At 42.4% G+C, this 144179-nt stretch overlaps 1 protein-coding gene and 1 long non-coding RNA gene across 2 annotated transcripts; one reads left to right on the top strand and one right to left on the bottom strand.

The window, feature by feature from the left end:
• Window positions 1-33356: 33356 nt before the first annotated feature.
• Window positions 33357-37106, bottom strand: LOC134565213 (uncharacterized). Its single transcript, XR_010083815.1, has 3 exons — window positions 36967-37106; window positions 36132-36230; window positions 33357-34956 (listed from the first exon to the last, which is right to left on the bottom strand). It is a non-coding gene; the product is annotated as an uncharacterized LOC134565213 (long non-coding RNA).
• Window positions 37107-37276: 170 nt separating this feature from the next.
• LOC134565212 (transportin-1-like) lies at window positions 37277-143041 on the top strand. The gene is made up of 25 exons (XM_063424698.1): window positions 37277-37371; window positions 37563-37676; window positions 40248-40323; window positions 46796-46945; window positions 89224-89330; window positions 89880-90013; window positions 95383-95464; window positions 96174-96296; window positions 102574-102692; window positions 107703-107763; window positions 108434-108611; window positions 111937-112089; window positions 113245-113470; window positions 114400-114571; window positions 115921-116007; window positions 116757-116864; window positions 117078-117236; window positions 117333-117420; window positions 118311-118409; window positions 118626-118721; window positions 122874-122949; window positions 123749-123848; window positions 125293-125367; window positions 131852-131994; window positions 137603-143041. The coding sequence occupies exons 2-24, from the start codon at window positions 37572-37574 to the stop codon at window positions 131957-131959; spliced, it is 2682 nt and encodes an 893-aa protein (XP_063280768.1). The 5' UTR covers window positions 37277-37371; window positions 37563-37571; the 3' UTR covers window positions 131960-131994; window positions 137603-143041.
• Window positions 143042-144179: the final 1138 nt, after the last annotated feature.

The raw sequence follows: 144179 nt of genomic DNA, 5'->3' as shown, positions 1-144179 counted from the left end.
TGTCCAGGTCCCTCTACAGAGCCCTCCTACCCTCCAGCAGATCGACACTCACACCCAACTTGGTGTCATCTGCAAATTTGCTAATGGTAGACTCAATCCTCTCATCCAGATCATCAATAAAGATATTAAACAGGAGTGAGCCCAACACAGATCCCTGGAGGATGCTATTAGTGACTGGCTGCCAACTGGATGCAACACCATTCACTTCCACTCTTTGGGCCTGGCTGTCCAGCGACTTCTTAATCCAGCAGAGAGTTCACCTGTCCAAGTCATGGGCTGCCAGCTTTTCCAGAAGCATGCCGTGTGAGACAGTGTCAAAGGCTTTGCTGAAGTCCAGGTGGCTCACTTGATTGCAGCATGTTTCCCATTTGTGAATAAATAACCTGTGTGATGGCCTCCATGGTCAGGCTCACCCCTCGATTGCAAGCACATCTGTATGTTGTATCCCTTCTTAGATGTCCTGATATTTTATGGGCCCATCAGGCTATAAATAGCTCACTCTTCTGCTCCTAGTCTAAGGCTACTTGACCTATGCCAATCTTAGCAGCCTTATCTAGCTGTTCATTGTTCTGATGTTCTTCAGTGGCACTACTTTTGGGCATCTGAGTATCTACATGACGTACCTTCTGAGCCATGTTTTCTACCCATGCAGCGATGTCCTGCCACAGTGCAGCAGCCCAGATGGATTTACCCCTGTGTTGGCAATTGGTCTTTCATTGCTGCAGCCACCCCCATGGGGAATTAGCCACCATCCAGGAGTCAGTATAGAGTACAGGCCACTTTTGTCATTCAGCAATCTGTAGGGCTAGTTGGATCGCTTTCACTTCTGCAAATTGTCTTGACTCTCTTTTTTCCTTCAGCAGCCTCAATGATTTGTTGTGTGGGACTCCACACAGCAGCTTTCCACCTCCAATGGTTTCCTATCACATGGCAGGATCCATCATCAAATAGAGCATAGCCTCTTTCGTTTTCTGGTAAGTCGTTATATGGTGGTGCTTTTGGGCATGAGTCACCCTCTCAGACAATGCTCCAAAATCTCTGCCTTCTGGCCAGTCCATAATCTCTTCCAGGATTCCTGAAAAAAATTGGGTTTTCCTATTCAGGCTTGTGTAATCAGTGCTACCCTACATTTTGGAGCTAGGAGAATGCCATCTCTACAGTTGGTGTATCCATTTGTGGGTAATACGTTGCTACCAAGCTGCTGGACTATGATGCAGGGGTGCTTTGAACCACCTTTCTCTACAGGCCATTGTGCAAGGGACATTCTCTGTATCTTTAGGTATGTTATCACTCTTTAGATTACTATAGATGACTTCCAGCACTGCTGATTCTCTCAGGTACTGGATATCTTGATCTGCACTGATCCGATTCCCTGGGGAGTTCACAATTTCTTCCTTAAATGGATATCTTTCCCTCATACTTGAGAGGAGCTGTTGGTGGAGGGTTAAAAAATATAATTTCTGTATAAATTAACCACGGGGTTAAGGTGAGGTATGTGTGGGGGGGGAAGGTAGGGAATGTACAACTAGAACTTGACATAACTCAGCTTCGGAACGAGCGTCAGCTTCTGCAACCAGCTCCATGCTATTGTAATGACCGAATCAAGTGTGACTGCAACTCAGGGGATAATTGAGAAGCATTGTTTTAACCAAATCAAGTGTGGATCAGGGTAGAAGCGTAGGTATGATTTAAGATAGTAACTAAGGAATAGGATAATCAGTATCTAGGGGTGGGGGTTAGTTAACATGTGTATAATTGAAACTATAAAAATCACAAATCGACTCTGTATTCCTCGGACACCAGATTTGGGCGTATCATCGCCCCTGTGTCCCCGCGCACAAATAAAGAACCGCATATGATCGCCTTTGTGTGGTTATATATTTTCCTACGCTAACATTTTTTGGCGACCCAGGACGGGACCTTGTGGGTGCAGACAGGACCCCGCGACCCGATCACGCTTCAGCCGGCACCGGGTGATTTCTCTGGGAGCCCATTGGAGCCGCGACCCTCGCCGCTCACAACGACCCCTGGTGAGAGGTAAGGTTCTTTATTCTCTGGTCTGGGGGCCTGCCATTAAGACGCAGCGAAAGCTACGCTTGGTTGGGCAAAAGGAATTCCTGGTGGTATTGCCTAGGCAGCCGTTCGTCAGACATCGCGAAAGCGTTGCAGGTTCGGCATCTGTGGTTTTTATGTATCTGTAATATGGAGAAACTAAAAGGGTTAAAAGAGGTTTTGGGCAGCAATAATGCCTCTATACCAAGTTCTTCTCCGTTGGGTTGTTTGTTGGCACATTGGAAAGAGGGGAACTTCGGTCAGGAATTACGAAAAGATAAATTGATTGAATATTGTAATGCTCACTGGCCAAAATATGCTTTGCCTGAAAATCAGAGGTGGCCAAAAAACGGGTCTTTTGATGTGAAGGTTATTATGCAACTTAGATCGCTTTGTACACAAGATGGAAGGGTAGAACAGTTACCATATATCGACTTATTTCTGTGCTTGCTTGAGAAACCGGTTTTGTGGCTTGACAAAATGAAAGCAATGAAGCTTGAGAATAATAAGTGTCTGGCTTGCGTCCAAAATAAGCATTGTATGGAACATGCAGTTTTAAGTGAAATTTTAGGGGAAAAAAGAGATGAATTAGATGTAAATTTATCAATAGCCCCTATAGCCCCTACCCCCACCACAGCCCCCTCAACACCAAGTTCTATCCCGCTCACCCTGACCCCACCTGATTCTCTTACACCCCCCTCGCTCGCGCTAGCACAATATGTTTCACCCCCACCTTTGTCTGCTGAAGGTAATTATCCTCCTCTGCCTGTGCCTGTCCCTCCTCCGCCTGCTCGGGTACTTGCCCCTCCTCTGCCTGCCCAGGTGCCTGTCCCTCCTCCGCCTGCTCAGAGAACCCCCCCCTTCTCCACATACACCTGCTCAAAGCTATCCTGCTCCCCCGCCCACACCCGCTGAAAGATTTATCCCCCCTCCAACACCAGTTCAAGGGTACCCTCCGCTCCCACCTACACCTCCTTCACCAGCTTCTGTCCCGTCTGCCCCCCTGTATCCCCCCCTGCCAGATTCACCTGTCCAGGCTGTGATTGTAAGGTGGAATCAAAGGGGGAATGTGAAGAAGACAGATAGAATGGAAAGTAGTGACAGTGAAGTGGATGAACTAGACGCCCCAGTAGCTCACCGAACATGAGGAAAACTGGCCCCGGAGTGGCCTCAGGCAGGAAAGGGTATATTAAAATCAGGCAAACAAAAGAGAATAATTATTGCACCACTAAGGCAAGGGTGAGAACTAATGGACCTGTCTTTGTAAAGGTACCCTTTTCACCTGCTGATTTAGTTATATGGAAACAATCAGCCGGAACGTATAGAGAAAACCCAGATAAGGTAGCTCGTGTGGTTAAGATGATAATGAAAACTCAGAACCCTGATTGGGAAGATATTCATGTCATATTAGACACTCTGATGGATGAGACAGAGATATGGTTCTTCGAACAGCGAGAGAAAGAGCTAGAGAAGATATACGGAATGGTTTGGTGACAGGGACACTGGATTATAATTTTCCCACTGCAGACCCAGAGTGGGATGCTAATGACCCCTCTGGAGTGGATATGTTAAGGCTAAAGAGATATCAGGAGTGGATTTCAGTTGGTGTTCAACAGGCAATACCTAAGAGCATGAACTGGTCTAAGTTGTATGAAATTCGACAGGAAAAGAAAGAATCTCCCACTGCCTTTCTAGAAAGACTTAAGGAAGCAGCTAGAAGATATACTGATCTTCGAGTAGACAGTGAGCAAGGAAGAACTCAGCTTGCCTTTATTTTTCTGGGTCAGGCACAGGAAGATATTAGGAAAAAGCTACAGAAACTGGAAGGTGAAGAGTTAAGAAACTTGGATAAACTCCTAGAGGTTGCCTGGAAAGTTTATAATAACAGGGACAGAGAAATTGTCAAGAAACAGGGGCAAAGCCTTTTGGCAGTTTTACAGAGACAGGGGTGGGGACGTGGTAGAGGTGGTCGTGGCGTTAATAGAGGTGGCTTTGGCAGAGGTTCTGGTCATGGTAGATTAGGTCTGAATCAGTGTGCATATTGTCGGATGGAGGAGCACTGGAAAAGGGAGTGTCCAAACCGGTTTAGCGAGAATGGTCAGCCTCAGTTAGACAGTATGTTTAATCAAAGTAGTGAGCATCAGCTGGATGGTGTAGCCAGGGTCATGGTTTTACATGGGAGAGAGCCAGGATCAAGGGAGCCCATGGTGACTTTGCATTTAGAAGGAAGAGACGTAGATTTTCTCATTGACACGGGGGCCACACATTCTGTACTAAATTATCTTGAGGGGCAAATTGGGAACAAGTCAGCAGCAGTCATTGGAGCCACAGGGAAGGAGGAGATAGGGCCATTCCTGCAACCCCTAGAATTGAGCTTTGAAGATAAGATCTTGACCCATGAATTCTTATACATGCCAGACTGCCCAACTCCGCTCTTAGGGCGCGATCTACTGGCAGCACTGGAGGCAGTAATTACTTTTGAGAATGGTGAACTCGTAATGAAAATTCCGGAGTCTAAGACAGGAAAGATTTTGATGATAAAAGAAAAACCAATTTCTAATATTCCTAAAGAAGTAGAGGATGCAGTAATTCCCTCTGTCTGGGAAACAGATGTACCTGGAAAATCTAAATTGGCACAACCGGTACATGTAGAGTTACAAGAAGGAGCAAAGGCTGTACGAATCAAACAATACCCTATAAAACCAGAAGCACGACTGGGAATAGCAAAGACCATTGATAAATTTTTAAAATATCGAATTCTAGAGGAATGTAAATCGGAATACAACACCCCAATTTTCCCAGTGAAGAAACCCAATGGTGAGTATAGACTTGTACAGGATTTAAGAGGTATAAATGTGTCATGGGTTAACACTGGCCAGATGTTAGTGCACCCATGAATATATGTTTTTTCTCTAACAACTCCTGTGGGATGTGATCAGGAACAGAGCAGAGCAGGCTTAAATCCTGAAAACAAAAAAAAAAAAACCACCAAAACTTTATTAATTACATAAGAACAGGGACAGAAATACTCTTAAACACACACAGAGACAGAAATAAAAACTTCTTAGAACATTTTCTTCTCCCAGTTTCTACCTCCCCACCCATCACTCTTCACAGACTAACCCCTGGGTTTTAGATCAAACAATCACCACTCAAAAACAAACTAATCTTCAATTCAGCAAGGGAGAGAGGAGTCTCTCTCGCACCACAGACTGTTCCTCAGAAAACACGGGTCCACCCCTTATGTGTTTCCATGTCACCCATAGCACCGCCCCGAGAAGTCTGCTAAGGTGACACTCTCTTTTTCCTATGTCCAGCGCTCTCACCGCTGTCTCATAGGCCAAAACTACATACAGGGCTTTTTAAGGATGCTGCATGCCAAGCTCTCCCCCTTTTCACCCAGGGGCCGGGGTTCCAGGAGCAGGTCTGCCCTGAGGGCAGAGGGTGCCACCTCACCCTCCCCCTCTCTTCTCTGCTCGCTACTCACTTCAAGTGCCAGTCACTGTAGCAAAAGCAAGGGGCAGCTGCATCCACCCAAAAATGCAGTTTATGTTCAAAAGAGACTCAAGTTCAGTCCATGGCTGACATTATGCAAGAAAAGTCCAGCTCCAAGGCTACTCCTCTCATTCTTCCATCGAATTCCTTCCAATCATGCTTTATCATCTCGGTCCCAGGCCGCTTCCCTCTCTCCGAAAACCACCAGTCATGAGAATCAATGTCTAAGAAAAGTTTCTTTCTGCCAAGCAAGGGTTAACAGTTTCTTCTCAGCAGGGTGCTGCAGGCGAGGCACTCCCAGGCTCGGCAACCCCCCACATGGCTGAGCACCTTCTCCCGGAGTTTGGGGGGAAGGAGGGGGGTGAGCACACACAGAAGGCACTTCCACAGTTTTCCACCCCTCCATCCTGGACGGGGCAGCTCAGTTCCAGTTCTGTCCCTTCTCTTCTCCCCACCCCCGGGGGGGCTCCGGCTTACCTGAGCCGACCACGTGTTTCCCCTCCCCCACCCAGCCTCGTGGCCAGGCGGGGGAAGGAGACCTGAGACATCTCTCTGCTGACACCCGGATCCGAAAAAGAGGCCGAGCCCCTCAGACTCCTGCTTTTAACTCTTTGTGTCCTCAGAGGCGTGTCCAAAACTCTGAGTGACCAACCCAGGTGCCAGAAGAAAAGCTGATCACTGATTGGACTGCCCACATCCCCCTGGAAACATTCACCTCCCCCCCCAACCACGACAAAATGAAATAACAAAAGACATTCATCCAGTGGTTGCCAATCCCTATACATTGTTAGCATCCGTAAAAGAGATATATAAATGGTTTACTGTAATTGACTTAAAAGATGCTTTCTTCTGTATACCCCTTGACCAAGAAAGTAGGAAACTATTTGCCTTTGAGTGGGAACATCCAGAAAGTGGAAGAAAAACTCAGCTCACCTGGACTCGATTACCGATGCGGTACAAGGGGTCCCCCACTCTCTTTGGAAGTCAACTGGCAAAAGAACTGGAAATCTGGACCAGAGAAGGGCAAGTACCAAGAGACCAATATTTATTACTCCAGTATGTAGATGACATTTTGATTGCAACAGAGGAAGAAATGACCTGCATAAAGGTAACCATTGAGATCTTAAATTCATTAGGAATGGGAGGGTATAAGGTATCCAGAGAAAAAGCACAAATTGCCCAACAGACTGTGATTTACCTGGGATGTGAAATCTCACAAGGGCAGAGAAAACTGGGTACTAATCGTATTCAAGCTATCTGTGCTATTCCAGAGCCCCAGAATCTACATGAGCTGCGGATCTTCCTCGGAATGACAGGGTGGTGTCGCCTGTGGATCATGGACTATGGACTGATTGCAAAACCCTTGTATGAAGCTCAGAAGACGCAGCCGTTCACCTGGGGCAAACCACAGAAAGAGGCCTTCCAGAAGTTAAAGGAAGCACTGACAACTGCTCCTGCTTTGGGGTTACCTGATCTGTCTAAAGACTTTCAGCTGTACGTGCATGAAAGGCAGCGACTGGCACTGGGAGTCCTGACCCAACGACTGGGAAGCTGGAAAAGGCCGGTGGGTTACTTTTCCAAACAACTCGACAACGTAAGTGCCGGATGGCCTTCATGTCTGCGGGCAGTGGCAGCTACCCTGCTGTTGATACAGGAAGCCTGGAAGCTCACGATGGGAAGACACATAGATGTCTATGTTCCACACATGGTAACTACAGTCCTGGAACAAAAGGGGGGCCATTGGCTCTCTCCAAGCCGGATGATGAAATTTCAGGTAACCCTGACTGAGCAGGATGACGTTGCACTAAAAACAACTAACCTCTTGAATCCATCTCTATTTCTAGGTGCCACAGCTGAGGAAGGTCCATTAGAGCATGACTGTCTAGAAGTAATCAAGCACACCTATTCAGCAAGAACAGATCTGAAGGATGTCCCCCTAGAGCAACCAGAGTGGGAACTCTTTACAGATGGAAGCAGCTTCATGGAAAACGGAGCCAGATACGCGGGATATGCGGTAACTACAATTGATGTAGTAATAGAGGCAAAATCACTACCACCTAACACGTCTGCACAAAGGGCAGAACTAATCGCATTAACCAGAGCTCTTGAGCTGAGTGAAGGGAAGACAGTGAATATCTGGTCTGACTCCAAATATGCCTTCAGAGTAGTGCATGTACACGGAGCTTTATGGAAAGAAAGAGGACTGCTGTCCTCCCCAGGGACAAATATTAAACATCAAGATGCAGTCCTACAATTGATAGATGCAGTACAAAAACCTGAACAAGTAGCAATCATGCACTGCAAGGCACATCAATCAGGCAACTCCAAAATTTGTGAAGGAAATCGAAGAGCAGATTAGGCAGCCCGTCAGGTAGCACGAGAGGTGCAGAAGACAATGGCATTGATGCCATCAAGACTAAATATCTCTCAATTTAATTTGCCTCCTAAGCCAAAATATACAATAGAAGATGACAAACTAGCACAACTGCTGAAGGCACAGAAGAACGCAGAAGGGTGGTATGTAACCGCACAAGGGCAAATAGTGGTACCTCCTTTGGTAATGAGAGAAATTTTACAGGTAAAACATAATGAGTGTCACTGGGGTGCAGAGGCGTTGGTAAAGTGGTTAAGACAATACCTAATCTCAGTACAGATGCAAACAACGGCCAAGTCAGTAATGTCTAAATGTGAAATCTGCCTGAAAAACAACCCGGTAGCTAGACGACAGGCACAGTTAGGCAGAATTCGGATAGGAATAGAACCAGGAGACTATTGGCAAGTAGATTTTGCAGAACTGCCAAGAACTCGGGGATACAAATACCTGTTAGTAGGGGTCGACACATTTTCTGGATGGCCAGAAGCCCTTCCCTGTCGCACAAACCAAGCAAAGGAAACAGTTAAGTGGTTATTACAGGAGATCATTCCCAGGTTTGGGGTGCCCCTAGGGATATCATCAGACAGAGGCCCACACTTCATAGCCACAGTGGTACAAGGGGTAAGCAAGTTATTGGGAATATCTTGGGACCTCCACACACCATGGAGACCCCAGTCAAGTGGGCAAGTAGAGAGAATGAACCAGACACTGAAGAGGCAGATCAGTAAAATATGCCAGGAAGCCAAACTGCAGTGGCCACAGGCTTTGCCGATCGCATTGCTGAGGGTTCGGATAAAGCCTAGGAGTGGGATGTCAGTTAGTCCTTATGAAATATTGTATGGGAAACCATATGAATCTCCTAACCCCAATCCAAATGTTCATGTCACAGGGAAACAAGATGGGTATAATTATGTTCTGTCCCTCGGGAAAACTCTAGCTAGGCTTCGAAGTGTTCTCGTGTGGAACAGACCACTGGCCCTGGAGAATCCAGTCCACAATATCGAACCAGGAGATGAGGTATACATCAAAACCGGGAACGAAGAACCACTAAAAGAGAAGTGGACTGGTCCCCATCAGGTACTGCTAACCACCTTTACAGCAGTCAAAGTGGCTGGAGTGGAACCCTGGATACACTACACGCGCGTGAAGCAAGTCCCTCGTGGAGTCCAATTGTGGGCTGTAGAAACTTTTGGACCAACAAAGCTGAGGCTGAAACGTCTGTAACTGTTCAAATGGTATTGGTAACTGTGCTCATGCTCTTCTTGTGGGTAATGTTAATTTCATGGATGCTAATGTCACCAGTAGGGATTGCTGTTACTTTGGGATATGGAATACAGAAGGGTCAACTAATAACTCTTCATTCTAGAATGAAGAGAGAGATACAGGCAAAAACACAAGTAATAGAAATTTCTAATGAAATTCGGGCTGAGAATGTAATGATTGGATTGGTCAGAGACTTTGCCAAAATGCATAATACCAGCAGAATAACAGTCTGTCTGCCAATACCAAAGGCAGCAGGGGACCCAGTAAGCTGGGGAATAATTACGTCAAAATTACCTGAAATAGGAGGGAACAAAACAATTAACTGTAAACAAGTACCAGAGTCAAGGGTGGTGGTCAGAGAATACTGGAAGATAACAGAGAATTCCTATATGCAACCCATGAGAAACTCAGAGTGCATTCTTAGTAATGGCAAATTGGGACAAATCATAGAGTGGTGGGTTAAGGACCAAGACCTTGCAAAATGGCAATGTTGGTTTCTACACTATCAAAAGATCAGGGACAACGCTACAGAGAGTGTTGTGGTGTGGAAATGTGAAGAGAAGGATTGGAAAGGACTGGAACCTTGGGACAGTGCATGGTCTATGAGCATCCTCCAGAAATTCCAATATATGGAAAGCACACCCTGGTGCATTAAATGGAAAGGCTCTGAAAATGACACAGATCCCACAGTGACGAGTACTGGTACTAGCAGTCAGAAAGAGGCAAATAAGGTAAGTTGGTGGGTATGTAAGAAAATTTATGATTGCACCTCTGATAATCTGGAAATAAAACAGTGGTCACCATTGGCAGTAGCCTTACGAATTGGTTGTGCCTGCCGGAAAATTAAACACAAACAAGGCAAAATAGATTCTGAGATTATAGTAGGATGTAGCAGGAGTACAATTCGAAGTCCAGGACCGTTTGTATGGGCAATGAGTGATGGCACCTGGACAACACACTTGCCTATGGACGGGGAGGTAAGAGAAATCACCCTGGGCCTTCCCACTTTATGTCCAATTTGAAAGAAATCCCCATTTAACAGGAGCAGTGAACCCTTGCAAGTAAAAGCAAAACGAGATGTCTCAGAGGACAAGAACCCAGATGACACTTGGAAGGAACCCTCTAGTAGAGTAAAGATTGGGTGGGCCCTAGAATCCTTGTTTGGTCCCATTGCAAATTATCGAAATAGAGAAATGCTATATAGACTCACAGGTCAGGTAGATAGATTAGCAAGAATCACACGAGAGGGATTTAGGGAACTCAATGTGCAATTACAGGCCACCACCAAAATGACCCTGCAAAATCGTTTGGCTTTAGATATGTTACTTTTGAAAGAACACGGAGGGTGTGGATATTTAAAGGGACAAATTGACCATTGCTGCATCCACATCCCAAATGTAACTGCAGATGTAGAACATGACATCAGTCAGCTAAAACAAATAGAGCATGCGGCACAAAAGGAACAAAAGGATTTAGCTACCAGCTGGCTGGGTAAAATCTTTGAAGGATTAGGATGGAATGTGAGTTCATGGATAAAGTCTATCCTTGAAAATCTGATAATTTTACTAATTATATTTTTAGTAATCTGGTTAGTTTACAGAATCCTGAAGAGAGAGATACAGAAAAAGGCATCTTGGAACAGGACCATAATGAAGGCATTGGCACGGAACCCAGCACCTTCGATCCGCAACAACATCCCGGACAAAGCCTATGACAACAGAGGATTTGAAGATGAACATCCAGTATAAACTCTGAAGCCTAATGGACTGTATTAAGTGAAAGCATTTACACTTAGTATATTAGAGTGAAAATACTTTCAAAGGGGGGAATGTTGGTGGAGGGTTAAAAAATATAATTTCTGTATAAATTAACCACGGGGTTAAGGTGAGGTATGTGTGGGGGGGGGAAGGTAGGGAATGTACAACTAGAACCTGACGCAACTCAGCTTCGGAACGAGCGTCAGCTTCTGCAACCAGCTCCATGCTATTGTAATGACCGAATCAAGTGTGACTGCAACTCGGGATAATTGAGAAGCATTGTTTTAACCAAATCAAGTGTGGATCAGGGTAGAAGCGTAGGTATGATTTAAGATAGTAACTAAGGAATAGGATAATCAGTATCTAGGGGTGGGGGTTAGTTAACATGTGTATAATTGAAACTATAAAAATCACAAATTGACTCTGTATTCCTCGGACACCAGATTTGGGCGTATCATCGCCCCTGTGTCCCCGCGCGCAAATAAAGAACCGCATATGATCGCATTTGTGTGGTTATATATTTTCCTACGCTAACAGAGCTGTCTCCAGAGGCTGCAAATTCCTTCTTTTCCCATTCCTCTTTTAGTTTTCTGATCTCTAGCAAGGGACCCCAGCTGTTTGGCTTCATGACGTTTTAACTGCTGACTGTCAGCCCCACTATCCCAGCACTGAAGCAGCCAGGCAGAAATCTGCTCACCTGGCTGGCAGCTGTAATCTTTTTGCAAGTCTCGAAGTTCTGATGAGGTCAGGGACTGAGTAACTTCGGTTTCATGTTTGATTAGCTTCACTCTTGTCAATTTCTTTGTTGAAGGACTTCTTTCTCCTCTTCCTTCTCTTCCTTCTCCTCCTTATTTTTCTTCTTCTTCCATTACTAATTGATGGTATGAGCCTTTTACTTGCTGTCCTGGGTTGAAAAATGTAACCAAAAATGTGTATTCTATTTTCATCTATTGAAGTCGGTTGGGAGATATTGTTCATTATCTCTTGTAACTCTAGGGGTAGAAAGAGGGCAGATGCCTTCTGTTAATGGGACAACTGATAACACCAGATATGGCAGTTCCTCCTTATCTCTTCCTCCACCCATCCTCCTCCTAGGGATATCACCTGTGAATGGGCCATTTAAGGCCTCTCACATGACTGATAACACTACTTCATTCCATTGTGAGATGTTCCACCCAGTGGGAGGAGCCAAAGCCTTTCCACTGAGATAAAACCAGCAATCCCAAACACCAAGATAGCCTGTTTCCACTGGATTTCCAGAAGACGACTGGACCATTTTCTTGAGGATCATCTCTACTTCAACGGAGCCACATCTGTCACTCCAGGAGGACTTACTTCTGGCTGCTTCCAACACCCTAACCAACAGGGTGTCAGGTTTGCATTTTGACTCTGTCAGTGGTCCTTTGTACTATTGCATTTGTCTTATTTTATTTTTATTTTATTTTTATTTTTCTTGTTGTTTGTTCTCTCTCTATTAAATTGTATTTCTGACTTGGAGTCTCACTGGTTTTGCTTTCAAACCAGCACACTTGCCTCGTCCATTTATTTTTGTTTTCACTACTGGGGCAATTACTGTAGTTGCTGTGGTTTGAGTCCCTATCTCAGTCATAGTGTCCTCAAATGAAGTTTGGGTTCTTGCTTGTCTTGGTTTGAAAGAGAGATGTCTGCCAAGGAAGGTGGGAACCTCCCTTGGAATGGAAAATATGACCCTCTTACCTCTAAAATATAACTATGAAATTAAGGGGCTTTCAGGCAAAGATATAGGAAAAGGAATAACAGTTCTTTTCCAGTGTGTATATATATATATATAACAAGTCACACAAACAACAACAACAGCAACAACAAACAAAATTGGAAACCAAATAAAAGCCTTCTCTCGGCTGTCAAGCCCTTTTACTCTTTGGTGTAGTTATGGTCACAGCCGGCAGGGGCGCTGTTGAGTCCCGGTGGGGCAAGGCAGGTGCAATATTCCCCTGCGGCTGCAGGAGGTGCTGTAGCGCGAGCTCAGCCACCTCTCCCGTCTGGTTAATGGCGGGAGAGCCAGCAGAAGAGATAAGAAAAGGGCTTCCTTTACAAACCCACAGGGGCAGCCAGTCTCAGTGCCCCGCTGGATGGTGAAATGGATTGTAATAGAAACTTCTGAGCTGCGGCTGGAATGGCAGAGGCGGGCACACCTGGGGTGACAAACAAAATATAGCAGAAAACTCCACAGTCATAGTATCAACCACAGGGTGTCCCAGTGGGCACGGGGTGCTGGGTTAAAGTGTAACAAAAAAGTCCAAGGCAGCGGCAGAAAACAGTGGGGCTGGGCAGTGGCAGCCTGGCTCCCACAAACAGCCCAGAGAGACTCCCTTGGAGGAGCTTGGGGCTCAGGGTCCCGGGATTTTCCCTGAGGCACCCAAAGAGGTGGTGAGAGTCCTTTCCAGTGAGATGGGGTATTCGATAAGGTCCCAGTTCAATGGCTGGTCCTACAAGCAAAGTCTCACTCATGGTAGAAAGAGTAAAGGACAGCTCCAGGGTGGCAGTAAATTCTTCCAACAGCAACTGTAGCCCGGCCATCTCCCCTCTGATCTGAGAGCGAGAGAGCAAGAAGATCAGCCCAGTCTCTGACTCCCCAACCAAAATCTCGTGGTATCTCTGTCCTTCCTAAGAGAAAACCTCCCAGGTAAGAGAGTGGCCAGCTGCACCCTTCTCCCCACCTTGGCCACTTCTTTTGTCTCTCAAGTATCAGTCATGGGAAAAAATTCCCTGAGAGAAAGAAAAAAAAAAAATAGAAAAATCCTAGCATCCAGCACTGCCTCAACTGCAGTCCTCTGAGAGTACAGAGCTGTGGCTTGATACGAACAGGCCAGGCCCCATTACAGAGTGAGGAGATGCTGGTTTTCATTGGGGTAGGCAAGGCACCCTTCTATCAGGTGACCCATCAGTTTGTCAGAGTTGATTATCTGTTCAGGTTTAAAATCCCAGGTAATGGGAGGTTGATTTGTTAAAATATGAATATTGATCTAATATCAATATCCAACTGTGATGGACAAAAAACTCTCTAACAGTTAAAGTTAGAAAGTGTATGTTTATTGCGATGCTGGCAGTGGCATCGCAGTGGGATAGCTCCCTAATGCGCACTGCAAAGATCACAGGTAATTACAAAGCCTTTTATTTACAAAAATGTTTAATACAGAAAATACAAATGCATATTCATACCCCTGTCACTTCCTCTTCTCCGCTTCGTATGCTAATTGACAGAAAGGCTATTAAGCGTGAGTAGTTTGTTCCCTGAAATGGGTCGGTGGTCCTTTTGTGAGGAGTGGTCACCAAAAGGAGGAAGTAAAACGAGTCTTCCTCGTTCTAAACTTTCAGCCTTTTCAATGCAGATGTGATTGAGGGCTGGTAGAACTCCCTGTTTCCTGTTTTCCAGGACTATTTCAGTGGGTTTCTGGAAACAGGAGGTCTGGTGTTGTATTGATTAGTTTCTCTGTTTGACAAGCAATGAGTTATTAGATCTGGGGTAGCTTATCTTAAATCCGGTTTCTTTTAACCATCCTCTAACTTTTAAGTGATTTCAGCAAAGCTTATCTATTCATTTCAGCTAAATCAGCAACATCTATTGTTAACTGTAACCTTAGCTTTTCTCAAAGCTTCAAAATTAGTGTCTCAAGGTGATAACCGCCCTAGGAACCTGCCCAAATCCTTTCAGGCACCCTGCCACCCAGGAAATGGATGCCTCAGGGCCAATTTCAATCTCTTCAACTAAAGTTTTTCTCTTACTCCAGGATGATGCCAGATTCCATGAATTCCAGAGTGTACCAACAGTATTAGTTGATATTATTAACAGTATTAAACAGCTTTCATAAAGATAAGCAAAGACCATAGGAGCCTGAATTATAAAACAATTTGCATCAATCTCAGACAGGGAGAGTGAGGTGTATTCCCTCATTGTCCCCAGAAGACAGCTCCCCCAGCATAACAAGGCCATCAATGCCAGGACAAAGCACAGACCATGCATTTCTATTAATGTCTTGCCAAACTGTAGTCGGTTGACCTTGGCTGGGTAACAGGTACCCACCAAGATGCTCTATCACTCCTTTTCCCAGTAAGATGGGAGAGAAAATAAGATGGAAAATGAGTAGGTTGGGATAAGGCAGGTAACTAAAGAAAAAAAAAATTGAAAGTTTGCACATGCAAAGGGGACAAAAAAATTTCTACTTCCCATCAGCGAGCAATGTTCAGGCACTTCCCGGGAAGCAGGGCTTCAGCACGTGTAGCAGTTTCTCTGGAAGGCAAAGACTGTAAAATAACAAATGCCCCCTGTTCTTCTTCTCTCCCTTAGCTTTTATATCTGAACTGACATCATATGGTATGGAATATCCCTTTGGTTAATTTAGGTCAGGTGGCCTGGTTTTGTCCCCTCCCAAGATGTTGCCTCCTCCCAGCTCATTGATGGGGGGGAGAGACTGTTGAGAGACAGTGCTGATGCTATGGCAGTGCTGCTCACAGTAGCCAAAACACTGGTGTATTAACAACACTTAAATGGCTACCAATGTAAAGCACAGCACTGTGAGAGCTGCTGTGGGGAAATGAACTCCAGCTCAGCCAGATCTAATACAACCTGTCACTCCAGAAATAGAGATGGATTCTACTCCTACATATCTTAATGGCATCAGTGTACATGGTGCACTGGTGTCAACTAAAGCCTTATACCCTTGTGGGTCTGATGTGCTAGGCCATTGAATTCACACAGTCCAGTAGATCCGATTTTCCCTTTCCTTCACCTGGCTGGAGGCAGGGCCCCTCTGTTGGGAAGGATGAAGTAGAAAGGCCTTGTAAATATGATGGTTTAGATTCTGGGAGTATGAGACCAACAAGTGAGATGGAAATGAGGGCAGGCTTTAGGGTGTGGGGTACCAAGCCATCAGCTAGTGAACAACAGTGTGCCTAGCTGAGGGCTATCTCCCTTGATTAAACAATACCCTTCTGCTTGCCAAAGGTAACGGGACAGTTCTATTGGCTGTATGCAAATGTTGTGAGATTGGTATCTTGTATTAGATTGGTTGGTCCAACACAGACTATTCAACTTGGAAAGACATTTATTGTAGGGTATTCAGAACCTCCTCCTCTTTTTTCTCTCTCTTTTCCCTCTTCTCTTTTCCCCCTCTTCTCTTTCCCCTCTCTTTTCCAGCTCTTCTGGCCTGCTTTAGCTGTGCCTAGCAGCTACAAGCAAGGCCCTCACAATAAACCACGTGCTACTACAGTTGCTTTGCTTATAGAGATACTTTGTCGCAGACTCTGCCGTCACCGAGAAGCTCCTACAATTGGTGCCCAGATGTGGCTGAAGGACCGATCCAGCTTTTCCACGTGTGGGGACTTCTCCATGGACGGTAACTAAATAACCAATTTTAGCCACCTGAAAAGTGTCGCAAGCACGGCTTACCGATGCAGCGCAGCGCCATAGCAGGAGGTCTTAAATTCTGCTGAGGTACACCTCAAGCAGGGGAAGCTGTTACTGCAGTAGCAGTCTCCTTGAGCTCTCAGAGGTCACTACCTGGCAGTCCTCGAGCACGGGGCCGCAGCTGAGCAGCGGCTCCTTGGAGCTCTCCTGAGGATTAGCGTAGCTACTCTTGAGCCCTGTCTCGCCATTGCTGGCAGCGGCGTGCCTGGAGCTCTCCTGAGGGAATCTGCTGTGCGTCAGAGCACATGTGAGTGTTGCTGAAAGTACCGCCCGCACTACAGCTCTGAGTGGGACCTCCCGAGCACGGCAAGCCAAAGCCGGTGCTCTGAGGAGGGACATGAAGCAGCATCCACGCTGACGGGAGTGACTGGAAACACTCCCTGCCATTCAAGTTAAGGACCCTGCTTTGGCGACACACAGGTGAGCAACAAATCAGTCTAATAATGGGGCAAACACACTCTACGGGTGGAAAATATTGTGAAAAATGTGAAATGATTAATTCATGTTCTTATGGTTAATTGAAAAACTATAAAACTGTATAAATGTGTGTTGTATAAAGTATATGTTTCAGGAGACCTTGTAGCAGTTGGTGAAACTAAAAAAGCAGGCGCCACCCTAGAAACTCCCATTCAGAAAGAGACAAAAGGTTTACTGGAAAACCGGCAGCCTCCTCGAGCACCGGGAGGAGACCCATCAAGATAAGGTGGCCAAGTGATCCACACCTCTGCTGACACCCTCACAGATCATCAGGCACCATCATCCATATCTGGACCATTCATCAGCCATAAGGATCTATAGAAACTGGACATTACCATATGAACTGAGAAAAGAACTCTTTCCAGCCTGGTCAGAGACACCCTTGAATTTGAATAGCTAGCCGGGAAACAAAGGGAAATATGGGGAAATATTGCCGAGGGCAGAATAAAGTGTATAAAAACTAAGCCTCGATCTGGGCAAATCTGTGAACCATAGGAGAGACAGCAGACTGCCAGGTTCTGTATCTCATGGTTCACCCTTGGCATTTTCCCGGGAAAAAGACTGTCAAGTATCTCCGCTGTTGGTGGGTTTATCGAAATTCTGTAATTTGATCTTTATTAATAAACCAAATTATTATTTTAATTGGAATATCGTATTGACATTTAAAACAATATCTTTATAAGCAACTAAAGCATTTATTGAGCTCCAGTCCAAGTAAATTACTGAAACAAGAGCTAAAAAACCTCTTAGAATGGACTTTGATTAATTTCCCAAATGTTGACTGGTCAGCTGTCTTCACCAAAGAATTTTGGAATACAGTCGCAAATAAGCTCTTTAATAATATTTGCCGTTGTGATTTCGCTGCCTCAGAGCTTCTCCCAGCCTGCAGGGCGCTTGTAGAGTTGCTAGCTGTGAAGGAGCAACCTGCGGGGGCTGCTTTGCAAAGTGCCGTTCCCGCAGCGAGTTTGCAGCAGGACACGCCTACTGCCTTCCAGCCGAACCTCGTGGCTCCGGTACCCGCTGTCCCGCTCCCCCCTGCTGTCCCGTCCCCCCTCCACGCGGCCCCTGGCACCCCACCTGCCCCCACTACCCCACCCTCCACCCCGACCCACGCCATCTCGCTGCTCCCTGCCATCCCGGCTCCCGCGGTATCAGCCCCCGGTTCTACCAGCATTGTCATGCTCCCGCTCCTCACTTCCGCCCCATCAAGCCCGCCCACCACCGTTGCTGTGGTCCTGCCCGCCCCCCTCAGTCCCGCCAGGCCGGCCTCTCGCCCCTACCCGTCCGCGACTTTGCCAGCTGCTGAATCCAAGCCTCCCCTGGCCACCGCCACCACCACCACGGGTCCCCCACAGTGCCATGCCGCTTCCCCTCCCCTGGCCCCCCCTGTGCACTCTGCCGCTGGAGCCCAGCCGCCCTGCCCACCTGCGCCAGACCCCGAGCTGGCGCCATGGCCCCCCAGCCCCAATATCTCCTCCGGTGTGCACGTGCCCGCGGCTGCCTTTGTGCCCCCCGGGGTTCTGGCGCAGTTCCCCTGTCCCGGAGTTCCGGCGACGTTCCCCGGTCCCGGCACCGCTGCACAGGACCTCGTGGACACTGAGCTGACAACAGCAACCCAGGCCGCGGCTGAAAGGAACAGGGCATATGCCTTTATTAATATTCAGCTCTTTATTAAAGTCATCAGCAGGATTTCATAGTCCGATCGGAGCTTTCCACGCTGCTGCAGCCATCCGAAGGAGCAGGTGCTGTCCCAGTTCATCGTTCCACTGCAAACGGTAGATGCCAAGTCCTTGTTCCCATGGGAACAGCTAGAAGCTCTCTCTGGTCAACCATCAGCAAGCAGGGCAGAGAGCAGTCTGCCACTGGCTTGCAAAGTCAGCTCTTTGCCCTCAGGGAAAACCTTCGAGAGTTTCCCGTTGTGTGAATCACTCAGCTCAGCTGGCCAGTTCCCATTCCATTCAGGCTCCTCACAGGTCATGGCGAATCTTCAAACCAGGCCAGGGGGTGCATCCACCCCCCGCTCGGCCAGGGCACTATCCAATTCTCCTCTGACTAATCCAGCTTCCTGTCCTGGGGTGCAGTTTCCCTAAAAAACCCTCCCAGGATCCACCGGGGCGGCCCTATCTGCATATACAAATGCCTATGCATTTGTCCTGGTCGCAGCAGAGGTCATTACAAAGAACAGTAACCAGGCAATCAAGGCCGGAGCCGCTCCTTTTCACTTTTTAATGAGGTAGGAAAGTGTTGCTAGGCAACTCCTCTTCAGGGCAGCTTCCCTCCCCACTCAAACTGGCTGGGGTGTGGGGGTTAAGCAGGAAAAACCCCCATTGCTCCAAAAGGCTGGGCGACGGCACAAACCGGGAGGAGGGGGGCCACACTCCCAGAGCTCTCCCAACATGCCAATGCGTGCTCCTGGGGGGGACGGAGCTTTCCCGCCATGGGGCTAGGACAGAGACAGCCCAGCCTTTTTTTTTTAGACTGGGAAACTTGTTCATAACAGCTGCCAGTGCTGCCGTGCTCCGCCAGCTCCCCATCCCGGTGCTCGCCGCGGCTGTCCCCATGTTGGAGACGATCCCTCTTCCCTTTCCGCCGAAGCTCTGACCCGACCCCCTGGTCCCGCCGCCCCGGCAGCTCTGCTCATGCCCACACAGCCCCCCATGTTTGCGGCTGCCATGCCGAGAGTCGTGCCTCCCTCCAAGCTCACAGCACCAGCCCAGCCTCCCACCCCTAGCCCCCCCAGAGGGCTTCCGTGTGTCGCTGTGCTGCCACCACTCGCTCCCCCGGCCCCAGGCCGGGCCGTGCCGGCTCCACCGCAGCCCCCTGAAATGCTGCATGGCGTGGCCCCGCCTCTTCTTGCCACCGCGGATGCCCCATTCCCGCCTACAGCCGAGGCCGCACTGCCCTCCGTGCCCCCAGTCCCGGCTGCGATGCTGATGAACACAGACAGGCAACCCCTGCCTAGCACGTGCGCCATTATGCTGCACCACACTGAACCGCTGGGGCGGCCCGCGCATGCGCACTTGCTGCTTCCCCAAAACCAGCAATCCCTGCCTCCGCCCCCCACAGCCTTGGCCGTGGCTCTGACAAAGCATGCTGGTCCCAACCCGCTGCCTGCCACGGTGCAGCCCCAGCCGCCATCCCTGTGCCCTGGCAAGCTGCTCCCGCCGCCCCCATGTCAGGTTGCTCGACCGCCGATGCTGCCGCCACCACCACAGCCGATTTTCACAATTCCGGAAGTCTATTCATCCGCGCCGCCAGTCCGGCCAGCTCCTGCTCCGACAGTCCCAGCTGCAGCCTCTCCGCAAATAATCCCTCCCGCAGCTCTGCCCACCATGCCACCACCACAGCACCAGCCCACAGTTCCAGCACATCTGCAGCCCCCCGACATCTGTCTGCTGCCCCCGCCGAGTCTACACACAACACTACTACAGCCGATTCCTGCACCGCTTTGGATGCATCCTTCTGCGCCACTGTCCCTGCCATATGCCGCTGTCCCTGGCACAACCACATCTTTGAGAGACCCCTCACCAGCGCACAACCCTGCCCAACTAACAGCTGATGTGTCTTCGCTGTCAGCTCCTCTGCCTCCGATGCCTGCTGCCCTACCCCAGCCACCGAATCTCCTCGGTCACCCAGCTGCATTCCCACCTTCTGCACCCCTAGCACCGAGTGAGACTTCATTGTATCACAACTTGTCCATACAGTCCCAGCCAAACACACAAACCGTGCAACGAGGAGGGAGAGAGTGGAATACGACAGCTGCTTCAATAAATACAGGACAGACAGAGAACTATTTTGCTCCTGCAAATGACAACCCTTTGATCCAAATACAAGAGAACCCCTAAAAACAAATAAGTCTGTTCCCAAACAGCTCTACAGGCCCCCCTGTGTATGGGACAGATTTCTCAACCCAAAATGAGACATTAAACCCTGAACATTCGCTAACATCAATCCCAAAAGTACAAAAGCCCCAGAAGTGTTTTGACAATTTTCAGGTCACAGACAGGCATGAAGTCAGATGCCAGATTTGCAAAGAGGAAAGTCTAATTCCTCTAGCTATGCCTGTGCTATTCAGCCAGCAAGCCAAAGGTCCAAGAACATGGACAGCTATCCCACCTCATGAGATAAAAGAATTACGAAAAGCAGTGAAAGACAGTGGCATTTGCTCGCCATACTTTAAACAACTGCTGAAAAGTACCCTAGAAGGACACACGCTGACACCAAATGACTAAAAATCTTGCCAGCATAATTCTCACAGATTCACAGTATATGCTGTGGGAACTCAAATGGAAAAGAATGCTTACAGGGGTTTTGGCTATTTACAGGCAAAGTACCGATGCAACCCTTCGCACCCTTACCATATCTAAGTTGACTGGTGAACATCCTGATGATCAGAATGAAGATCAAGTGAACCTACCCAGAATAGTGTTTGATGAAATTAAAAAAATGGCTTGTAGAGCCTTTTTGCAGATTCAGCCTGCAGGGAGTTTTGAAAAAGCCTATAATCGGATTAGTCAAGAGTTGTCTGAACCATTTACTGCATTTACAGACTGAGTGATACAAGCAGCAGAAAGGCAATGCGGCAATGATATAGCTCGCCCAATTATGATAAGGGACATTATTGAAAATAACGCCAATGCTGAATGTAAAAGGGTAATCAAAGCCCTAGGAAAAGAAAGACCCACAGTACCTGAAATGATTGAAGCCTGTAACAAAATTGGAAGTCCACAGCAAGTGGCAACTGTCCAAGCGAATGAACTTGGAAAGACTTTAGGAGAAAAAAATGAGCGAGCTCTTACAGCTCAGGCAACACAGGCAGAAGCACGAGACCAAAAACTGACTGAAATCCTAGCTGCTTTGCACCTGAACTCCCAGCAACAGAACAACACTATGGCTGTTATGCAAACTGCTGTAACTTCAGCACCTTGCTACTTTTGTAAAAAACTCAGTCATATTGCGAGAAATTGCCCAGAAATTAAAAAGGGTGCACAAGTACCACATCGCTGCTATGCCTGCAAGAAAGGGAAACATCATGCCTGGCAATGTTGAGCTAGGCATGATACAAGACAAACCCACTCCAAAAAATTCCAAAGTGAGCGCGCAATGCCATCGCGTGATGAAACAAATAGTGGCACCCCAAACACCCGAGGCAAAATTTATGAATGCCCCGACTCCACAACACTCCGCTACGTTACCAGTCGCATCCCAGGTAATGACTGAGACCTACTACCCCCATGATCCTGGCACACATTGGCAACCTCCAAGCCAACAACATTTTTGAAGGACAATTGCTAGACAGTTTGTTTGATGGTAGGAGCTTTGCACCTTGGTTAAAGGAACTTTGTAAAAGAGGCCTGTTCATTTTAATAGTAGTAGTTGTAGGTTTAGTAGCAGTTCCCTGCATACTTCATTGTGTGCAGAAAATTATGAGTAAAGCAGTTTCTAGTATTTTAATTGTTCATCAGAACGGGGGAGATATTGGGAAGGATGAAGTAGAAAGGCCTTGTAAATATGGTGGTTCAGATTCTGGGAGTATGAGACCAACAAATGAGATGGAAATGAGGGCAGGCTTTAGGGTGTGGGGTACTGTCCCGGTTTGAGGGGAAGCGAGTTTTTCAGGAAGCTGAGGTCAAACCAATCAGTGGTCGGGTTTGAATGTTGGCACCTTCGGTGGCCACTGAGGGGTTGGACACGCCTCTGAGGACACAAGGGGTTAAAAGCAAGGTTTCCTAGAGGGACTTCCTTTTTTCTGGCTCCACTTTCAGGAGAGGAGCATCTTTTCCCTCCTCCCCTGCCCAGCTGACCAGGCTGGGTGGGGGAGGGGGGACAGGTGGTCAGGCTGAGGTAGGCCTTGGGCCCCAGGGGAAGGAAAGAGAGAGAATGGGACTGGAGCTGGGCCAGCCCCATCCAGGATGGAGGGGTGGAGAACTTTGGAGGTGCCTTCCGTCCCCCCATCCCGTCTCCCCCCGCCCTCGTCTCGTCTCGTCTCCCCCCCCAGGGAGAAGGTGCCGAACTGCAAGCTGCATGTGGGAGTTGCTGGAGCCTGCGAGTGCCTGGGCCTGTGGCCTTGCTGGGAGATAGAAGCTTTTAACTCTTTCTGAGGCAGAGGAAAACTTTTCCCAGACATTGATTCTCATGGCTGGTGGTTTCAGAAGAGAAAGGGATAGCCTGGGACCAAGATGATAAAGCACAATGGAAAAGATCCCCAGATTGGCTAGAGATGAAGAGGAGTGGCTGTTGAGCTGGACTTTTCTTGCGTAATGTTAGCCATAGATGGACCCTGAACTCTCCTGAGCATAAATAAGACTGTATTTGGGTGGATGCTTTTTGGCTCAAAACCAAAGACTTTGTGGCCTATTCTTGGAACCCTTGGCCCCAGGGGTAAATGTGGGGGGGACTGCTTGTCCCAATATGAGAAGATGGCTGGTTTTTGGCCAAACATCCTTAAAAGAGCCCTATATGCGGTTTTGGTCCATGGACGGTGGTGAGAGCACTGGACATGGAAAGGAGGGTGTCACCCTGGCAGACTTCTCCGGGTAGTGGCATGGGTGACATGGGAACACGGGAGGGTGGACCTGTGTTTCCTGTGGGGGGTCTGTGGTGTGAGAGAGATTCCTCTCTCCCTGGATGGATTGAATATTGGTTTTTTTAAGGGATGATGACTTTGATGGGGAACCCAGGGTTGTGGAAGGTTTAAGCAAGTAAGATGAGGGTAATGTGCAAGTGTTAACTGTTGAGCATGTAAGGGATGAAAATTGGGGGGGAGGAGAAGAAGAGTTCTGGGAGGTTTTCATTTCTGTTTCTGGGTATTTGGGTTTTCTTTTCTTTTCTATTGTCTGTTCTTATGTAGTTTAATAAAGTTGTCCTTCTATTTCAAGTTTTGGGCCTGCTCTGCTCTGTTCTTGACCACATCTCACAGTAGCTCATTAGGAAAAACATACACTCATGGGTGTACTGGCATTTGGCCAGCGCCAAACCATGACAGGTACCAAGCCATCAGCTAGTGAACAACAGTGTGCCTAGCTGAGGGCTATCTCCCTTGATTAAACAATATCCTTCTGCTTGCCAAAGGTAACGGGACAGTTCTATTGGCTGTATGCAAATGTTGTGAGATTGGTATCTTGTATTAGATTGGTTGGTCCAACACAGACTATTCAACTTGGAAAGACATTTATTGTAGGGTATTCAGAACCTCCTCCTCTTTTTTCTCTCTCTTTTCCCTCTTCTCTTTTCCCTCTCTTCTCTTTCCCCTCTCTTTTCCGGCTCTCCTGGCCTGCTTTAGCTGTGCCTAGCAGCTACAAGCAAGGCCCTCACAATAAACCATGTGCTACTACAGTTGCTTTGCTTATAGAGATACTTTGTTGCCGACTCTGCCGTCACCGCATAACCCCTACACCCCTCTAGTTCTAGTCATGGTACTTTTTGCTCACTTCTTGTAGATATGACCTGGAGGTCCCTTCAAGAGGATCAGAAGTGACATCAGCCCTTTGTTCTGTCTGAGGATTTGCCCACTGGAAGCTAGAGCTGCATTTATCCTGCAAGATTGTCCTTTGGTGGTTGTTCTTCCTCTCAACTGATGTACCCGTGCTTCTAGGGCAGAGGTGGGTTTTCCATCCTACTTCCTCATGTCCTCTCTGTGGTCACAGAGGTTAAACCACAGGTTACCTTGTGGTGTGGACTGACTCTCACACAGCAGGGCACTTGCTCCCAATAGCAGAGACTGCTTTGTACTGGTGTGGCATGGGACATTTCTTTAACTTGCTTGAGTCTTTCAAATCTGTCCACAGTCTTGGACAGTCTTTCCACAGGCAAGATTCTGGTTGGTAGGGAGGAAAATTATGATCTTCATATTGCTGGAGTCAGGTAGTCACCCCAAGCACTGTTAGTTTTCCTTCTTTCCTTGACACCAATGCCAATGAATTGGCATATGATGATGGCACGCTTTGCACAAACTTCCGCCATATGGATTGTGTACACTGGACCTCATGTGGATCTATAGGGGACTGTTCATTATTCAAATCCCTATAAATTACCTCCAGCACAGCTAATCCTCTCAGTTACTGGATACTTTTCTTCATGGCTTTCCACCAGCTTGGGCACACTATTAGATTGTCCTTGTGAGAATAACTTTCACACTTGACAGGAGTCACCTTTAGAGGATGAGAGCTTTTGTCATCTTCTCAATCCCCTTGTCGATGCCCACATCCCGGGACAGGGATATCAGTTGCTTGGCTTCACTACCATCTAGTTTCATATAGTGGGCCACAATACCCCAGCATTGGAGCAGCCAGGTCAGTAGGGGCTCACCCAACTGGAGGCTGAAATCTTTTTGCATATCCTGCAGCTCACCTGGGGATAGGGATCAGGTGATTATCTCTGGCCCTACCTCTTCCTTCTTTTCTGAGGGCCCTGCTTCCTCTTCATCCCTCACTATGCAAACTGATTAGTCTTGGATTTCTTCTTCTGTATAGGGGCAATTTCCACCAATATGGGTTGTTCCTCTGGTTCAGCTACAGTTTGTGTGGCCACAGTGCATGCTTTCCTCCTCCTCTCTCTGAGGGTGCTATCTAGTGACAAGCAGTGTCTGATAAATAGTAGCTAGGGCCCAGTACATTGCAATAAGTTGCTCCTCTCTGGAGTTGCCTCAGCATTCTCCTTGCAAAATATTCTGTCACTTAATCAGGATCTTGTAGTTGTTCAGGGCTGAACTTCCAAACCACTGAAGCAGAGAATTTCCAAAAAAAATCTGCCCTCAGGGCAGATCTCTTAATAACCTCCCTAGAAATCTCTTTCTTAACTCTAAACATGGTATGGACTGCACTGAGGAGACCTGGCAGACGTAACAATAAGAACATGCTTTCCTTAACATCCAACAGGAATTCAAAATTCCCAAAAATTGTTGTAACAGGCCTGAAGGAGGAAAAGGGGGTTAAAGGCTGGGGAAAATCATCCTTCCCTGTTCCCCCCAGAGACTAGGTACAGTTATTAATGGACTCCCAAGGGTAGCACCCAAGGCCAGGGCAGGAGAGCAGCACTGAATACACATCCCAAATGACCCTCATTGCACTTGATGTTATCATGCGTTATAAATATTAAGCCAATTTCAATTAATAAAATAAATTTTATTAATTAAAGAAATTACAGAACAAAATTTAGGAAGACCAGCAATCGAAAGTGCAGTGCCGATGACCCGAGATTGGCACTGGGTGAACCTTGGACACAGCCTCTAGCGTACTGAGTCCCTCCCCTGTTCACAAATTCAGCCCATTCCGGGGTCCCCTTAAATACACTTTATTTTGCCCGCGGCCCCCAAATTTCTTTGTTCTATTCTGCCCCGCATCCCATCTGCAGAATAGACTTTTGGGGAGAGATGAATAATAATTTTGGTTATTCAGAGTGTCTGAATAGAGGTGGGTCCTCTCCGATATTGCTGCCAGATTGCTGCCGAGATTGGTATCTTTCTTGATTGTTAGGCATTTTACAGTTCCCTTGCCTAGGAAGAATCAGTCCACCCTCCTTTCTTGTGGTTAATGGTGGTGCTTCTCGCTTCTCCAGCTCCACCTTGAATTTCCTGGCAGCGGCTTTTGTTCACCCTGAAACGTAATTGCTACAAGCCCTGGCTTACTGGTTTCATTGCCACAAGCCCCGGCTTGTTTTGCTACATTTATTTTCATATACATGTAACCTTATAACACAAACAATCCCGTTTTATAACTTTATAACACGAATTATCTCATGACATTTATTACATCATGTCATAAACTGATATCCTACAGTACAGCAACAAAGCAATCCTGATCCCTCTCCCTGCTCTGAAAAAGAGCACCACAAGGAACATATCTGGGAACATACACAGGGTTAGGCACCACACCCACATGAACAGACTGAGCAACTTTGTGACCAGTGGCTCTGCACCTAATACAACAAATGGTTAGATCAAATTCATTTCCAACCTTCTCTGGCCAGATCTGTTGTTATCTCAACCCTTTGTGCTGCACATTGGGCACCAAATAAGGCTGTCATGGTTTAGGAATGGTACTCTACAATTAAGTTCTCACACAGAGACTTTCCAAACCACACTGCCGCTCGCTTCCTCTCCCCTCTTCCCCCCCTTCTTCCCCCTTCCCCATGCAGGTGGCCAGAGAGAATTAGAGGCACAAAAGGCAAAGGTCACAGGCTGAGATATGAACAATTTACTAGAAAAAACAATGAGATAAAAACCTGAAAATTAACAGCAACAATCAATTATTAAGTATGTGTTATAAATGCCAGGACAATTTATTACCAAATTCAATAATTTGGTTTATTAAAATTCAAATCACAAAATTTGGAATCAAATTACAGAATTTTAAGTAATAAAAAAACAAAACAAAACCCCACAACCAGCGACACTTACTTGACAGAATTTCTCCCGGGAAAAATGAGCCAAGGGTGACCCAGAGACACGGAACCTGGCCATCTGTGTCTCTAGCTGGGTTCACACCTTGCCCACCTAGAGGCTTAACTTAAATACCCTTAATTTCCCCCTCGGCAGCCTTTCTCCCATTGTTTTCACTAAGCACCGGCCATTAACTTTGTTTATACTAAATCCTGAAAGGGTCCCCTGGCCCATTCAAATGCTAATGTCCAGAGTTAGTCCTTGCTTTGAGTAATTTAACCGTCGTAGAAGTGTGTGATGATTCCTCTGGCACGTAGCATTTGATTAGTGGGAGTCCCTGCTTTGAGCCGTAGAAGTGTGTGATGATTCCTCTGGCATGTAGCATTTGATCAGTGGGAGTCCCAGTGATTTTCGCTGCACGTAGGCAGGGGTAGGTTGGTCCGTGTTCACTGTCTCATCAGTGCCTCGTGTTCTCACCTTCTATTTTTGGACCAGGGAGATCAGGAGAGGTGCTTTACAGAAGTCCGTGAAACGTGCGGGTTGAGCAGACACACATACCTTTATACAATATACTACAGTTTCTAGTCTATAATTATTTATAGAACATGAATTAAATAATCCTATTTTCCACAATTCCCCCATTTCTCTCTTTTGTCAACAATTTTAATTCATGTTTTGTATTTAGCCTAATTGTTTTCCTCTATCACTGTTTATTTACATTCTTTTCCCAAATTGTATTTCAAACCTTTTTAAAACCTGAGCAGCCCTTTTTCACTGATTTTTCTTTGTATTCATACTTCTAAAAGGTCCCATTCTCATGGTAAATCTGGGATTTACCAGGATCCATATCATTCCCATAGCACATAATCCTATTATCCCTCCTCTCCCTTTTATTATTCACCCCCACATTGGAAAACAGGTGTCCGGATTCTTTAGCTTGCTTAACCTATTTTCTTCTTCCACTTTTATAAGACAGTCCACCCTTTTTGACTGCACATTTGTCCAATTTTCTATTTCGGTCCAAATTAAATTGGTTTTACTTTTCTGAGCGTTGCCTCCCACCAGTCCCATTACCCTCTGCAGTCTTTTTAATTCAATTTGTATACTGATTACAAATTCGTGGATTCTCATTCCAGCTTCTGCTATTTGAGCCGGGTTGCATGTGATTACCGCTCCCTCCAAGGTTCCTTCTGAGGGAGTACTCTTGAAAGAAGAGGGTATTTCTGGCCACAAATCTTTAGACAAGGTCTGTGGGCTGGAATTTCTTTTAATCAATTTTCTTCCCGTATCCAGATTTCCCTTTTGAGGGTGCTCCATTTTGGACATTATGTCAACTTTAAGACCGTCCTTTCTAGGAATCCCCAGGCTGAGTCCAGTTTCATTGTACTGACCCTTTGTAGGTATTACAGTTAAGCTTATGATCAGTAGGGAAGTCCACAGACGAGTTCCTCTGTTTAGACGAACGTCCATTGGGTTGCGACCAACGGCTGGTTTCCGGGTTCTCCTTACAGCAGGGACAGGTTGCCTGGACCCCCTTCCTGATCTTTCATTCATTTTCTGCTGGGTTGTTTTCCCTGGACGGCTTGAGTTGCCCTTTTGTCACAATAGGAGCTTCACTGGATCAATTTCTCCACTTCTATGCTTTTTGCACTCTATCCCCCCCTGCCGGCCGAATTCCAGGTATTTGCCAGATTAACCCACACTACTCCCAGCAGACCGTAATTTCTAAGATTTTATGACCAAGGAGAAATACCTTCCTTCGGATTACCCTTCCCTCTTTTAGCTCTCCTTTTCGAGTGGTTACAAAGTTTCTTCTGAGGCTCCTTTAGGCTGCTGCTTGATGTTCCTCAGGGCGGTTGCGTCCTCGGTGCAGCCGGACCTTCAGATCTCCGGGGGAAGAGATGACATTCCACTCGGGGTTTTCCCTCGGGGCTGTTAATTTCTTAGCCCTGGAGGCGTGTGTCCAACCTCTCTCAGCTTTTCGGATGGCTGTATCTGTAGTTAAAGGACAAGAAAGGGTCCCTCCCAATGAGGGGTTAGTGACACCGCTTTCCAAGCTCTTATCAGTACTTTATCTCCTGGTTGTATATCATGAATATACATCAAAATCCTGCAACTTTCCCAGACTGAATTTACCAATTAAGAACACGTACCTAATACAAAATTCCAAACCAGCCTAATACTACAGGAATATTTTACAGAAAGAATCCCTGCCATGTCTACCATCTAGAAAATCTGAATATTAGAACAAGTTATCTAATAGTACATTCACACCTTCACCATAAAAACAATTTTGTCCCTGGATCACTATGATTTCTACCTCACTATTCACACAATGCACTATACAATCCAGAATTTTCTTTTAAAAGAAATGATTCTAACGCATCATCCAAAATTTAAATAATTCAATACAAAATTCAAAAATCCTTTTTGTACTGTTCCACAGAGAAAGTAAAACTAACAGGATGGTTTTACCAATACATCTGAAAAATGGCTGCTTGGTACATGGATTCTGTACAACAAGTAAATAATAAACACTAAGACAACCTTAAACTCCATAAACTAGCTCTAGGTAATATGTTTCTACTGAAGAATAGCCTCTTAAGTAAAATGCACATGAGATAAAAATTTTAGACATCGACCATAATCCTGGGGAATACTTTTAACAAGTCATAAAATAAATGAGGTATACCAAATAAAAGGAAATGACCTCACAAATGACAGAGTCTACTCCTTTACCACTTATAAAATATTCTAGACATATACAGATGCTATAAGAACAATACTGGCAGCAATATAGAAATGGCATCGCCTCAGGCACTTCTAACTTATTGCGGGTCTGAACTTCTTCAGTTTTTATCAAAAGAAGTGAATAAAGTAGCAAGACTAACTCATCTGTTTTAGATGGAAGGCATCAAAAGCTATGGTTAAAATGCATCAAAATACTCTGTAATATACCATGCATTACTTAAATTCGGAACTTAAGACTCAGGAAAGTTTTCCAAAGCCAGGAGTCACTGTAAACTTCAGGCCCCGGTAATCAGACAGCTTTATCTAGTGCAATTGCTAGAACATTAACACTACTGCTTTTTACCTCAGTCCTAAAAAAACTTCACAAACTTAGCCTCTCTTAACAAGCAAACTCGAGTTAACTTATGCCTAATTCCCAAAGCAAAACTCTTGTATTTGCTATCCATTCTTGTGTATTATTAAACCTAAATACATGGCTCGAAGGACCACAAGCAAACACCGACCATACTTAACACCGGTGACACAAATGCTGCTTCTCATACATCACCTACTCTCTACCCCTGAAACACAGGCACCAGGGCAACCTCAAGGTTCACATCCTCCAAATTGAGGAGCAAGTAAAGAAGACATAATATCAAAGGGACAACACAAACTATCTCCTTCTAAGGAGTCAGTAATTAAAATTAAGAATCCCGGTTCCCAACTAGACAAAATACATACAGAATAGGAACTGCAAAGAATAAAGAAAAGTCCTGTAACTACCAACACAGAGAATTATACCACTTTCCCAACTTAATACTAGAATCCTGACTCCAACTACCATTCTAACACTATCTCGACAGAAAGATTTAGTTTCCAGCCTCTCAACAGCCGCTTTAATTTGGACTCCACCGGGCACATGCTTCAACTTTTTAAAAGAAAAACTTAAACAAACAAAACCCTTGCAATACATTGTCTGCCAACACAAATGCCATATCCCTGCTCAAGCTAACAGTCCGAATTCAAAATGTAGCAATTGTTTCAAACATAGACGAACTACATCCACCATACTATCAACATTTTGATTTGCACAAAATCCTCACATGCAGTAGACAGGCAACCAAAAGGAAGATATATTTTCAGCTTTTCAAGAACAAACACCTAGGTATTTCCCACGCATAAGTATAGCTCTCACTCTTGGTCTCTTTTCTCAATACTTTTATCCATTTTTGCTTCCTATTTCGCCTTACATCGCGGTTTTCTGCCCCGGGCAGCTTCGTCTAGTCACTTTAAAACTGCCACTTTCCTTCGTCTCCCGGCAACCATGGACTGACTCACCCTGCCACTTGCGGGGGGGGAAGGGGGGCGGGTTTCGTTCCTTTTCCCATGTTAGCGAAAAGAGAAGAAAAAAAAAACCCAAAAAAACTCTGCTAATCTCGTCCAGGAGAAAAAACCCTTTAAAGCAAAATACACAACTCTAGGGAGCCTCCAAAATGTATTCAGCCTGAAGTAAAAGATCCACCACCACCAAGGAAAAGAGTAAGCAAGATTCCTTTTAATTCCTTTTTCTATCTTTTTCTCCTTTTGCAGACTTGCGTGAATTCTCACATTTCTAATTTGCACGCTTCCCAACACCACTAGTTATTCTCTAATGCATTCCAATTCACCTTTGGTAATTTCTGTTTTGCTCTACTGTCTAGCTTAAATTTCTTACGGGAGTGCTTCTTTTTCCCCATTTTTCCTCCCGGGCCGTTCTTGCTCTCACACCAACTGTCCCACCCTGAATCCCTTCCGGGTTCTTCTAGATCTCCTTCGGGGGTCCTGGTTTTAGCCAGGGCTCTAACTGGTGTATACCTGTCTGGTTTATTCTTCCACCCTTCGTTTTTCTTACCCTTCTTCTCTTTTTCTCCATAGTTTAGCGTCGGTGGCCGAGGTGCGGGGTCAGGACCAGAAACGGGGGCAGGATTCCCTCTCGGGGATCTCCTTGAGCGGGAGGAAGGTTTCTGGGGTGGCCGCTGAGCTCGGGGCTCCCCATGGGTCTCGGATGGCAGCGCTAACGCTGCCACTGAGAAGGCCGAGGAGGAGGAAGGGGTAGGGGTAGGGGCTGACAGGATGTGGGCCACCGAGCCGTGAGAGAAGTTTATCCCGTAGTCCGTTTTATTCCGTGTTTCCCTTTCTTCAGAATACAGCTTTACTCGTACCCCATACCATAACAGAACATATGCCAATTCCTCAAATTCTCTCCTTTTCTTCTTCGCTACATGTTCCCACAGAGCTTCCCATGCCCATTCGTCAAAAGTACCAAACACAGGCCATATAAGATTAGGTCCTATCTCCTTTCCTCTCCAAACATTCATACACAAATAAATCATCTGATCTTTAGATGCCCTTCTCCTAATTGGGCATTCTTGCCAATCTTGCAACAACTTTCCTAATGGACTTTTCCGAGGGATTTCAAGAGCAGCCCCCGCTGAGGTTTCCCTTAAGGAATCCTCCCGATCTCTACTGAGATACGATCCCATACTCCCCATGGCACAGAAGTTATGGGATACTATAAAAATTAAATCCCGAGTTTCCGAACTCGGTGCCGTTAACTTAATGATCCAACGGATGACCGTTCCGTGGATGTTCGGTTAACCGCAGGGCTCTGTAACCGCCACCGAAAAAAATTAACGGACCCCTCTCGGTCGCGGTCAAGAAGGCTTACTAGTCCCCGAACTCAAAAAGGGACGTCCTCTTTCCTTCAGGACCCCTGGTGACTCCCACACCCCGTCGGGTAACACTCACACACGAAGCGAAACATCACGCGTTCCAATCACTTCCCCATCGGTCGGCCGTGTCCCTCGCGGGAGCAGCGGAACCGCAACCTTAAGGTCCGCTCTCGCTTCGTGATAAATCACGTCTCATTCACGCACACACTCACACGCACATATACGTTCTCAAACACTTGGTCACCCCACTCAACCACGCTATACTTACGGTCCTTTTCCTGCGTGGATTCTTCGTGCACTTAGACTTTTACGAGTGAAACAATACCGCAGTTCCAGGGGAAAACCCCTGCTGAGTTCCTGAGCCCTCCCCAAGCTAGCTTGTCCTAATGCCTAATACCTTCGCTTTTGTGGGTTCTGGGTTCGTAAAGCCAGTTCGTTCTTTCGGACTTACCCGCTCTGCCAGGCCGCTTTTTACAGCGGGGAGTCCCCCGGTCAGAAGCAGGGGTCCGTAGAATATTCAAAACTGGCCCCGCTGTTGGGCGTCAAAATTGTTATAAATGCCAGGACAATTTATTACCAAATTCAATAATTTGGTTTATTAAAATTCAAATCACAAAATTTGGAATCAAATTACAGAATTTTAAGTAATAAAAAAACAAAACAAAACCCCACAACCAGCGACACTTACTTGACAGAATTTCTCCCGGGAAAAATGAGCCAAGGATGACCCAGAGACACGGAACCTGGCCATCTGTGTCTCTAGCTGGGTTCACACCTTGCCCACCTAGAGGCTTAACTTAAATACCCTTAATTTCCCCCTCGGCAGCCTTTCTCCCATTGTTTTCACTAAGCACCGGCCATTAACTTTGTTTATACTAAATCCTGAAAGGGTCCCCTGGCCCATTCAAATGCTAATGTCCAGAGTTAGTCCTTGCTTTGAGTAATTTAACCGTCGTAGAAGTGTGTGATGATCCCTCTGGCACGTAGCATTCGACTGGTGTAAGTCCTGGTAATTTTCGCTGCACGTAGGCAGGGGTAGGTTGGTCCGTGTTCATTGTCTCATCATTGCCTCGTGTTCTCACCTTCTATTTTTGGACCAGGGAGATCAGGAGAGGTGCTTTACAGAAGTCCGTGAAACGTGCGGGTTGAGCAGACACACATACCTTTATACAATATACTACAGTTTCTAGTCTATAATTATTTATAGAACATGAATTAAATAACCCTATTTTCCACAGTATGCAAAAAGGGAATGATTCATATTCAAAAATGTTCACCATAGATCATGAGACAATGAACAGTGGCTGACAGGTTCCCCACCCCACAATGCTTTGTTCCATTTGAAAGGGACGCCCTTCTCAGAAGCTGAGAGTCCCTTTTGCCTACCTCTAGCGATGATGTAAGATGGTAATGAATAACACAATATCTTGGCCACGCTCCCTCCTGCTGATCTTGGCCGGAACCAGGACAGGTACCTGCTTTGATTTCTATATATGCTGAGTAGTTCCCAGTGGTAAAGGATCCTGTATGTAGCCTAAGGAGGAACCTACCCTGGAGGATGATTGTCTAAAGCTTTTTGATGTCCCCACTAATAGTAGAGGCTCACATTCATACTCTGATTTGTAGGCTTTTTTATCTTCCACTGTAGAAAGATCTTATTGAGATTTAATTCTGGTCATGTAAATGGAAAGAAAAGCTATGTTAGTTTTTCTTAGGTATGGAACTGAAATAAACAGGGCTAATGCCTTTATTAATATTCAGCTCTTAATTAAAGTGATCATCTGAGTGGTAGCGCCCAACAGTTTCCATGCTGCTGTAGTAATCCGGAGGAGCAGGAAATGTCTCAGTTCATCACTCAGCTGCAAGCAGTAGGTGCCGAGTCCTTGTTCCATGGGAACAGCTAGACGCTCTGTCTGGTCAACCCTGAAGAAGGCAGAGTGGTGGAGGTCTGTCACTGAAGTGCAAAGCGGCAGACGTCAGCTCTTTACCCTCATGGAAAAACCTTGAAAGTTTCTCTCTGAATCTGTCACTCGATCTGGCCCAGTCCCATTCCAGTCAGACTTTTAGTAGATCATGGCGAGTCTTCAGACCAGGCCAGGGGGTGTGTCCACTTCTTCCTCGGCCAGGGCACCATCTAGTTCTCCTCCGATGCGTCCAGCTTCCCATCTTGGGGTGCTGTTCCTCTCAAAGAACCCTCCCAAGATTCATAGGGTCAGTTTTATTTTCATATGCAAGTGCATATGCATCCTTCCTGGTTGCAGCAGAGGGTATTCCTGCCGAAAAAAGGTAGTTACAGCAAAACAATGACAGGGCCATTTAGACAGTAGCCGCTCTTTTTCACATTCTAATGATGTAGGAGAATGCCACAGGGCAGCTTCCTCTCATCCTCAAACTTGCTGGGGTGTCAGTGCTTTTGTCATCTCCTGCAGGGCTACATCTCGCCTAGCTGGGAGAGGGGCCAGCGGCTCTCTAGGGGCAGGAGCATCACCCCAGCTATGGGGTTCCCTGCAAAAAAACCCATTTTTCTAAAAGGCTGGGTGATGGCACAAATTGATGGGACGAGGGGGTTGCATTCTGAGCAATTAGTAACTCTTTGAATATGCTAATAGGTGCTCTGCATTTTTCTCTGTGGGAATGGGGCAGCTGTCTTGCTATGGGGCCCTCGACAGGGATGGCACCCCCCCCTTCTACAGGGGGTTTACCCATCCCTGGGAAACGCTGGGGGGTTCCAGTGCTCCCCATTTGCTCGGGTCGGAGCCCGGCTGTTGTTCTCGCCAGCAGCGGCTGCGCCTGTCAGGGCCGCACGGCGTGGCTGTGGCTGCCCGGCAGCTGGTGTTCTAGAGACATAACCCCACCACATCCCAGGGCCACAGCAGCAAACAGGGGCAGCCTTTGGAGCACTCACACCCACTGGGAATTCGTTCATAACAGAACCATGGCCTGCATTTCTTCCTGCTTTTTCCTGTTCTGTTTCTTAACCTTCCTTTCTGGTTCTTGTTTTCCATATTTAATCTTCTTTTTCTCAAATGCACTTGGTTTCCTGACAAAATTTGACAGATGTAATCATCGTGTCATAATTTCTGAATAGTAACTCTTGAACCCCTAATCAATTTCAACAAAATTTGATAGTGGTCAAAAAGTTTAAAAGATCATTGAATTTCTACAGCCTGCCTGGCAAGGCAGCAGTTAGGGTAATGAGACCCAAATTAGCACTTCCTTGTTTTGCTGGACCTCACCTTTCATTTGCTCTATCTGTGCAAGCATCACTATTGAGAACTCTCCTGCCCATATGGTTGTGAGACACAAGCATAGGTTTTAATGCCCTGAGTCTGGCTAACCCAGATTCTTTGCTTGACACTTTTCTGTACTAGAGGGACTGCTCACAAAAATTTCATATAAACCTTTGTGCCCATCCTTTCTTACTAAGTGGTGACAAAACTTTACTCACCCAGGACAATTCTTAGCACCTCCATGACATTTCTTAGCACCTGGAGACACTTTTCTTCAGGACACTTCTTAGCGCATGAGACTGGACAGCGGACTGTAACTTAAATATGGATTTAATTGAAAGCATTGGTGAGGAGAGATTAGGAACCACACAACATTACCTGGGCCATCCTCAGGAACTGCTAATGTTTCCTGTCCTTGGTGCCTCTGAACAGTTGTTAAAGCTGTGATGTGCAGCATGTGTGTGACACTCATATTGAGTACTGTGCTTCAGGAGAGCAAGCAGAAAGTTTTAACTTAAAGGGGAATGTTAGCAGGATAATTACAAACACAATGACTAAAAATAAGATTGTAAAAGGATAAGTAATTACTGGTTTTGATTTTCATCTTTTAGACCAGTTTTTATCAGTGTATGTTCTTATTTTGCCCAGTAGCATATGTATGATATATATATATATAATATGTATATAATGCAAATGTATTTTAAATGTATTTTAAATCCCTCCAGGGATGGTGACTCTACCACTTCCCTGGGCAGCCTGTTCCAATGCTTGACAACACTTTCTGTGAAGAGTTTTTTCTAAAACCATTGTAGGTCCCTTCCAACTGAACTATTCTATTCTATATACACAAAAAATGCTAATTTTGACCTGAGATTTCCTCTGATATATTTTGACACTAAGGATAAGATACACTAGGTATTCAAAGTAGTTTCTTTCTCCCCTTCTTATGTAGTTGGTCTTATTCCCTCTTTACACATGACATTGAGAACTTATGAAAACCATCCATCATTAAACTAAATTATGTAGAAGTAAAGCAGACAGCAAAGCAGGTACCACGTTCTAACTCTTCGGTCTGCATTTGCATCCCCACTTCGTCGCGGGCTGCAGCCTCCAAGGTTGCTGACAGGTGCTGTGGGTGCGTGGCCGCAGCTGTCCCGAGGAGGCCGGGCTGAGGCTCTGCTTCGCCCTTTGCCTGTCGGGGCTGCTGGAGCGTTCTCTCTGGTTTCGAATGGTGGTGGGGAAGGGCTGTGGAGAAAGCGCCTCATTTTCCCCCGCCCGGAATTGAAGGGCTCGCCTTTTGTTGCCCCCAGGCTCCTGACGGTGTGGAACGCACTGGGGAAAGGCTGACGGCGGCGCTGGTGGGTGGGGCGTGCGCGGCGCTAGGACCCAGGAGGACGGAAGGCGGCTCTTGGAGCCAGATTGCAAATTCGCCGCGACTCAGTCCGTGTACTGGAGCAGGTTAGTGTTGTTCTGTAGGGCCGGGCTCGGGTGAGAGCAGGCCGGGCGTCATGCAGCTAGTTAGCTAGCTAGCGTGCTTGCTTCCCCCCTACCTTCTTTCCTCCCTTTCTCTCTCCCTCCCTCCCTCCCTTCCTTCTCGGGGCCTGCCGCGCCGCTAATCGCGGCCTCTTGTTTGGTGGGGTTTTTTTCAGCAAGCCAAGATGGAGTATGAGTGGAAGCCTGACGAACAGGGGCTTCTACAGATCCTGCAGCTGCTCAAGGAATCGCAGTCCCCAGATACTACCACGCAGAGAGCCGTTCAACAAGTATCCTTGGTCGAGGCCTACGCCGCGGGAGGGCGGGCGGAGCAGGCAGAGCGGGGCTGCGGCCGTCCGGGCGACCGCTAGGGAGGCTGGAGGCTCCGGGTAGGGGCAGCGCGGCCACAGGCCAGTGCTGTGGCAGGCAGGTGGCAGCCAGGCCTTTCCGGGGAGCTGCCACAACGAACTCTGTGGGCTGAGCCTCCGCTTGAGCGAGTGGCCGTGGCGCGGCATTTGAACCGCTAAGGCTGCCTATGGGCCGCAGGGCCGCCTTCCCCCGCCGGGAGCCCGGGCACCTGTTGCGAGCCCCGAGCCAAGGTTCGGGGGTATTTTTTTTATTGTTGTGGGGTTTTTTTTGGTTTTTTTTTTTTTGTTGTTTGTTTGTTTTTAAATTTTATTTTTTAAAGCCCTGGCTCCCTTGTGGATGCTTTGGTATCTGCTGGTTTTCCAGATTACTCCATGCCGGGCCGCTGCCAGCACCTAGCCCTCATCCTCAGCAGATCCCACCGAGAAGGGGCGGGGGGGGGGCCTCTGCTCGCCGAGCTGAGTTGATGATGCTGCGCGGGTTAGCTGTCGCTCTTGCGGCAGAACGAGTAAGCAGGGGCTTCCTAAACTAATCCGGCACTAGGATTCACAGGCGAAAGCCATAGCTGGTTGGAGGAGTGTTCCTGGTGGAGCCGACTGCACGCTCTCGGCGACCTGCTGGCTCTGACCGTGTTTTGCTGTGTTGTGAGGATGTTTATGCTTGCCTAGAATCCTGAGCCTGAAATACTATTCGTTACGCTTTTTTCATCTCCAAAGAGTGGAATCTACCCTATGTGTCTTGTGCAGCTTTGCAGTGCATTTTGCGTTAGTGTTGTGGACTCTTGGTTTGTTTGGGTGTCGAGTTATTTGTTCCCTCCTCAGGTCTCTCTTGATTGTAGAAGTGATGAAATAGCAAGGTTTTAAGGAACAACGATTTAAAGAGGAAAATTTGACATTAAGTCTAGCAGAAACATAAGTCTTGAAAAATGAAGCTCTCATCTACTGTCTCCTGTTCCTTGCGCTAACTATAGAGGTACTTTAAAATATCTAAAAGTCCTGAAAGGATATCCTCCTATGAAGAATATGAGTTTAGCATCTTGATCCCTTTTTATTTAAGGCATTTGCTTGAAGGTCTTCACAAAAGGCAACAAAACTTATGTAGGTAAGAATATGTATGTATGTTGTGTTAGAAGTTTAGCTTGAAGCCAAATTTGCTCGACTTCTAGGCTTTCTCAGTAGATGTGGTCAAACCTTGGAAGGCTTCTATTCTTACCTGAAAGGTGAAGGTAGATTTCACCTTGTTTTGCAGCTGTGTTTCAGATTCTTAAGGTGATATTGCTTCCTATGAAAAATACTATACAGAAGTTGCTGAGTGTTCTGATAATGCCCCAGATTTAAACAGGTACTCTTTAGTATTTCAAATACAAAAGTGATTATAGCAACAGTGATTATAGTGTAGCTTTCATGTAAAATTACATTTTAAAGATCTGCTTCAAATAATGGCATCTGGCTATCGATCAGTGGAAGGGCCATCAATGTCAACATAAATATATATGGCTAGGGTTTAGCAACTTTGAATATTTACAGCTTGAGCTGTACAGCAAGTAAAATGAATGCCCATGAAGGAAATAATCCTACTAGTTCTAAAAATAATTTTTTGTTAAATGTCTTCATTATTTGCCATACTAATGATATCTAGTATATTTGGTAACTGTATGCTTATGACTTAAAATATTGTTGAGCATAATAGTAATTAATACCAGGGTGTAAGAATAAGATACAAGGAAAATGCCAGAATGCTGTTCTAGGAAAGCAGTGGCAGAATACTTAAAAATTTGAGGAAAAAGTAATGACAAATTATAGAAAAACAGCTACGTACCTTCTAACTGTTCAGAAACATAATTCTTCTTGCAGTTCCCCAGAGAACATAGTAAAGAGGTTGGTATTGCTAGTAAGATGCTTTTTCAGAGACGTGTCGCTCTAGGAAATTGTTTTGTGTACAGGATTTTTTTTTAAGAGAGCATGGATAAACATGAACTTCTTTGTACAAATATCTGGGTATTTACAGTGAAACAGCTCACAGTTGAAAGCTCAGACTGGCTAGTTAGCATCATAAAAATGTATATGACATATTAAAGTGACTAGCTTATAAAAATCATTGTAGTTGTATTTTAATGCTGAAATGCTTTTATTTATTGTGGAGTAAAAAAAAGATGTATTATGTGATTGTGTCTCAGTGGATTCCTTAGGTTTTGTTGGCTTTTAAGTGTAAATTTTGAAATCTAAAACTGTACAGAGGAATGTAGGGGGTTTGGGGAGGGTGGGAATTTCTGTGTTTGTTCCTGGGTTCTTTTCTCAGATTTCAACATAAATAAAGCTACTGCTTCAGTATGAAAATAACAGAAATTGTTTTCAAATTGTTCATAGCCTGTATGTTGTGAGCTTATAGAATTTTTAAATGATGCAGTAGTACATAGCTCACTTAATCATAGTATTCAGAAAGCTATAAATGCTGTGTGTGAAGATTATAATTTCCTTAACAGTTTTTCTCTTCAGAAACTAGAACAACTCAATCAGTATCCAGATTTCAACAATTACCTGATTTTTGTTCTTACAAAGTTGAAGTCTGAAGGTAAGTTCTTGGGATATTGACTGATTTTATTCTATTTTTTTTTCTTTTTAAAAAATTTATTTTTCGCATAAAAGAAAAAGGAAACTGATTTCTGTACTCAGTGTGCTGGTGGGTTGATCTCCATAGTCATGTAGAAGAACTCTTTTTATCCTCTTGGGAATCTTTGTGGAAAAAGATCTGATAACATGGTGCTTGTAGTTTCAGTCTTGAAAGAGATTCCATTCTAAAGGTCCAATGAAATCTTAAAAAAAAAGTGGGAGCATCATACTTCTATCAGACTATAGTGAAATTGTGGAATATCTTTGCATGTCATGGTGATGAATCATGACTATACACATTATAAAACATGCTGCTAAATCCAGTTGTGATTGTGATCTCCCTAGTAATCAATCTATTAAATATTTAGAAGATTACTGTGGCAGCTGCTTGCTCAACCCCCATCTCACCCCCCCACCCTGGTGGAATGGGGAGGAGAATAAAAAGTAAAACTTGTATGTTGAGATAAGAACAGTTTAATAATTGAAAATGAAGTAAAATACAGTAATAATGATAAATGATAATAATAATGATAATAAAAAGGGAAAAACCAGTGATGCACAATGCAATTGCTCACCATCTGCTGACTGATGCCAGACCCCCCTTCCCAAACCCAGATCAGCCACCCTTCTGGGTAACTTCCACCAGTTTATATACTGGGCATGATGTTCTAAGGTGTGGAATATCCCTTTGGTCAGTTTGGGTCACCTGTCCCAGCTGTGCTCCCTACCAGTTTCTTTTTTGAACCTCCTCACTTGCAGAACATGAGACAAGAAAAAATTCCTTGACTTAGGATAAACATGAGTTAGCAAAAAATGAAAACATCATCGTGTTATCAACCTCATTCTCATTCTAAATCCAAAACACAGCACTGTAACAGCTACTGAGAAGAAATTAACTCTACCCTACCTGAAACCACACAATCACATTCTACAGTTGTCCAATATGTCTGTGGAATCTTCATTCTGAAACCTTAATTCTAATATAATGTAGTTACTGTTGGCTTATTTTTATGGATGTTTGTACAAACTGTTTATGGCATAGTGTAGCCATTCCAGCTGGAAAATTCAGGCAATTCCTTGGTAATGATCAGTAACGGGTATCCACCCTCAGGGCAGATCTTTTAATAACCTCCCTAGAAATCTTTTCTTTACTCTAAACGTGGTATGGACTGCACTGAGGAGACCTGGCAGACGTAACAATAAGAACATGCTTTCCTTAACATCCAACAGGAATTCGAAATTCCCAAAAATTGTTGTAACAGGCCTGAAGGAGGAAAAGGGGGTTAAAGGCTGGGGAAAATCATCCTTCCCTGTTCCCCCCAGAGACTAGGTACAGTTATTAATGGACTCCCAAAGGTAGCACCCAAGGCCAGGGCAGGAGAGCAACACTGAATACACATCCCAAATGACCCTCGTTGCACTTGATGTTATCATGTCATAAACTGATATCCTACAGTACAGCAACAAAGCAATCCTGATCCCTCTCCCTGCTCTGAAAAAGAGCACCACAAGGAACATATCTGGGAACATACACAGGGTTAGGCACCACACCCACATGAACAGACTGAGCAACTTTGTGACCAGTGGCTCTGCACCTAATACAACAAATGGTTAGATCAAATTCATTTCCAACCTTCTCTGGCCAGATCTGTTGTTATCTCAACCCTTTGTGCTGCACATTGGGCACCAAATAAGGCTGTCATGGTTTAGGAATGGTACTCTACAATTTAGTGCTCCCACTGTGTCGTAAATGAGTGTTTTAAGATTGCTTAAAGAATCACTGACAAAGATGTCAGTAAAAATAGGTTTAAAATAAAAGCAAAAGCACAACAACCTTCATTGGCAAGGTTCACTCTAGTAACTAGATGGTTAAGGCACACAGAGGAAAAGCAAGCAAAACCAATCCAGAGTCAATCAGTCCAAACTGAAATAACCCCAAAATTATCAGGGAGGGATGGGAGAGAGACAAAAGGATAGAAAGGGTAAGGATAAAAACTAATATGGCCTAAAGGCCTAACAGCACTTAAACTTAGCAGTTCTTAAACTTATCAGTACTTATCCTAACTTAAACTTGTCAGCACCTTAACAGCATTTAACTTAATTTATAACTTAAAACAATTTAGCAAAGGATTCATATAGGATTTACTGTAGCACAACAGTAACTTGCTTACAGGCATAATTTACAAATCTAAAATACTTAAGAATCTCAGAGAGCAGTGTTTCTTCCACATTTGCTATAGCATATGCACACTTACAGACACACAGATATAAAGAGTCTGTACAAGGTACCTGTGAAAAATTCCTCTCAAAGGTAGTGAATCACTTCAGATGCCTTTGCATCTTCTCCGTGGGTGAAGGGTCAAGCCTTGAGGAGTGGGGGTATCAGCCCAGGATTTATCGTTCGGCAATCCTCTGAGTATAGCAAACTTAGAGAGTTCACTGCATCTAAGAGGTCTCATTCAGGGAGGTTGCTGGTTGTAGCTGCTGTGGGCCAGGAGAGCTCAAAAGGTCTTACTTTGGACTGCTGTTTATAGGGTATCAAGAGAGGGCTTTGATCATAATTTTTCATCCTGGCTACACTTCAGGTCCTGCCTTTGGGTCCCAACAACCCCCTGCAGCACTACAGGCTTCAGGAAGAGTGGCTGGAAAGTGCCCCCGGTGGAAAAGGACCTGGAGGTGCTGGTTGACAGTGGCTGAACGTGAGACAGCAGTGTGCCCAGGTGGCCAAGAAGGCAAATGGCATCCTGGCTTGTATCAGAAATAGTGTGGCCAGCAGGACCAGGGCAGTGATTGTTCCCCTGTGCTTGGCACTGGTGAGGCTGCAACTCAAGTACTGAGTTCAATTTTGGGCCTCTCACAAGAAATACATTGAGGTGCTGGAGCATGTCCAGAGAAGGTCAACGGAACAGGGGAAGGGTTTTGGAGCACAAGTCTGATGAGGAGCAGCTGAGGGAGCTCAGAGAGCACAGCCTGAGGAAAAGGAGGCTTGGGAGAGACTTTATCACTCTATAACTACCTGAAAGGAGGTTGTAGCCAGGTGGAGGTCGGCCTCTTCTCCCGGTTAACACATGACTGGATGAGAGGAAATAGCCTCAAGTTGTACCAGGGGAGGTTTAGGTTGGGTATTAGGGAAAATTTCTGCAATAAAAGGGTTGTCAAGCCCTGGCATATGCCTAGGCTGGACACGGGTATAAAGTCTCTAAAGATCTTACCACATCTTGATTTCTAAATAGAGTAATTTATTTATACAAAAGCACATATCTGAAGGCAGAGAGTTCTAAGAGCGGCCTTATTCTACAACCAGTTACAAACCTAGGCAAAGAAAGTCTGAACAAGACAATAACTAAAGCATAGAAATCTTAACACATACAACTCAAATGAGACAGCGAACAAAGCATAAGATTCCTAACAAACAGAGCTCTAATAGAACTATAGACAGAACATATAATTCATAGCCTCAGGGTAAAGCAACCTCTTATTACTGTCTGCATTTTCAATCGCTGGGATCACACTAACAGAGAGGAATCGATCACAAGTTTCAGACAGGGATCTCAGCCACAGGGATCGTAGTAACAAAAAGGACCCCGAAATTCCAAACCCACACAGAGCCCTCGGCCACAGGGACGCGGACGCAACGGGAAATCCCGAACCGCACAGAGCTCCCGTCCGGGGGATCGCGAGGGCAGTGGGGGCCCGAGCCGCGCAGGGTTCCCGAGGGCAATGGGGGCCCGAGCCAAACAGGGTTCCCGTCCGGGGGACCGCGAGGGCAGATGGAGGGTCCGAGCCGCGCAGGGTTCCCATCCGCGGGATCGCGAGGGCAGTGGGGCCCCGGGGTCCCTCCCCACACAGAGTCCCCGACTGTCCCAACCAGCGCACCGGTAGCAAGTGCTGCAGGGGAAAAGGGGGGACCCCGGGGCCCAGGTCCCTTAGAGCGGGGACCGCGATGTATAATACCTTAAAATCCCGTCTCGGCTCCCTGTCAAGGATCGTTCCTCAGGTTGCAGAGAGTGGAGGTTGGATAGATGGATCGAATTGATCAATCAATCGATTCCTCCAATCCGTCCCCCCGACTGACTGACACAGAGGCTTTTTATCCCAAATTGCAAAATGCATATTCATATTTTTTATCTACACACTAACCAATCTAGGTACAATTCTAAAGTTCGTAAAACTACGAAAATCAGCGTCAAAACCTACGCACATAGCATATCTATTAACGTAAAACTCTATCTTACTAGCATAAGGTTTTACCTTGTTGTACATAAAACTCATACTAAAAATTATAAACAGTACCCTACTCTATTTTTGTTATGTCTGTACTCTATCACTAGGCCTGAAGCTGTGTCCTTCTACACTGAACTAGGACTTAGGGCATGTAAAGCTTAAAGCTAAGGGTTAGATTTCTACTTTATGCATTTAAAGCTTTTATACATTCTAATTTTTCTAAAGGCTTTAATTCTATCTCTGTACTTTTCACTCTCTGTGGAGGATCCATGGAAACATGGACTCCGACAGGCATAGGCTTCCCAAGACAGTGATGGAGTCACTGTCCTTGGAGGGATTTGAAAGCTGTGTAGATGTGGCACTTGAAAACATGGTTTGGTGGTGGACTTGGCAGTACTGGGTTAATGGTTAGACTTGATGATTTTAAAGGTCCTTTCCATCCTAAATGATTCTGTGATTCTGTCTCTAACTGTGGCTGCTAAAAATGATGCTTTCATTGTGGCTTGCAAGGGCAATAAATAGTGTGTAAATGAAAGGAAAACTCCTTTGGCTTCCTTCCTGGCCAGACACAACATTAATTCTGAATAACTGCTTATGAAGGACTGGATTTCTTGGATATGTACATACCTATCAGTGGGTTATAGATATGCAAGGAAATAATAATTGGACATAATAAATTAGTGTAATAATTAATGGAGAGATTTTACCTTGAATTCAGAGAGCATTTCAGGTAAACCTGAGACTGATCAAGGGTTCAAGTAAGAATGTCCACCTTTAGGATGTTCTCCACCTGACCTTTGTTATTGACATATTCAAAATTTTAAGCAAAATGATAAAATTACTTCATTTGACTTGCCAAGTAATAATAATAATGCTGCTAATAATGCTAATAATTATAATAATAATTATACTACTTGTCACATCTCATAACCACATTCTGTAGTTGACAGAGGTATGTCCGCTCATCAAGGTATTTTCATTTAAAATTGTAAATCTGTTCTCCTAGAAAAGTTTTTGGCCCTTGAAATGCAGTGCCCTGCAAGAACTTTTATTTTTACGTTGTTTAGAAGTTGGTAGGTGTTTAAAACCTGTAGTATAGGCAAAGTTATAGAATTCTTTTAAATATATATGCATTGGGTGGATTCCTGGTTTATGAAGTTACTGAATTCTATGTAAGAGTGATGTTTGTAAATCAATATTTATAGTTACAGGGAATGAAAATTAGTGCTTTTTTAGGAAGACTGAAATATACTTTTGAATCTTGTTTTAATACTTGTATACAGCATTCTGGTTTTGGAACTCATAATCAAATCAGTTGATTAAAATTAATTTTAGCAGTAGCCCCTCTTTTTAAAAGTGCAATTTTTGTTCAACTAGCACTGATTGCTCTAGAAAGTATTTTTAATGGCCCTCAGTCAGTCATCATGGGTATGATAAGATTCATTTTGTTATGATGCACTAACTTTTAGTTTTAAAATATTTTATATTTGAAAGTTATATCTCTTATTTTTCTTATATTTCTTTGGGGATGTTAAAAGTTTTGAAGGCCTAGAATAGATCTGTGTGTAAACTGTAACTCTTGGTGCAAATGAACTTTAAACATCCTTATTTCTTGCCAAAATCAGGGCTTCTGTTCTGGTTTGGGCTGAGGTAGAGTTAATTTTCTTCACAGTGGCTGGTATGGGACTGTGTTTTGGATTTGTGCTGGAAACAGTGATGATAACCCAGGGATGTTTTCATTACTGCTGAGCAGGGCTTACACAGAGCCAAGGCCTTTTCTGCTTCTCACCCCACCGCACCAGTGGGTAGGCTGGGAGTGCACAACTACTGTGTACAACAAAGGCTAAAATGCTGATTAAAATTAGCTTTATCGGCTGATTAGGATTGCTGTAAACTTGAAATTTAAATTTTCTTATACTATAAACTAATCCTTTCTATGTAGAACATCCGCATCTCACTTTCAGCGTGCTTAAGAAGTAAGACCAAGTTACTTATTCCTTTGGTTGAAGAACTAAACATGAATCTGCTCACAAGTGAACTCTGAAACTAAAAAACGTTGCTATGTAAATTGATGGTTGTATTTGGAAGAAGGGATAAGGAAACAGATTAATATTTATCACTGTAAGCTTTGATCTTGTTGCATTGTTCTGCAAATCTACTTTATCCTAAGAACTGATGGAAGTTATAAACACAATTATTTTCTGTTCCAGATGAGCCGACACGTTCCTTGAGTGGTCTCATCTTGAAGAATAATGTAAAAGCACATTTTCACAACTTTCCAAATGGAGTAACTGACTTCATTAAAAGTGAATGTTTGAACAATATTGGTGATTCCTCCCCCTTAATTAGAGCTACTGTAGGTAAGTTAACTCTTATTACTGTATTCTGCACACTGAAAATGTTACTGATCTAAGTGAGAGCTGTGCTAGTGAGAGTTATTAAACTCCTAAAACTGTTTGCTTCTGATAATTGTCACAACTACACCATGATTTGATTCTGATATTAATCTTCAGTGTGAATATACAAATATATTAATCCTTCCTATTCTCTTAAAACTGAATTAGCAATTCAGTTCGTATCTCTTGCAATGTGACTGAACAGAAGTTTACTTGAATCTGCTAAAATTTAGCTTGGTGCCAATTTTTATTCCTAAAACCAGGAGTAAGGTAAAGGTTCTGACTTCAGAACTATTTCAGCACTCCACTTGCATTAGTAAAACACTTCTGTTAGCTGATTTCCTCTTTGCTCCCCCATATGCACATCTCTTCAGGGAATCATTACACCAGATGTTACATACATTAACATAATGAGTTTATGTTTTTCAAATATCTTCGGAAGATAAAGTGTGGTGATCAGAACATCAGCTACAAGTGTTTTTGTTGTACGGTTTTGGTTTTTTTTATTTCCTAAATCCTGTGGTTTAGTACACCTCTTCCATAACATGAATATTTGTTATTTTTGCTTATTTCTAGGTAATGTCACTTTTGTCTGCTCTTTGAGAATATGATTTTCCCCCAATTGTTAAAATTGTAATTTTCCTTGTCCACTTAAAAAACTAGAAAAAAGTGAAATATATGTATATTTAAGTACAGTAAAAAAAACCAGGGATTGGGTGCAAATTCAGAAGGACATTCAGCTTGTATCAGCAGATTTCTGTTATAAAATAGTCATGGTTTCACCCCTAAGTAACTAAGTACCACACAGATGCCTGCTGACTCCCCCATCTGTCCCCTCAGTGGGGAGGAGAATCAGGTTGAGATAAGAACAATTTAATAATTGAAACAAAATAATAATTTCAATAATAAAAATATACAAATAATATTACTAATAATTGTCACGAGAAGCTCATAGAGTTACAGAAGCCAAGAATAACAAGTGATGAGCAACACAGTTGCTCACCACCCACTGACTGATGCCCAGCACATCCCTGAACAGCAATTGGCCCCTCATAGCCAACTCCCCCCAGTTTATATACTGAACATGATGTTCTATGGTGTGGAATATCCCTTTGGGCAGTTCAGGTCAGCTGTCCCAGCTATGCTCCCTCCTGGTTTCTTTTGTGCAGCTCCTCAGTGGCAGAGCATGAGACACTGAAAAGCCCTTGACTCAGGGTAAGGACTGCTCAGCAACAACCAAAACATCAGTGTGTTATCAGCATTATTCTCACACTGATTCCAAAACACAGCACTGTACCAGCTACTGAGAAGAAAATGAACTCTCCCAGTAGAAACCAGAGCATTTTCCACCTCTAATTCCATACCATTTAGATCATGCCAAGTCACACAGTTCCCAGTACTTCATCACCTGTCTTTTGATAGATCTACACACAGATATACTCCCTTAGTCTATGGACTATGGACCGTGTAAGTCTGTTGAGTTCATTCACTCCAAGTGCCAGGTCCTGCAACTCCATGCAGTGCTACACGCTTGGGGCAGAGTAGCTGTGTTGTGGCAAAGTGGGACAGCTTCAGATGAAATTTATTAGAGAAGCCCTCTGGTTGAGTTACGAGGTGCAGAAAGGACTGCCTTGCTTTCTAAAACTCCTCAGAGAGAGGAGCCTGGGTGCAGCTGGATCCAATCATAGCACCAGACTTGGTTAACGTTTTACATCTTGTCATGGGTTGGCGCTGGCCAGATGCCAGTGCACCCATGAGTGTATGTTTTTCCTAACAAGTACTGTGGGATGTGATGAAGAACAGAGCAGAGGAGGCCCAAAACTTGAAAATAGAAAGAAAACTTTATTAAACTACATAAGAACAGAAAATAGAAAAGAAAAAAACCCAAAAAACCTAAACACACAGAAAACAGAAATTAAAACCTCCCAGAACATTTCCTCTCCTCCCCCAATTTCCACCCTTCCACACTCCAACTTTTAACACTTACACGTTGCCTTCCATCTTACTTGCTTAAACCAAAACCCTGGGTTCCCAATCAAAGTCATCATCACTCAAAAAGAACCAATCTTCAATTCAGCAAGGGAGAGAGGAGTCTCTCTCGCACCATAGACCCCCCACAGGAAACACAGGTCCACCCTCCCGTGTTCCCATGTCACCCATGGCACCGCCCAGAGAAGTCTGCCATGGTGACACCCTCCTTTCCATGTCCAGTGCTCTCACCACCGTCCATGGACCAAAACCGCATATAGGGCTCTTTTAAGGATGCTTGGCCAAGTACCTAAAACCAGCCATCTTCTCATATTGGGACAAGCAGTCCCCCCCACATTTACCCCTGGGGCCGAGGGTTCCAAGAACAGAGATCTTCATCCCTCAAGAAAGAGGGTGCCACCACACCCTCTTCCTCTCTTCTCTGTTCCGCTCCACTCCTACAGTGGCAAATCACTGCCACAAAGTCTTTGGTTCAAGCTGACTGCATCCACCCAAATAGTCTTAAATTCAGGAAAATTCCGGTTCAGTATATGGCTAACGTTATGCAAGAAAAGTCCATCCCAAAAAGCCACTCCTCTTCATCTCTGCCCATCTGGGATTCCCTTCATCTTCCTTTGACGTCTCAGTCCCAGGCTGTCTCTCTCTCTTCTCTCAAACCACGAGCCAAGAGAATCAATGTCTGGAAAAAGTTTTCTTCTGCCTCAGAAAGAGTTAAAAGTCTCTGGCTCCCAGGAGGGCCGCAGGCTCGGGCACTCCCCCACACAGCCAGGCACTTTTCTTCCGGGGGGGGGGGGGGGTGTGACGGGGGACGGAAGGCACCTCCACAATTCTCCACCCTTCCATCCTGGATGGGGCTGGCTCAGCTCCAGTCCCTTTCACTCTCTTCCCCCCCCGGGGCACGGGCCTACCTCAGCATGGCCACATAGTTTCCCTCCCCCACCCAGCCTTGTAAGCTGGACAGGGGAGGAGGAGAGGATGCGTGCTCTTCTGAAACCGGAACCAAAAGGGAAATCCCTCTGGAAGTCCTTGCTTTTAACCCCTTGTGTTCTCAGAGGCGTGTCCAACCTCTCAGTGGCCACTCCAGGTGCCAGCATACAACCTGACCACTGATTGGTTTGACCACAACTTCCTGGAAAACTCACTTCCCCCTCAAACACACATCTAAAGGATTATATAGGTGTAATTGAACCTTTATACAATTTTGTCCTGCAGCATTAAGGATGACAAACCAGATGCATTTATATAAATATATATGACTTATTATGATAATGATTAGACAAAAATATCTTAATCAGAATTATTTACTGCATGGTATAGGAACTATAACTACTAGTATAGTATAGTGCACTATTTTGAAGCAATATTAAAGTTAGCAAAAACAGTTGAGACTGATGTTACTCATCCATACCAATGATCGTGGGCAAATCTCTTATGCTCGTCCTTGAGGAGTAACTTTGAGAGATGTCCCCATTTAAGGGAGGAATCTCCACAGATACACTCCAAGAAGGGGTATGTTAAAAGACTCTGACATTAAAATTTGGGACTGGGCTTTTATAGTATAAAGTGATTGACTGTCAGTCGTATATCTCCAGACCAGCTGTGTCAGCTCAGCAGCTTTAGATAAGTTATCAGTAGTATAATTTGTTCCTTTATCCGACTATTTTACCAGGTCTACCACATCTTCATCTCACTATCAGGGTGTTTAACTTTGGGATTGATGAGTCACACTGGTTTCAGCATTGTTCAACACCAAAAACAGCAGGACTCTCCCTTCTTCATTTATCTGTGATAGCTTTGCATATAGGACATGGTTTGAGTTGTTTTCCCCATTCCAGGCAGAGTATCCTGCTACACTCTACCATGTAACTTCAGTCAATCATTATCTCATGAAATGGTAATGCAGGTATCTCTTGCCTTCATGCTATAAAAGCATCCACTGCATATATGTACATTATCCTTAACTATGTTGAGGTAAATCAGTTTCCTAAGGTTTACTATTTTAACATAACTCATGTGGTTTGATAGTATTAGCTATTTTATAATTATACATTACATGTTTACACTCAAAGTTATTATCAAAATCAGTTAGAATTTAGCCAGAAATATTAAACAGAGCATAATACGTAGTTTACCACCATGCTGTGATCTCCTCTGTGCTTTTTATGATCTCTGAGCTTTGATCTTCCATCTCCTATGTCTGGGAGCTCAAGCATGTCTATGAGAGAGTCTCCAAGTCTCTCCAAACACCTACGTTATCTCTACACAGAGATTCTACTTCTCAAAACAGACAGAGGATAAACAGCAGTAGGCATAATACATGGAGTTTGCCACACTTATTCTCCAGGCCTTGGCATTCCCAGCTGCAAGGTCCTTTTAGCGAATCTACCATCCTTCCCAACATTCTTCTGCTTTTACCTGTTTCCTCCCAACAGCATCCAAACAAGTTCTCCCGTTACATGATGGTCGTGGGTTGGAGACAGACGCACAACACAGTACACACCGAGGGTCATCAGCAAACAGCCTCTTTTATTGTCCAAAGCTCCCTTTTATAGGGAGTTTGAATTTCCTGGGCCTGGACAGCTGATTAGTTAAGAATCTCTGCACTGCCCAGATCTCTGGCCAGTGATGTGTCTCCATTCAGGGCTTGGATGGGGTTGACTGAGGCCTTTGTTCACCTAGGGACTTCTAGAACAAGCCAGGTTAGCCAAATTGGATTTTTTATGATCAGATTTATTTTGTCCAGCTACAGACCAGCTGTACGCTGCTACATTGTTCCACTTATGTTTTCCATCCCTTTTCATTTGCTCTAGGACATGATGTATTTTTTCCACATAATTTGGGACAGTGATTAGTGTTTTCCAACTTTCCCTTTTCAGTTGTTTTACCAGTTTGTGTAGATCAGGATGTTCCAACAGTTTTTTGACCAGGGTAACGTCCATTCCATTAGGTGGTGAAGACAAAGTGTCATATAACACAAGGTTGCCATATATGTTCTAGAACACAGTTTCTTGTAGGGAATAGTTGACATCACATCCTGCTATGTTAATAAAGTTATGAATACATAGATTGGAGTGGTTAGAAAGCTGGATCTTTGTGCTATTTACTGTTACCATAAGGGATTCTTAAACATGCTGCACATCCTTGTCCTATGTATACCTGGATGGAATCAGGATCATTGTCTTGATGCCTTAGGAAGGCTGGCCTGAAAGAGAGACTGGACAGAGCTAAAGTAGATATTTATTGAAAGGCCTTTAGGGTACACCTTGGACAGGACAAGAGCCTGACCACGGCTACACCCAAAGTAGACTAAAAATGGTCACAAAAATGCACGACCAGTCACAAGGTCTCACACTTCTATAAGTTTTGGTCCATTTGCATATTGGGGCCCAATTGTCCAACCACATCCTCAGATCCTTCTTGTTTCTCTCTTCAGTCCAATGTTGTTTATGCTTTTGGGCCTGAAAGTTGTACTCGTTGTCCCTGGTCTTCAGCAGGAAAAGGATTTGTTTTGTCTACCTACTCTGTGAAGAGAGCTTACTAGCACTTAATATGAGGCTCAGAACTACACCCCTGGGCAGCACAGCATCTGAAAAACATGAAAGCTAAAACTTAAGGTATCATTTGGAGTACGTTTCAAAGTGACAAATGCTTTATTCTGCTTCTAAACAGGTATCTCAGGCTTTTTAAGTGTTACTTTAACAAATAAGTCCCTGTCATACTCTCACCATACAAGCATCTACCTCAATTGTTTGCCATGTGTGTGATTGTTTTTGAAAGCCTATGTACAGTGTTGCAACGGATAGAGTATGGTTTTGTTGTGATTTAGTCTCAGTGTAATGATTTGGTATATGGTATTGTTGTGGTTTAGGAATGGTATTTTCAAATTTAATACTCCTGCTAAAGCCACGCACCGCTTTCCCCCCCACACCAATTTGAGACACAAAAGGTAAAGATCATGGGCTGAGATATGAACAATTTACTTGAAACAGCAATGAGATAAGAAAACCAACAGTAACAGCAACAATATTAATAATAAAAGGTGTAAGAAAAAGAAACTATTTACATGGAAAGCTCTCGACAATAAACAATACTAGACCGCTCTGCCCACTGTTTTCTCAACTCCTATGAAGCAAGTCTTTTTCTCTCCTCCCCTAGCAATGACCAGAGGTGGTATAGAATAACCTCTGAGTACTAGCCACGCCCCTTCCCTGCTACTGCAAAAAATATTACTCCCTGTCCTGGCCAGAACTAGGCTAGGTATACACTGAAGCATTTTCTATTGTCTGTAAAAAAAGCTGTGGCCTTATTAGCAACTGGGTCATAGGAACATTTGATGGAAGACCACCAGGATTGAAATTCCCTCTGAAATTTAGTTACATTGTCCCAAATTACCTTTCAAATTTCAATAAGTAAAAATCCATTTCTTCATTCTCTAGTTATTGCAGCACTGGTAGTTTGTATCCATAAGTGAGCTTGGATACATACAGCTTAGTGCCAGACACATTACACTGAGTAATTCCTGAAGCATCAGCTAGTAGTTCATGATTAGCACTTTGATATTTTTATGTCTCAGAAAAGAGAGTTGAAGTGAACCACCGAGTGTTTCCTAAAGCAGATGAGGAGGACTCTAAAGATTGCTCTATAGTACTCAAATCACTAATGGTTGTACCTAATTTATTAGCCAGGTTTTCAAGATCAATGGTGTTTAATACCCCCATCCTAGTTCAAAATATACCATTTACATCCCTCCTAAAACAAGTTAATGTCCTCTTGTTCAGCCTGGCATACTATCCAAGAGAAGAGGTATGTATAAAAGGCAAACACTTTGGTCTGATAGCTCTAACATCAGTTTGCATGGACATTTCTACTTTTTTTGAAGACCTGTCTTGGTTTAAGACAATTTAAGGCAATTAAGACAAACACTCCAAAATTAGTTACCTCCCATTTATTTTTAACCAATCCCTTTCCACCAATAAGGAGAAACGAATACAAGTAGATATAAATGAAAAAATAACAGTTTATTAAAAAATGAAACAGCAACAGGCACAAAATAACAGTAAATAATCACTAGATGCAAAATTGCTAAATCTCACAGACTTCCCGGGATCAAAGAGAAACAAAATGGTGGAGAAACCAAATGGTGGAGAAACCTCTCCCTCAAAACGGCACCTTCCACTGATGACCCTGTGGCTTGAAAGACAAAGGGAAAATGGCAAACCCTTCCCCCCAAGATGTCACCCTAAATCGACCATGTGTGGAGAGACAAAGGGAAAATTACTGACAAACTTCTCGCCTCAACTTTACCCCTGCAACAAAAAACTGGGATGTAGGAGCTTACAAAGCAGTTCTAGTGGCAGATGAGAATTACTGGCATTGTCTGGGAAGCTCCCGCCCTGCAGTGTCTGCTTCCTCTGCTTCCTTTCGGCAGCTGTGGTGGTGCATGTGTGTGACATCAGTGCTGCCGCTCGCTGCCGCCTGCCATGCACTGGACACAGCCAGGTTCAGTGCTGCTGTCTCCAAACTGTTATAAACATTTAGCCAATTCCAAATTAATAAATGATCTTATTAATTTTAAAGAATTAACAAACAGAATTTCGGGTCAGCCAATTATCAAAAGTTCAGTGTAGAGTCCCAGGATTGGCACTGGGTGAACCTTAGCTACGGCCTCTAGCGCACCATAACTCCCCCGTTCATAAATTCAGTCTTTTTGGGGTTTCCTTATATACAGTTTATTTAGCCAGGGGCAGAGTATTTCTCCACATCTTCTTTGTCTTTCCTCTTTTCCTTCATATTCATGGGAGTTCCTCTCTGTCATCTGGTCTGTTGAATGGTTCTTCTGAGGGAGAATGAATATTAATTTGGAATCATGTATTGAGATGCGTTCGATTTCTCGGAATCATGTATTGAGAGGCATCCCCCAGATGGTGGAGCGAGATCCATATCCGTTGGTCGAGATCCATATCCGTAGGTCGAGATCCATAGTAGGTCGTAATGGCTGGATCGTAATGGCTGGATCGTTCACAGTTCCACCGCCCAAGAAGACCCATCTGTCTTCGGACCCTCCTTCTTTTCTGTTGCTAATTTTGTATTTCCTGGTTTCCCAACAGAGGCATTGTTCATCCCAAATTCCCGGCAGAGGCAATTGTCCATCCTAAAAACCCGATTGTCCCAAGCCTGACTGACTTTTTCCATTTATTTTACAGAACATTTCCTAATTTATATTTTATATACACCATAAACATGAATTATCCCATGTCATTTATCACAAAGCTGTTGGTGTTCTGCATGGGGGGAAGAAACAGTCTCTGCAAGTAGTGGAAATGGCACCCCCCCAGGCCTGACTGGCTCTGGCTCCGCACTGCCGACAGATGTTGTGAAGTTCACTCTGAAACAGTTTTAATTGCTAAATGCATCGTCTCAGGTTGCTACATTTGCCAGTCTAGAGACCAGCCCAAAGTAACCCCCTCCAGAAGCCAGAGAGAAACAAAGGAAAACCAAAGGGGAGCCTCCGCCTGCACTGCCTCAGTTCTCTTCCTGCAAGAAGGAAAGAAAAGAGCCTGAACCAAGAGGCAGGAGAGCTCCTGCCTGAGTGCCCCAAACTTAAATAAGATCGGTACTCCCCCAGCCCCAGGGTTTTGTTTCTAGCCATGTTACCAGCTCTTAAAGAAACACTAACAATTTTGGGCACAGATAGATATGGAATACAATCATTTTGGGTTACCCAGGACAAGACCATGAGGGATTAGACAATATTTGTTGTCCTACCAATTTGACTACATAGGGCGTGAGATATTTGGGGTCAGCTTTACAGGCTTTTTGATAATTTTGGTGGCACTCGTGGGAGGAATGCTAGGCACCTTTATACACCAGGATATACTCAGCTTCTGTCATAATGAATTAAAAATGTGTTTTTCTGTTTCACTTTGCAGTCCTTTAGATTTGAGGTGAGACAAACTGGTGATGTTCGATGTTTTGTGTTTCTATTTTGGCTGTGTCTTTAGTAGACTTTCAAAGGACTTCTACTAATGCATGACACCACCATCTACCAGTTGTAGGGGGACCCTTGTAGGCAGATACATACTGGCTCATGGGATCTGTCTTGTTCGCAAGTCCATGCTTAGGCAGGCCTCCAAGTGTGTTGAAGGATGTTGGTATCTACTGTAGCGTTCCTGATGTTACCATCAGGATGATGACCAATAGCAGCCACTGACCTGTGAAATAAAATAATGCATATCTCAGCAGATGCACGAGATGGGACAGGTTAGTTTCCTTAGTTGAAAATGTGGTAAATACCCATCTGGAACTGATTCTTTGTTGGTGACCATTAGAGTCAATAGCCACCCAGGCTAGTGGTGCTAGAGTGTCCCTTAGAGTCATAGGTACAATTCCAGTTTGGAGTAATTTGACCATGACTGGTTGGCCTAATTTTAATTTCTCCTGAAAGGCTTCAATTTTATCATTTGAACTTGATTCAAGAAACATGGAGCTCAAGAAAGCTCATGAAAGAGGACTACCCATTGGTTCATATCAGTTATCTCATAATACAGAGGGTAACCTTTCATCTCATCCAGATTCGTGTGGTCTAAGGTAGTGTTTCAGCAAACCATTTGTATGCTTCACCATCCCATTTGCTTGGGGATAATAAGGTGCATGAAAAACCCATTTGATACTTTTCTTTCTGTGCCTGTCTTGCACCATCACACTGGTGAAGTGTGATTGTCACTCTGTATAGAATCTGGAATAGGGAGACTGGAAAACCAATTACGGAGCTTTGGCATCAGCTTGCCTGCTTTTAGTAGCAACTAACAGTCCAGATACCACTTCCATACCTCTTAAGATGTACTTGTAACCATTACATGTCTTCAGAGGTCCAATATAATCTATTTGCCAAGTGGACCACAGTGCCTTGTTATTTTTGATAAGTAAAGGCAGTGCCTGGTCTGGGTGATTTTGTACAAGTCTTAATTTGCACTGGGGACATTGTGTGAGAATGCCTTTACACATCTTCCTGGTCAATGGCCAACCTCTACTTTGTTAGGCAAAACATAAAACCTCCGGTATGTCCCAGTTTACAGTGTAACCACTCACCCAATCAATACCAATGTTGTGGATCTTCCAAGTGATCAATTTTTATCTAACTTTTGCCATATGATCCACCTTAGTGTTTCAATTGGTCTATAAGACTTGAGTATTGGCATGAGCTTTGAACTGTCCTTTGTGGGTTGGTTGGGATTGAGCCTCTAACAAGAACCATATCCAATTTTCCTTCTGCCAAACCTCCTTTCCATTCACCCGCCAACCTAATGCTTCCTTATTGACACTAGCACTGTGTGGCATTAGCCCAAACATGTATTGTCTATTCTTTCTTATTTACTGCAAGCAGTTCAGCCTTTAATTCTCCCACCTGTGCATTTCCCATTCCTTCTACTTCCATTCCTGTCTGAAAGTTAAGAGCAACTGCTCTGTTCTTCCATTTGCCATCATTCCGTTTGGCTGAGGCATTAGTGAACCAGGTATCTAACTTCAGAGTCTGAAGTTAATGGGGGAGCATCCTGTATAGGACTAGGCTTATATGGCTGTTGCAAAGCCAGCATATCTGGGGTCACAGGTATCTGCAATTTTGTAGGTTTTGTCAGTCCTTTAGTTATATCCATCCGATCTGTGAGTCCTGAAAAATATGCATACCATTTGTGTACTGTTGTTTTTTGTGTAATCCCATTAGGCAGAACACTGACCTTTTCAATACTGGCCAACAGGTTAAAAGGTCCTTGGATTTGCACAGGTTGATGCTGTTGAATTTTCTCTGCCTGTTTATGGACTCTGGTCAGAGACAATAATCCCTTTTCCCAGTCAGCGTATCTCTTTTCAGTATCTTTTAATACTGTGAAACTGAACCCTTTTGGTTATTTGGGTCCGTGAGGGCCTTTCTGGAACATATTACATTAAGTCCCATGTTCTGCAAAACCCCATTCAACTATTATAGGATCACTGAGATGAACTGGTCCAAGTGATTGATATGTTTTTTAACTCTTATTAGTGTTTGCAAAGCCTGTTTGTGACTATCAAGCCACTCCCGTGTCTGGGTTTTCCTCATTACTGAGTACAATGGCCTCACTATTACAGAAAATCCAGGAACATGATTTCTCAAATATCCTAAAGTACCCATGATCTTTTGAGGTTCCTTTTTAGTAGTCGGGGTGGGTTTAGCATCGAATTTTGTAATGGTTTTCTCTGGGATTACAGCCTGACCAGAAATCCACCAGGCTCCCAGGAATTTTACCTCCTTAGAGGGGCCTTGGCATTTAGCAGAAAGCACTTCTATCCCCTCATCATTTAATTTATTCCGTATATCCTGTGCTGTTGTTCTTACCTAACCTTCCCCTTCACCCCCTATCAACACATCATTGATGTACTGATAAATTTGCACCCCTCCCAGGATTTCTATTTGTTGAAGGAATTCATCTAGAGCCTTGTGTGCTGTTGTGGGTGAATGCTTATAGCCTTGGGGTAGATGATTAAAGGTATATTATGTCCTCTCACAAGTAAATGCAAATTTAGGCTTTTCTTCTTCCTGAAGTGGAACCATGAAGAACATGTCTTTTGCATCTAAAACTGCCATCCATTTATGTGCAGCTACTTGCAGGGTAGCAGTGAGACTAGCAATGTTTGGGAGGGCTGCAGGAAATGGTCCTGTGTTGGCATTCAGCCATCAATAATCAGTAGTTAAGCACCAGCTCCCATTTCCTTACTGGCCTAACAGGAGAATTGTATGGGGGGTGTGTCCTAAATAAAATACCCCTGTATTCTATATCCCTAATTACTTCATTTATCCCTTCTCTGGCCGCAGGGGAAACAGGGTACTGTTTGATATTGGTTGCAATTGAAACAGAGAAAGCTTGAGACATTTTTAATAGATTAATTTTCCTATTTTCTCCAGAAAAATTTCTATTTGGATTTTTTGCAGGCCTGAATAACCAAATATTCACATTGGTCAATTGCCAAACTTTTCCTTTGAGAATATCGTATCCTAAAATATTTTCTTCATGGTCTGCAATGGCAAATGTGTGTGAGGTCATTCATTTTCCCCAGGTAACCATAAACATAATTTAGCAGTATAACATATAATACTTTGTCCATTAAATCCTGTTAGATGGACCCTTTTTCTTTTAAAACTTTAGTTTTTCAGTATCTGTGGAGGTGATCAGACATATTTGGGCTCCTATATCAATTAGAAAATTCAAAGTTTGTTTTTTAGGTCCTCCTGGTAAGTAGATATGGGGCCCATCCTTATCAGACCATTGATAGGTCATAATGGGCCGCTGATGAGGCCCAAGGGTTTTTTCCCTTATGTGTTTCTGTTATCTCAAAAGGGTTGGAGGGGGGATGGGGGGTGGTTTTCCTGTGGAAGGTTTTTGTTATTTGTGTTTCCCCCTTGTACTACTTTGACTAAGTCTGCTATTACTGCAGTGGGTTGTCCGCTCAGAGCTGCACAGGAAATACCTAAAGTCACTGCCATCCTCCACAGCTCATTTCACTCTTCCCGGAAGTGAACAGGGGTTTTTGATCTTTCTGTTATCTTGGGTGGGGTGCGTTCACATTTCAGTTGTTGGGCTCCTCTCAATAGCCTGAGTTTGTTCTCTGTGATGAGTTTCCCAGCCCATGTTCTTAGCGTGGTTTATATCATGCAAGAGTCCTGCCCACATGGGGATAGGTCATCTCAGGGTTTGGGGATATTGTAATGCTTCTTTATGCATTACATCTCTTCTAATTTAATCTTGTTGCCCCACTTAAGTTTTTAACAATGTTGAGGCTCCTCTCAACAGAGGTCTTAATATATTCGGATACACCTCTGCAGAGATTGGTGTCTCCATTTGCACATCTGTACACTTCCCAGAGGCAAACTTGCCTTTATACCAGTGGTGGTGATTTCATTAGCTGACTGTATGGATATGGAAGCTGGTTCTCCTCTTTCCATAACATCTATTCCTCCTGCCCAACATGCGACTCTGCTGGTTATGGAATGGGGTTGATTGCTAGGCTCAGGTCTTAGATCTAATAAGATTCTTGGCCCTCAGTATCTGTCAGCTTCATTTCCATCCAGCAATATTCTGTCTCCCTTCGAGAGGCTCACTCTCCATAAATACTTAATTTCTGACACCCCTGGTTATTGTCCATATTTTTCCTGTAGATTTGCCAATTGCAAGGGGTCCCAGGGAGTAGTTCTGACCATGTTCCTCCTGACCTTGAGGTCCTTCAGACACTTTGGTCTTAATTATGGGTCTCATTTTTAATTCTGGAACCTCTTCCACTTTAGGAGCTAGTGGTTCAATTGTTTCATCGGAGCTGGGGAAAGGTCTGGAGCACAAGTCTGATGAGGAGAAGCTGAGGGAGCTTGGGGTCTCAGCCTAGAAAAAAAGGAGACTGAGGAGGGACCTTATTGCTCTTTACGACTACTTGAAAGAAGGTTTAGGCCAGGTGAGGGTCAGTCTCTTCTCCCAGGTAACAAGTGACAGGATGAGAGGAAATGGCCTCAAGTTGTGCTAGGGGAGGTTTAGATTGGATATTAGGAAACATTTTTTCATGGAAATGATTGTAAAGCATTGGAACGGGCTGCCCAGACAAGTGATGGAGTCACCATCCCTGGATGTGCTCAAAAATTATGTGGATATGGCATTTGAGGACATGGTTTAGTGGTGAACATGGTGGTGGTGCTGGGTTAACGGTTGGAGTTGATCTTTAATATCATCTTTTCCAACCTTAACAATTCTATGATTTAGTCCATGACCTTGGGCTCTATCTGACTTAACAGTCTTTGAGGTAGGAAAGATCATGTGTGGTGTTGGATTGTTGTGTCTTTAAGCCAGCTCTGTTCCCACTACCACTGTGCTCAGTTTTCTCCAAGTTCATTCTTCATTAATGTGGTGATTGAAGGGAAGTCGGGTTCAGATCCCCAAATCTGGAGTGGTGAAGATCTATGCTGTGACATGCCCAATGTGGTGATGCACATGCAGCTGCCACATAGGTGATAATACACAGTGTTACAGCAATTAACATTATAGAATTTAATTCATTGGCTATTCTCATCCAAAATCAAATCCTCTTTGTGTCACTGTTATGATCCCGCTCCTGAAATAATGTTAGGGTCCGATTATTAAGAGGCCTCTGCCCGAATTCATATGCAAATGAGTCCATATGCTGAAGTCAATAGTATGGGTTTTATTTAACAGTAAAGAAAGAAAGAGGAGGGGAGAAAGAGACAGATTAAGCAGAAAGATAGTCACCACAACATGGGCCCCTGCAGCATCCCACTGGCCCTCCTTCTTCTGGTCTTCTCAGAGGTGGGGCTCCCTGAGTGTTCTGGAGGTACCACTTTTATACAGTACAAGTCCAGGGTATCCACAAGGTGTATGTGCCATTCCCACAAATTGGGATGGCATGTGTGTAAGCAGTTGCTTCCTTTCTCACAGTTTGCAATGGTGAAAATTTTTGTTCTAATAGGTTACCCAGATCTGCCTCACCAGGCCTGGCATCTTGTTGTTTTTGCCGTCTGTGCTTTTCCCACAGTCTGCACAGTGGAATTTTGTCTGGTGAGCTAATTCCAAACCTTTCACCTCCATGTAGGCCTGAAATTAGCACCTTCCTGTTTGCCATCTGAGTTTATCTTAAGTTCTTGTTGTGGTAGTTTCTCTTGTAGGAACTTGCTCCTTTGAAAGTTTTTGAGACCATTTAACTGCATTCTTTAAGTCGTGACAGGCACTCACAGGACTTCCCCATCCTCCTGCATTACCCACCAAGTGCTCCCGGGTTCTTGAGCAAAACTAATCCCACGGATGGGTTTGCCTTTGCCTGAGGAAGGAATAACCCAGAGTGTTTTCCCTAGCATGTTTTTAATGTGCACTACAGGAACTTTATCCCTCTCTACAGTACGTAAAAGTTTTGATTGGGCAGGGCCAGCCCTGTAGAATTGCATTTTATGGAAATGGTATGCTCTGGCTCACCCCTGGAAAGTGTATGGTTTATCCTAAGTCTGTAACCTCCCTGCAGTATCGTGTATCCATAACTCTATTGGCTGAGGAATCTTACCGCGCCTACTTCGAAACTCCCTGTTAAGAGTGCAGGGGGAAGTGGGCTCCTCCTCTTTGCCCGGGAGGTCTCCGGAGGCTCCCCTTCCCTCTCTCCCCTTCCCTTCCCCCTCTCCCTCAGTGACCATGCTGCCTTCCTGGGGTAAGACTCAAAATAAACCCTCACCTCATCAGCACCTCACCAGCTGTCTGGAGTCTCTATGCCTGCCTACACGCGAACACCCACGAACCTAGAGCCCGGGGGACTCCTGGGGAACCCTCCCCAGGGACCCCCCCTAAATCTAAATTACAACACAGCCCGATTGGCAGATCCTCTGGTGTTGACTAACTAGGTGGCCTTTGCCAAAAGTGTATCCCAATGTTTGAGGATCCCAGCACACATTGCTCTCAGTGCAGACTTTAACAGTTCTTTACATCATTTGATTTTTCCATAGGCTGGTTCATAATAGGTAATGTGATACATCCACTCAATGCCATGTTCTTTGGCCCAAGTGTCTATGAGGTTGTTTCAGAAATGAGTTCCATTGTCTGATTCAATTCCTTCTGGGGTACAATGTCACCATAAGACTTGCTTTTCAAGCCCCAGGATAGTGTTCCAAGTGGTGCCATGGGGCACAGAGTATGTTTCCTGCTGTCTGGTGGTTGCTTTCACCACTGTATCATAGGATCATAGAATATGCTGAGTTGGAAGGGACCCATCATAATCATTGAGTCCAAGTCCTGGCCCTGTATAGGACATCCCAAGAATCACACCATGTGCCTGAGAGCATCATCTAAAAGCTTCTCAAACTCTGTCAAGCTTGGTGCTATGACCACTTCCCTCAGGAGCCTGTTCCAGTGCCTGACCACCCTCTGGGTGAAGAACCTATTCATAATATCCAACATAAACCTCCCCTGACACAGCTTCATGCAATTTCCTCGAGTCCTGTCACTGGTAACCAGAGAGAAGAGATCAGTGCCTGCCCCTCCACTTCACCTCATGAGGATGTTGAAGACTGCAATGAGGTCTCCCCTCAGTCTCCTCCAAGCTGAACAAATCAAGTGACCCCAGCTGCTCCTCATGAGGCTCCCTCTCTAGACCCTTCACCATCTTCATGTCTCTCCTTTGGATGCTCTCTAATAGTTTAATATCTTTTTTATATTGTGGTGACTAAAACTGCACACAGGACCCAAGGTGAGGCCACACCAGTGAAGATTGGGACAATTACCTCCTTTGACCAGCTGGCAATGCTGTGCCTGATGCACCCCAGGACACAGTTGGCCCTCCTGGCTGCCAGGGCACTGCTGACTCATATCCAACTTTCCATCAACCAGGACCCCCAGGTCCCTTTCTGCAGTGCTGCTCTCCAGCCTCTTGTTCCCCAGTCTATAAACACAACCAGGGTTGCCCTTTCCCAGGTGCAGAATCTGGCACATCTTTGTTAAATTTCATATAGTTGGTGATTGCATCTCTCTCTAATTTGTCTAGGTCTTTCTGCAGGGCATCCCTGTCTTCAAGGGATTTAACAGTTGTTAGCAAACTTGGTATTCCTTCCAGTCCTGTGTCCGAGTTGTTATAAAAGATGCTGAAGAGACCTGGGCTGAGGATGGAGCCCTACAGAACCCCCTAGTCACTGGCCACCAGTCTGTTACCCCATTTACTATAACCCTTTGTGCCTGACCCATGAGGCAGTTGCTCACCCATCATGTAACATGGTTATTCAGCTGTGTGCTGGACATGTTGTGTGGAAGGATCCTATGAGAGACCGTATCAAAAGCTTTGCTGAAGTCCAAAAAAATTATATCTACTGGCTTTCCTGGATCAACTAGATGGGTTACTTTGTCATAGAAAGAAATCAGGTTTGTCAAGCAGGACTTTCTCCTCATGAAGCTGTACTGGCTGTGACCGATGACTGTGTTGGCCTCCAGCTCTTTTTCAATACCTCCAAGAATGATCTTTTCTATGATTTTACCAGGTACTGAAGTGAGACTGACAGGCCTGTAGTTTCCAGGGCCCTCCTTGCTTTTCTGGAAAATTGGGACGTTATCCAGCTTCCAGTCAGATGGGACCTCTCTGAATTCCCAAGAGCATTCAGAAATCATTGAGATAGGTTTTGCAATGACATGAGCCAGCACTTTCAGGATTCTTGGATGAATCCCATCAGGCTCCATAGATTTGTAGGGATCCAGCTGGAGAAGCAGATCCTGCACAAGTTCAGGGTTGACTGGGAGTTGATCATTCTCGCAATCATAGTCTTCCAGCTCAGGGCACTGAGACCCCCTTGCTCCATCATCAGTGTTGAAGACAGAGGCAAAGAATGCATTAAACATCTCTGCCTTGTCCATGTCCCTGGTTTTGAGGTGACCATCCTCATCCTGTAATGGCCAATGATATTTTTACACTGCCTATTGCCATTAATATATTTTTAAAAACTCTTTTTATTGTCCCCCACAGTTCTGGCAGCTTCAACACCAATTGAGCTTTGGCCACATGAATTTTCTCTCAGCAGTGGCAAGCAGCATTTCTGTATTCCTCCTGTGTCACCTGAACTTGCTTCAACTGGCAATATACCTCCCTTTTTTGCCTTTTTTCTAAGAGTCTCTGCTCAACTAAGCTGGCTCTCTGCCTCATGTGCTTGGCTTCTGACACCTGGGAATTGCCTGCTCCTGTGCCCTTAAGAGGTGATGTTTAAAAAGTGACCAGCCCTGATGGACCCTAGCAACTGCAAAAAGATTTTCCTAGGGGATCTTACTCACTAGTTCCCTGATCAGCCTGAAATCGTCTCTCCTCATGTCCAGAGTTTAGATTTTGTTGGAACTTTTCCTCCTGTCAGCAGAGATTTTAAACTCAGTTGTTTCATGGTTGCTATGGCCAAGATGACTGCCAATCTCCACTTTGCTCATGAGATCCTCTCTGCTGACAAGCAGTAGATCAAGGAGGGCATCTTACTGAGTCGTCTCCCTTAGGACCTATTCCATAATGTTTTCATCCAGGTGTTTTGGGAATCTTCTGGCCTGCATTGTACCAGCTGTGTGGTGTTCCCAGTAAACATAAGGACAAGGGTAGTTGACTTGGAAGCATCCCTCCCTTAGTTCCTCAAATAATTTGTTGGTGTCATCATCCTGGCTAGGAGGTCTGTATTAGACTTCCGTGATGACATCTGCATTATTTGTTTGTCCCTTGATTCTTACCCAGAAACTCTCAACTGTGCCATTTCCAACTGCAAGCTCCCTACATTCCAGCCCTTCCATTACATATACCACTACCACCCCATCCCCCTCCCCCATCTTCTGCCCTGCTGATCCCTCCTAAAGTCTGTAATCATCCATCAGGGCAGTCCAATCACAGGACTCATCCTGCCAGGTTTCACTTATACCAATGATGTCAAATCTCTGGGACTGGGCCAAAGCTTTGAGCTCGTCTTGTTTGTTCCTCATGCTGTGTGCATTGGTATGGAGACATTTCAGGTGTGGTACATTGTAGCCAACACCTCCTGAAATGTATTGAGGGATCCCATTAGTGCTAGTTTCCTCAAGTTTTGGCACACCATTCCACTGCGCGTCACTGGCAAGCCTGGTTTTGTCCCTTTCCTCCTTCCAAGCTAAAGTTCTGTCAATGACCCTTGCTAGCTACTGTGCTAGAACTGTTTTTCCTCTCTGAGACAGGTGCATCCTGTCAGGTATCAGTAGACTAGGTGTTGAATAGATCATCCCAGGGTCAAAAAATGCCAAATTTTTCCAATGACACCAGCCTTGGAGCCATGCATTGACCTAATGGATCTGTCTATTTCTATCAATATTATTCCTTGTTACTAGAAGGATCAAGGAAATCACTACCTGTGCTCCTGATCCTTTAACCAATCGTCCCAAGACCCTGAAATCTTTTTTGGTTGCCCTTGGACTTCTTTTATTTCATCGGTGCTGGCTTGAACAACCAATAATCGATAATAATCAGAGTGCCTTACTGGACTGGAGAGTTTTCCAGTAATGTCCCTTACCCAAGCCCCTGGGAGACAGCAAACTTCCTTGTGAGTTGGGTCCAGTCTGCATATCAGGCCCTCCGTTCCCCTTAGAAGGGAGCCTCCTATTACAACCACCCTTCTTTTCTTCTTAACAGAGGTCATGATGCAGGGTACAGGTGGTGGTTTTTTAGGAGGTCCCTCTATCCCAGAAGGACCTTTGTTTACCTCATCAGTTGACTGGCCTTCTAGTTCCAGAGCCTCATACCTGTTGTAGAAGGTGCTAGTCCTACTTGTTAAATTTTCAGAAGGAAGAGGAACCTTCCTCCTGGTATGTGCAGTGACCTGCTTCCAAACCTTCAACTGACCCTTGACTAATTACTCTGCAGGGTTTTGAGTCCATCTGCTTCTCCACTTCAGTGGAGGTTCAGGAGTCCCAAGAGTCATGAGACTATAGTGTCTTTGAAAATAACTGGTCAGTCTCCTGCTTGTTTGCTCGAATACTACATAGCCTATTCAGTTCCTCCTGTAGCTCCTTTACCTGGTGACTTAGCTCATCAACTGCAGCATACCTTCTGCAAAAGGAATGATTGTTGGGCCCAACCTCGCACAAAGACATCAGGCACTCCTGGCAACCTGTGACCTGGAGAGCTACATCTACCATCAGCAGGTCTGTCTGTCTGGAGGCCTCTGACACAGCTGGTTCAGTGACTCCAGCAGCTACAAGGGAATGAGTGCTACAGTGTGTCAACACCATAACTGAGGAAGCTTACACTAGTACGCTAATAAGGCTAGGGCTGAAAGGATCGCTTGTGCTCTTTCTCACCAGCTACTGAGTGCTGCCTCTGTTGGCTGCTCCTGAATGTTTGGAGAGGAGCTCTTCCTGCATGCCCCACCTGCTTGCCTTGCCTGCACAAACTGCCATGCCACACCCCTGTTTGCCTGCTCCAGGTCACTCCTGCTCCCATTTAAAACTCCCATGGTGATCCTATCTCTGTCCCCTCCTCCTCTGATTGGCTGTTGTGCATTTCTGGGTCCTGATGGGGCTCTGGGCTGCTGCTCAAGTGTCCCTGAATTCTGGAACCCTCTTGTTCAGCCTGGTCTTAAAATCACCCCTGGACTTACCTCAGTCACTGTAAGCACATGATGCTTGCTTACGGGTTTGGAGGAGTGTGATAGTCAGTCTGCCAGGCCTCCCCATATTTATATTTCTGCCATCATCCTCCATACCAGAGGGACTTTACCTGCTTGACCTGCTTAATTGCAATGTGTTTCACAGTCATGGATACTCTGTGCAGTAGTGTCCATGGTTAAGTCCACCCCTTGATCATGAGCGCAGCTATACGTTGCATCTCTTCTTTGACGTCCCAAGGTGTCATGGGCTCACCAAGCCAGAAATAATTCACCCTTATATTGCCAATCCAAATCCACCTGAGCCACTTCAGTCCTAGCAGTCTGATCCACCTGCTGATTGTTGTGATATTCTTCCGTGGCTGGACTCTTGGATACATGAGCATCTATGTGATGTACCTTCACAACCAGGTTCTCTCTACCTAAGCAGCAGTATCTTGCCACAGCGCAGCAGCCCAGATGGCTTTATCTCTGCACTGCCAGTTATTCTGCTTCCATTGTTGCAACCACCCCCAGAGGGCATTTGCCACCATCCATGAGTCAGTATAAAGTACTGGACATTTTTCTCATTCAGCAATGTCTATGGCCACCTGGATGGCTTTAACCTCTGCAAAGTGACTCGGTTCACCTTTTCCTTCAGCAGTTTTCAGACTTCTAGGGGGCTCCATACAGCTGCTTTCCATTTCTGATGCTTTTCCACAAGATGGCAGGATCCATCAGTAAACAAGGTGTATTGCCTCTCTGTTAATTTATTATACAGTGAGGCCTCTTCAGAACGTATTATCTCCTCCTCTGGTGACATTCCAGAATCTTTGCCTTCTGGCCAGTCTGTGATCACTTCTAAGATTCCTGGACAACTGGGGTTTTCTATGTGAGCTTGTTGCATGATCAATGAAACCCATTTATTCCATGTAGCATCTGTTGCATGATGTGTAGAGAAGACCCTCCCTTTGAACATCCAGCCCAGCACTGGCATATGGGGTGCCAGGAGGAGCTGTGCTTCAGTGCCAATCACCTCCAAAGCAATTTGGATACCTTCATAAGCTGCCAGCATCTCCTTTTCAGTTGGAGTATAGTGGGCTTCAGATCCTCTGTATCCCCAACCCTAAAACAATAGGGGTCAACCTCGAGTCTCCCCTGGTTCTTTCTGCCAGAGGTTCCAGGTAGGGCCATTCTCCCCAGGTGCAGTATAAAGCACATTTTTTACATCTTGCCCTGTTTTGACTGGCCTGAGGGCTACAGCATGCAGTCTCCTGCTTGATTTGTTCAAAGGCTTGTCCTGGCTCAGGGCCCTATTGGAAATCATTCTTCTGTGTCTCATGATAGAGAGGGCTGACAATCAGGCTGTAATTTGGAATGTGCATTCTTCAAAATCCCATAACACCTAAAAAAGCTTGTGTTTCTTTCTTGTTAGTTGGTGGAGACATCGTTGTTATCTTGTTAATCACTTCCACTGGGATCTGACAACGTCCAACTTCCCATTTTATTCCTAAAGGCTGGATCTCCTGTGCAGGTTCCTTTACCTTACTTTGTTTTATGGCAAAACCCTTTTTCAGAAGGATTTGGATTATTTTCTTCCTTTTCTCAAAAATTTCTTCTGCTGTGTTGCCCCACACAATGTCATCAATGTATTGCAGGTGTTCCAGAGCTTCACCCTGTGCAGTCTGGATCAGTCTATGGCAAATAGTGGGGCTGTGTTTCCAACCCTGGCGCAGTTGATTCCAGGTATACTAGACTCCCCTCCAAGTGAAAAGGAACTGTGGCCTGCACTCTGCTGCCAGAGGGATTGAGGAAAATACATTAGCAATACCAGTTGTGGCAGCACTGGGCTGCCTTTGACTCCAGCTCATACTGAAGTTCCAACATGTCTGGCACAGCAGCACTCAAGAGGTGGTGTGACTTCATTCAGGCCACAGTAGTCTATTGTTGGCCTCCATTCTCTGTTAGAGTTTTGCACTGGCCATATGGGTCTGTTAAAGGGTGAGAGGGTCCTGCTGATCACTCCTTGGCTCTCCAGTTCACGAATCAGCTTACAGATGGGAATTACAGTCTCAGTGCAATATAGCTTCTGGTGCACTTTTCTGGTAGCGATCAGCACCTGTTGTATTTCGGTCTTCAGCAAACCCACAGCAGAAGGGTCAATGATTGCTTCCATAGAATGTGATCCCAGCTGCTTGGCTTCCTTGTCCTCTTATTTCAAACTGCTAATCCCATCATCCCAGCATCAGAGCAGCCAGGTGGTAATGTGCTCACTGGGATGATGGCTGAAATCTTTTCTCATCTTCTTCAGATCACTCGGGGATAGGGGTGAAGTGGTTACCTCTTGGTCTTTTTCTGCCTCTTCCTCCTGTTCCTGTGATGGCCTGCTTTGCCATCCTTGCCCTTTACTAAACAAGAAGATTTTTGAGTGCATTTCTTCTTGTGTATAGGGGTGACTGATACCAGTGTAGATTGGTTCTCTGGTTCAGCTGCACTTCCCATTGCTGAAGTCTGGCTGTAGCATCCATCACTGGGATTTGAGTAGTCACAGTACTTGTAGCAAGGGTTAAAGTAGCTTGAGTGGCCCAAATGCTTATCACCAGAATTTTAACAGCTGCAGTGCCCATCACTGGAGTTTTAGTGGCTGCACTTCTTGTCACGGGGATTGAAGTAGCTGCAATGCTTGTTGCCAAGGTTTGAGTAGCTACAGTCCCTCTCCTTCTTCCTCAATCTGCAATGCTTGTTGCCAAGGTTTGAGTAGCTACAGTCCCTCTCCTTCTTCCTCAATCTGCAGTGCTTGTCACAAGGGTTGGGGTGACCACAGTTTGTTGCTTAACCCTAAACAAGATCTGAACCATACGCAAGCCCATGCTTGTTTCTAGGAAAAGGGCCACATTGGATTTAAGGGTATTCAAAGGATAATAAAAATTTTTAAAATTCTGAAATGCTACTGTAATCACTTTATTCAACCTGGAGGACTGGAGGGCTTCCGAAGGTAAAAGAAAGGAAAAGTTTTAAGATATTTATCCCATATGTTGGATCTCTGTTGCAATGTATGGCAACAATGATCATCATGCCCCGGGGGGGAGCAGCTGCTGGCAGGGAAACAGACAAGACAAACCTCTGTTTGTTAAGCTTGAGGATCCATTTTATTTTCCCCAGGACTGGGGAGGGAGAAGAAGGTGAAGAGGAAGACCGAGAGAGAGACAGGGGCTGAGTCGTGGGGTTTTATAGGGTGTTGTAGGGGTGGAGTTTTAGGGTTTGGGTCAAAGGAGGGGTTAACACAAGGAGAGTAAGATCAGATTTCAGCCTCTTAGAAATGGGAGGATTCCACAGATCTCCAAGGAAAAAAGATAAAAGGTGTAATTATTTATCTTCCCCACGAGATGTCTCCCAAGTTACAGAGGGGACCCCAATTCTGACTACACATACCAGATTAGGTTCATGACCAGTGATTCTTTCATATCAGAAACCACTACTTCACAGGGAACACATACACCAAAACCAGTATGTATTGGTTTTGCACAGCCTGGTTCTTGGTAGTGGGGGGGGCCCAGAGGTGGCTTCTGTGAGAAGCTGCTAGAAGCTTCCACCATGTCTGGCAGAGCCAAACCCTGATGGCTCTGAAGATGGACATGCTGCTGGCCAAGGCTGGGCCAATTAGAGATGGTGGTAACGCCTCTGTGATAACATATTTAAGAAGAAATCAAAACAGAGTTTGAGGCGCAGTTTTAATTCCAGCTAGAGAATATGAGAACAACATGCAGACACCAAGGTCAGTGAAGGAAGGGGAGGAAGTGCTCCAGGTACCATAAACGAGATTCCTCTGCAGGCCGTGGTGAGGACCATGGGGAAGCAGGCTATCTCCCTTCAGCCCATGGGGATCCACAGGGGATGCAGAGATCCACCTGGAGCCTGTGGAGGAGCCCACACCAGAGCAGGTAGATGCCTAGAGGAGGCTGTGATCCTGTGGGAGACCTGTGGAAAGAGGCCCTGCTCCCAGGCTGGAGCAGCCTGTCCTTGAAGGACTGCACCCTGTAGAAGAGTGACCTATGCTGCATCAGGTTGAGGGGTACTGCTGTCTGTGGGAGAGACTCATGTTGCAGCAGTTCTCAGAGAGCTGCTGCTTGTGAGATGGAGTCATGTTGGAGAAGTTTGCAGAGAACTGTCTCCTGCGAGAGGGACCGCATGGTCCAGCAGGGGTAGGACTCCTCTCCCTGAGCAGCAGGAGAAGCTATGGGTGATAAACTGACCATAACCCCCATTCCCTGCCTTCTTGTTCTGTTGGGGTAGGAGGTAGAACTGGGAAGGAGGGAGGGATGGGGGAAAGGTGTTTTTAAGGGTTTATTTTGCTTTTCATTATTCTGCTCTGATTTTGTTAGCAATAAATTTACTTTAGATCTCTAAGGTGAGCCTGTTTTGCCCTTGATGGTATTTAGTGAGCAATCTCTCCTGATCTTTATCTCAACTCGTGAACCCTTCATTATATTTTCTCCCCTCTGTCCAGCTGCAGTGGGGGATGAGCAAGCAGCTTTCATGGGTGCCTGGCATATAGCCAGGGTCAAACCATGACACAGTATCATATAATGTGCCCATGAGCAAAACCCCAGGGACTCTTAAGAGCAAATGAAAAGCCATTGTGACCAGCAACTATTAAACTAATAGAATAAATACTTCAAACAAATTTGTTTTAACAGACTCTGGTTAAGATCTGTTATTTTAATCCTTCGTGACCTATATTGGGTGCCAAAAAGGACTGTCATGGTTTAACTCCACTTAGCAACTTATAACCATGCAGCCATTCATTCACTCCCCCTCCACACCCATCTTCCCCCTAGTTGGGAAAATTGAAAAGAAAAGGTAAATCTCATGGGTTGAGATAAGAACAATTTAATAATCTAAACAAATTTTTGTTGTTATTATTAAACTAATAATACTACTGATAATATTTGTAATTATGGGGGAGGAGAGAGAGAAACAGAACCCAAGAGAAACAAATGATGCACAATACAGTTGCTCACCACCCAGTGACCGATGCCCAGCCTGTCCCCAAGCAGTAATCAGCAGCTTCTGGCCAAGCCTCCTATCTCCAGTTTATATACTGGGCATGATGTTCTATGGTGTGGAATGTCCCTTTGGCCAGTTAAGGTCAGCTGTTAAGGTCAGCTTCTTGTGCAGGTCTTCAGTGGCAGACCATGAGACACCGAAAAGCCCTTGACTCAGGGTAAGGACTGCTCAGCAGCAACCAAAACATCAGTGTGCTATTGCTGCCTTCTGCTGAAAGGCAGGCGACCCGGTCCCAAGAAGCGGCACGGCAACCCGGCCCCACCCGGGTCACTCAGACCATTGACACACTGATGCCAATGTGGTGGATGGTCAAATGGCGTTTATTACGTTATACCATGGGGTTATATAGTCTGGGGGAGGTTATGTTACGTCACAGGGGGGATGGTAGCTGGGGATGGTCATAGCTGGGTCTAACTAGGGTTAGTAAGGGAATGGAAAATTACTGGGGCAAGGGGATTGCATACCACGGGAAGTGAGGGGGGAAGGGTCCCGCTTTCCGTACATCCCGAGATCTTCCGAGCGCCTGTCCCTACTTACCACAGCTATCAGCATTATTCTCATACTGAATCCAAAACACAGCATTCTACCAGCTACTGAGAAGAAAATGAGCTCTTATCCCAGATGGAATCAGGACAAATAATCTACCAGTTATTGCTCTTTTAGAATCCCTTGCTTTCTCTGTAGGATTCCTTTTCCAGACATCTGGGTTACGGACTTTGGACTAGAGGAAAATGTCCATCTCTTTGCTTTTCCTGCTGTCTCATCCCTTGTGAATTTGCTTTACTGTGAACTATATTAATGCTCCATTTTCTTAATGACAGTAAAGATTTAAGGTTGTGCTTAATTGATTGTTCAAAGTGTCACCAAATTACTGAAAATGGTTGAATAAGACCCCTTAACACCAATTTAATGTTAAAAAGGGCATCATTTATTCAGGCACCTGGAGTGGTACAGGGGATACCTCCTCCGTAACGTGCCCCCCGGTTTCTACAAGTGTATTGCTAATATACAGTCACTACATGCATATTATAATTTGGCCATTACCATAAAACCCTCCCCATGTTTCCCAAGTTCCTAAACTTGGTCCTTGTTTTGTCTGTAGCTGCATTTCTGAGCCAGATGTCTCTTCTTTATCTTCCAACATCCTTGCTTGGGGAGCAGTTTCTGCAGGCCTTGTTTCTCTGCTAAAGGTTCACAGTTTTTTCTCTGCTCAAAGTTCAGTTAGTGTCTCTCTGCTAAAAGCTCACAATTACAGTAGGAATTGAAATAACCTTTTTTGTATCAATTCCCTCTTTTGAAATTTCTCAAATTCCTTAGGGCTACTGGGCTTTTATGGGGCTTCTTCTCCGTCGAGCATAAGGTTAATAATCCTAAGGTAACTTGCTAGGTGATTGGTTCAAGCAGGAGTCAGGTGGTCCAATAGCTGTCTGAAGTAGCCCAGACAATGTAACCTGGGGAAGGAACTTCCAAAGATTTAACACAATTCAAAGGTTAGTTACTGTATTTTAAAACTAATTTGGCCATCAACCTTATGGTGCTAGACCAACTTCTGTTGCAGTGTGCGTTTCCCAGGACGCACAAGGCACCATTGGGGTGCGACACATTTCCCCCCGGGGAGACTTTTCCTCCCCGCTCTGGACTTCGGTGGTCTCGGCAGTTGCTTTTGGGGCGCAGAGATGTATCAGAGGCGAGACGGGTCTTGGGGTAAACTAAGGAGATTTATTACAGGTATAACTGAAGCATAACAACTAAAAGCTGGACCCCAAAGACAGGGAGCACATGTCCCGCTGTGGGTTTTATAGACAGGGCGATACAAAGCAAACAACCAATGAGAATACACTCAGGGAGGAGTCTAGGGCAGGGAATAGAGAACTAGATCCAATGGGAATAGCAAAAGCAGTGTAATGACACGAAACAGCAAGTGATATATCGAGTTAAGGAAGATTGGCAAGGAAAATTCTAGCAACAGAGGCAGGGACACAGAGAAATGACACTTAACGGTATGCATAATTTAAATCATAACACACAAATGAAATAGAAAGCTAGCCTGGAGACTCTAAGCAAAAATCCACACCACAACAAACTTCCATTGTTTTATTTTTCTCTACACCTCCATTGACTTTTCTTTAGGTTATATATAGCTGTGTTTCCCCAGTTCAGACACCACTCTACCTTCCCCAAGTATTTCCATTGTCCTTCTAAGGGCTTTGTCCAGGTATGAGGCTTGCTTCAGAGAGTTTGACACTTTAACAAGTCTGAAACATTTTGGGTGTGATTTTTAGTAATACATAAATCTAAGAACCTGACTGCTTGGCCTCCTGAGGCTGCTAAGGTGAAACTCAGAAAATGTTGGTCGAGACTATGGGACCCTGTTGGACACTCCTTACCTCCTTTTTTCCCACAAATAGTTCTATTATCTCCTGGCCTCCAAGCTATTGGATCCTCAAGAATACTATTTCCTCATTGCCTACATCTCTTCTCATCCAAATAGTGGGTGATATTTGCCTTTCTATTGCATTAGTCAGATTATCATATTGAATCACTATTGACAGATCTATAGGGATAATTCCCCAAGGAAGAGGTTCCCCTGCTGAACTGGGGATAGGGAGGCAAGCTGTAATGGTGGACAGATAATGCATTTTACCAAACCCTTGGATTAAAGTTAATGCTAAATTTTCTTCAACCCCTCCCCCTAAAGACAAAAAGATTCCCATAAACATTACTCTATACAGTTCACTACTCATTTACAGATGTCTTCGATATTTTCAGCTGCAGGGATGTGATAGCTCAGAAAAGTCAATTTGCCTGTAATCTCCGTGAGTGTTTCCTCTTTTAGTGATCCCTGGAGACAGTCTTTTCAAATTCAAAGGATTATTTTTAAGACATATCAGGCATTTTTCTGTAACAGACTTGCCAATTTTTGTCATACGGACACTGAGTATCTGAGTCTGTAGACTAGTCACCATAGCATCAATTCCCCAGGGGGTTTGCTGGTGTTTCTCTTTTACAATTTGTAATATCAGTTGTGGTAGGACTATGACCTGGTTATTGGGAGTTACTAGCCATCCACCCTCTTTATTCTGGGCTTTTAGATAAGTAGTTAATTTTAAATCTGCTTGACTATATCCAGGGCTAACTTCTGGAAGTGAAATAGCTTTCTTAGATATTAATGCTAGGATGCCTTGTTGCACAAGCGCTCATGCAGCTTTATCTGTAAGTCTTATTTCCTACATGAATGTGGGAATCCCCACATTGGTGTGCTTTGCAGTGTAGTATTTAATCAGAGATCCCTGTGTTATTAATAGACCTCTTTCCATATGGCTCCATGGACATGAACAATGCTAAAAGCATATTTTGAGTCAGTTGATATGTTTACTCTTTTTCCTGCTGCCATTTCGAAGGCTCTTTGTAGTGCTATGAGCTCTGCTCTTTGTGCTGAGGTGTCCACAGGCAGCGGTGCAGCTTCTATTACCTTGGTTGAGATGACTACAGCATAGCTGGCTTTTCATCTTCCATCTTGCATAAATCTACTTCTGTCTGTAAAGAACTCTAGCTCTTCAGTGGGTGTGTCTTGGAGGTCTGGTTGGCTTGCATAAACTTGCTCAATTGTTTGTAAGCAATCATGGGTTAGATACTCTTCTTGCATCAGAGTGTACAGGAATTGGGCTGGATTTACTGCTGTGGTTACTTTCAACTCCATATCTTCTTGTTCCCTTAAAACAGTCTGATATTTCAGCATACAGCTTGAGGAAAGACACTACTGCCCCCCTTTTTGGACTAATACAGTGATTATAGCATGCAGAGTATACACTACTATCTTTTGTCCCAAATTCAATTTCCTGGCTTCTTGGATAAGGAGAACAGTGTGTGTTGTCATTGTATTAAGGACAGCATGGGAATAATGACGTGGCTCCCAAGCTTATTAGCAAGTGAGACCAATTTTTATTCTTCCAATTCTCTTTTATAGACAGTTCTGAAAGAATAAAGTTTCATTGGTTAGCAAACCAACACAAGACCATCATTGGACATTTAGGAACAACACCCCTCGACCATTTCTTGCAAGTAAATAACAAGTTAGAAAAACACCAGGTGTCCGAAGTGGGATATCTACAAGGATTGTTTGGATTCCTCCTTATGGTTTCCCAGACCAAAGTGAGAAAGCCCTGTACTTGACTTTCCCATAGGCTCAAGCTAGTGCCTGAAGCCTGAAAACCTCTTATTTGACCACTGTCAGTTCCCATATATTGTGCACTACAGCTTGCAGGCAACTGGGCCATCCCTGGTTGACATTGTCTAGTTGTTTTGAAAAGTACCACAGAGGCCTCTTGAAGTCTCCTACCTTCTGAGCCAGAACTCCAAGGACTAGGTGCTGTCTTTTGTGCACAAAAAGCTCCAAGGGTTTTGTTAAGTCTGGAAGTCCTAAGGCAGGAACAGACATCAGGGCCATCTTTAAGTCACAGAATGCATGTTCACTCTCAGGAGTTCAAATCAAAGGTCCTTCCGGGGCCTCCTTTAAAAGCTCATTCATTGGTTTAACTAAAAGTCAATAATTCAAAACCCACAATCTACACCACCCAGCCATGCCCAAGAATGCGCTTAAATTTCGGGCAGTCGCAGGTTGGCGTACTTGGTGGATGGCCTCTTTTCTGTCCATTCCCAATTTCCACTGTCCTGATATTATTTCTAACCCTAGGTAGATAGCTTGCTGCCTCATGATTTGAGCTTTTATCTGAGGTAGTTTGTAGTCTCCTTGGCCTAGGAAATTTAGAAGACTGATTGTCAATTCCATACACTTTTCCTTAGTTTCATTTACTAGTAAGATGCCATTAACATACTGCAGGACCAACCCTTTGGGGTTCTCCTTCCAGGTCTCTAATTCTTTTGCCAATTGGTTCCCAAAAATTGTTGGATGTCGCTGTTTGCCACGCTGAAAAAAATCACACGGACACTTGGAACTTGAGATAAAGACAGCAGGGGTGACCAAAGCTGTCTTTTGTTTATTTCATCCTATTATATACTTTTAGAAAGGTGACCATGGATTGGAGGGTGGAATTCCCTCATCCACATTGGCCAAAAGGACTGCCTTTCAACCCTCTCCTCTCCTGGAGAAGAATGCAAAAACAATGGCAGTATTTACAAAAACAACCTCTTGTTTACATGAGCAGAGTGTGAGAAAAGTGAGAACTTCTACTTTAATATGAACGCTCAGAAAACTAGGAAATCTCATGGTGACAGCTGGACTATTTTTAATCCTAGTGGTAACACAATCCAGGTAAGCTGAGTCTTCTGGCCTGTCAGGATTTTCCCATTCAAAGGCAAAAATTCCCTGACTTTGCTTATCGAGAGGTATGCAAAAGAAGGCATCCTTCAAATCTATCACTGTAAACCACTGGTGATATTCCGTAAGGGAGGTTAACAGGGTGTAGGGATTGGCTACCACAGGGTGGATAACCTGAACTATTTGACTGATCATTCATAGGTCTTGTACTAACCTGTACCTGTCTGTTCCAGGCTTTTTAACTGGCAAAATAGGAGTGTTATATTCTGATTCCCATTCTATCAGTAATCCAAATTCCCTGAAATTCTCTATTAGGCTCTTGATTCCCCTTCTAGCTTCTAATTTTAAAGGATAGTTTTTCTGCTTTACTGGTTTTGATCCAGGTTTGAGAGTAATGCTTACAGGCTGAGCTCATCGGGAACATCCTGGAGTTTCACTGGCCCAAACCAAGGGTGTTACTGCATTTTCTATGGCTTCCAGTATTCCTCCAGAATTTTCTGGTTTTGGTGTTCCCTTCAACATAAAAGTCCTGACCTCAATGGCCTTAGTCTCAGATACCAATAACTGTACTTCTCCATCTTTAAAAATATTTTGAGCTTCCAATTTACTTGACAGAACTCTTCCTAAAAGAGGTACCAGATACTCTGGCATACATAAAATTAGCATATTATCCATCATTTGCTGAATTTAAAATTAATGGAGTCCAAGAATGTTTGATTTTGTGCTCTCCCTGTTGTACCAACAGCATTTATAGTTTCTTGGTCTAACTCTCCCTGGTTTGTATTAAATACCAAATAAGTAGCCCCAGTGTCTTGTAAAAAAATGAATTTTCTGTTTCCATTTAAACAATCACTGGCAATTCCTGATATCCTTGAAGGAGACTGCTCTTTACACTTTGAGCAGCTGAGCATGTTTAACACTTGAGTACGATATTGTACTGAAAACCTCTTTTAGATTACATATTAAGTTTCTTGTACTGCTGTCCAGAGTACCATCTCTCTTATTTTTTTCTCAGACACACAGCACACACACAGACATACAGTTTACACTCACACCAAGAGACACACATACACAGAGACACAGTGCACAGAGACACAGCACAGACACAGTGCCCAGAAAGTACACACAGTGTACACAAGGTTAGCATGAGCTTTTTCAAACCTCTTCCAGCCTTTGTGCCTTTCCACACACATAAAACCAAAACACCTACCACACACACACACACACACACACACACACAGAGAAAACAAAGCACATATCTATTGCTTTAAAACCCTAACAGACACTCGGCTACATTTCCACACTCTCCCAGCAAGCGGACTTTATATCACGGACATCCCTGTATTAATCCTACAAGCCGGCAAACTCAAATCAACACACACTACTCACTCCCACACACACACTTCCAGAGCCCAAGAAGAATTCACACCATCTGAGTAAACTACTATTAGGTGAGATTTAAGCAGCAGGTTTCCTCCCATCTTTTTTCAGTGGTTCAATATACATTTCAACAGAGAATTCAGAATATCATCTCCCTGTCGTGGTTGGGGGGGGAGGTGAATTTTTCCAGGGAGATGTGGGCAGTCCAATCAGTGATCAGCTTTTCTGCTAGCACCTAGATTGGTCACTCGGAGGTTTGGACACGCCTCTGAGGACACAAAGAGTTAAAAGCAGGAGTCTGGGGGGCTCAGCCTCTTTTCAGATCCCGGTTTCAGCAGAGAGACGTGTGAGGCTTCTTTCCCCTGCCCAGCCACAAAGCTGGGTGGGGGAGGAGAAACACGTGGTCGGCTCAGGTAAGCCGGAGCCCCCGGGGGGGGGAGAAGAGAAGGGACAGGACTGGAACTGAGCTGCCCCGTCCAAGATGGAGGGGTAGAAAACTGTGGAAGTGCCTTCTGTGTGTGCTCACCCTCTTCCTCCCCCCCCGGGAGAAGGTGCCCAGCCACGTGGGGGTTTGCGGAGCCTGGGAGTGCCTCCGCCTGCAGCACCCTGCTGAGAAGAAACTGTTAACCCTTGCTTGGTAGAAAGAAACTTTTCTTAAACATTGATTCTCATAACTAGTAGTTTTCAGAGAGAGAGAAGCGGCCTGGGACCGAGATGATAAAGCATGATTAGAAAGAACTCGATGGAAGAATGAGAAGAGTAGCCTTTTAAGCCAGACTTCTCTTGCATAATGTCAGCCATGGACTGAACTTAAGTCTCTTTTGAACATAAACTGCATTTTGAGTAGATGCAGCTGCCCCTGCTTTTGCTACAGTGACTAGCACTTTGAAGAGTAGAGCGAGCAGAGAAAAGAAGGAGAAGGTGAAGTAGCACCCTCTGCCCTCAGGGCAGACCTGCTCCTAGAACCCTAGCCCCTGGGTAAAAAAGAGAGAGCTTGGCATGCAAGTATCCTTAAAAGAGCCCTGTATGCAGTTTTCAGCCTGTGGACAGCGGTGAGAGCGCTAGACATAAGAAAAAGAGAGTGTCACCCTGGCAGACCTCTCTGGGCGGTGCCACGGGTGACATAAGAACACATAAGGGGTGGACCCGTGTTTTCTGAAGAACAGTCTGTAGTGCGAGAGAGACTCCTCTCTCCCTTGCTGAATTGAAGATTAGTTTGTTTTTAAGTGGTGATTGTTTGATCTAAAACCCAAGGGTTAGTCTGTGAAGAGTGATGGGTAGAGAAGTAGAAACTAAGAGAAGAAATGTTCTAAGAAGTTTTTATTTCTGTCTCTGTGTGTGTTTAAGAGTATTTCTGTCCCTGTTCTTATGTAATTAATAAAGTTTTAGTGGGTTTTTTTTTGTTTTCAAGATTTAAGCCTGCTCTGCTCTGTTCCTGATCACATCCCACAAGAGTTGTTAAAGAAAAAACATATATTCATGGGTGCACTAACATCTGGCCAGTGCTAACCCATGACACTCCCATTTTAGTTTTAGAAGAAACCACCCCCATATTACATAATACAAGTAACAGCCGTCAGAAAGCAAATTCAACAGTACTTCAGACAGATGCAGAGAATTCCCACCGCAGTTTCTAGGCTGAGGCGGAGGGGCTGCCCATGCATGTGATCAGAACTGCTGCTTGGGGCAGGGAAGTTGCACAGGTTGGCGGCGGCCAGGGCCGGGCTTGGGCTTCTGTGTTGTAATCCAGTTTTTTTTCCTTTCTTCCTTCCTCCCCTGCCCCCCACTGCTCAGGGCCAAGATGATGACAGCCACGTGTTTCACTGTGTCTGAGCTAAGCCGCCCCTAAGCCGCTGCTGAGGAGGGGGGGTACCTGCCTGCCCGCCCACTCTTGCCCGTGCTGGGAGTTAGGCACTCAGCTCTTGTGGGGTGGGGATCCAGCAGCACGGCACAGAAAAGTATGCATAAACAGTTTTTCTTTCCCCTTCTTTTTTCTTTTTTTTCTTTACTACAGATCCAGCTATGGCAAAATGCTTTAAGTTCCCAGGAGGTATTGAAACCCCTATCCAAACACAGCCAAGGCGCTACAGCCTCTCAGCCGGGTACACGGCTTTCAGAGAGGAATCAAATCCCTTATCAGAGGGGATGCAAACTCTTAGCCATCCTTGGGATGTGAACCGCAGGCCTGGGGGATTCTAGTTCCCCCCGGTAAGCTTACCAACAGACAGGACAGGGGCTAAAACCCTGCCAGGGGACTCAGACCCTGTGATCAGAATTACCAGAGTTACCAGAAACTTAGTGCAGGGTTAGTACCCCCTTGTCAATAACCCTAAGATGTGCTGATGCCTTTACTTACTCCAGGGATCTTTCCTCGAGCTCCTTGATGGTCCACAGTAGAGGGTCTCCCTGAGAATTCCTCAGTGCTGGCTGGAAATCTGTCGACTGCAGATCTGGCGAGGCTCAGAGGCCATGGTCCCATCTGGGCCACCAATTGCTGTCACCAAATTACTGAAAATGGTTGAATAAGACTTCTTGACACCAATTTAGTGTTAAAGAGGGCATCATTTATCCAAGCACCTGGAGTGGTACGGGGGATAACTCTTCCTAATGTGCCCCCCGATTTCTACAAGTGCATTTCTAATATACAGTCACTACATGCATATTATAATTTGGCCATTACCATAAAACCCTCCCGATGTTTCCCAGGTTCCCAAACCTGGTCCTTGTTTTGTCTGTAGCTGCGTTTCTGAGCCAGATGTCTCTTCTTTATCTTCCAACATCTTTGCTTGGAGAGCAGTTTCTGCAGGCCTTGTTTCTCTGCTAAAGGCCCATAGTCACAGTAGAAATTGAAATAACCTTTTTGGTATCAAAATGAGTTATCAGGGGTGTACAATGGAGATAACTAAAGAATACAAGAATATCATAGACTTACAGAATGGTTTGGGTTGGACAAGACCATAAAGATCATCTGGTTCCAACCTCTCTGCCATGGGCAGAAACACCTTCCACTAGACCAGGTCGCTCAATGCCCCATCCAGCCTGGCCTTGAATGCTTCCAGGGATGGGACATCCACAGCTTCTCTGGGCAACCTGTGCCAGTGCCTCACCACCCTCATAGGGAAGAATTTCTTCTTAATCTACAATCTAACCTTTCTCTCTTTCAGTTTAAAGCCATTCCCCCTTGTCCTGTCACTACATGTCCTTGTATAGTCTTTCTCCATCTCTCTTGTAGGCTCCCTTCAGGTATTGTAAGGGTTCTGTAAGGTCACTCTGGAGCCTTGTGTTCTCCAGGCTGAACAATCCAAATTCTTTCAGCCTTTCCACATAGGAGAGGTGCTCTATCCCTCTAATCAACTTGGTGACCTCCTCTGGACTTGCTCCAACAGGTCCATGTGCTTCCTGTGCTGTGGCTCCCAGAGCTGGATGCAGTACTCCAGGAGGGGTCTCACCAGAGCAGAGGAGCAGAATCTCTTCCCTCGACCTGCTGGCCATGCTGCTTTGAATGCAGCCCAGGATATGATTGGCTTTCTAGACTGCAAGTGCACATTGCCAACTCATGTCCAGCGTCTCATCCACCAGCACCCTCAAGTCTTTCTTGGCAGGACTGCTCTCAATCCGTTCATCCCCCAGCTTGTATTGATACTGGGGGTTGCCCTGACCTAGGTGCAGCACAAGCAGTTGGTCCTTTTAAACCTCATGAGGTTCTCATGGGCTGACTTCTTGACTTGTCCAGGTCCCTCTGGATGGCATTCCATCCTTCAGGTGTGTCAACAGCACCACTTAGCTTGGTGTCATCTGCAAACTTGCTGAGGGTGTACTTGATCCCACTGTCTATGTCATTGACAGAGATGTTGAATAGCCCTGGTCCCAAAATGGACCCCTGAGGGACACCACTTGTCACTGATGTCCATTGGGACTGAGCCGTTGACCAATACCCTCTTAGTGCGACTGTTTAACCAATTCCTATCCATCCCTCAAATCCATCTATCACCGCGGGGCCTGACCAGAGATGAGACTTGGGACACAGTTCTGGGTTCAGAGCATGCAGGGCAGGAAGACCCAGTTTATTTACAAAAACCCACCTTTATACATTTCCTATGAGGCCTGTGGATTGGAGGATGGAATTCCCACCTCCCCACCAGATTGGCCAAGGAGGCTGTCATTCAACCTCCCCTTCTCCTTGAGAAGGAATTCATAACAAGGGCAGTGTTTACAAAAACATGGTCCTGTGTTTATATTCACGAGCGCGAGAAACTGCACATTTCTCCTTTAATATGAACGCTCGGCAAACCAGGAAAAAACCTCATGGCAACATCCATCCCTCTCCAATTTAGCGAGAAGGATGATTGTGGGGGACTGTGTCAAAGGCTTTACAGAAGTCCAGATAAATTACATCCATAGCCCTTCCCTTGTCCACTGCTGTAGTCACTCCGTCACAGAAGGTCACAGGTTGGTGAGGAAGGTTTTGTCTTTTGGAGTCATGCTGGCTGTCCCAAATCACCTCCCTTTCCTTCATGTGCCTTAGCAGAGCTTCTAGGAAGATCCGTTCCAGGATTTTCCTATGCACAGAGGTGAGACTGACAGGTTGGTACTTCCCGGGGTCCTCCTTTCAACCCTTTTTAAAGATAGGTACAATGTTTCCCTTTTTCAGTCTCCATGGACTTCACCTGACAGCCATGACTTTTCAAATATCATGGAGAGATGCTTGGCAACTACATCAGCCAGGTCCCTCAGGAGAATATATTACAGCTGTGTTTGGATTGCACCTTGTGATGGTTTTGTGCCTACTCTTTTTCTTTTTGTGAGATAGACCTTTGGGAGGAAAAAGGCAAAACAGGCCCAGCTTAAAAGTTACAAAGATAGATTTATTAACACACACTAAAGGAAGTAAAAAGGAAAAAATGAAACTTTCAAAACTTTTCCCTTCTCCCCACAAACTGTTCACCTTCTCACAAGCAACATAGAGAGACAATTTGTGATTTTCAGTCAGTTTCACCATTTTGAAAATAGTCTTTCATTACTTCTTCAGGAGAGGAGTCTCTTTAGAGTCATGGATCCCACTGATTTTGAAACAGTTTTCTTGTGGGTTTAACTGTCACAGAAACAGCCACCTGGGAAAAATCTGCTTCTGTGACCACTCCGACCCTTCCTCCCATTAGCAGTCTCCCAAGCTGCCCATGGGTCATGTGAATTCAGGCGTATTGGGGTGTCACCTTTTAAAGATTCACAACTCCAGAGACAAAGTATTCTTCTTCTCAGGGAAGAGAGCTCTCTCTTCACTTCTCCACTGGCACAAAGGGCTTCTCGTCTCTCTCTGTTCAAGCATCTCATGGGACTACAAGAATCACAGATTCTAATGCTATATTACTCAGTCTATCACAACACCTTTGCTCAGAAATTACAAATAAACAATCATCTCCCCAAATGAATATCTTTCTCATGGTTTGAAGGGATAAATTACATATAGAGTTCAGTTCTATGGCTCTAACTGAAGTCCAGCCAACAGGCAATTCCTCTATCCTTCCTCCAGTTAGTCTTTCACTCTCTCTCTCCATCTGACTTTTGATCCTCTTCTGCTCTTCTTCAGGGTGAAGGTCCCCCCGAAAAGCATAGAATCTGATGGGTTAATATACACTCAGGCTAGGTGGCAATGTCCAGGTACTTCTCCTGAAGGGGAGGACAGTTTGTTGGAGCAGACTCTGGATTTGTTGCATCATGTGCAATCCTGTGGTGCAAGGCCTCTGGGGAGCATTTTGGAACGTCTTTGATGGATTATGACACCCCCTCAGCTGTCTCCCATGTGAATGTCCCATTGATGTGGCCTGTAGGGTTGAGGGTTCCACAGCTGGGCCAGTTTGTGTAAGGGAGGGTGAGTATTCACTGCCTCTAATCAGAGGTCACACCACACACCCGAAACCTCCCCCCTCCTTGTTTCGGGGGGAGGGGGAGCCTGTGTAAACCTGGCTTCTGTGGGCTGTGGTCTCCCCCACCCCAAATCTAGCCAGAGGTGACTCAGCATGGCTACTGGGTTTGGGTCTCATTCTTTTCCTTGTTTACCTGTTTCCTTCTCCCTGGGTCTGAGATGACTGAAGAATGGGTTTCTAATCAGCAGTTTGACTTTCAGTCCAAAGTCCCAGTCAGACATCTTTTAGGCAGGGGTGGGCTGCTTCATACAGTTTTGCTATAATGGGCAAAACTTTATACCAGTGTTTGAGGCATGAACTGCTTCAGTCTCTAACACATTGTGCAGACCATGGTGAAGCAGCTGTGCCCCTGCAGCCCATGGAGGTCAATGAAGTGGCAGAGATCCACCTGCAGCCTATGGAGGATATCCATGTTGGAGCATGTGGATGCCTGAAAGAAGATTGTTACCCTGTGGGAATCCCATGCTGGAGAAGGCTCCTGGCAGGACCTGGGCCTTGTGGGATGGGGTGCCCATTCTGGAGCAGGTTTGTTGGCAGGACTCGTGATCCCATGGAGGATCCACACTGGAGCAGCCTGTTCTTTAAGGACAGCACCCCATGGAAAGGACCCATGCTGGAGCAGTTTGTCAAGGGCTGAAGCCTGTAGAAAGGACTTATGCTGGAGAAGTTTGTGGAGGACTGCCTCCTGTAGGAGGGACCCCACGCTGGAGCAGGGGAAGGACTCCTTTACCTGAGGAGGAAGCAGTGGCAGAAACGTGTGATGACTCATGCTCCATCTCCCTGCCCTGCTGTGGGGGGAAGCAGGTAGAGAATCAGGAATAAAGTTAAGTCTGGGAAGAAGGAATGGGTGAGGGGAAGGTGTTTTTTAGGATTAGTTTTACTTCTCATTATCCTGCTCTGGTTTTGATTGTTAATACATTCAACTCATTTCCCTAAGTCAAGTCTGTTTTGCCCATGACAGTAATCAGTGAGTGATATCTCCCAGTCCTTATCTCAACTCATGAACTTTTTATTATATTTTCTCTCCTCTGTCCAGTTGAGGAGGGAAGTGATAGAGTGGCTTTGGTGGGTACCTGGCATACAGCCAGGGTCAAACCACCACAGATGCAGACATATTTTTTCTGTTCAAGCACTGACAACTTAATGAACCAATCACAAATAAAATCTCTGGAGTTCTGAGAGAAGGATGAGCAAGTATATCAAAATAGCATCAGGGTGTTAGTGTAGGAAAACATATAACCTCACAAAGACGATCATATGCGGTTCTTTATTTGAGCGCGCGGGACATGGGGGCGATGGGACGCCCAGATCTTGTGTCCGAGGATACAAAGTTGGTTTGTGATTTTATACCTTCAAGTTACACATACGTTAACTAGCACCCTCCCCCCTTAGCTACTGCCTCTCTAATCCTTAGTTACTATCTTAAATCATGCTTATGCTTTACCCTGAGTTATACTTGATTTGGTTAAAACAATGCTTCCCAATGATCTCCCAGGCTGGAGTCACACTTGATTCAGTTAAAACAATAGTACGATGCTAGTTGGAGTAAGCTGACGTTTGTTCCAAGGCCAGACTGCGTCAGGTTTCAGGCCGTGTGTCTTCTAGCTCCCCACCACCTGCAATTAGCCATACAGAGATTATTTTTTAACCCTCCACTATCAAGGGAAGAAGTAATGCAGCATCTGTAGTTTTTAGCATCTGATGTTAACCAAAAAAAAGCTGATACTTTTTGATCAAGATGGAAGCAAACTGATTAATCCCATTCTCAGAAGTCACCTCACTTAAGATGATAAAGATGGCAATAGAGTCTATTTTAGAACTATGATTGGAGATACAATAATAACTACACATTGTTGTATCCTTACTTAGGTTTTCTTTTTTTTTAACTCTGAAATGAGTAACTGTCACAGATGACACGAAAAGAACCACACGAGGACACGCACGTGTGCAGAGCAGGAAAAGGGCCGATTTTTTTTACAAAACTCAAATTTATACATTTCCTATGAGGCCTGTGGATTGGAGGATGGAATTCCACCTCTCAAACCACATTGGTCAAGCCAACTGTCAATCAACTTTCTCCTCCCACCTAAAATATGTAAACAATTAAAGAGTTAGCAAAACATGGCCATTGTTTATAGTACAAACGTTGAGAAAATAAAAATTCTGACTCCAATATGAAGAACATTTCAGAAGGCTTAGAACAGTCTTCAAAACTAGGGTGACAAGTAACATTGTGAAACTTCTTTGTGCTATGTGGTACAGGTTTTGAAAAACCTTGTGCCAACATTGAATTATGGATTCAAGTTCAAAAAAATAGTTGCATATGTTTAGGACCCACAAACTTACCAGGAAAAAAATGCATCTATTTAGGAGGTTTCTATGTAATATTGTTCTGTATTCTTGTATATTTAACAACAACTTTAACATGTTATTTCAGAGAAAGAGGATATATGGTGATTAGCTCAATGAAAAAGCTTAGGAAAGCTTTTTTTCATCACTTGTCATTTTGGAGATTAATAGTTGAGGCAAAATGGACTCATAGTCAGTCCTAGTTTATAAGCAGCCTTCCCCATTCCTGTCACCTAATTAGTTTTTCCTGGCATTTCTGTATCTGTTAAAAATGGAAGTGACTCTTTTCGACCATCCTCTCTGCTGGATCTGAATCAGCCAACCCCTACAGCTGATCACTGGATGACCTGCTGTAGTGTGTGTGATAAACGCCAATCACTCGCTTTTTGAAATTTATGAAAATTTAATAAAGAATAAAAATTGGTTACAAAAAAATTAATACAATAATAACAGTTCAAAAAGTTTTCAGAGACAGGACAAATAATGAGACAATAAGAGCAAAGGAGGTAGCCCGGGACTACTGTCCCCCCTCCCTCCCAGACAAAGGCTGCGAAGGAGAAGGGCCCCGTTAGGGAGAAACCTCTCTATTTTTGAGGACAAACTTTAATGATTATGCATACTTTATCTAAGAAAAACCCGTTTGCCAAGAGCCTTTTGCTAAACCTTTGGCGTCATGGGGTCTGGCTTGACCAGGTGGTTTCTGTGGATTCAAGGAGATATGCATCTTTCCCTCTGAAAAATCCAAGAGGGGTTTTAGTCTGGCTTGTTGTAATTGTTCTCTCTGTGTAGAAACCTCCGGGTTATCTTCTCTTTTCTCTTGAGCTAAGGACAATACCTTACACACAATTCTTACTTAGATTCAATGTTAAAAACTACATTTACTATATTATTTAAAATGTTAATATTGCATAACTTTTCTACCTAGCATATTACATATAGTAAATATCTGCGTAGAGCCACACACACAATATGCCTTTTTCACAGTGTGTAAGCTGTTAGTAGATATCTTAGAATTTTTGTCCCAAATGTGGGCCTTCTGCCCTGTGCACAGCACCAATTCACACACTGAGACAAGGTACTTCTATTTCTTTGTTCTAAAAGGCACAAAGTAGGGAGCTGAGTGGTAACCCACAAAAGGCTGGCTCCTCAAACATCAAAGCTTTATACATTTTTAGCAAACAAAAGCATTAATGTTCATTGCCTACAAGTTACCCAGTTCTTTTATCAATTAGTATTCTACCTTCTATTGGTTAACAATTTTCTCACTTCTCATGCTAATTAGTCCATATGCTCAGTCTTCCTCTTCTTTTAGGTCAGTGGGTTTCTTGGGTCAGTGGTCTGTGAGTCAGTGGTCACAATCTCCCCCTGGCAGAATTACCTTTTACCCAGTTGTAGCTGATTTCAACACAGTTGCTGAGTTGGTTTTATTAGTTTCTTCCTTTTTTTTTGAGTTCTGCCAAATGTCCTTGTGACCTGTAAATTCTGCATTCTTTGTGTCCACTATCAGTGGTACATCCTTCTCCCAAAGCTTTGGTAACCTCCCCCTAGGTCTGAGATCACTGAAGTATGTCAAGCCCTAAACCTTAACAAGGCAATTCTACCAAAAAGTAATTTATATTTCTAACACCTGGACATCAGCATGTGCCCTTAATGTTTTGTGTAAACATAGTAAAGTCGTGAACATATAATTTAGCAATGGGTTATCATTTTATGGAATGACAGCTTCCAGTGTTCATACCTTTGCTTCATAATAAAGAGGGGCTGACTTGAGATGTATACTCTACTGGAGGTCAAGATTTGTACACTTCTTAGTAAACTTAGAGCAGAACCTGCCCTGCAGTGTTTGGGCATGATTATTACCTTAACTGGAATTACTTTGTGTTTGACTTCTCACATCTGAGCCCTTCATGACAGAAGGAAGGGGCAACCTGCCTTTGCATTTCAAAGCCCTTCAAATATCATTTGTAATTAAATGTACTTCCTCTTTTTACACTTGACAGCTCTTAATGAAACAATAAATTTTTTAACTCCTTAGATCTTTGAGAAGAGTAGAATGAGAAAAAATGGTGTGAAACCTGTGAAGATAAATGAAATCTCATTTCCTCTATTCCTCTGATTCAATTAGGCATTCTGATAACAACCATTGCTTCAAAAGGGGAATTGCAGAATTGGCCTGACCTCTTACCAAAGCTTTGCAGCCTGTTGGATTCTGAAGATTACAATACCTGTGAGGTAAGGAGGCTTAATTTGAAATGTATTATCATGTAAATGTTATTATTTTTTGCCTTTCTCCATAGATACTATATATATGTATAGTATTTTGTGGGGGTATATATGCACATATCTTCTTTTCCCAGTATTTATGAAGAAAAATAAATACCAGCACAACTGTTTTAAGCTATGAGGAGAAAAATCCTGATATTTTAAAAAATCTTGCTTTTAAGCATTTTTAAAAATATTATTAAATAAATGAGCACTGAATGTTAAAACTAAAATTAACACTTACCTATCTATTATAGACTCATCCATCCATCTTGAGATCTTACAGATGACAATATAAAGTGCTTAAATAAGAAGTTTTTAAGGCTGCTTTAATTTAACTCCATATTTGGTTAGCTACATTTACTTTGTTAATTAGCTACATTTACTGCGTTCTTTTGCTAAAATTACTTGTTCTGTAAAAACCCTGAAATGTTGCTTTCTTCAAAACGTAAAATAACAGATTTTCTTTTGCTTTTTTTTTGTTTGTTTGTTTGTTTGATTGATTTTGTTTTTAAACAGGGCGCATTTGGTGCTCTTCAGAAGATATGCGAAGATTCTGCTGAAATTTTAGATAGTGATGTATTGGACCGACCACTCAATATCATGATACCTAAATTCTTGCAGTTCTTCAAACACAGCAGTCCAAAAATAAGGTAGGTGTTATACTAAAGTTATCTGTTAAAATTTTATTTACATGAGCAGCAAGGTTGATATTTTGTAGATCAGTTTAAAACATACTTAGTTTTTTAAAATGATCCTGCATATGCAAATGTGAGAAGGCACAGAAATTTCATGCATGTCATTTCTATGCTCATCTGTTTAGTTAACAGATCAGCCTCACCTCTTTATACATCTTCCAAATCAAGAATCTCTTTGAAAATCAAGTTATTTTTTAAGAATTTGCATATTATTATGAAAATTTCAATGCTGTGGTTAAAATTTCAAATTCTGATTAGAAAGAACTATCTTGCATTTGTTTTATTATGACTGCAGCAATGAGAGAGTAAAAAGTCATTTGCTGATAATGGTTTCTGAGTTCTTGCAGAAAAGTATTTTTCTGCTTTAACTCCACCAAAACTTATAAAGTTCTTTATCTTTCAGCTAGATCAAATTAAATGGGTTCAACATCCTTTTACTTTAATACAGTAATAATCTCTCCAAAGTAACAGAAGTACAGAAGTAAAATTCCAAAATTAATTTTTTATTGCTAATATTTATCAACAAGAACAGTAGCTTTTACCCTGAAATGAGCTAGCAATGTGCATTTGCCACAAAGAAGGTGAATGTCATCCTGGGCTGAAGTGTTGCCAGCATGGGAGATGATCCTTCCCCTCACCCTCTAGATGAGGCCACACTTGGAGTACTGTGCCCAGTTCTGGGCTCCCCAGTACAAGAGAGACCTGGAGCTACTGCAGAGAGTCTAGTGAAGAGCCACAATGATGATGAAGGGACTGGAGCACCTCTCCTATGAGGAAAGACTGAGAAAGCTGGGACTTGTAGCATTGTGGCAGGATGGTGAAATGCTGCTACCTTCTTGAAGCGTCTCCTTCAGGAGCTGCTCAGAGCAGGCCACAAGAACAGCCATTTCAAGTCCATGCACACAAACACGCCTCAGCGGAGGAAAGACAGGAAGGGCCTCCTGTATGATATTGATTTATTAAAATATGAATATCGATCTAATATCAATATTCAACTGTGACGGACAAAAGACTCTAACAGTTCAAGTTAGAAAGTGTATGTTTATTGCGACGCCGGGCAGCGCGTGGGATAGCTCCCTAATGCGCACTGCAAAGATCACAGGTAATTACAAAGCCTTTTATTTACAAAAATGTTGAATACACAAAATACAAATGCATATTCATACCCTTGTCATTTCCTCTTCTCCGCTTTGTATGCTAATTGACAGAAAGGCTATTAAGCATGCGTAGTTTGTTCCCTGAAATGGGTCGGTGGTCCTTTTGTGAGGAGTGGTCACCAAAAGGAGGAAGTAAAACGAGTCTTCCTCATTCTAAACTTTCAGCCTTTTCAATGCAGATGTGATTGATGGCTGGTAGAACTCCCTGTTTCCTGTTTTCCAGGACTATTTCAGTGGGTTTCTGGAAACAGGAGGTCTTGTGTTGTATTGATTAGTTTCTCTGTTTGACAAGCAATGAGTTCTTAAATCCGGGGTAGCTTATCTTAAATCCGGTTTCTTTTAACCATCCTCTAACTTTTAAGTGATTTCAGCAAAGCTTATCTATTCATTTCAGCTAAATCAGCAACATCTATTGTTAACTGTAACCTTAGCTTTTCTCAAAGCTTCAAAATTAGTGTCTCAATATGTTCCAGCAGGGTTTATTTCAGCATGCCGAAGGGATCCGGGACAGAAGACCCAGACCATGTGGTGCTCAGTGGTTAAGTAGGGGTCAGGAACCAATGGTATGAGGGCACAGGGGCGGTACAAAGGCAGGGCAAGTGGCAGCAAACCAATAGAGGAGGACGAGGGATGAACAGATGGAGTCTGCAGGGTCAACTAGCCAATGGGGAAGCAATCCAAGGTAGATTTGCAGTAGTTCTGGAAGACACCAACAAAGGAAGTCTTCTTTTTCAACCTTGGCAGAGAAAACACTATGGTAAATCTTTCCAGGGCAAAGCCTGGAAATTTCCCTGAGGGGATTTTTAGGGCTCCCACAGGGACTGTTTAGCCTGGAGAAAAGGAGGCTCAGAGGTGACATCATCCATGTGTATAAATACCCAAAGGGAGGGTGCAAAGAAGATAGAGCCAGGCTCTTTTCAGTTGTGTCCAGTAACAGGACATGTGGCAATGGGCACAGACTGAGACACAGGAGATTCCCGCTGAACACTGGGAACCACTTTTTTTACTGTGAGGGTGACCAAGCACTGGCACAGGTTACCCAGAGAGGTGGTAGAGTCCTCATCCTTGGAGATATTCAAAAGCAATTTGTATAGCCCCAGAAAACTTGCTCGATAAGACTCCTAAAAGGACTTACGGTTGTTCATGTACTCTGAGTTTGACGCGCGAGAGGAATACTGACAAGATATTCTCAGGGAGTCAAAACAACAAAAAACTTTACTGTCAACTTTGTAAACTCAGAGGACTTTGGCTAAAGTTTAGAGCAGCATTCAATCAACATAAAACACTTCTCAAAGCATGAACTTGGCCCATTCAACTTAGCAAACTCAAAGCCCATCCAATTTTAAATTATTCAAAACTCCAAGAAGAGGGACATAAAAGAAGAAAGAGACAAAAAAAGATATAGAAAAGAACAGATATAGCTACCACTCCTAGTTCTAGCAGCATTCAGCTGATAGAAATTCCAAGAGGATGTAGGGTCAAAACATGTGCTCCCCTCATGTCCTGGGTTAAATACTGTTATAAATGCCAATACGATATTCTAATTAAAATAATAATTTGGTTTATTAATAGAGATCAAATTACAGAATTTCGATAAACCCACTAACAGCGGAGATACTTGACAGTCTTTTTCCCGGGAAAATGCCAAGGGTGAACCGTGAGACACAGAACTTGATAGTCTGCTGTCTCCCCTATGGTTCACAAATTTGCCTTGCCTGGATCGAGGCTTAGTTTTTATACACTTTATTCTGCCCTCGGCAATATTTCCCCATATTTCCCTTTGTTTCCCGGCTAGCTATTCAAATTCAAGGGTGTCTCCGACCAGGCTGGAAAGAGTTCTCAGTTCATATGTTAATGTCCAGTTTCTATAGATCCTTATGGCTGATGAATGGTCGAGATATGGATGATGGTGCCTGATGATCTGTGAGGGTGTCAGCAGAGGTGTGGATCACTTGGCCACCTTATCTTGATGGGTCTCCTCCCAGTGCTGGAGGAGGCTGCCTGTTTTCCAGTAAACCTTTTGTCTCTTTCTGAATGGGAGTTTCTGGGGTGGTGCCTGCTTTTTCAACATTTTTAGTTTCACCAACTGCTACAAGGTCTCCTGAAACATATACTTTATACAACACACATTTATACAGTTTTATAGTTTTTCAATTAACCATAAGAACATGAATTAATCATTTCACATTTTTCACAAATACCATTTGGCTTTCCTGGGCCCTTCCCCCAGGTGGGACTTCCAGTCATCTGACCACTCTGGGGCTAGATTTGGGCTCCAGGGGCAGGGTGTGGAGCATTACTTCCAGTGTGCCGGTGATTGGTGGCCCCTGCAGGGGTTGAGATACAGGCTCAGGGGTGTGGGGTGTTTGGAGCAGGGCATTGCCTCACCAGAGCAAGGCCAAACCTGCCCCTTCCCTCACACATGCACCCGAAATGTTTCAAGCCAGCAGTCCTTCCAGTCTCTCACACTGTTGTGATGTGGTCCTGTGCAACCAGGTGTAGGTGGCCCTACTTGAGCAAATGATCTAAAGAGGTCCCTTCCAACCTCATTCTGCGTGATTCTCTGAAATGTGTTTTTGGAGTCCTCTTTGAAAATTATATTGAAAGATTCTACAACTTGTAGGGCTCAGTTATTGCCAGCAGTAGTATAGATGGTGAAGAGTATAACTAGGAATATATCTTGATAGGATTTAAATAAGATTTAGAAACTCACCTAAAATAGATGCACACTAAGAAAAATATATAACAAAGCATGAACTGGCACTTGTAGAAAGATAAGCTTTTGCTTTAAGATAGGTAAACACGTTTCAACTTTAAAGCAGATCATCTGCTGACCTGTGGCCTGGTTTCAGTACATAGTACTGAAGTATGAAGAATAGTAGTTGTGTCAGTAAAATACTATTAGTACTCAACAGTATTTAAATATTATCGGTATTTAAATCTGTCAAGAGACAACTTTTGAACATTTTTATGAGACTCTCTTCCAAGAAATGTCTGAAGAGACTAGATGTTTGGAGTTACATCAGTAAAAATACTTGAATGGATCTTCAGAGGCTTTTAAAGGTAGCTTTATCTTGTGCCTTTACTTATATAATTTGGCTTTTGTGTCTCTGAGAATGAAAAGGACTCATAAGCAATGGCTTTGCATGAAATGGAATAGAAGAACCAGCTCTTCACTTTTAGTTTTTTTCTACCACAAGTGTTTTATTATGTGTCCTAATGCAAGTGTGTATTTGTTCTAAGCTACAACTATATTACCGATGCATATTGGTCTCATTAAATGGTAAAAATCTTGCAAAGGCAGTTGGATACTTGGCAATGAAGAAGGACATGCTAAAATTTCACCATGTTAACTTGTATGGAATTGTAACATTGTTACCAAATATCTGTGAAAATAAAACTCCTTAACACTAATGTAGCATTAAGAAAGTCATTCTTTATTCAGCCGGATGCATGGGGGGATATCTCCTCCGAAATATCGTGCATCCTGAGTACAGAAAGAGCCCCTGTTTATATACTATATTTTACATACATTTACATAGACTTTCCCAGAAGAAATATACATATTATAATCATTTCCCCAAAGTCATTAACATATTTTCCCTCCCTTTTACACATGCATTCTTCTGTCCTGAGGTTCTTTTTGGTGGTCCCTGGTGGTCAGTGACCCCCAAAGTCATACCTGACTGCCCATTTAACTGGTAAAAGTTGGCATAACTTGGCTGGCTGCTTTCCAGTTCTTCTTCCTACAGAAAAGCATTGTGTGATTCCATAGGCCAGTGGTCTTTGAAGAATAGTGTTAGCTCACCAGGTGCAAATGATTCTTCATCTGGCAACAATATCAGAGTAAATTGATAATCATACTGAAAAAGAACATCCTTATGTACTGTTTGGAACAAATGTGCCAGGTAGTCATCCTGCTATGGTTCTTATTTACTGAATACTTAATTTTAAATTATTTATTAGATATATTGGAGTATAAGGTAGTACTTAAAAATGTGGTTTAGTAATTTTTATTGGTAACAATATAGATGTTCAGATTTAATCCCTCTTGCCTCTAGAAGATGTTTGGACAGTGTGATTTACTTCCTAATGTTTTTGATGCCTATGTACAGTTTAGAAAATGTTTAAGACATGAAAAACATATTTTAACTGTTCAATTTGTAGGTCTCATGCTGTTGCGTGTGTTAATCAATTTATCATCAGCAGAACTCAAGCTCTTATGTTGCACATAGATTCTTTTATTGAGGTGAGTGCATTTTTGGTTGGAGGGGTAAGTCAAATAACATATCTAATTTATCAAGAGCTTTGAATAATGTTTTATAACCACCACTACCCCTAAACTCCACATTGATGGCTTCCCATTCTTAGCTTCAATCCCTGTGGGTTGAAAGTCATTCTGCATACTTTTGCTCAAATTAGTCAAAGCACTCTCCCAGCCCAAGAAATTAGTATTTTGAAAATGCTTCCTTTTTATAAACAGGAAACTCTTTTTGCATAGAGGTACTGGCAGCAGTCTGTCACCTGTGGTGGAGAGTTCAGTACAGGGATCACCATGTCACTGAGTCTGGATTATGGGTCTCTCTGAATACTACTACTGAATGTGGATTAGAAGGATGATATTTTGGCTTAACTAGGGTATTTTATTTGCTGCTGTTATGTTCTGAAGGCATTTTCTAGCTTCAGAACTTAATTAATGTTTAGGGGAAAAAATCAGGGAATAGTGTTCTTGTGTCTAATGTACACATGACCAAAACACTGGGTAACAATACACATTGAAAGTCTGAAGAGTTCATTTGCTAAACGATATGTCTTTAGGAAATAATACAATTTTCTCTGGTGTGGGGTGGGATGGTACAGAAGTACGTTTGCATACTTTAGTTTGCCAATAATGTAAATTTTAATACAAGTTGAACTGGAGGAATTGAGGCTTTTCTACTGGTATTAATTTCCAACAGAATCTTTTTGCGCTGGCTGGTGATGAGGAGCCTGAAGTACGCAAAAATGTTTGTCGTGCTCTGGTAATGTTGCTAGAAGTTCGAATGGATCGCCTGCTTCCTCATATGATTAGTATAGTTGAGGTGAGTCTTATTTCTCAGATTGTATGATGAAACGTTTGGCATTGCAGAAACAATAGCAAATTAAAAGCATACATCAGAATAGGTATGTTACTTTTATGCTTACCTACTCTTCATTTTATATTTGTGCTTGCCTACTCTTTGTTTTCCTACAAGACTGAGGTTGCAAAAGTTTCTTTTTAGCTAATTGCCAACATGACATTTTATTTGACAGTGCATATGGCAGTTGTTCATTCTTCTTTAAGTTAATTGATCCTGAAATGGCTAGGATCAATACCATACCATGGAGCAGCCAGGCATTGCCTGACCACAAGTGAGGTCATGTTAAAAATCTTAATTCTGATGCTGATACTGTTACAGTTTACACATTGAAGCTGTCATCTTTTTTGGATCTTTTGCCACAGCAAGGATAAGGAATGTAATTTTAAATATGTGAGATGCTCTTTGAGCTATTTACAAAGCTGCCTGCCATTGCATTCAATTTTATAGGTGGGTGTCCTTGGATAGTTCCTTGATTGTTCTAGATTAATGCAGACTTGCCTACCAGAGGACCAATCAACTGGTACTTGTTTGCTCAACTGAGTTGTAATTTCCATGTTTCTGGGAAATACTGACAGTTTTAGATGGCCTTTACATACACTACTTGCTAGACTGGAAATATAACAAAGATCAGAATCTTTCTTATGCATATATATGAACAAATGGGTCATAACCCAGTGTCAAATTCCATAAGTGCCAAGTCCAGACAATATGAAGCAGAGGTTTTTTTTGGCTTCTGGACAAAGGCATTAGAGAGGCATAAAATTGAGGTGACTTGTAGCATCTGTCTAGTGTTTTCTGGAATTCCATGACACCAAGCCTGGCACATATCTTCTCATTTAACACAGGAAAAGTAGGCAATGTTGGTACTTGAGAGTTTTTTTTCTTTGGTTTGGTTTTGGTGTTTTTTGGTTTTTTTTTTGAGAGAGAGACAATAAAGCTTTGGAGATTATATTGTCAACAAGTGATAACTTCTCTGACTCTTCACCCTCCTGTGATCATACAATCCTAGAATGGTTTGGGTTGGAAGGAACCTTAAAGATCATCTAGTTCCAACCCCTCTTCCATTACTGGAAGGTGCTCTACAATCTGCCTTCTTTTCTGAACAGGTTTCTGAACTGGAAACAGACTGAACACCCCCAACTCTCTGTCTTCATGGCAGAGTAGCTTCAGCCCTCTGATCATCTTCATGGCCTCTGCTAGACTTGCTCCAGCAGCTCCACATCCTCCTTTTGTTTGGGGCCCCAGAACTGTATATAGTACTCCAGGTGGGGTCTCACAAGAGTGGAGTAGAGGCGGAGAATCCCCTCCCTTGACCTGCTGGCCACACTGCTTTGGATGCAGCCCAGGACACGGTTGGTTTCTGGGCTGCGAGCACAGATTGCCAGCTCATGTTGAGCTTCTCATTAACTACCACTCCCAAGTCCTTCTTGGCAGGGCTGCTCTCTCTCATTCTCTGCCCAGCCTGTACTTGTGATTGGGATTGCCCTGACCCAGGTGCAGGACCTTGCAGTTGGCCTTGTTGAACTTCGTGAGACTGATACAGACCCACCTCTCAAGGCTGTACAAATCCCTCTGGATGCCATTCCTTCCCTACAGCATGTCAACTGGACCACACAACTTGGTGTTGTCAGCAAACAAATCAGTAAGGAACTTCTGGACTTTGCAGGTAGAAATGATGTCAGCAACCAGAAGATCCAAGATTGTATTCTCTATTCTCATTGTATCCTTTTTTCTTTTTTTTTTTTTTTTTTTTTTTTTTTGGAAAACTATTACTAGACATCTCTGCAAAAGACAGCAGAAGTGATTTTTTTGTGAAGTTCAGACTTCCTCCCCTTCCCCTCCAGTTTTGGGACTACTGTATACTGTTAATGATTTGCCCAGTTCTGTATACATACATATTGATATGACAATGTAATATCTGAGAACTGACTATTTTTCATTCAAGTAAGTCTGGTTTTGCCCTTTAGAAGCTTGAATACCTCCAAGCTAAATGTTTCTAATGGTGGTTGCTCTAACTGAAGGAATTCTTAAAAAGAGAGAAACTTGTATCCACATGATAGGGTTTTTTATGCTTATAGAGAATTACTTTTAAAGTAGTTAAGAATATTAATGATTCAGTAGTGATTCTAAGACAGAAGGTCTTGGCCAGTGTCAGGCTTTTTAACCAGACAGGTTTAATATTAACTGTTTTGGCAAGTTCTTGGAGGAACAGGGATGGTTGAATTTGAATTTCAGTGGGTTTTTTGAGCATGTACTTCCAGGTGAGCAGAAGCAGATATGTATTTTTCTGTGGGTTTTTTTTCTCCTTCCTTTGTCTGAGATTATGACAACAGGATATGTCAGAAGTAGACTGACCTAATAGATTTCAGTTATTAGATTGCACTTGTATATTCCTACAGCACATTTAGCCAGGCACGTGGTGCCTAGGATCTTTTTCAATAGAAGTCCTGACTTTTTATTTTACAATGCATAATGAGATTACTTGAATGGTGTTGATAGTATGAAGTTATAACACAGAAACTCAGCTTGTTGCTAAAAAAATAAGATTGTTTGCATCCTATTGCTTTCAGATAGATGTCTTTTACTGCTCAAAGGATTTTTCTTAATGCTTTGTGCATCATTCTTTTCTTGATGGTTTGACATAGCAAGACTAACATAACCCTGTTACAGAGTACACAGGCCAGTTCTGAATAATGTTCCTATGCTATTTTGTAATTTTTTGTTAGGAAGCAACTATTTCCATTGCCTAAAGTCACTTTTTAGCTTATTAAAAATACTCATTAAAGTATGGCACAAGAATACTAAAAAAACCTAAAAGCCTTCAAATACTCTTCCCATACTTTGCTTTGATACTAGTATCACTGTTTTTACTATGGGACCCTACAAGAAATATGGGGAAGGATTCTATCAGTGAGTATAGTGACAGGACAAGGGACAATGGTTTTAAACTGTTAGAGAGCAGGGTTAGATTGGATATTAGGAAGAAATTCTTCCCTATGTGGGTGGTGAAGCCCTGGCACAGGTTGCCCAGCAATGCTGTGGCTGCCCCATCCCTGGAAATGTTCAAGGACAGGTTAGATTGGGCTTTGAGCAACCTGGTCTATTGAAAGGTGTTTCTGTCCATGGCAGTGGGTTGGAACTGGATAATCTTTAAGGTCCTTTCCAACCCAAACCATTCTATGATTTCCAGGCTGTGTATATGGCTCTTATACCACTGAGTGTAAGTAGCCTTTTCAATCTACTGCTATCTAACTTCATGGAGCATATATTATAATACATGCTTAAAGATGAAATGACAGTGTGAGGAGAACCTTCAAATAGACATTACTTTTTGTCATTCTGGTTTTGTCTTTGTGACAAATAACTGTATACAACAAAAGTGTTGATTTTCAAGCCCTCTGGGGGAAAATGCCAAATCACTTCAGTTGTATTAATTAACCTTGCTTGCAATGGTGTCCTGGGGTGACTTTATGATGCTGGTATCCCCATCGTCTGTGTTTTTGCTCAGAAATGGGTCCTGTAGCTTTAAGCTAGGCCCAGAGAGACAGAGAGGGCAAAACGGGGGAAGAAGCAGTGTGCAGTTTACAGACAAATGGATAGGATATTTTTCAAAATTTCCAAGCTGTAATCTGTTCATAACTTGGAATAGAGCAGTATTTTTGTTGCCATCAGTTCTTTATCACAATAATGACCTTTGAGGAAACACTTCCAGTTTAGTGCACTTCATAGAAACACAGAATGGTTTTGATTGCAAGGGACCTTAAAAATCAACTAGTTCCAACCTCCCCCACATGGGCAAGAACACCTTCTGCTAGACCAGGTTACTCGGTGTAGCAATGGGGAGCAAAGACAAGTGGAATCCCTTGTGCATGTGAAGGAAATCACTTTATTGTAGAAAACACTCCCCTTTTATACCTTCCAACTTCCACCGGACATAACCAAAACTTTACAGAAGAAGGGCACCCATTGGCTGGTCCAGATGCAGCCTGCTGTCCACACGTCCCATCACCCAATCAGCTTCCCGTTCACATGCTGTCCACGCGTAGCTGTCTCTCACCCCAAAACTGACCTCTAACTGTCCAGGGTGCAGCTGTGCCTTCCTACAGGGTGTTCTGGTAAACATAAGATTTAATAACTTTAACAATTATAACCCCATATTCTACAACTCGGAGCCCCATCCAGACTGGTCTTGAACACTGCCAGAAATGGGGAGAGGAGTCCATAATCTCTCCGGACAACGTGTGCCAGGGTCGCACCACCCTCACAGAAAAGAATTTCTTCCAAATATCGAATCTAAACCTACCCTCCTTCAGCATAATACCATTCCTCCAGTTCCTATCACTCCACACCCTTGTAAAAAGTTGTCTTAGGGTGACTTTATGATGCTTGTATCCCCAGTTGTCTGTTCTGTTTATGTTGGATATTATGTTCTGTACCTCTAAGACTGGTTCCGAGAGCAAAGCAGGGAGAAAGAGAAGTGCCTAGTTTGTTTTCAGAAACTGCTCCACTCCTCCACATTCTGCTCATGGACTGTGTTGTCTGTAGCACGGACAGACAGCGGGACAGAGATCTCCTTTGCTTTTAGTTAGTTTTTAGCTAGATGAGGCAGAGAAGTTCCCTGGACTGTTTTTTTCCATTTTCTTGGGACTGTTTGAACCTGCTCTGGACTGAAAACCCAGAAGAGCACCGGGAGCTCACACCTGCGTCCCACCGGGGCCCAGGATGGCATTTTCCAGTGCCAGAGGGACTGATAGGAGACTGAGTGAGCTGAGCTACACTCTATGACAAGGACTTTCTGGGTTTGCCATCTCTTCGAACAGCGAGAGGTTTTATTGTTTCATATTATTCACTTTTTTGTGCTTGTGGATAACTTGATTGTTAAATAAATAGTTTTTTCCACTTTTCTCCAAGGAAATCTTTTCCCGAACCAGTTGGAGGAGGGGCTGCTTGAATTTGCTATTCTGGAGGGACCCCATTTGGAGGTTTTCTCCCAAATCTGCCCTAAACCAGGACAAAAGTCCCTCTCCAGCTCTCTTGAAGCCCCTTTATGTACTGGAAGGTGCTAGAAGGTGTCAAATCCTTCACTTATCCAGTTTGAATCGCCCCAACTCTCTGCCTGTGTTTATAGAAGAGGGCTTCTGAGCATCTTTGTGGCCTTCCCTGGGCTTGCTTCAACAGGTCCACGTCTTTCTTGTCTTGGGACCCCAGTGCTGGACACAGTTCTCCAGGTGAGGTGTCAGGAGAGCAAAGTAGATGGGCAGAATCTCCCTCTCTCCACCTTCTGCCCATGCTGCTTTGGATGCAGCCCTGTAGGAATGCACTTCTGTAGGAAGGGATATGTTTGTTGTAAATGTTGCATCCCTGAAATGCATAAGGATAATATAGGTTGCCCCATTCTATTTAATTTTGAGAATGAAATGGTATTCTGAAGGAGAATGTCTTTTTTTTTCATTTTAAATCAATATGTGATGAAAGGTAGCTGCATGGACTTCCATGAGGCTTCTAAAATGAGTAGAAGGACCAACTGTTTCAGAAATAAGAGCTGGCATGGAAGAATGCAGAAATTACTGTTTTGGAAGTTGCAAGCACTTTCTCTAAATTGCTTTGGCAATCATGTACAAGAAACTGATGTAGCCATGGTATATTTAGCCTTTCTGCTTATGTAGGTATTTATTTTTTGTTTAAGGGGGTTTAAATTTTAACAGCAGGCTTTAAGATTTGACATTGAATCTCTGAATTACCATTCATACTTGGAAAACGTGAGACTTTTTTCCCCCTGTTATGGGTTCTACTTAATTGCATCCTGTCAGATAATCAATATTTGAAAGAGAGGCTTTTTTATGGTAATGGATATAAAAAGTATTTCCATCTTACTAAGTGTGTAGCTGTACTCTTTTATTCAAAAGGAGAAGGGGGGGAGTGGTAAAATAATTTTAAATCCCCTCACTATTCTCAGGAAACTGTTTATTATCTTGGGTCTCTGTCTAAAGCTTCTTGGTAATTATGTTCTCACTTAAACTGGGAAAAAACTTAGAATCTGAATCGTCTAGCATAGAGAAATAAGTCTCTTGGCTTATTCTCATTATAGCCTTAAGTAGTCTTTTATATCTGTTTCTTCCCATTGCCCCAAAGAAACAAAATTACTCTGGGAGCATAGTTTATTTTTGCAAACACACTTTGCTGTGTTGATAGCTTCTTCACTTAAAACTTACACAAGATTGTGGTTTTTTTTGTGTAGTATATGCTTCAAAGGACCCAGGATCAAGATGAAAATGTTGCTTTGGAGGCTTGTGAATTTTGGCTGACTTTGGCTGAACAGCCAATTTGTAAAGATGTATTATGTCGGCATCTTGCTAAGTAAGTATTAAGAATTAGAACTAGTTATTTTGAAATAGTAGTCCTTAAACTTCAGTTAACTTTTTCCTGGTTACTCCTTTGGAGACTGTATCGAGCTTGCTGTATGCTTGGGAGGAGTTTCTTGTAGCTAGTTCTTGTGCATATTAAAAATGGCTGTATCACAGAGGTCACTTAAAGACTTTTGAGGATTTCAGACTTGGCTCCTGAGGCAACCTGAACTGTGTCACTGGTGCTTTATCTCAAGCTTAACATCCTGTTAAGTATCAGATGGAGGCAAAGGTATACTAACATGCGCTTAAACTTAAACAAACATCTCCATGTGATGTTACCTATAATATTAGGTGTACCGTGAATATGTTTTCTTGACAACTGCTAATGTGAGCGTTTCTGTGCAATGTTTCTATGTGCATAGTCATGCCAGGGGTTCCCAGTCTTTATGAAGACATAACAAAATGACAAGATCATTTAGATTTAGGAATCAATTTCATATCAATTGCCAGGGCAATTTAGGCTTGAAAGCATGTATAATGTGTTTTTCATGCTTCTTCAGACTGACAGTAGTTTTTTTAATCTTCAAAAACTTTTTTGTAAGTTTCAAAAAGTTATCAAAAGCCTTAAAATGTAGATTCTTGATTGAATGGGAATTGAATACCCATGCTTGAGATTTAAACATCTGCATGTCTTCAACAGTGCTGACAACTTATTTCCAGACTCAAGACTTTTTCAATAGGAAACAAATTCTTCAGTGTTCCCAGTAAATGAAGACCCAGTTTTTGATATATGCATGGAAGGTTTTTGAAAACACTAAAGCAGTTCTGTCTGTGATTCTGCTCTTCCAGAGAAAGTGTGGAGAGAAAAGATGCATTATTTTCAGCAAAAATGACCATTTTAGATGTAAAGCAATTTTTTTAAAAAAGGGAAAGACTTTTCAAATTTCATTTTTCATAAGCATTTAGAAAACAATTGAGATTAAAGCAGCTGCTGTAGCAGTACAGGAATAGGAATTGAAAACAGAAGAACCAATATTATGAGAAATCACTTTTGAGTTTTAAAAGGTTTTTACTTTAATTCTACTCTTATAGCTTAAAATACAGAAGAATGATAGTACAGTTCTTGATTCTACCTACCTCCTTCCCAACACATATTAATACTAGTCACCTTCTCAGTAAAAATTGTGCACTCTTTTGTCCTACATGAACATTGACATTACAACAGCTTCATCCTTGGTTTTCGGGTTTTTTTAAGGAGCTTTTAAATTCCTAGTAAAACAGATAAGAGTAACATTACATATCTCTTATTTTTCAATGTCATATTTGTTGAAAGCAACTTGTTTGTTGGCAAGTCTTTTTGATTAGGGAGCTGTATAAACTTTACAATACTTGATGACAACTTTAATTTTTTTATATTAGGTTAAGTGGGACAAGATCTTCTAGAAACCTGTTTGTTTAATATCTTGTTCCATTTTGCTCCTGTAGGTTTTTTATAAAATATATACCTCCTGCATATTTCATGAAGTATGCTGCAGAAATGCCAAGTAATCGGTGTTAATCTGAATACTTACTGTTCTTTCACTGAAAGTTCAGAAGGTAATTGTTGTGAACAAGTGGTTTCAGCTTCTCACTCACCATCAAAGCTATTGGCATAAAGCAAGTTTTAATATGTATTTGTGAGTGTGACTTTACAGAGTTCAATGGCAAGGCTCACTCTATTACTACATAGATGAAGCATACATAGGAAAATTGGATTAGAATAAACTTAAAATGATTTGCATGGAGACCAGGAATGCAAAAGGGAGTAGGGGTGCAAAGGATATGGATACAAAAGATAAGGGTGCGGAAGACTAGCAGAACCTAATCATTGAGTAATTTAACATTTAAAAAGTTATTCAGTAGGATTTATTACAGTTATAACAGTGACTTAATTATAGATTCACTATAAAAACATTCATATCATAATCAATTCACACATGCACAGGTAAACCCATGTGTGTACCTATTTCTATGTATTTAAATGTACCTATGAAGAATTCCCCTTGGGTTTAGTGAAACACATCAATTCCCTTTGCATTTCCCAGCAGGTAAGGGTTGCACCTGGAGGAGCATGGAGATGGGAGGGGAAATATCAGCCTAGGCCTCATCTTCAGCAATGGTCCTTTGAGTATCACAAATTTGAGGGTTTGTTAGCTCTGAGAGGCCTCACTCAGAGGGAGGTGCTGACTCAGCCCACTGCAGTCCAGGAGAGCTCAAAGGGCCTCACTGACCCAAGTCGGTAACTACTGGGCTTTTTTCCTATAAAGTCCAGTAACAATGGTACCGTTCAACTTGAGCTGTGATTAATTTTAAAAAGGTTTTGTAACAAAATGGCACCACTTCACTTGGGCTATGAATCAGGTAAATTATTTACCAAGGCTAACAAGGATAACTGCATATCCTTGTTCTTCACTTTGGTCAGGCAGATGACATTCCTGTCATGGTCAGTGTTGTTCCCACCTATATCATGCAAGAGCTCCTGGCACAGAGACACTTCAGTGCCCAAGTGGTATGGTCAAGGGATGCTTCACCGCTCAGCTGGTTCAGTCAAGACTTGTCCGGAGCTTCTGAGGTTGTAGGGCAGGCCAGAGGATGGGGGGGATGCACCACCACAATGCCCCTATGACAAATCAATCTCTCTTGCTCTAGAGTGGTGGTGTGGTTGTCTCTTGCCTCTGTGCCTATACACAGGTTAATGACATGCTCCAGTTGTAATTTGAGGGAAATTTTTGTTTAGTTCATATTATCATTGAGATGCATGACTATTATTGCTGGCCTGAATACCTTCAGAAACAATACTCCTCAGCTGCAGAATATAGAGACTGAGTGTTGCTGGTGCTTGGTCAGTCCATGGTGATTTCAGTATTAGCTTGATTTGGCATGTGATATATATATTTATTTTTGTAGTTAATGTGTTTATATGTGAAATACTTGACTTTTTTCCCTAGTCTTTTTTTTTTTTTTTTGTTTTGCCATACATCATTACCATTGGAGACCCATAGCCATAACCAGTTTAATAACTAAGTAAAGTTCTAATATAGACTAATGATGACTAATTGCAAGATCTCTGCAATGTCAGGGACTTGTCTTAAGGAGTGATACTTGAAGTAATCACAAAAGGATAGGAGGGCTTGATGTAGTTGGACTTCCATCCTTAAGAGTAGCGAGGTAGAGTTTTCAGCCACAGGTAAGTAAATTGACAAATAGTATACAGGAGAGCCAATGTAATAACTTGTTTATCAAGCATGTTTTGGAAGTGTGAATTCTTACCGAAAAGCTTTTGGCTTAATTTCTGAAAAGTACTTCAAAATAGATTTCATCATGTGGAAGAATATCCAATTTTAAAGTGTAAAATTCAGTTGTGCCATCTGGCTACATCTAGTTTGAAATTAACACTTTTTCAGATTACACAGTATTAATTAACCTCATGAAATGGAGTATGGTTAAGGTACTGACTTGTTATCAGGGTAAGTTTTTGTCTGGGGGTTTTTGTTTGGGTTTTTTTGTTGCTGTTGGTGGGGGGGAGGGAGTGTGGTTACAGCCAAAATTATGGACCAACTAACTGAAAACCAGCTTACTTTATTTATGTGTTATTTTCATATAGAATCATAGGATCTCTTGAGTTTCAAGGGACCCATAAGGATCATCAAGTTCAACTCCCTGCTGCTTGCAGGACTATAAATCATATAACTAAGAGTGTTGTCCAGATGCTCCTTGAACTCTTGTCAGGCTTGGTGCCATGACCACTTCTCTAGGGAGCCTGTTTCAGTGACTCGACCACCCTCTCAGTGAAGAACCTTTTCCTAATGTCCAGTCTGAACTTGCCCTGATGAGGCTTCATTCCATTTCCTCATGTCCTATTGCTGGTCACCAGAGACAGGAGATCAGCACCTCCCCCTCTGCTGGCCCCCTTGAGGGTAAGATTGCAATGAGATCACCCTTCAGCCTTCTCTTCTCCAGACTGAACAGACCAAGTGACCACAGCCACTCCTCATAAGCCTTTTGCCCTTGAGACCCTTCACCATCTTCTTTGGATGCTCTCTAATAGCTTTATATCTTTCTTATATTGTGGTGCCCAAAACTGCACACAGCACTTGAGGTGAGGTGGCCCCAGTGCAAAGCAGAGTAGAACAATCACCTCCCTTGCCCAGCTGGCAATGCTGTGCCTGATGCACCCCAGGACACGGTTGGCCCTCCTGGCTGCCAGGGCACTACTGACTCACATTCAACTTGCCATCGATCAGAACCCCCAGGTCCCTTTCTGCAGTGCTGCTCTCCAGCCTCTTGTTGTCCTGTTTGTCTGTACATCCAGGGTTTCCCTGTCCCAGGTGCAGAATGTGGCACTTTTCTTTGTTAAGCTCCATATGGTTGGTGATTGCTCAGCCCTCTCATTCATCTTTCTCTCTGCAGGGTGCCTCTGCCCTTGAGGGAGTCCACAGCTCCTCCTACTTTAGTATCATCAGCAAACTTACTTAATGTACATTTGATTCCTGCTTCCAGATAATTTATAAAAACATTAAAGAGCACTGACCCTAAAATTGAACCCTGGGGAATCCATGGATAACCAGTTGCCAGCCTGATGTGACCCCATTTACTATAACCCTTTGAGCCCAACTCGTCAGCCAGTTGTTCACTCAATCTATTATAAACCTTTCTAGCTGTGTGCTGGACATTTTGTGCAAAAGGATACTGTGAGAGAGAGTATTGAAAGCTTTGCTAAAAATCCAAAAATCCTCACATCTACTGGTGCCCCTTTGTCAGCTAGATGGGCGAACTTGTAAAAGGAAAGTAATTGGTTAAGCAGGACTTCCCTCTCATGAACCTGTGCTAGCTGTAACCAATGACTGTGTTGTCTCTCAAGTGTTTTTCAATAAGTCCCAGAATAACTTTCCCCATAATTTTCCCAGGTGCTGAAGTGAGACTGACAGGCCTGTAGTTTCCAGGGTCTTCCTTCTTGACATGTATCAATATTTCTTTGTAGACTGATACCTGTGCTGGTAAATGGTATGAAATATTCAGAGATTGATATTATTCTGTTAAAGGTAAGCATTCCTTTCTTTTATACTCAGTAAGAATATCTGGTTAGCTTCTGACTTGTAAATCAGAATGGTTGAGCTGGTAGACCAGATCTGGTCTGCCATCTGTTCAATGGAGATTTAGCTTTCTGGGGCAAGGTGTGCTGTTCCAAAAACTGAATGCGACTGCTGCCATGTTTGTTGGAAAATAATCTGTGGGTTTTCCTGCTTATCTCATCTCCCCTTCCACTCAGTTTTGGCAGAGCTGGGATACTTTTACCCATGAATTACTGCAGAAAAGCAGCCTATAAAGAAATTATCGGAATTAATTTTAACGTCCTTCTAGCTTGAACTGCACAGCTTTTTCCATCACATTTTAGAATGTGTCTGTATAACAGATTTTTTTCTATTTCTTCTTCTTTCTAATGTCTTTCTATCAAGAGTAATTTCTTAATAAAAAAAGTACTTAGTGCTTTTCTATGAGATTACCTCTGTTGCTTCTGTTTTCCCAAAATTTTTCTCATAAATACTGTATCACAATGCAGGAACAATGGCATTTTTAGTTAGCTAGGCAGCACAAGTGGGATGTGAATTTTCCACACGTTTATAAAATATTGAACTAAAATTTGCACTACATTCTTAACTTCCTTGAGCAATATAGTTCCACTGGTTTATCTGATAAAACATTTTTTGACAGGGGGATGTTGAAGAAGATGAAGCTATTCCAGATAGTGAACAGGACATAAGACCTCGTTTTCATCGTTCACGGACTGTAGCTCAGCCACATGAAGAAGATCATATTGAAGATGATGATGATGATGATGATGACGACAATGATCTTGATGATGATGATACTATCTCTGACTGGAATTTAAGTATGTCAAAGTAATGTGTAAAATGTTTTAAAATATAGCTACTTGCTTAATACAAGGACCACAGTAAACAGAGGAGTTTTTTGTATAGCAATACTGAGGCTTTGCTTTTGAACAGAAAATGAACTCTCTGCTGATATAACTGGTGTTTTAGGCAGAGGGGGAGTCTTTCAGATGATGTTTTGGCTATATAACTATTGAAAAAACTAGCCACCTCCAAACTTATTTTAAATATGGCCAATAGAGCTGCAAACATCTACTAGATGCAATTCAACAGAAGCTTTGGATTTTGAGTTTTAATTCTACAAGGTAATACAAAAAATATATTACTGTTTACTTAATAGAAGTCTTTGTGGTGGATTGACCTTGGCTGGATGCCAGGTGCCTGCTAAGCTGCTCTATCACTCCCTTTCCCAGCTAGAGAGGGGAGAGAAAATAAGATGGAAAACAACTAGTAGGTTGAGATAAGGCAGTTTACTAAAGCAAAAGTGAAAGTTTATGTGCACACAAACAAAGAGGAAAACAAAATAGGTTTATTCTCTCCTTCCCATCAGTGAGCAATGTTCAGCCCCTTCCCAGAAGCAGGACTTCAGCACTCGTAGGGGTTGCTCCAGAAGGCAAACATTGTAAATAATGAATGCCCCCCCTTCCTCCTCTCTTCTTTAGCTTTTATATCTGAGCTGATGTCATATGGTATGGGATATCCCTTTGGTCAGTTTGGGTCAGGTAGCATGGTTGTGTCCCCTCCCAGGATGTTGCCCATCCCTACTCTACTGATAGGTTTGAGAGAATGTTGAGAGAGTGCTGATGCTATGCCAGCACTGCTCAGCAGTAGCCAAAACACTGGTGTGTTATGAACACTTTTCCAGCTACCAATGCAAAGCACAGCACTGTGAGGGCTGCTATGGGGAAATGAACTCCAGCTCAGCCAGATCCAATACAATCTTACACATTGTTCTTAGCTTAATAATGCTTTCTTTTAGTTCAATCTTCCCTCTAAATCTGGTTTGTGTTTGATTTTTTCTTCCTCCTACATGCTACTACTGACCACTATTACCAGTAGTTCAGATGTAGTACAGATGAATGTGCCTTGAAGCTTATGGATCAAACAACTTTGAGACGTATCTAAATTTTAAAATAATACTGAAACTACTGTTATTGTTATTATTATTATAATTTAGAAGACAAAAAGCATAAATATATTTTCATTTGTAAAGTATCTTTTTTATAGCTTTAAATTCATAATGCTATTCTTGTAGTCGTTGTGTGTAGAGATTGCAGAATTAAATCAATATTTTCTGGAAAACATAACTGAAATGACAGAGGGGGCTCTGTGATCCACAGTTTTTGTTAAGAAGATGAGGAAGCTAAAGCTGTCTAGGAAAGAGAGAGAACAGAACAGTTAAGAAATCTGTTTTAATGTATGTCATCTGTACTTGAGAGAACTTGAATTATCTGAATTTCAGAATTGTGTGCCCTATTTCTTATCCAGTGTTCTATATTTGACTTCCAATTTGAACAGAGAGAAAACGTCAGCACAGCCTGACAGCAGCATTGGTTACTTGATGCTGTGCCTCCTGATCACCCTGGTTGGGGACCCTGGCTAGCTCTAGGCACAGCAGTCAGCTGGGGACACTCCTCAGTGCCCTGGGGTACTGAGGGGCGGTTAGGGGCATTACCCCGTGCACAGGAAGGCTGTCGTCAGAAGAAAGCAAAGGCTGAAAGAGGACTCTCCACAGTAGTAACAATCCAGGTCTTTATTGGTGTCTCCGGAGAGCTCCTAGACCTAGGAGGTACAGACTGTGCAGAGGCTTCGACTTGAGCCAACAGCTCCTTTTACAGGGAGAAGGGTACAAGGGAGGAGGGAACCACTCATCAGCCAATGGGGGAAGGCTGGAGCGAGAACAGGGTACATAACAGAGGATAACCATTGAGGGTAGATTAGAGAAAGGACCCTTGCTTTCCAGCCTATCACTCAACCCCCTTCTTAGAGCCTTCTAGAAGAAGGGAAGGGTACACCAAGTGATGGACAAGGGATCAGGGAGGGGGTATGAGGATTGGCATCAAACTTTCAGGATCAAGGAAGGTGGTTAGGAAGGACTGCATATAAAGGGAGGGTACAAACTCTTAATGATTACATCATAGAAAAGAAAAACCTTAACAAGCCAGAACAAAGGCAAGCAAACCACAACAGTTACTAATGAGACCTGGTAACTAAATATGGGAGCCCACCTTTTTTTCCTCTACTAGAAAGTTGAAACAGTCTAAGCTGAAGCAGCAGATGCTGGTCTTGGGGAGTCTGTGGTGTTTATTATTGTTTTTAGTGGAGATATGCTCTGAGTTGAGGGTTTATGTTTGGTTTTATTCAAACCTGTTGGCCATCATCTAGAAGCAGAGTAGAAAAAATTTTGTATTTGTTATCTACTCTAGTAGTTGTTACCTCCCAAGTGGAAAAACTGTCTGTGCCTTGTTTGGGCCTCCTAGCAGTTTAAATCCAGTTTAGGATTTTTGCATGTTACATTTGCTATGTATGTTTTGCCTGATTACCTGTTTTGTATATACTTTTGTTTCAGTTGGATCAAGGAACTGAGATCATGATAAGATGGAAAAAATGCAGGATAGATTATGTAATACAAGCATTCTATATAAATCAATCTTAGCATTATTTTTCTAGACATGTCAGCCTCAGAGCAGAAAACCAGAGTAAGGATTTCTGAATCATGTTTTGAAGCTTTTCTTTTATGAGCTTTTGTGTGCTAAAATATGAGATTAAAAACTTTCAAACAAATTTCGAAGTCGTGTTCTTTGTATAGGTGGATCACAGAATTAAGAGTAAGCTCAGAGCAGAAGTCAGTAAATTTCTTTCAGTCTCTAGAGATTGATGATTTTGCCTTTTTTTACTTTGAGAGAGATCATGCTTGAACATTTTATTTTTAATCATTTGCTAGTATTTTTTTGCTATTTCTCCTTTCTCCTTAATTTCTCTGGTATATTGCATTCATGTCACAGACCTTCCCTCTTTTGTAGTGTTACAGCATCCTGAAATTATGTAGTGTATATAATGTCGCAATATAATGGTGTGGTTCCTGTCAGTGAGTGTTTTAATATCCCTAGTGTATAAGTCATTTTAGTGGCTATAAAAATACTGCAAAAATGGCTCCCTAAAAGCTATGGCTTTGTACCAGAGCACAATGAATCCCTGTGTATTGTAATGAAATTAAAGTATCTTTCCTCCTGATACCCTGGCAGCTCAAAGTTAAAATGAGAATCATACTGTAACTACAACTGCTTGTATAATAAAAAGATTAATATTGTTAATTCCCCTCAGGGAAATGTTCTGCTGCTGCTCTAGATGTCCTGGCTAATGTATTTCGTGATGAACTTCTGCCACACATCTTGCCCCTTTTGAAGGAATTGCTTTTCCATCCCGAATGGGTAGTTAAAGAATCTGGTATCCTTGTTCTTGGAGCAATTGCTGAAGGTAAGGTAACAGTTACTGAATCAGTTTACTTAATTTTTATTGGTTCTAAAGTAGTTCTGGGATCCCTTCTAGGTGAATTTACTTGTGCAAGCAAGTATACATCCTTAGCTGGGTTTTTTTTTAGTGATTAATCTCTGCATCTAGTTGATGACTGCAGTTACTTGTTTAATTTTTCATTTTCAAATTTGTGCATTTTTGGAGGCTTAAATAACTTAGATAATGTCTTTTATTCCTCCCTTTCTTAACTCTGCAGCATATATTTATTGGTCTCTCATGACATACTACCTTGATTTAATACAACAGGAATATTTGCATTTCATTCAGTGTTTTCAGAAATGGAGAAGACAAGTCCCATGACTTCAGTGCCCTGAACTGCTTTTTGTGGATGGGTCTCTGATTTAAATGTGTTAACTTCCATTTCTTTGTATTTACTCATAGTCTTGGCTTTTTGCCTGTATTTCCATTATCTCTGTCCATTTTGCATATTGAAGGAATATGTTTGCGTCCATGCCTGGATTGTCTATTTTTTCCGACAGTGCCTAGTGAACATATATTTTCTTTGTTGCTAGAAAGCATTTTTGTTGGTTTTGATTTCAAGTCAAGTAAAGTAAAAGTTAGTACTTCTTGCGAATCTCAGTGTATTACTGCCCTTGCTGACTCAAAGTATGCAGCTTTTATATGCAGCTTTTATTGCTGGTCAGCATTTGTGTTATATTAGGAGAAAACAAGAAAAGTAATTTTTTTAAGAAATCTTTTTTAATGATATGATGATTAGTTATCAAGGCCTAATCTTTCTCTGCTTGTTGTCTTGGTCACTCTGAGTAGACTGGCATAAGACTTCCAAGCTTTGTAAACCAATTTTATTTGGATGTTCTTGTTATACTCCCTTTAATAAAGCAGAATTTATGGGGATTGGGGAAGCACTGAAGTAGAAATGTAGTTGGAATGAATGTCAATTCGATTGAGGATTTTAATTACTGTTTATGGTGTTTCTTTTTAGGACTTAACATAAATTAGGTAGACTTGCTTTGTATATTGGTAAAATGTATTACTACATGATAGAGGAAGAAAATATTTATCCCTTCTAGGAAATAACAAAAAGCTCTATTATGTTTTCTAATTCTCATACTGTAATAGCTTTATTTTTCCTTCTAGGCTGCATGCAGGGTATGATTCCATATCTTCCTGAGCTGATCCCTCACCTTATTCAGTGCCTCTCTAATAAAAAGGCTCTTGTACGCTCCATCACTTGCTGGACTCTTAGTCGCTATGCACACTGGGTAGTTAGTCAACCCCCAGACACATACTTGAAGCCATTAATGACTGAGTTGCTAAAGCGCATTCTGGATAGCAACAAGAGAGTACAAGAAGCTGCCTGCAGGTGAGCCAAAGCTTAAACAAAAAATACTATCCATGACACTGCTTTTTCATGAGAAAATATTTTAATGCCTTAATTGATTATTCTATAACTCTGTTTCTAGCTCTTAATGTATTTTTTTCCTTTAAAATTGGGATGGGTTTGGCTTCTTCTGAAATCATCGCAACTGAGTTGTGGCAAAACAAAACCAGATAATTTGTCTTTCTCTTGTCCAGTTTGTTTTTAGAATATATGAAAAACAAACTAAACAATCTATTGCAGTAAAAGAAATGATCTGTATGTCACACCTACTTATTTTCAATATTTGAAATTTCATTGAACAGGAATCTGGCTTTTATAGGCCTATGAGCAAGGTCAATACTGGAAAACTATCCTTTCATTGTATTAGCAATGTTTATATTTAGCTCAGGATTACCAAAAAATTTGGGTTACAACTATTTCAAGGGATATTCCCTTTCTCTTGAAAGGAGATCCTTGGAGGTAAGATTCCCTTCTGTCCCTTGTCTGCCGATATTAAAAAAAAAAAAAAAAAAGAATGGACTCACCATTAATGGAATGGGTATTCCACTTGTGCAGAAAGTTCAGCAAATAAAGCTTTTACATGTCAGTTTGTGTAGGGCAGGAGTACACAGCAGACTGCCAAGAAAGTTTCTTCATAAAGCAGAATTAGATCTGTAACATGTATACATAAAAGGTTTTTACCAGAATATTTTTAAATTTTGCTCATCACAGTTTAAGAGCTGAATCTTTGTGTTCAATCAAAATAGATTGAGTTTGTCTCAATAATACCATTCATACCTTGGATGAATTGAAAGACAATAAAGTTCTATGTTTAAACAGGAATGGGTAGTGTGGGGCATTTTGGGGTGGTCTTATTTTGTTTTTTCAAGATACTGACTGACTTATTTGGGGTGGGATTTTTTGTCATTCAGTGCCTTTGCTACTCTAGAAGAGGAGGCTTGTACAGAGCTTGTTCCTTATCTTGCATATATACTTGACACTTTGGTCTTCGCATTTGGTAAATACCAGCATAAAAACCTGCTCATTCTTTATGATGCTATAGGAACTCTAGCAGATTCTGTAGGACATCATCTAAATAAACCTGTGAGTATACCTTATGTTCTGTAGAAACACTCATCATATACTGAAAAACTGGTTGAGTGGTTTTTGTAGTGTGCTTTATGTTTTAAAACAAAAATGCTGGATTCAGTAATAATATTTACATGTAATATACATATACTATGTAATTTTCACACTACACAAATATTCCCCATTTTGAATAAATAATTTTGTGTTTCGTGGCTTGCAAAATGTGCTTCTTGTTATTGTGACTTTTTTTCCTTACTCAGAATTTTTCAGCTCAAAGGAGATATATATATATATCTCAATATAGATATTAAATGGGACTTTAAAGAAATTGGTGGAATGTGTGTGCTAATTTCTAATGACTTTGTTGTTTGTAACCACTTTCAGTATAGCTAAACTATTCTGAGTGTCTTTCCAATGCATTGAAGCACATCATCATTAGAAATTGCTTTATCTGAGAGCATGATGGATGTGCATTTTATATCTAAAACCACAGAATCCTTTGAGTAAAGCACAGAGAGCACAGGCAAGTGTAGTGGGGTTTTTGTCGTGTACATGTTCATTAATAGGATATACATACATGTCACATGCATCTTATGATGGCTGTTGAAATTTGGTTTATTTCTCTGTAGTGCTTCACATGACATAGACAAACTAGAATAAAACAATTTGAGTTGTTGCCATGGCATTTTACTTGCCAATCAAGACTCCACACTGTCTAAGGACATCTTTTCCAATCTTTTTCTGGCTCTGGCCAGCTTGACTTTTGACAGCACCAGGAGGAAGCTAAATGGGAGCTCCTGGTAATGGTGGGACTTCTTCAGCCACTTAGAATATTGTATCTTTGGACATAGCATTAGCTTGGCAGCATCTGTTGCCTCTTTGGATACTTTCTGGGAACAACAGTACCACAGGGATGCCTTGCTTAATGGATGAGTAATTGAATGAGGAAGAGGTTTCAGGAACTTCTGGGGATAGGGTTGTAGCATTGGGGCAATGGAAGATGATTGAGAAAAGCAGGTGGCAGATGCACAGCCAGATTGCATTGCTGGTAAAAACATTTTCTGTAGCCCGAGTCAATCCTATAGATACGTAACAACCCAGGCAGCTATTAAAAGTTGCTAGACTAAAGCCAAACCTGGAGGAAAAGATTTGTTTTGCAAAGGTACTTATGTGCCTCAGCAAAAAATATTAAGACATAAATTTTAAGTTCTAATATTCAACTACTTCTACATATTTCAACAATGGTTGAATTACAGTATATATTTTTTTTCCTGAAAAAGTAGAACATATAAACTTTCTACCTTTGAAATAAACTAGTATGCAGTTGAGTGCTTCAGTAGCTGATGCATTTTCATCTTAAACAGGAATATATTCAGATGCTAATGCCTCCATTAATCCAGAAGTGGAACATGTTGAAGGATGAAGATAAAGATCTCTTCCCTTTATTAGAGGTAAATGTTAAAGTTTGAATATGTGTCTTTTGGGAGTTGCCTGTTTTACTAAGATGTTCCTGCTAGGAAGTGTGACTAAATGCTGTAAATGTTAGGTATTTCCCATTATGGAGAAAATATTATGACAATAGTGAGAAATTTTTTTAACTGAGGAAATGTTATTAAGTTTAGCAGAAATCTTTTAGATTTTTTCCCCTGCCATTCGTGAGTGTTTTCTTTGGGATTCTTTGTTTTAAAAAAATTATTCCATCCCTGTTGTCTTTTCTTCCTGCTTTCCCTTCATCCCTTCATGTAAACAATTACCAAAGGTAATTGGTATGAACCAGACAATGTAGTCTGTTCTCTGTACTTTCGAAGTGTGAAGCAGGAAAACACTTCTAGAGAAATTAGTTTAATAACTCTTGGGTAAAGTTAAGGCTTGTACATTGCCAGCATAGTGAAGTTTAGTGTAAATGCTAGCTGAATTATAGTAACTGTCTTCATATGAACTGCCTTGGCACCTCAAAGAAGATGCTGCTCCTGAGAAATTTTCTCAACTGATATACATAGGAGACAGTAACAATTAGCTGAGGGTTGCCTTGGCTCAGCTAATCAGTACTACCCTTTCCTGGTTGTTTTTACCTAAACAGTTACTTGTGGGTATCCTTAAAATGCTTTTAATTTACTTCACACAAGTAAAGGGTACTTGGGGGAGGTAAAGAAAGTTAGTGTCTCTCTCGCTTTTTTTCCCCTTCTTTATTTTATTCCAGTGCTTGTCTTCAGTTGCTACTGCCTTGCAGTCTGGATTTCTTCCGTACTGTGAGCCTGTGTACCAGCGTTGTGTAAATCTGGTGCAGAAGACTCTTGCACAAGCCATGGTATTTTTCTATTGCTATTCCAGTGTTTTCAGAATATCTCCTTAAACCAATATATTAACTATGTAAAGTTAGGGGTTTCCAGGGAGATTTGCAGTATTAAGTATTGAATATTTAAATAAGGCTGCAGTTCTGAATCTTGTTTGTTTTTACTTTTAAGCATGCCCCTGAGAAAATCTAATACTCATTCTGAAAATGCATAATTATTTGTTGCAGTTGCACAATGCTCAGCCAGACCAATATGAGGCTCCAGATAAAGATTTCATGATTGTAGCTCTTGATTTACTCAGTGGTTTAGCTGAAGGACTTGGAGGCAACATTGAACAGCTAGTGGCTTGCAGCAATATCCTGACACTAATGTACCAATGTATGCAGGTGAGATGAGCAATCTGTTTAATCCAAGAATTTTCTTTCTAAAGAGAATCAGAAACACTTCTAGAAATATCAGGGGTTTTTTCTTTCTCTCTTCAGGATAAAATGCCTGAGGTACGGCAGAGTTCTTTTGCACTGTTAGGTGATCTGACAAAGGCGTGTTTTCAGCATGTTAAGCCTTGCATCGGTATGTTTATTTTACATATTAAATAATTGTTTTACAAACTGGTAGGAGGCTGGTTTAGCCATTGTTAAGTTCCATTTTCTGTAGGTTACCTTGTCATGGTGTTGTAGTTTTTAGTTTTCCTTTATCAGCAAGGGTCTGTAGTCTTTTCTCCTTTAAACTGTGTTTAAGACGTGTTGTTCTTTTTGTAGACAGTGCAAAAGTTCATTTTGTTGCTTGATTTTTATAATGTAGCATGCTTCCTGTTTTGCTGGAATACGGCAAAACAGATGTACTTAGGCTTCAGTTAGAACAGTTGCTTTGTAGGTTTTTTGCTCTATCAGAATCTATGAATGCTTGGATAGGCTTGGAATTTAAATGTTAGTGAAATATTAGTCACAAAGATAGATTATAACATCTGTCATTTTAATCAAGGCTGGGATTTGCTTTCTAGGCTTCATTGGTTTTGGCTGTTGGGGTATTTGGGGGGGCTTGGTGTTGTGTTAGATGTTTTTTTGGTTTTGTTGCTGAACGGGCTGGTTTTTTTGGGGAGAGGTGTTAGGTAATTATTTTTTTTAGCACAGCTGAATACATAGCTGTCCAGGTGTGCTTTTCTTTCCATACTCCTGGGAAGGGAAAAAAAAGGTTTCTAGAGTTACATAAATGTAAAATCTATTAGAAATACTTTTAAATCATAGTTTGAAAAGATTTGCATTGATCTGCTTAGGTTGCATCATCTAGATTAATCTGATATATAGCAAAAACACAGCTCTTGTTAATTCAAGTGTAATGCTTTACAAGAATTTAAATACGCTTACATGATTTTTTTTAAACTCCCTCTCCTTGTGATCTTACAGTAATGGAACAAGATGGTTGTATTGTGTGATGAGATTTTAAAATGTTGTTCTTTCTAGCTGATTTCATGCCCATTTTGGGAACAAACCTAAACCCTGAATTCATTTCTGTGTGTAACAATGCCACCTGGGCAATTGGAGAAATCTCCATCCAAATGGGTAAGATTTTTTTTTTCTTTGAATATTTGCATATGTAGAATGGTTTGTTTGGGTTGTGGATTTTTTTTTTTTAATTTCTAGTGATGTTTTCATGTTGAAAATTTAAATTCAGTTTTGCATTCTTGTCTTTGACAGTAAGTTCGATGTACCAGATCTAATTAGATTATGTATATTAATGGTCATTTTCTTCTGAATGGTTTTTTTTGGCTGTTTCAGGTATAGAGATGAAGCATTATATTCCAATGGTGTTGCACCAGCTTGTAGAAATAATTAACAGACCCAACACACCAAAGACATTGTTAGAGAACACAGGTATCCAAAAACTGAATAATTTATGGTGAAGGGAATTAATTTTTTTTCTACAATGATTTAAAAAAATGGAATGGAACTTGTTTTGTTGCTATATATTTGGGGTTTGTAAGCAAAAACAACTGTTTTGCAGAAACTTACAAGTCTCAGTCTTGCAGAAAAACATCTATCATATATCTAGATTATTAAAGTTATTGCTTTCTCACCTTTATAGCATTTTATATTTATTTATAATCTATTTAAGTATTTTTCCAATTTTATTTATGTGTACAATGACAGATGTATGCAGTAACACTTAAAGACTTAGTAGCTTTACACTGATTTTAATATATGCATGTCCTTTCATGTGTACTGTATGTATATGTCTAGTGTTCGAAGCAAATGTAATTTGCATATTGTCATGGGTTAGCACTGGCCAGATGTTAGTGCACCCATGAATATATGTTTTTTCTCTAACAACTCCTGTGGGATGTGATCAGGAACAGAGCAGAGCAGGCTTAAATCTTGAAAACAAAAAAAAACCCACCAAAACTTTATTCATTACATAAGAACAGGGACAAAGATACTCTTAAACACACACAGAGACAGAAATAAAAACTTCTTAGAACATTTCTTCTCCCAGTTTCTACCTCCCCACCCATCACTTTTCACAGACCAACCTTTGGGTTTTAAATCAAACAATCACCACTCAAAAAACTAATCTTCAATTCAGCAAGGGAGAGAGGAGTCTCTCTCGCACTACAGACTGTTCTTCAGAAAACACGGGTCCACCCCTTATGTGTTTCCATGTCACCTATAGCACCGCCCGGAGAAGTCTGCTAAGGTGACACTCTCTTTTTCCTATGTCCAGCGCTCTTACTGCTGTCCACAGGCTGAAAACTGCATACAGGGCTCTTTTAAGGATACTTGCATGCCGAGCTCTCCCCTTTTTACCCAGGGGCCAGGGTTCCAGGAGCAGGTCTGCCCTGAGGGCAGAGGGTGCCACCTCACCCTCCCCCTCTCTTCTCTGCTCGCTACTCACTTCAAGTGCCAGTCACTGTAGCAAAAGCAAGGGCAGCTGTATCCACCCAAAAATGCAGTTTATGTTCAAAAGAGACTCAAGTTCAGTCCATGGCTGACATTATGCAAGAGAATTCCAGCTCAGAAGGCTACTCCTCTCATTCTTCCATCGAATTCCTTCCAATCATGCTTTATCATCTCGGTCCCAGGCCGCTTCCCTCTCTCCGAAAACCACCAGTCATGAGAATCAATGGCTAAGAAAAGTTTCTTTCTGCCAAGCAAGGGTTAACAGTTTCTTCTCGGCAGGGTGCAGGCTGAGGCACTCCCAGGCTCCGCAAACCCCCACGTGGCTGGGCAACTTCTCCCGGAGTTTGGGGGGGAGGAGGGGGTGAGCACACACAGCAGGCACTTCCACAGTTTTCCACCCCTCCATCCTGGACGGGGCAGCTCAGTTCCAGTCCTGTCCCTTCTCTTCTCCCCCCCCCGGGGCTCCGGCTTACCTGAGCCGACCACGTGTTTCCCCTCCCCCACCCAGCCTCGTGGCTGGGTGGGGAAAGAAGCCTCACACGTCTCTCTGCTGAAACCGGGATCTGAAAAAGAGGCCGAGCCCCCCAGACTCCTGCTTTTAACTCTTTGTGTCCTCAGAGGCGTGTCCAAACCTCTGAGTGACCAACCCAGGTGCCAGCAGAAAAGCTGATCACTGATTGGACTGCCCACATCCCCCTGGAAAAATTCACCTCCCCCCCCAACCACGACACATATATATAACAAATAATGAACTCTTTGAATTTACAACAATGCACTTTTTTAAAACATTAATTTGTAGTAATATGCACAAAAATCTAGATCTGCAATGGCAGTTTTACCACAACATAACTGAAATTATGTATTATTTCTATTACCTGGTCACTTAATAACAAATTTCTGAAAAGAAGTTTTAACAGTGGCATGTATGTTTCTATGTTCTGGCCAGCTGCTTTGCCTTCCAAATTGGAAGCAGTCCCCAAATGCCTTTCTGAGGCTTGGTTTTTTGCATTTATAGAGGGCACATTCTGGTATGAAAAGCACCTTCCATACTTCAGCAAAACTTTATTAATAATTTCACAGGTTTCAGGTTTACTATTTTACTCACTGAGAATCTTTTGACTTTTTTCTGTTTGAAAACTGTCTTGTAAGAAAAATGATAGCTTAGTGATTATACTGGACATAATTGAAAATGATGCAAATTCAGTGCTAGTTACATTTGGGCTTGAGCTAAGTATGAGAAAAAATGGGATTTCTTTCTATGCATATTTTTCCTTCAGTATTCTCCACACCCCATCCCTTCATTTAGTATGGAAGGTGAACTTGAAGGAAAAATTGCCTAGTTGTCTGGCATATTATAGGTACTGCTTTTTGAAAAGATAATTTTCATGCTAATTACTTGTTATGAAATGCACCATGGAATAGTGTAGCAATATAAATTTTCTTACCCCTTGCCCCCAACCCTCTTCATCTGCATTGATGGATATGTAATATCTGTATCTGAGAAACATCCAGTACCTAAAAGTTTGCTTCCATCACTGCTAGAGAATTTTTTTAGGCATCCAAACACTGACTTTTTTTTAGTATCTTAATAGTTACTTCAAATGCAGATACATATCTACAAATAAATGTAGAGTGTGGTGTAATTATAAGTTTGTTGTGGGATATTGTGCTATATGCCATTAGTATGCGCAAGAGTATTAATCTTTTCTACTGTAGGTTGTTATGTAATGAGTTATGAAAACACTTCTGTTATGGAAACATATGAGATCAACTTAAGTAAAACAGTTGCATAGAAAATAATAAGTACATGCCAAAATGTTAAGCTTTGACAGGAATTACTATTCCTCGAGCAGACTCTAGCTGTGAGAATTTACAGATACACCTTAAAAGTGCGCTTTTTATTTGAAAGTATCACTTCAAATGCACTTTTATGTTAGAACTGCTGAAAATTTGAAATCAAGTAATGTCTGGGCAAAATAGTACATTACCAGTGAGATGTAGCTTTCATAGAATGAGTACTTTTTGAATCTCTAGTGTATCCTACACTAAACTTTTATTGGAGAAAGCATGATCTGCTTTATTGCATGTTTCATGAAACTGTTCACAAATGCCTGTCAATTAGTGTTGCATAGTATGTCCCTTGAACATAGGTTTCTTTTCTCTGCTTCATATAAATCTGCTGGATTTTAGTATTATTCATGTATTTTGCTTCAAGTAATCCTGATGCATTATTTCCCACCTTCTCTTTTTTCTGAAGATTAATCTTTTGTGAGTTGAGCAAACACCATTAAAACACACTTGCATGATGATTATTATCTTCAGTCTGGCCCTCAGAATAAAGGACCACAATACCTAATCATTCAGAGAAGCAGTTTTACTCTTTTTTTTTTGTCTTTATGCTTTTGTATCAGAAGTCAGATTATTATACAACTTTTATGAGGAAGGTTTTCTGAACAGGAGGAGTATTTGAATTAAAAAATTAATTTTCTCCAGTCAGTTGCTATGAGCTAGCAACCAGTTTAATTTTTCCACAAGATTATGAAAAAAGCAAATATTTGGGTCTCTGAGAGTGTTTAATCTATTTAGTGTTTATTAGATAGACCACAATGTACTCTGTGTAAAAGTGTTTATAAATGTATTTTTACTGATAGTAGGCCTATTAAAATCTTGAATTCTAAATATTGAAAAAATAAAATATTTAGGACTACTCGATACTAAAACTGAAAATGGTTAATTCCTTTCTATCAATAGTATCCATAATAGTACTTTTTATTAAAAACTTTGAAGTGTATGGTAGGTAAATTTACTGTAAGAGGTGATTCTGAAGAGAGCAGAATGCTTACATCAGAAAGCCTTTGTATTTCAAATTGTGTTTTTTGGTGTTCTCTCATTTACTTCTTTAATTTTTCTTTTACCCTGGAGACTATACCATATATGTTGCTGCCTCTTATTCAAGGGGTTGTAATTAACAGCACCGGTGAAATCTTATGTTTACTATCATATACAGATTTTGTTGGCTTCTGTTTCTGAGTTATTTGTTGTTTTTTCTTTATTTTTTCTCCTCCCCCCTCATTTGCTCATGTCTTGGTTGGCGTTTGGTGGTGTATAACCGTGATTGCATTACCTTAGCAATAACAATTGGTCGTCTTGGTTACGTTTGTCCTCAAGAGGTGGCCCCCATGCTACAGCAGTTTATAAGACCCTGGTGTGTATTATTCAAAATTTTTTTAATTCATTTTTCTTCACTTTCTTTCTTTCCTTCTTTCTTTCTTTCTTTCTTCTATCTCACTTTTAGATATATTTTCAGTTGGTTACAAAATCTCAATCCTTAATCATTGCCAACCATGTGACTAATCTTGTCCTATCAGGTTTGTGAGTTTTTAGTAGCACTGTCATGTATTCTTTATGTTGTGGCTAACGACTAATTTATGCATGGGATAAGATTGTCACATGCTTGCGTGTTAAAGCTTGACTATGAAAGAGCATTTTAAAATCCACGAGAATGATAATACAATGCATGCAAATACTCTCAAATTTTAACTGTGCATTACTTTACTTGAAATCCAGTCTGAGGCTTGAATTGCTGTTAGGAATATATTTCTATACTTGTTATGTATAAAATAGCTTGCTTGCTGCTGTAAAGGTTAAATAATTGTTCTTTAAATGATATCTGACATAATTCATATTGCAATAGTATTATATGTTCTGCTTCTAATAATGATAGTTTCTATAATTATTTTATATATGTGTTTCTTTTGTATTTAATGGAATACAGGTCACACTTTCTAACTGTATATAGTGCAACAGGAAAGCAAGATTCTTTGGATGATACCTAATGGGAATATACTAGTAAATACTCTGTGCAATAAGTATCTTTCTAAGTGTTCAAAATAGTGTTTCAGATAATCTTATCAGTGTGACTTATTCCATCAAATGCTGTCATCTAATCCTGACTTGATTGAATGAAAAAGTAATAGAATTAGTTTTTCTCTACAACTTACTAGGTGCACTTCTCTGCGAAACATAAGAGACAACGAGGAAAAGGATTCAGCGTTCCGTGGGATATGTACCATGATCTCAGTAAACCCCAGTGGAGTAGTCCAAGTAAGATACATAAATAGATCTTAACTTCTTTTTTCTTTGCTCATGTGAAATTTAGTGAAAGCTGTATACGGAGTATGAAAAAATTTAGCTTGATGTAGATTCCCAGTACTATGTGCTGTAACTTCTTTTTAGGCATCAAAGAGACCAAAATGTTTATATTTCAGATTATACATATTATGATACTTCAGGATTTCTGCTTCAGTAATTATCACCTATGGAAAGGAAAAAATGACATTGTTAAATTCATTTTTTGTCTTTTACTTACAAGGAATATGTCAATAATGAACTTTAATTAACTGTATTTTGATACTTCTATCAGTCTTTTTTATGTTGATGATATGTATGAACATACAAGGCAAAAACTGACATACAGAAACCTATTTTTCAGATACAATCTAGGCTTTTAAAAAAAGAAACAGAACAAAAACATTTAACACTCCCTCATTCTTAAAACTTGGGCAGGGAAGATTCTCTTTCAACTTTGGATATATTGCTTAACTAGTCAATATGACAAGGAAGATGCATTTCTTTAAAATAAATTGTACATCTCAAGAATAGAAAATGATTTGCTCTTTAGTCTATGCAGCTCCAAGGCAAAGCTGTATGAAGGTAATATTTTCTAAGAAGAAAATAAAGGTGAATTTCCCCCTCCTCTGCCTGGAATCCTTCTCCCTGAAATGCAAGAATTGAACCTCTATCTTGTTTTGAATTTTTCAGTTCATTTCACTTATCCCCTATCTTGTACTTAGCATTTCCCTCTTCTACTGTCTGTTCTTTCACACAACTTAAACGGAGGGAGCAATTAAGGACTCTCTTCATTATCCCAGCTCTCCTTCTATGTAGTTGTTATCCTCAGTTCCTATCCAAAAACGTGCATTATCAACTTAATTGTTAAGACTGATGTTTTAATGGTATAGTAGGAGGCAATGCAAAATACTGATTTTGGGGTAGCTTTAGTTTTGAACATGTACACATTCTGCGTATCCCAGAAACAACTTCTAGCTCTGCTTAAAAAATACAACAGCTTTTTTCCCAACTGAAAATGCACAAGAGTAAGTTGCAAGTGTGATCCTGAGTTTGTTGATTGTTATTAAGATGATTGGTTCTCAAACTTGTAATGTGTACTGAAAGAATTAGATAAGTGTGGTGTGGGAGGGGAAGTGTTTGTTTGTTGATTTGGGGTGTTTTTAACTGTGATTCGATTTAATAAAAAATCATATTAAACAAAAGTATTCCTACACTCAGCTATTTTTATTTCCATATACTTAAACATACAATAGCTTACTATTATTGTCTGAATTAACTAGAAAATAAAGGCATAAAACTAAAAGCAGTTGTGAATTAGGATCAGATATCGTGTATAGTTAATAGAACAAACATTGGGCATTGTTTTCAGACCTGTGAATGTGAGGTTCCTAACCTATGTGATTGTTTAATCTTATAGGACTTTATTTTTTTTTGTGATGCTGTTGCATCATGGATTAACCCAAAAGATGATCTCCGAGACATGTTCTGTAAGGTAATGTTTCTAGTATGACAGCATATCTGAACTGTGGTTATTTTTGAATCATTTTTTTTCTTGTTTTCTATTTCCATTATTAGGACTTACTGTATTTGTGGTCATGAAGGCTTTCTTGCAGTCATAAACTTTCAAACAAAACATCATAAAAATCTGATTTTTTTTCAACCTATATTTTTACAATGTCCAGCCTACTATGTTTTAGCTGCATTTGGAAGAAAAGGGGGTTTTATACCACATAGAAAACTTTTTTTACCTTTTTTTTTTCTTTTCTAGAAAATGAGATCTGTGTGGTTTAAGACCCACCACCCCCAGAAGAATTTTTTTTTTTTTAGAAATATCTAGAAAATTAAAAATGGAAAAATCTTTCAGTAGTATCCTGATCTGTTTATCTTGCTCCAGCTGAAAATAAGTTTTTGGGACTGCTTAACCCTCCTCAGAATTCCTCTTGGAAAAGCAAGTCTTCAAGAAACTTATGTACAGAGATAGCCAAGAATGCATCCTTAGACAAAATGTCAATAGAATTTAAGCAAAAGGACTGTTTGCCTTGTGTAAAATAAACAAAACACACATAGAGACAGAAAGTAATATGTTTATGCACTGGTGTCTTCAGTTAAAAACCAGAACAAAATAAACTTATTTCAGTTTCATGCACAGATGCTGTTATTGTTCAGTAGTGTGGCTTTCCTTGTGTGTTGTAAAATGAAATCTCCAGTTTTAGCAAGTATGTATGTCAAAAGTTAATGGTCCTCTTAAAGATAAACCAGAACATATTTCTAAGTACATACTTGGATTGTGGGCTAATATTGGCACTTCCTCTTCAAGTAATGCCAAGTGTGCACATCAGAACGCATTAGAACATTGGAATCCTGTCTTGAGTATCAAAGACAAAAATCCGACTGTCCTAGTTAGGAGACCTGATACCTGAGAAGCTTCGATGGAATATCAGGGTCAGGAAATGAATGGCTGTGAGTATTCTAGCATCAGCATAAGGAAACAGGAAATACAAGCTTAAAAGAAAGTCCAGGATGCTGTCTGTGATAGTTGTCCAAAGCAGTTTCAGTACATGTTTCTGTCCTGGTCCTTCAGCATTCAATACTTGCTTCAATAAGCTATGCTCCTCTTTTTCAGATTCTTTCCAGGATATTCACGTGGGATCTAATGCATTCAAAGTAGACACAGTGTTTCTTGGTCACTTGACATAAGGACATCCTTGCTTTTTAAAGTGTTTTTTTTTTGTGGTTTTTGCCAAGCAAGGACAGAGATAAAGCTTTCTTCAAGTGATGGCATACAAATTTTTTAGATGATTTCCTCATTGGAATGAGTTTTTATGTTAGTTAAATACATGATTATTGTAGTCCAGTTACATATTTTCCACCAATAATTATGCCTTTTAGAAATAATGAGAAAAAAATTTGTAGTCCCCCGAGGTCTTTCTCTTGATAGTGGATAGTGTTTGGGTTTTGGGGAGGTGGATTGGTTGGTTTGTTGGTTTTGGAGCACTAGAGCTAAGAGAGAAAATACTCCTTCCAAGAGCAAAGGTGCATGAGCTGCCAGTGTTGAGATCTGATGTATACCCTAATTGTATCACATTTTATAAAAGCAAGATATCTGAATACTGTAACTGAAGCTCAGTTGCTAACATTGTCATGTAAGATAAATTTTAAAAGTGCTCCTTTTGTTGTTCCTGAACATTCTTAGATTTTTTTGATACTTTCTTGGCAGCTGGCAAATCAGACTCTTTGGGTTAGATAAGAGAGGTGAATCTGTCTGTGGAAGGTCTCTTTCAGGGACAAAAGCAGTAAATTAACTTGTGACACTGTAATATTATTACTACATGCTGTTTAAGAACAGATCTGCTTGAGAAAGTTGTGTTGAAGGTGGACTCAGTATCATGAGCTTTAACTTGGACATTGCATTTTTTGTGAGGATGTTTTCATGATAGACTGTTCCACAACTGAGTACCCTTGAGTTTAAAAAAGAAAAACAAGCTGAAGCTTTAGAGACTGCATTATTTTCTATTAAGAGGAGCTAAAATACTAAGACCTTTTTGACAGTGTCATTCCATTTTTGTAGCTTTCAATTAATTTATTACATTGGAGGATCCAGACTGAAAGCTGTAGATTTGGGGTTTTTTTTTCCCTCTTATGCTATGGATCCCTGTTCTTTCAAAACACAAAAGATTTTAACAGCTTCCTTTTTAGTAACAGTTTTCTACAGGTTCCATGGAAAAAACACAGCTCTCACAGGATACTTTTCTTTTTTGCAAGAAATTGACAGGCATTCATTCTGTCAAATGCTGGTGGTGGTTCTGGCTCAGCTTTCCTCTGAGAGCATATTACAGGTTTAAAAAAAAAATAATGTGAACTCAGTAATCTTAACATATAAACTGCCAGTTGACAAAATGCTTAGCCTAACTCTGTGTTGTGACCATAGACATTAAAAGTACATATGTACACATATGTATATTTATATAGAATATATATTTATCTGAAATGGTGTGGTTTTTTCCTTTAGGAAAGACATTAGAATCATAGAATCACAAAAAAGTTTGGGTCGGAAGGGACTTTTAAGATCATCTAGTTCCAACCTACCACCACAGCCAGAAACACCTTTCACTAGACTAGGTTGCTCAATTCTCCATCCAACTTGGCCTTGAACACCTCTAGGGATAGGGAGTCCTCAACTTCTCTGGGCAACCTGTTCCAGTGTCTCATCACCTTCACGGCATCTAATCTAAACCTGCCCTCTTTCAATTTGAAGTCATTCTCCCTTGTCCTATCACTCCATGTCCTTGTAAAAAGTCACTCTCCAGCTCTCTTATAAGCCCTCTTTAGGTACTGGAAGGTGCTCTAAGGTCTCCTTGGGGCCTTCACTTCTCCAGGCTGAACAACCTCAACTCTCTCAGCCTGTCTTCATAGAAGAGGGCCTCCAGCCCTCTGATCAGCTTAGTGACCTTCTCTGGACTTGCTCCAACAGGTAAACATCTTTCTTGTGTTGAGGACCCCTGAGCTGCATGCAATACTCAAGTGGGGTCTCAGGAGAGCAGAGTAGAAGGGGAGAATCCCCCTCTCTCCACCTGCTGGCCACACTGCTTTGGATGCAGCCCAGGATACAGTTGGTATCTGGGCTGCAAGTGCATATTACTGAGTCATCTCAAGCTTTTTGTCCACAAACACAACTTGTATAAACTCCCTCTCCAGCTTTCTTCAGGTACCGGAAGGCTGCAATTAGATTACCCCAAAGACTTCTCTTTTCCAGGCTGAACAACCCCAGCTCTCTCAGCACATCTTTGTAGGAGAGGTGCTCCATCCCTCTAATCATCTTGATGGCCTCCTCTGGACTCGCTCCAACAGGTCCATGTCCTTCCTGTGCTGGGGACCCCAGAGTTGGATGCAATACTCCAGGTGGGGTCTCACCAGAGCAGAGGGGCAGAATCCCTTCCCTTCACCTGCTGGTTACACCTCTTGATGTAGCCCAGAATACAATTGGCTTTCTGTGCTGCAAACACACATTGCCAGCTCATGTCCAGCCTCTCATCCAACAGCACTCCCAAGTCCTTCTTGTCAGGGCTGCTCTCAATCTGTTCATCACCCAGCCTGTGTTGATACCAGGGTTTGCCCCAACCCAGGTGCAGCACCAGCACTTGGTCTTTTTAAACCTCATGTGATTCCCATGGGCAATGGGACTTGGACTTCTTGAACTTCATGAGGTTCACACAGACCCACCTCTCACACCTGTCCAGGTCCCTGTGGATGCTATCCCTTCCCTCCAGTGTGTCTATCCCACCACACAGCTCGGTGTCATTGGCAAACTTGCTGAGGGTGCACTCAATCCCACTGTCCATGTCACCAACACAGATGTTAAACAGTGCTGGTCCCAACACTGACCCCTGAGGACACCACTTGTCAGTGGTCTCTACTTAGACATTGAGCTGTTGACCACACTTGGAGTGTGACCATCCAGCCAATTCCTTACCCTCTGAGTGGTCCACCCATGAAATCCACGTCTCTTCAGCTGAGAGCCCAAGATGTAATGTGAGACTGTGTCAAATGCTTCGCACAAGTCCAGGTAGATGATATCAGTTTCTCTTCCCTCATCCACCACTACTGTAGCCTCATCATATAAGGCATATAAGGCCACCAAATTTTTCAGGCTTGTTTTGCCTTTGGTGAAGCCATGGTGGCTGTCAGCAATCACCACTTTATTTTTCATGTGCCTTAGTATAGTTTCCAGGAGGATCTGCTACATGACCCTGCCTGGAACCGAGGTGAGACTGACTGACCTGTTGTTCTCTGGGACTTCCTTATTTCCCTTTTTAAAAATGGGATTTATGTGTCTCCTTTTCCAGTCAGGGGAAACTTCACTGGACTGTCATGACATCTTAAATATGATGGATAGTGGCTTAGCCACTTCCTTGGCCAGTTCCCTCAGGACCAGTGGATGTATCTCATCAGGTCTCATGGACTTGTGCACCTTCAGGTACCCTAAATGGTTTTGAACCTGGTCTCAATCCCTGCTTTCATCTTCTGCAACTTGAACAGTGTATCTGGGACACTTGTTGGAGAAGACTGAGGGAAAAAAGTCATTGAGTACCTTAGCCTTCTCCATGTCCTGTGTAATCAGGTCTCCCATATCCTTCCTGAGTGGACTCATATTTTCCCCATTTTTTTCCTTTATCTCTGATAGACCTAAAGAAGCTTTTTTTGTTACCCTTGATGTCCTTGGCCAGGTTTAATTCTATCAGGGCTTTAGCTATCCGACTGTTTGGACAATCTCTCTGTATTCCTCCCAGGCTACCTTTCCGTGCTTCCACCCTCTGTAAGCTACCTGTTTGTGTTTAAGTTTGTCCAGGAGCTCCTTGTTCATCCACACAGTTGTTCTTCCCTGATTTCCTCTTTGTTGGAATGCATTGCTCTTGAGTCTGGAGGAGACAATCCTTGAATATCATCCAGCTCTCTTGGGCTCCTCTTCCCTCCAGGGCTCTATCCCATGGCACTCTACCAAACAGATCCCTGAAGACGCCAAAGTCAGCCCTCCTAAAATCCAGGGCAGTGAGCTTGTTGTGCACCCTCCTTGCTGCCTCAAGGATCTTGACCTCCACCATTCCATGGTCACTGCAGCCAAGGCTGCCCTTGAGCTTCACATTCCCCACCGGCCCCTCCTTGTTGGTGAGAACAAGGTCCAGCATAGCACCTCTCCTCATGGACTCCTCTTTCACTTGGAGAAGGAAGTTGTCATCAACACATTCCAGGAACCTTATGGATTGCCTGTACCCTGCTGTGTTGTCCCTCCAACAGATGTCAAGGTGGTTGAAGTCCCCCATGAGGACCAGGACTTGTGAATGTGAGGCCACTCCTATCTGTCTTCAGAAATCTCATCAGCTCAGTCTTCCTGGTTGAGTGGCCTGTAGCAGACCCCCACTATAATGTCACCTGTCCTTGACCTCCCTTTAATCCTGCCTCACAATCTCTTAGTCAGTTCTTCATCCATCCCCAGGCAGAGCTCTATGCACTCTAGATGGTCATTGGCATAGAGGGCAACACACCCTCCTCATCTCCCCTGGCCTATCCTTCATAAAGAGCCTGTATCCTTCCATTCCAGCACTTCAGTCATAGGAATCATCCCACCATGTCTCTGTGATTCCAATAAGATTATAGTCTTTCTCCTCCTGTTTGTTCCCTATGCTGCATACATTGGCATAGAGGCATTTATGTTGGGCCCCAGATGAAGTTGACTTTTTGTCTGGAGTGTCTGGAATTCCTTTGTGCTGCCCTTCAGGTTCTCTCCTGCTGGCCTTTGATCCTTCTTCAGCCTCTGAGTTCCTCTTGCTGGCTCCAGCATCTGTCTGCTATGAGTGAGATGGCATGGCATCCCACACCTTATCAATGTTAAACCTGATCATGTCCCCCTCCCCCATCATATTCTAGTTTAAAGCCCTGTCAATAAGCCCTGCTAGCTCTTGACCCAAGACCCTCTTCCTCCTTTGAGAAAGATGAATCTCATCTGAATCCAGCAAGCCAGGTGCCATGTAGGCCATCCCATTATCAAAGAAACCAAAATTTTGGCAGTAACACCAGTCATGGAGCCATGCATTAGTAGACTGGGTCCATCTGGTTTTTTCACTGTCACTTCCTGCACCTAGAAGAACAGAGGGAAAAATAACCTGTGCTCCTGCTTCCCTTACCAACCATCCCAAGGGCTTAAAGTCTCTTTTGATCACCCTTGAACTACGCTTTGTGACTTCATTGCCACTTGCACGGAGGACAAGCAATGAATAGCAGTCCAAAGGCCGAACCAGGCTAGGAAGTTTCCTGGACTTCCTTTTTCTCTTAGTACCATTTAAATATTAAACTGAGAAATTCAAATGGACAGATGCAGAATCCAGCAGTTAATGGCTTACTGCATATGCTGCTAGTAAATAATGATCGTGTATCTACTGTTTAATGATTATCTTGATTTCCCACCCTCCTCTCATTTGTAGATTCTTCATGGATTTAAAAATCAAGTTGGGGATGAGAACTGGAGGCGTTTCTCTGACCAGTTTCCTCTTCCCTTAAAAGAGCGCCTTGCAGCTTACTATGGAGTTTAACCTTATGCACTGTGCCTGCAGTCCCATAACTGGAGGTAAGCACACAAATCTTCCTTGCTGAACAGAGCTGTATAACAAGTCTTCCTCCCTGTTTACATTATATGAAACATAATTAATTCACTAGACTAAAATTTTTCAGATATCATGCAACAGCTACCTTTCCATACACACAGTAGTGTATCAATATAAGGTTGGAAATGTAGGTGTAACAATGTGCCTGTTTAGGTTTAATAAGCAAAACTATTATTATAACCCTTAAGCCATCATACTAAAGTAGCAGGCTCCCTTATGAATTAGTAGATGACTGATGTGGTCTAAGGCAGAGATATTTCCCTAGAATAGGAAAGCAAGTTTGTTAAGACACCAGCAATGAGAAGTTAAATACATTCATAACCACATACTATATTACCTTGGAATTGAATAAAGAATGTTATGTTAATCATAAAACAATAGAATATCCTAAGTTGGAAGAGACCCATCAGGATCACCAAGTCCAACTCCTGGCCTTGCACAGGACACCCCAAGAATCATACCATATACCTGAGAGCATTGTCCAAACACTTCTTGAACTCTGGCAGGCTCGGTGCTGTGACCAGTTCCCTGGGGAGCCCAACCACCCTCTGGGTGAAGAACCTTTTCCAAATATCCAATCTAAACCTCCCATGACACAATTTCAGGCCATCCCCTTGGGTCCTGTCCCTGGTCACTAGAGAGAAGAGATCAGTGCTTGCCCCTCCTCTTCCCCTCATGAGGAAGCTGTAGACTGCAGTGAAGTCTACCCTCTGTCTCCTCCACCCTGAACAAAGTGACCTCAGCCACTCCTTGTATGGCTTCTCCTCTAGACCCTTTACCATCTTCCTTGCCGTCCTTTGGACTATCTCTTACAGCTTTATATCTTTCTTATATTGTGGTGCCCAAAACTGCACACAGCACTTGAGGTGAGGTGGCCCCAGTGCAGAGCAGAGTGGAACAATCGCCTCCCTTGCCTGGCTGGTGAAGCTATGCCTGATGCACCCCAGGACATGGTTGGCCCTCCTGGCTGCCAGGGCACTACTGACTCACATCCAACTACCAATTGACCAGGACCCCCAGGTCCCTTTCTGCGTTACTGCTCTCCAGCCTCTTGTTCTCCTGTTTGTCTGTACATGGAGGGTTGCCCCGTCCTAGGTGCAGAATGTGGCACTTTTCTTTGTTAAGCTCCATATGGTTGGTGATTGCCCAGCCCTCTAATTTGTCAAGGTCTCTCTGCAGAGCCTCTCTGCCTCTCTGCCCTTGAGGGAGTCAATAGGTCCTCCCAGTTTAGTGTCATCAGCAATCTTAGTATCCCTTCAAGTTACGCATCCAAGTCATTTATCAAGATGTTGAAGAGCAATGAGCCTAAGATGAAGCCCTGCGGAACCTCATTAGTCACTGGTCAGAAGCCTGATGTAACCCCATTTACTATAACTTTTTGTGCCTGACCCATGAGCCAGTTTTTCACCCATTGCATGTTTATCCAGCTGTGTGCTGGACATTTTGTCCAGAAAGATACTGTGAGAGAATATTGAAAGCTTTACTGAAATTCCGAACAGACTTCTCTTGGTCAACTCGGTGGATTATCTTGTTGTAAGAGGAAATAAAGTCTTACAAGCAGGACTTTCCCCTCATGAAGCCATGCTGGCTGTGACCCATGACTTGTCCTTGAGGTGTTTTTCATTAACTCCCAGAGTAATGCCACAGCACTGGTGAAAAGGGCAGAGCAAATGACATCATCTGCCTGGACTTATGCAAGGCATTTCACACTGTCCTGTATGACATCTTTGTCTCCAAATTGGAGAGACATGGATTTGATGGATGGACCACTCAGTGGATAAAGAACTGGCTGGATGGCTACATGCAAAAAGTTGTGGTCAACAGCTCATTGTCTACATGGAGACCAGGGATGAGTGGTGTCCCTCAGGAATTGGTGCTGAGGCTAATACTGTTCAACATCTTTGTTGATGACATGGACAGTGGGATTGAGGCCATCCTCAGCAAATTTGCTGATGACACTGAGCTGTGTGGTGGGATAGACACACTGGAGGGAAGGGATGGCATCCACAGGGACCTGGACAGGTGTGAGAGGTGGGTCTGTGGAAACATCATGAAGTTCAACAAGGCCAAGTTCAAGGTCTTACACCTGGATTGTGGCAATTCCAGACACATCTACATGTTGGGCAAAGTGATTAAGAGCAGCCCTGCAGAGGATTTGGAGTGATGGTTGATAAAAAACTCAACATGAGCTGGCAATGTGTTCTCACAGCCCAGAAAATCAACAGAATCCTGGGCTGCATTCAAACGAGCACGACCAGCAGGTTGAAGGAGGTGACTCTTCCCTTCTACTCTGCTCTTGCGACCCTCCCCCCCCCTTGCGTACAGTTCTGTTGTCCCTATCTTGGGTTTTTGTAACTAAAAAAAAAAAGTATATTCGATTTCATCCGTAGAAAGCAGTTGGGGAATCGTTTTGGGTTTTTTTATATCTCTTGTAACTCCAGGGGGGAGGAGGGTGGATGCCTTCTGATAATAGACCAGCTGTTAAAACCAGGTGGGGCAGTGTTTCTTATCTCTTTCATCAACTTTGTCCACCATCTGGGGGGAATATCTTCTTTTAATGGGCCATTAAGGCTCACCAATGACATGACACATTACATCATGCCATTGTGAGATGCACCACCCAGTGGGGAGGAGCCAACCATTCCCTACCCAGATAAAAATGGGGACACAGGGACCCCAGGCATCCTCTTTTGCACTGGATTCTCGGAGGAAGACTGGACTCATCTCACCACCCCTGAACCTGTCTACAGGATCATCTCTACTTCAACAGAACCACATCTGTCACTCCATGAGGACTTATTTGGACTGCTTCAAACACCCTGACCAACAGGGTGTCAGGTCGTATTCCCGACTCCATCAGGGTTTTCTAGGACTTTTGTTTGTTTGCTTGCTTGTTTTTTTGTATTACTGCATTTACATTTTTTAATATTCCTAGTAAAAAACTGTTATTCCTATTCCCATATTTTTGCCTGAAAGCTCCTAATTGCAAAATTGTAATAATTTGGAGAGAGGGGGTTTTACATTCTCCATTGCAAGGGAAACTCCAGTTTTCCCTGACCTGTCTTTCCAAACCAAGACAGTCCCCAACATAAGGGCACAGAACTGTTGGAGCAAGTCCAGAGGAGGCCGCTAAGTTGATTAGAGGACTCAAGCACCTCACCTATGGAGACAGGCTGAAAAAGTTGGAGCTGTTAAACCTGGAGAAGGTTTTGTGGAGACCTCATAGCAACCTTCCAGTATCTGAAGGGGTCCTATAGGGAAGCCAAAGAGGGACTCTTTGTCAGGAACTGTAATGATTGGACATGGTGCAATGGGTACAAATTGAAAGGGGAAATTTAGATTAGATATTTAAAAGAATTTTTTTACTGTGAGGGTGTTGAGACACTGGAACAGGTTGCCCAGGGAATTTGTGGATTCCTCAACCTTGGCAGTGTTCAAAACTAGGCTGGATAAGGCCTTGAGCAACCTGGTCTAGTGGAAGGTGTCCCTGCCCATGGCAGGGGGGGTTGAGACTAAATGATTTTTAATGTCCGTTCCAACCCCTTAACATTCTATGATTCTATGATTGGTGTCATTGTCCTGGCTGTGTGGTCTATAGTAGACTCCCTTGATGACATCCACATTATTTGCTTGTCCATTAATCCTTACCCAAAGTTTCTCAACTGTGCCATTGCCAACTGCAAGCTCCCTATATTCGCTTGTCCATTGCATACAGTGCCACCCCCTACCTTGTCTGCCCTGCCTATCCCCCCGAGGAGCCTGTAACCATCCAACATGGCTCTCCAGTCATAGGACTCATCTCACCAGGTTTCACTTATGCCACTGTGTTGGGGATTATGAATAGTACTCCTCAATTCAGTGCCTCTACCAAGGCTGTTCCAAGGTAGATGCCACTCACTCCCTCCTCCCCTTTCACCTTCCCCTTCCCACACCAGGGATGGAGTTGAGAATTGGAGGCACAAAAAGGTGAAAATCACAGGTCAAGATAAAAACAATTTTCTGGAAACAGCAACGAGATAAGGAAACAGTAATACCAACTATTAATAACAAAAGGTATAAGACAAAGAAATGATTTACATATAAAGTCAAACAATACTGGATCGTTTCACCTGCCACTGGAAAGGAGAAGGCGAGTCCCTCCTCCTCCATAAGTGAGGCCTTCACAAGTGAGGTGAGATGGTATCAAATACCATTAGGGTCTGGCCATGCCCCCCTGCTGGCTACTGTTAAAAATTACCCCTGTCCTGGCCAAAACTAGGACACAATGATGCCATAGCTCAGGGACTGGGCCAAGGCTTTGAGCTCCTCTTGCTTGTTTCCTCATGCTGTGCGCATTGGTACAGAAACATTTCAAGTGTGGTTCATTGTAGCCCATACCTTGTGTGGCAGATTGAAGAATCTCACTGGCAGTCAGTCCCTCAGATTTGAGTGTGCCATTCCACTGATCATCTCTGGCAAGCCTGGTTTTGTCCCTTTCCCCATTTCAGTCTAGTTAAAGCTCTATCAGTGAGCCCCACTAACTCCAGTGCAAAAACCCTTTTTCCCCTCTGAGAAAAATGCATCCCGTCAGATGTCAGCAGTCCTGGTGTTTTATGTAATCTATGATTTTCTTGACTGTAGACATCGATGTTTTGTGCATGCTGATGTTCCACTTTATGCACCAATTCACAATTGTTATAGTTCTGTCTGGAGAATGATTCAACTTCAGAAAAGAACAGTGACTGTGCACTCTAGAATACTTTCAATTCTTATACTACCTTGCTTTGTATGCTGTTTGTTCACAATTTATAAATCAAGCTTTCCACATGTAGTGTGATACTGTGAAGACATTATTATACTACCCAGAAAAAGAGGGCAAATTAAGTTTATTCATTCAGTCTTTATATAAATTTGATACTTGCTCTAGAATTTTTGTGCTGAAATTATGAGTGAATCATGCAATTCTGTTTTATTGTTGAATGGACAACTATTTAAAAGTCAGCCTGAGTTTTGTCAGTCAGTGACATAAAAAATTGAATTATATTTTTAGCTGATCAATGGGTTAAAAAATAAACCATTTTCAAGCACTTACATATTTATAAATTAGGGAATTTTAGTTCTGAAATAAGTGGTTTTTTTCATCCTAATGGAGCGGATTCCAAAGTGGTAAAATTGGCAGTTAGTCTCAGCCATAGTGTCTCTGCAGTACAAAACATCTTGTTTAATCCACCTAAAAGTTAAATTGTTAGGTTAGTAGAAGATATCTTTGATGTTCTTTCTCAAACTCCTTCATAATCTTGTACTAAAAAGTCACAAGCTTGTTAGAATATATAGGACTGCTTTTATCTTAAATCTAAGCCACAATAGTGGAATTGTCAGTCTACCTTTAAAGTATATGGTGTTATTTCATGAATTTATTTGGTACAAATGGGCTCTTTTCTTAAAAGGGAAAATCTAGGCTTAAATTTGTTTTTACATTAAGGGTTGGCACCTACCACATAAAAAAGGCAAAATGCTCTTTGTTTATGCACTGATCTGTCAGTTAAGGTTCAAGATAAGATTTAACTATGCCTCTCTCTTTTCCTTTTACAGGTCCTTCAGTCTGGGAGACTATGAGGGAGACTCTGCACCCAGGGAAAATGTTACCCTTTGCTGGGGGGAAGGGTAAACCAGTAGGGAATACAGTACAGTCCCAACCCTACTGGGAGGGGTGGGAGGGAGGTGTTGCTGTACTAAGTCAATGTTGGGAAATGTTTTAACATCTGGAGCCTTTGTCGGTGGAAATAGTCTCCTATTACAACTCTGCACTGGATGTGAAGAAGAAAAAAAGTCTATTAACAAAACAGCACATTCTGGATTATTGTGGGGAATTGTACCAAAATAAGAACCATACAATTGAACCATAGGGATACATAAAGAGGAAAACTATTTTACGCACAATAAAGGAAACCTACAAATGGAGGTCACAGACAGTAAAAGGCTTTCTTTTTTTCTTTTTTTCTTTTGTTTTTTTAAAGTAAGGATTTTCTGCATTATTTTATCCTGCTTAATGGGACTCCTAGATAATTTGCATGTTAATGAATAACTCAAATTAAATTAGTACAGTTAAAAGGCAGCTTGTGTCAGTATTAGGAGCAGGCACTTGCAGTGTACAATATAGAAACCCCATCATAAATTAATAGAGGTTAAGCTGGACAAAATGAAGAAACCTGCAATCTGCAAATGAGTCACTCCTTTCATCTTTGGAGTAAGGGAAGGGATAAATCAAAGAAAAGATTCACATCTAAATTTTTGCATTTATAAAAGTTGAAGTAGCATCATTTGGTTATTGTAATTAATTAGCTTTAATTTCTAGAGTAAGGCATTATTCTTAACATGCAGTTTAAGGTTCAGGCATGCATTCTGGCTCATAGTGATCAGAGGTAATTTAAATTAGTGGGAAAGTAGCATGCTTACATCACAGAGTGAAATTGGTATACATTTACCTATGTGACACCAGTCGTATGTTGCAGTTTACCAATTCAATATAGCCCTGCAGTTAAAATTCTTTTTCTGAGATTCTGTGGATCTTATTTTTATTAAGAATATAGTTATAACGTACTGTAGTTAACAACTAAGCCTTGAAATACCTTTTTGAAATACCTTTTTAGGATCTGTTAAGATTAAGATTCATATTGTATTGTGTGTAACCTGCACAATGTGGAAAGCTGATATAACTGTGCAAAATATTTGCCTCTGTGCTGTCAGTGTGATGTGCTTTCTGCATGGTTATATGCTAGTGATTTTTAGCAGAATCTCTAAAAAGGAGTTACATGGTAAGACCCGTTAAAGGCTGCATAAATGTTAATTCGCACATAAAGACAATTGTAGAAGTTGATGACAATTGCTATATTTGTGTTTATTCCCACTCATTGTATTACTTTTTATGCCTAATTTTTGTTCACAGCATGAACTTAGAGATGTTTAAGTTAGTGGATGTAATGCAGGGTATCTATAATGTATGGGCATGTGTTGGTGGCCCTTTGTGATATAATTAAATGGACTAGGGTGGAAGTTTAAAGCTAGAGTGAAAGCTGGTCTGGATCCTCTTAATTTCATTTGTTTAGCTTTTCTGTTGATTTTTTTTTCATTTTTTCTCTACTTACATGTATTCCTGTGAATAAATCTTTGTTAAGGTAATCCTTTACTTTTCTTTCAATGTGTATTTTTTTATGTACTGTGAATATGAAATCCTAACTGGTAAACTTGATCTTGCGTTTATCTGAAAATGGCAAGTCTCTATTTAGATTGCCTAAAGAGTATCCCATGATTTTAAAGGAAAATGGAGAGATTTAGCTGTGCTGGTCAGAGGTGAAACTGCACCTTTCCATTTTTCAAGTTCTACATTATTAACCTGCAATACAAAACTAAGCCATAACAGTCTTTTTACAGATTTCTTTTCTCACCTTTGCATTGCAAAGTTGGATATTGGATAACAGTTTGGGTTTTGGTTTCTTTTTGGTGTTTTGTGGTTTGTTTGTGGGGTTTTGTTTTTTTTGGTTTGGTTTGGTTTTTGGTTTTGGTGGGTTTTTTTTTGTTTTGGTTTTTTTTTGCAGTTGTTTTGTGGTATTTTTTAAGAACTTGCTGCTCTTTGCATGGTTCTGTTCTTTGAGTGCTAAATGATTTAGCCATTGCACTGAAGTTTGAGCTGTATGACTGTGGACTTATAAATGCTGTTATGCTGTTTTAAGAGTTTGGAGGGAGGGGTGTTAGCATGCACATTTTAAATGTGTCCCACTCTCCACCCCGTCCTTTTTTGGTTTTTGTGGCTTTGCAAATATGAATGGATTATACCTGAAAAATAGTTTGAACATGTACTGTATGAAGTATATTCACTAATGCTAGTACATAGTATTTATTCAATTTGGTCTAATTTGCATGTGATAACTTCCTTTCAAATGACATTGCTTTGGTAGCAAATAGAAAATTCTTTCTTAACTAATAGCACTGAAGAAAATTCATACGAGTTTTAGTCACTAAAAACACTTGGAAATCAATTTTGGAAGAAGAAAAAATCAATAGGATATTATTTTAGACACAAATTTGCTATAGTTTTGAGTGCATTTGATTATTAGGGAAGAGTTTCAGAGAAGTGACATTAAAACAAATTGTAGAATAGAAAACCTACCTAAATAATACTGTACCATTGCAGCTAAAATCTGGGTTTAACTAAACTGTTTAAATTTCAGAAAGCCCCTTTAACCACATAAACCCACTTCACCTCACATTACCTTAGGATACTGCTTTTGTACATAGTATTTTAATAGGTATTCATACAGATATGAACTGATCTGGTATAACAGCAAAGAAAATAATTCAAGGAAGAAATAAACAGTACTGACAAAATAGTCTGTTGTATCAGTAAGTTCCCTTGTGGTATATTTTAAAGCAAATAAACTATATTCCTAATGCATAATATAGTGCAGAGATTTGCAGAAGCCATTTAGAGTCTGATCTGAAGCAAGAAAAGTTCTGAATCAGCATTAACAGTTATAATTCAATTATTGCATCATGGGATAAATAAAAAGCATTTAAATTCTTGTAGTGTAGGCTTGACAGTTCTTGAATGTTGACTGAAAGTTTATACTGGTAGAATTGTGAGTGTTACATTCCAGTGTTTCTGCCACTTGGCATGCTAAATGTACAGCTTTTTTTGCTCCTTACACACTGAATAAAGTGCTGTTAGTCTGCTAAGCTACAAAAATAGCCGCTGCTAAGTAATGGTGTAGATTTTCTACTTGAATAGTTTTGTTTTAGGAGCCTCAGGAGGTCACTGTTTACTGTTTTTTATATATGTCTTTTTCCTGTTTTAAGTTTACCTTTTTGAAGGATTCAGAGTGAAGAAAAGCTGCTGATCAACCTAAGCTGATAACAGAAAGGATATTTAAAATCCTTTTAAAATGCATCTTTTTGGCAGTTCTAAATTGCTGTGAAATTATACGTTCAATACTAAATTTTTTTTCTTTATACATTCAGGAAACAACTCTTCATTTAGGAAAAACTGATTAGAATAGTTAATTATTCTAAGCAGGGCAAGAAAATATAATCAATTTTATAATTTTTTTTCAAAGCGTGATTATTTTCTAAATTGCTGAATATGTATATATTTAAATTGTAATGAGCTAATTCTTATGCTTTTGTTTATTGCTCCTTAAAGCTTGTACTCAAAAGATCAATTTTGGAAGAATGAGTTTAAAACTTATAATAATTATAATTTCTAAAAGTTATGAAGCAGCATAGGTTTTGTAACTAGAATTAATGATAGACTGTGGATTTGGTGGGGGTTTTTTTAGGACTTTTATGTAAACATCAATTTTCATTACTTATACTGCATTTATTGTATAATAATAAAATGTATATTTTAAAGCTTCAAGTAGTTTTACTCAAGTGAAAGTCATTGCTACTTAGAAATATTCAAATACTAGCTTTATCTCAGGTGAATACTCTTGTAACCTTTTTGTTCAGAACACACACATAAAAATGTGTCTTAATTATATCAGTTTATGTATTTTATATTATGGAGCTCCTCTGTCTTAAACTTACTCAAAATTAACCTTCTACTGTTGGACAATAATGACTTTTGCTTCACCTGTTGTTTCATATTGAAAGTATTAACAGATAAAAGTGCAAAAATATTCTTCCCTTGAGGAGAATGCATCCATATTCAAACAACTGAAATATTTTTTGAAAAATGCTTTAAATGTAACATTGTGTTAGAAATCTTTTCTTTCAGATTTTGTCAAGGAAAGAAGTTTCAAATTAACTCGAATTGCTTTGATGCTCTCTCTCTTTTATGAGCATAAATGCATAAAGCTTCTACACAGAGTCTAAAGAGTAACTTTTTATCTTAGATAAAGGTTAAGCTCTACAGTGAAATGACTGCTGTAAATTGCAAAACATCCTGCAGTTACTTGAAGTAGATGCTGATGTGGTTTGCATACATATTTGTGATATATTACATATTTCCAGTAGTCTCATCTTGAGTAAGTAAAGCTTGATCAGTAGCTGTGTATTTCACTCACCTATGCATTCAGCAGAATGACTTGCACCATCAGTCTACTTTTTTTTTGTCTGATACTGATGCTTGCTCTTTGCACATAATGGTTGGAGCAAGCCAGTTTTGGATAAGTAGTTTAAATGGAAAACTCTGAGGTGAGTACTCTTGTTGCTTGCCTTGTAGAGTATATTCTCCTAAAATAATAAGGATACTCACTTGAATGTATTTGTGAGGGCAGTTAAAATGTTTATAAAAGATGGATCCCTGTCTGGTATTACACTATACTTTTTAAGTCAAGTCTGCATCTCAAAGAATTCAGTGCTTATAGTGTGTCAGTTTTCTATAAGCTGGTTCTATTGTGCTACTTTCACCTAAGGTATCTAATTCCTTACTTTGGGTGAACAACAAAACTGAGAAGACCTAGGTGGTCTTTGTGGGAAAATTATTAGGAAAAAAAGATGGGTATAAGCAGGTTTCTTTGGCTGTTGAAATCCTGAGTGTAATTCTTTCCTTTTTCATGGGAAGAAATAGGTAGCTATGTATGGCTGACTTACTAATACTGAGCACTTCTAAAATTTTCAGTTGGATGCAGTACAGAAAATAATTTAAAATTAAAGATGACTGATCTTTCTGCTGACAACTTAGGTTGTATGAGTTTTGCTTGAAAGCTTTAAAACTGATGTTTCTGTGTCTGCCACAATGTTGGAATGTATCCTTCAAACATATCCTCCTGCAACCTTTCAAACTGTACTAAATTGAGTGATATTTCTTTAAGTCTGCCTATTTGCTAACAGAACTTCATTTTAAATAGATTATTGTTTTAATTTTTGATAGCTTGCTGAATTTTAGAGTTTTTGGGACCACCAAATATTTTAAATCATACAGAGAATATATATTGTACTGTAGTAATTTTGTATCTACATTTGTATGATGTGACATAATAGATGTGGATGCCAATCACTGCTTCACTATGTTAATAAAGTTGTTAAAATATATATGCTGCATTCCAATTTTTAATGAAAGATGAAAATGTGTTCAGCTTGTGTTTTGTCTGACAGTAGGGTACTCTTCTGGTTCACACATGTAAATTCTGGAGTCTCTTGAATAAGGAGGATTTTAATTTTTTGTGAATGAAAATGATCTTTGGATAAGTTAAGGTCAGTTTAGATGTTTTATCCTACTTGGGGGCTGATAAATGTAGACATAGGAGGTTTACCTGAACTGAAATAATGTTCATGGGGTGATACTGGTAACTGCTCTACCACTGAGAAATGTTACATTGCCTACATTTTTGTTTGAAACAGCTGAGGCTAGCTAGCTAAATCTGACCAAATGAGGATGTCCCAAATATAGATTCTACCCAGTGTGCAAGAAGCCAATCCACATACAGTCAAGGTATTTGTTTAATTCATGTCTGCACAGAGATGGGTGCTGGGTGATGAATCCACAAAGCTGGCACACCTTCAGTGTGTTAGTTACCTGCTTCCATAAACTTCAAACATGGAAAGATCATAACCTCAGGTATATGAAACAATATAAAGCTACATTCATTGGTGAAATATTTTTTCACTCAAAGACACAGTACCCATTTATTTTATCACACATACTCCATAGGGAAGGAGCTTATGCATGTAAGGGGCTTCTATAGATATGAATTTTACTATGCTGGTTATCTGACTGTCTTGGTTTTAAAGACAGGTATCTGCTAGAAAGGGGGTAGGACCTCCCTAGAGATGGAGAATTCAAATCCTCTCTCTCCAAATTATTCTAATTTAGAAAATTAAAGGGGCTTTCAGACAGAGGTATGGGGATAGGAATAACAGTTCTTTACTAGTATATATGACAAAACAACAAACAAGCAAACAACTACAGCATTAATAATAAACAGGACTAAGAACCTTGAGGGCTTTCTTTCACAAAAAAACTCAGGGCAGTTTGATCTTGGTGCCCTTGCAGGACTCCGAGAGGCTGAGCTGGAATGGTGGAAAGTCCCGGGCTGGTGGATGAGATGAGCTCTGCGCTGGTAGCTGGAGCAGCAGGGGTGTCTCAGCAGAGCTGGGCAGTGCAGGGCTACAGAGTGGCAGGAAAGCCTCAAAGCTCCGAACAAACAGTGGCGGTGGGGGGAGGGCCGGA

Source organism: Prinia subflava (genome assembly GCF_021018805.1).
Source record: "Prinia subflava isolate CZ2003 ecotype Zambia chromosome W unlocalized genomic scaffold, Cam_Psub_1.2 scaffold_39_NEW, whole genome shotgun sequence".
NCBI classification, from domain to species: Eukaryota; Metazoa; Chordata; class Aves; order Passeriformes; family Cisticolidae; genus Prinia; species Prinia subflava.
This window is presented reverse-complemented; position numbering and strand designations above follow the sequence as displayed.

What these genes read in the sequence shown, in the direction of transcription:
- LOC134565212 (XM_063424698.1), top strand. Translation starts at nt 37,572, where the DNA reads ATGGAGTATGAGTGGAAGCCTGACGAACAGGGGCTTCTACAGATCCTG. An exon ending in CGCAGAGAGCCGTTCAACAA is followed by an intron (nt 37,677 to 40,247) that starts GTATCCTTGGTC and finishes TTTTCTCTTCAG; the next exon opens with AAACTAGAACAACTCAATCA. An exon ending in AGACTCTTGCACAAGCCATG is followed by an intron (nt 116,865 to 117,077) that starts GTATTTTTCTAT and finishes TATTTGTTGCAG; the next exon opens with TTGCACAATGCTCAGCCAGA.